Here is a 144,179-nt window from a genome sequence, read left to right on the forward strand (position 1 = left end):
TATTGGCTCTAATAGAGAAAACGGAGTCCGCTTTGAGTCTGGGAAATCAGAAACTGCACCTGGAAGATTAAAATGTTAATGTCCCCAAGGCCAGGGTGCATCCTAAAGAATTGTTAAAGAAGCAACTCCCAGCACATAGGGAAGTGCTAGTCAATTCGCCCTAGGCCCCTTCGTGCCTAGATCACTCCTCCCCCACCCCATCAACCCACCTGTTCCCCTCCTTTTGGCCCTACCACCTGCATCCCCCATCACATGCAAGATAAAGGACAGGAATGTAAAAAGACAAAGAAAACATTAGATATAAAAGAAATGGAACTTCCTCATCCCTGGGATTCTGCCTTTGGGTCCCCTTCTTCTTCTGGGGAGAAGTCTGTTCCATTATCCTTCAATAAAGGCTCTTACTTTCTACTCTACATTTGCTTCCGCATGCTTGTCTGGTGTTATACTTCAGCATTCAAGCAGGACTTGTCAAGATAACCAGTGAAGTTAAATTTGATTTAAATTTTAAAAAGTTGAAGTTAACAAGTTGAAGTTAAATTTGATTTAAATTTTAAAAAGCAGTGAATACTTGCTAAGCAAGAATTAAAGACAGGCAGTCAAGGTAGATAACGTAATCAGGTTGGATGGAGAAAATGAAGGTCAGTTTGGGTCCAGGGAGTTGGAGACCACCCTTGGGAGACTGGAAAGTTAATGCTCCGGAGCCCTCAGATTACCAAGATTACTTACCTGCCAATACTGCCCTTCCCAGGAGGCTGTTAAGAAAGCACCTCCTGAACAGGCAGAGGATTGCTAATTAATGCCACCCAGCTCACTTCCTTCCCTGATCATGCCCACCTGCTTTTCACCATTTAGCCATCCCACTGGCATCTCCTGGATCTAGTCACATATGCAGGAAGGAGGGAGATAAGGGGGAAGAAGGCAGAAGAACAAAGAAAGTCCAAAGTGTATAAAAGGGGCAGTAAGCTCTCACTTCTTGGGATACCAAGGCACCAGGTATGGCCCTCTTCTCCCTCCAGGGAGAAGTCTGTGTTAGTATTTTTCAAATAAAATCTGCTTTATACACTTGCCTGGGCTGCTTTTCTAATGTTCAAACTTCAACATTTGAGGAAGCAGAACTAGTCACTGATAACGGGTGGTATATCACTTGTAGAAAAAATAAAATAAAAAATGTAAGCACATTAACATAATTATAGGTGCACATCTATGCTAAAAAATAAACTATTTTACAAATCAAAGTCATGAAAATAACAAATCTTAACTAGCATTAAATTCTGGGGTAGAAAGTTAGAAGCAAAACAGAGGGAGTAGTATGTAAGTGGTCAAAGTATTGATGGTACTTTATATTTTAATGGTCATTTGAAAGGTGTTTATCTTTATTAATTTAACTATATGAATGATGTGTTTCTAATATTAAGAGAGTTAAAGTATATTGCTCTTAATGACTAGTCGTATTATAATTGTACTTACCTGGTTATTAAGATTAGAAAGGCAGATTTTGTTCTTATTCACTAGTAGAGTAGGCACTCAAAATATTAAAAAAAAAAAAAAACCTTCCATTGAACAATAATTAAAATGTTGTTCCTATATGACCATCAGTCGTAAAGAGAAGAGAAAAACTGAGAAACTGAAGAGGAACCAGAAAGCTAGGGTGAAGGCCTATGAGAACAGTTTCAAAATCCTGGACCTATGAAATTTAATGTTGATTAAAAAACAATAGAACACAATATGAACCCCAAGCATCATGAAAACAATATGATAAAATATTACTTATTAACCAGGACTGGTTCCATATGTTTTGTTAAATTAAAGAAATACCTTCCCATTTATTTACTTGTTTTTATAATAAAACAATTACATGATGAAATCTTTTTTTATCTCCTTCATTACAGCTACATTCTCCTGTAAGTAGGTTTAAATTCTATTGTAAATAAGAAAAACTGAGTTAATAAGCATCTATTTTATCTCATAAGATTTTTCTTATTGTCATGTGATACAGCATGAAAAAGCAATGATTTCACTAATAGTTATTTGCCAAGAGTTAGCTGGGCTCTCAGATTCCAAAGATGAAAATCCACTAAGAAGATCACAGCTTACTGTCAAGGCATTTTTATTGTGCAGATTTATTTTTAATAATATGAAACATTCCTATCCTCCTAATTCCAATAAATTCACTAAAAGGAAAGCTGCCTTCATTAAAAATATCAATGTTTACATAACTCCTCATTAATGTTTTCCAAATAATAGAGAAAATTAATGGCGTGTTTTTCTGCATATTTCAATTGTGTATGATAATCACACAAAACAAAGCAAACCAAAATAAACAAACAAAAGCAGCCAGTATGAAAAGTAGGGATGAAATCAACCCACAGCTTGATAGCAGCAGTTTCCCTGCAGTCTTTCTGCATGTACTATAATATATTTATGGTAAGCACTTGTGATAACGCCAGCAAAAATTTTCCATCTTGCTGCATGCTTAATTTCATCTAACTTGTTTTATGGCAGTGTACTGAAACACAGAGTGAAGGTCTGTTTAAACCATTTGTCTCTGTTTCTCTTTGCAGAATGCCAACAGATTTGTTTAAACCAAAACAAAATGCATAAACAATCACGTCTTTAAGCTAAATGTACAATCTAAATTCCAGAACTTATTTTTGCAGTATGCTGAAATTTAGTAACTCAAGTTTTGATTTGGGTGTTAAAGACTTCCTTTTCTGTTCTTCTTTTTCTTCTTTTTTTTCCCTCAAGTTATGTTTACTCTTTTATTATCTTTTTGATTCCTTTTCTTCTTATTGTGTTGGTGGGAATTTCAGATCATTAGTAGATGGTATTTTAAAAGTTTTTTGGACTATCAGACCTCAAAAGTGATGACAGATTCCTAATATAATTTAAAGTGTCAAGGTACCTGTAAAATTCTTGCTACAAGAGTGACTGACATCAAATGATTTCCCACATAGGACTGAATGGTTTGTCTGTGGTTTGCAGGAAAGGATCATTAGCATCATGTGAAATCTTAGACAACCCCCATCCCACCCACCTTAACTACTGAATCAGAAACTGCATTTCTACAAGATTCTTGTTATTATTTATATATGCAGTGCCACCAAAAAGCTCATGTGTGAGACAGTGCAAATATTTTCAGAGGTGAAATGATTAGATTCTGAAAGGTATAACCTCATCAGTGAATTGATCCACTAATGTGGATTAACTGGATGGTAACTCTAGGCAGGTAAGATGTAACTGGAGGAAATAAAAGTCACTGGGGTTGTGCCTTTGGGGTTTATATTTTGTCCTCCTGGAGCAGGCTTCTGCTTCCTGGTTGCCACGTCCTGAACTGCTTTCTGCCACCACACCCTTCCACCATGATGTTCTGCCTCACTTGGGCCCAGAGCTATGAAGCAGACCCCACCGTGGACTGAACCTCTAAAGCAGTAAGCCATGATGTAATTTTCCTCTTCTATGTTGCTATTGTCAGGTACATTGGTCACAGCAACACAAAACTGACTAAAACAATTTCAAAGGGATCAATATGCATGTGAATGTAGGAGAAGCATGGTCTTCTCATTGAAATGTAAGTGAAGAAAGGAAATATTGAAAAGGAAGGTTTAGACCTATATAAGTTCTTACTGGTGTGAATGGAAAGAAAAGAGTAGGTGTTGGTTTTGCTTAAGAGGAAGAGTTCATAGAGTCTTGTATTATTTTAACTTAAAATTACCTTAGATATTATATAACCAATAATCTTATCTTTACATGAGGAAAATAAAGGCATATTATTTAGTATTTTGGTAAAGCAGCTAAAGATATGTGTAAGAATTATACAAAATGTCTATTTCTTGGGCTGGGGTAGTGGTTCAGCGGTAGAGGGCTCACCTAGCACATGGGAGGCCCTGGATTTGATGCTCAGCACCACACAAAAATAAATAAATAAAATAAAGGTATTGTGTCCAACTACAACTAAAAAATAAATATCTAAAAAAATGTATATTTCTTTATTGACATTATAATTTGTTCCAGATAAGTTTTAGGTGCTTTACACTAGTCCATGAAATAAAATGGATAAATAAAATTTAAAACACATAAATAAAAACAAGAATGTAATAAAATAGAAGTGAGAAAAATATGTGTAAGACAAATCAATGCCAAATTTGAACTTAGAACTTTTAAGTTTGGGAAAAAACAACAACAAATTAACTGCAAAGATAGAATCAAAACCAATCATTTGCTAATGAAAATTGTTATTTTTTATACAATTGCAGAAAGAAATTTTTCTGCTCTGTAATATACATTTTTAAATTATTCTTAAAAAAGACAGGTAGAAATGAGCTCACTGGGACTATAATTTTTCATAATGGCAGTAAGTATCAAACAACACTATCATGTAGAATTACATTTTGGAAAAATAGCCCTATTATTGGGCTAGTGAACTCTGACTAATCAGCTTTTGCTGATTTGACTGCAACCAGTAAATAAATTTTAGTGATGGAATGTTTCAGAAAATATTTTTTCTGAATATTGTTTTGGTATTAGTATTTGGGTTATATCAAGTACAGCTAGTGCATATAAAAATTTTGTTTGTATAATTGTTTATTGAATTTCTGAAGGTCTAAGAGAAGGATAATATTTCCTTATTAAAATTCTTGCTACACACAAAAAGCAGAATAAAACATGAGATAATTACTCTCTTTAGCTGTCCATATTTATTCCTACTGTAGTATGAATTCAAGATCATATGATGTACCTGTAGTGTCAAAATCAGCATTAACAATAATAAGTAAGTCTCATTTTTATAAATTTATATAAAAATTGATAAAACAGTTATATGATAGTTAATGTAGCTGAGAGTTAAAATAAAATATATATTTTCAACTTTGCAGTAATATGAGAAAGAAAATTAAAAACTAAAGGAAGAAATTGTCTCTTTGGTTTATAAAACTGACTTTGATTTCTTGTTCATAAGAACTGCACATTGCTGAAGTTCTACTGGTCTCAGCTAGGAACATGTGTCTTTTTTAAAAAACAGTTTTTAGTTGGAGATATACACAATACCTTTAATTTTATTTACTTATTTTTATATAATGCTGAGGATGAAACCCAGGGCCTCACACATGCTGGGCAAGTGCTTTGCCACTGAGCTACAATCCTAGTTCCAGAACATGTGTCTTTTTAGCTGAGACAGAATAACTAGTCTCTTGGTTATGATGTGCTGATAAGAAGGGAGGAGGAAAACACAGATAGAGAACAACAGTTATATCTAATGCTTCTGCTCTGAAGGGCAATGCTTTTCTATGCTCATCTCATTGGCCTAAGGGATAATAGGGCCAAGCTTAATGTCAACGAGACAGACACTCATACCTCATATAGCATGAATTGCCATACCATCTAGCAATCCCACTACTAGGTACATAACCAAAGAAAATGATATCAATATGTTGAAGGAACATCCTCACTTCCATGTTGTTTACAGTACTATTTACAGTTGCCAGAAAATGAAATCAACCTAAGTGTGCAATAACAAATGAATGCTTAAAGAAAATTTGGTGCACATACCCCAGTGGAATACTCTTCAGTTATTCAAAAAGAATAACATTCTGTCATTTATAACAACATGAATGGAACAGGAGACCAATATGTCAAGTGAAATAAGCCAGATATGGAAAGGCAAGCTCTGCATTTCTCACTCATATATGGAATATTAAAAATTTGCTTCATGAAAGTTGAAAGGGAAATGGAGATTATCAGAGAATGAAAGAGGCAAAGAGGAAGGTGAAAGGTTGCTCAGTGAGTAAAGTTACAAGGTTACGGTTAGGTACAGGTAAGCTCTGATGCAGAAATTCACACTTGGGTTCTTATAGATATTTATGTATTAAATACCTTAAAACACTTTAAAAAAAGATAGTGAATATTTTCACTATGAATAAATGATAGATTGAGGAGATAGATATGTATAACCTGATTTAAACATTATATGATAGATACATATATCAAAACATTGCATGTATCCCATCGTTATGAACAAATTTATGTTTCTATCAGGACAAAACAAAAAAGTAAACTACAGGCCAATATACCTAATTATCATAGATACGAAATTCCTCAACACAATGCTAGACAACTAAATCCCAAGCACATAAAAAATGCTATTTACTATGATCAAGTGCAATTCACTCCAGGGATTTAATGATAATCAGCATATGTACATCAATAAACATCAACAGAATAAAGAATAAAAACTGCATGATAATTTCAATAGATGTAGAAAAGGTATTTAACAAAATTCAACATTGATTCATGATAAAATCTTTGAAAAAAATTAGAGAAGAACTGCTCCCCATTGGACAAGGCAGTACTTGTCTATAATCCTAGCAGCTTGGAAGGCTGAAGCAGGAGGAATTTAAAGCCAGACTCAGCAAATTAGCCAGACCTTATCTCAAAATTAAAATTAACAAAAAATGGCTGGAGATGTAGCAGTGGTTGAGCACCTCTGGGTTCAATCTCTGGTAAAAAAAAAAAAAAAAAAAGGAAGAAAGAAAGAAAAGAAGTGTACTTCATCATAATAAAGGCCATTTGTATAAGTCAACAACTAATATTATACTGAAAGGGGAAAAGTTGAAGATCTAAGATCTAGAACAAAACAAGAAAATGCACTTCACCACTTTAACTCAATGTGGTGCTAAAATCCTAGCCAGAGCAATCAGGTAAGATAAAGAAATAAAGAACATCCAAATTGGAAAATGAAAATTCAAATTGTCACTGTTTGCAGATAAATAATATGACCATATGTATATAAATCCCTAAAACTTCACCAAAGATCTATTAGAATTCAGCAAAGTGGTAGGATATAAATTCAACACAAAAATTAGTAGTGCTGCTCTTTGCCAAAAGCAAAAATCAAGGAAGCAATTTCATTTATGCAGTTACAAAACAATACCTAGAGATAAATTTAACCAAATAAGTGAAAGATATTTAGAATAAAAACTATAAAACTTTGGGTAAAAACATTGAACAGGACATACATAAATGGAAACAAACCCTGTGTTTATACATTGGAAGAAATAATATTGTTAAAATAACAATACTAACCAAAAGCATTCTACAGATTTAATACAATCCTTATTCAAATACTATTGACAATCTTCAAAAAACTAGATAAAACAATCTAAAATTATATGGAACCAAAAAAAAAAATAAATAAAGCTCAGAATAGTCAAAGCTGTCTTGAGCAGAAGAGAACAAAGCAGAAGGTATTTACAAACTTCAAAGGATACTACAAAGCTGAAGGAATCAAAACATGGTATTGATATAATACACGCACACAGACTAATGGAAAGAATAGAGAGCTTTACCTACATATACCTACAGCCTATTGAATTTTGAGAAAGGTCCTATGAACTGTATGGGAGAAAGGACAATTATTTTTGATAAATATCACTGAGAAACTTGAATATCCACTTACAGAAGAATGGAACTCTACTCCGTCTCTCACCAATTATAAAAATCAACTCAAAATTAATTAAAGACTTAAATACATTACTTTAAACTATAAAAAAGCTAAAGAAAGCATAGGGACATACTTCAAGACATTAGTATAGGTAATGATTTTTTTAATCCCCAAAGCACAGGAAACAAAAAGTAAAATAAACAAATGGGGTTACATTAAACAAAATGAAGGAACAATCTGCAAAACAGGAGAAAACATTTGAAAAATGTGTATCTGATCAGTGATTAATATTTAGAATACATGAAAAACTTGAAAAGCAACAATACATTTAACCCAATTTATAAATGGGCTATTAAGCCAAGTAGACATTTCCAAAAGAAGATATACAAATGGTCAACAGTTATAGGAAAAATGCTCAATGTCACTTATCATTAAGGAAATGCAAATCAAAACCACAATGAAATATTACCTCACTCCAGTAAGAATGGCTATTCTCAAATTTCTAATAATGTGCTGGCAAGATTGTAGAGAAAAGGGAACACTCACTCGTATTTGGTGGGTATGTAACTCTGAAAAGTGTTAAAGGCAAACAGAATCGAGGTTCATGGGGGGAAAAAGAATTCAAGTACCATCTGATTCAGCTATCCCTCTCCAGAGTCTGTATCCAAAAGAAATAAGTATGGTGAAGAGACATCGACTCCACTGTTTCTTTCTGTGCTTCTAACAATAACCAAAAAGTGAAACAACAGAAGTGTCCATCAAATAATGAATGGATGCAGAAAATGTGGAATATCATTCCTCCATAAAAAGAATGAAATCCTGCCATTTGCAACAACATGGATGAGACTGGAGGTCATCATGTAAGTGAAATAAGCCAGGCGCAGAAACACAAGTCCCACCTGATCTCACTCTTTGGAATCTAAAAAGGCTGATTCTTAATAAATTGAGAGCAGAATGTTCGTTGCCCGAGGCAGGCAAGAAAATAATCCATGACCCTGAATGTTTGTATGTATGTCTGTGTATGTGTGTTTATACAGAGAGGGGAAGGGAGGCAGGAGTCATGGATTATATTAAATGTATATATAGAGATAATGCAATATATCAAAACACTCAAAAAGAAAAATTAGAACTGATACTGAGGGCATCATTGCAATTTCCTTATATTTACACAAATATCATTTATTTCTCAGTGTTCTTAGACAGAGGTAAGAAAGATCTGTTGCCATGCATATTAAAATTATTAAACCTTAATTTTTAATTTCAATTAAACACAATAAGTAGGTGTTCTAAATTTACTACTTTTTATTATGGTTTTCTAGATTGCAAACACCCATGTGGAAGATTAGAAATTTTAGTACCAATGTAAGTTGTTGTGAAAAGAAAACAAGAAAATTAATGAATAGTTGGAAAATTAACAGGAGAGAACTTCATTGTATAACCCTGGATAAGCAATCTAATTTAGTTTGACCCAGCCTCTTTTTGCACAAGAATTGAGGTAGATGTGGATTTCTACACACCTATGTTACTTATCAGATAAGTCAATATTTTATTCCGTTTAAGTTGTTAAAACAAAATGCTGTAAACTTGAAAGCTTATAAACAACATAAGTATGTTTCTCGTGGTTTTGAAGGCTTGGCTATTGGTTCACATACAGTGCCTTATAGCTGAGTCCTCACATGAACAACGGGGTCAAAGAGCTCCTTTTATAACTCCCTTTATAAAATGTGCTTTATAAGGACACTAGTCCTGTGGGTGAACTAATCCCCTCCCAAAGAGCTCCACTGCCAATTTCCCTCATTTGAGATTAGTGTTTGAGCGTATAGTGCTTATATAGTTAAGGGATGTGGGGACACAAATATCAGACAAAGATAGTCAGCAACTGTTAAAAACTCAAATTATTCTGTCAACTACCTCAATGACTTTTATTTCCAAAACTATTCTATTTTTTTTAGTAACATATAAAACACAACCTTTGCAAAGTGTACAGTTCAGTGATTTTTTTTGGCATATTCTCAAAAAATGTGCAACTCCCACCACTCTGAATTTCTAGAAGAATTTTTATCTCTTCATAATGAAATCCCTTGTTTATCTGCAGTTGCTATAAATTCTCTTTTCCTTGGCTCTAGTTTTCCTCTATTTCTACATTCTAGATATGATGTTAGTGGGATCATATTTTATATGATTTTTTTGTGTCTAGCTTCTTTCATGAAACTTAATATTTTCAAGGTTCATTTATATGCATGTGTCATTACTGTATTCCTTTCCTGATAAATAATATTCATTTTATGGATATATCCTATTTTTTCTTTTCATTAGTTCATGGACATTTGGAATTTTTCCTTTTGGTGGGTATTATCAGTAATGTTGTCATAAACATTTGTGTATAAGTTATTTTGTGGAAAAATGCTTTTATATCTCTTGTGTATATATCTAGGAGCACACATGCTGGATTAAATGTTAAATGAATGTATAACTCTTTGAAGAACTGTCAAATACTGTCCCAGAGTGATGGAAACATTTTACCTTCTCAACAACTATTTACAAGTGTAGCAATTAACTGGAATTCTTGCCCAACTTGGTTAATGCTCAACTTTGTTTTAAGCTATCCTAATCATTGTGGCTTTGATATGCATTTATAGTCACTAATGATGTTGAACATTTTTTCATTAGCTTATCAGGCATTTATGTAATTTCTTTGGAGAAATTTCTATTCAGATTTTGTGCCAAAGTTTGAAAAACTTTCTTTTGTGTGTGTGCTGTGGATCAAACCCAAGTCCTTATACACCATAAGTAAGTGTTCTACCACTAAAGCAAATATACCCCTATCCCTACACCAAAGTTCCTGTGTTCAGTTGTAGATTTTTTTAATGTATTCTGAATACAAGTCAATTATAAGTTGCAGATATTTTATCCTATTCTGTAGGTTATGATTTTGCTTTCTTGGAGGTATCCTTTAAAGCACAAAGTTTTAATTTTGGTATTTTGGTGTGGTTCTTTGATCAATTTTTTTTTACTTTTCTTTTGCAGTTGTTGTCATATCCAAGAAATAATCACCAAATTCAACATATTAAAGACTTACTCCTGTGCTTTCTTCTAATAGTTTTATTGTTTTAGATCCTGTATATGGGTCCCTGGTCCATTTTGAGTTTTATTCTGCATGTGATACTGAATATGCATTCTCATTTTATTGCATGTGGATGGATATTCAGTTGTCCCAGAATCATTTGTAGAAGACTTTCCTATCCTCCATTGATGATCTCAACTCTCTGTCTAAAATCAATAACCATCAAAGAAGGTTTATTTTTATAATTTCCATTCTATTTTATATATCCCATGAATCCACTTTGTTATTTTCTAAGGGTTTTTTTTGTTGTTATTTTGGGTTAGTCATATTTTTTATAAAATTTTTATTCATATAGAAAATTTATTCAAAAACAAAGGCAGCTGGAATTTTCAATAGAGCTTGTATTGATTCTCTAGATCAATGTGGGAGGTATTGCCATTTTAATAATATTGTCTTTGAGTCCATGAATATTATTCCTTTTTCAGAGGGGAGGTATCAGGGATTGACCCAGTGAAATTAAGCACTGAGCCCAGTCTATTTTTTATTTTATTTTATTGAGACAGGGTCTTGCTAAGTTGTTTAGGGCCTTACTAAACTGCTGAGGCTGGCTTTTATCTTGAGATCTTCCTGCCTCAGCCTTCCTAGCCAATGGGATTACAGGTATGAGTCACCACACCAAGCTCCTTCCATTTTTTGATCTTTAAAAAGTGGTAAAAATTATCAAAATCAAATATTTCTTCCTATATTGATTTAGATAATCTAAAATTGCATTAAAAAGTTTTAGCAATCATACTATGAAACTTCCTAGTGGGTTATCACTAAAGCTTTATATATTTAAAATAAATCAAATTAGGAAAATAACTTTCAACCCTTGGTTGTTATATTTTTCTTTAATAACAATAGGAAAATAAAACAAATTCAAATATTCTCATAGTTAAATGAATAATCTTAGTTTAGAGTTGTTGAGGAGCACCCCAACATAATACTGGAGAAATGTTACAACATAACATAGTGCTTACGATCAACTTGATTGTATTTTTAAATTAAGAGAGTTATGTGTCAGACAATTACATATTTGATAATTCAAACAAATATTTTAATCACATTTTACAGATTTTGGGACTTCCAAATTTAGTCTAGATGTGCTTATCTGCAAATAACTTTTGAATTACTATACTCATTTTAGTAATTAAGGAAAATATGACCCAACTGATTTAAATTAATCTGCTGTTGGAAAGAGGAAAAAGAGAAACCAACAATAGAGTTATCTATTATCTGCAAAGTTATAGCGATTTTGCAACACTATCTTGTCTTGGTAAATATCAAAGTTTATAGTTAGTGTTGCCAGGTTTACCAAATCCATCAATTCCTCCTTGTCCATGATTTTGCCTTCTGTGGTTTCGGTTGGCTGTAGTCAACTTCAGTCCAAAATTATTAAGCAGAAAATTCCAGACATAACTCCAGACAAACATTTAAATTACATGACATTCTTGGTAACATTAGGAAGTCTCATACTATTCTGCTCCAGCGAATCCATGGTTTTCAGGCTACCCACCGGTTTCTCAGTTCCTATCTCCAGTATCACATTGTCACAATATTGCAGTACTTATATTTAAGCAAACCTTATTTTTCTTAATAATAGCCCCAAAGCCCAATTCAGTGATACTACCAGTTTGGATATGTCAGAGAAAAACAATAAAGTGCTTCCTTTAAGTGAAAAAGTAAAAGTTTTCAACCTTATAGGAATGGAAAAACGTGTATTGAATGTTGCTAAAATTTACAATCATTATTGTTAATCTCATACTGTGCTTAACTTATAAATTAAATGTTGTTATAGCTATCTATAGGGAAAAATCACCATATATATATGTATATGTATGTATATGGATACACATATACATACATATATATATGATGTGTGTGTGTGTATGTGTGTGTGTGTGTGTGTATGTTTTGTTATAATGGATGGCTTCAAGCGTACACTGAGAGTCTTGGAATGTGTGCCCCATACATAAGGGGGGTACAACTGTATACATATATGAAATCCAGTCAAATTTGACATTCAGATAAGCATGGAATGAATAGTATAAGACTGTTCTAAATATTTTGTGGGACATACACGAGAATGAATTCATCATATATCTGAAATTTAAATATAGCTTGCTTTACAAGCAGTTTGTATAGAATGTATTCTAATATTGATTTTAGTGACTAGATAATATATTTTTGAATTCAGTTGTGGATTTAAGATTTTTCTTAATAAAATACACCAAATTTTATTTATTAATTTCAAGTCACATGAAAAGTTTGTGAACCGTAGGCTGAGATCTTATCTGCATAGTTCCCTTGGGAAAGTATTCTGCCAGAAAACTACAAAATCTTTTTCAATAAAAAGATTTTTTTATTGCTTTATGTAACACCAAATGAAGTAAGGCACTTCAAAGAAAACAGTTTGACACATACTTTCTTAGTTAATTTTGTTCAATCTTTATAATTTTACTTTATCTTTACATAATTGAGAGATGTATCATTTTTTCCTGATTAAATACAGATGAGGAAATGGAGCTTCATATAAAATTATTTCTTAAGGGTTTACAGTAAGTAATACTACAGTTAAATGCTAATATATTTTATCCTAAATCCAGTAGTCTTCCTCTAACTACTTTGTATGTTTTAAAATGTTTGTAAGTGGTTTCCAAAGTTAGAAAATATTATCATTTATTTCACTTTATGCATGCATTTGTGCACTTTATTATGTCATAAATATAGTGATTAGCTTAATATCAGAGATATTTATCATTGCTAATTGCAGAAAAATCTTATGCATTTTTTACAATTTACAGATTATGATTCATTTAATTTTATTATGTGAGAACAATGAGAATGCAGTTGCCTTGATTATTATATTAAAACCTCTAGAGACATATTAAAGGTAAATGTTCATTAATCTTCTCTTTATGTAGTTATTCTTTGACCTAAAAATACACTAAATGATATCATATCACTAATTAAAGATAGACCCTCATTTTATATTTTTGTACTTTGAAATTCTGGTGCTCTGCAATATTGCTCCAACAAAAGAAAATTATATTTAGGATATTTTATAGATTCCTAGCTCTTTGTTATACAACAAAGTGAAATATAAACATACATTGTCATTTTCTGAATGCAGGTTAAGTTTCACTGAGATGTCACAAACTGCTTTTCTAGTGTAATTCCTCTGAGGTGTTTGAATCAACCAAAATATCAATAAATCATAAATGGAATTTTGCTTTAGGCTAAATCCAGTTTAATCATATTTCTGCCTGAAAAATTCTTGCTTATAAAAGATTCAGGGTTATATACTACACATATATTATTAGAGAACATCACCTACTAAACTTTAGAAGTATATAAAACATTCTTAAAGTGCCAAAGTAGAAAACAAAAGCTTCCATTATCTCTTTCTCTTTAAGAAATACTGTCGGGTATGGTGAGGCACACCTGTAATTCCAGCAACTCTGGAGGCTGAGGCAGGAGGATGGCATGTTCTAGGCCAGCCTCAGCAATTTATTGAGACCCTGTCTCAAATTTTTAAAAGAAAGATGAGGAAGGTTGGGGATACATCTTAGTGGTAAATCCCCTGGATACAATCCCCAGTATTAAAAAAAGGAAGGAAGGAAGGAAGGAAGAAAGGAAGGAATGGACAGAGGGAGAGAGGGGAAGGTAGTTAATATGGCTAATGTATAGAAAAACTACAATAATCTATGAAAATATAAGCTTCTAGTAATTTATACACTATAGTTCCAATATGTACTCTCTTTTTCTATTAAACCTAACAGTCTCAGCCCAAGATTAGCTGAAAGCAAAGCTGTAATGTGTTTGAAATTCACCTTTACAGTTTTCAGCTTCCTTCTCTTGTACTCTCAGAATAGCTGATCTTCACTCTGCTCAAAGGGAAACCATTTACAAACTATGTTTGGTCTTTATTCACAATCATGTGCTGTTCCTTATAGAATTATTTATAATTTGAAATCTGAGTTTTTATTTATCCAACATAAATTGAGGGTTATCTGTTTGCAGGTCACTAATGCCAATTTGAGAACCCAAGCTCCCTAAGGGGCTCAAAATTTATTGCCTAGATAGAAATAAAGAAAAGCAGGAAAGGGATGTTTATGTCTCTTAAAAGTTCACGTATTAAAATCTTGGCCCCAGGATGGAACTATAGAGAAGTGCTATAAGTATTAGGAGGAGCCTTACGAGAGGCCCTGCAGTCATCAGCTGCTGAGGGCCATTACCAAGTAGGAATGACGCATCGAAATTTCCTTGCCAAGCGTACCCCATGCTGCTTAGAGGACATTTGATGGAACATTGCATGCATGCTTTAATAAGGTGACCTTGCTCAAGGACCAAGGCGGATTCGGGTTTAGAGCTGATCAGGTTTGAGGAAGTAACCGGCTCCTTGAGTTTAAGGCGTTGCCAGTTTAAGATAATGGGTTTTAGGGAAGTTGGAAGTTGAAGATTATTGCTGGGATTAGGGTGTTCCTGCTGCTTGTTCCCGTTGAGTTCTCGTGAGATTAAAATGGGATTTGGAGATAGCCTCGTGGAGTAGGTGGTTTGTGCGGGCAGACGGGAGAACGCGTTTGCCCCTGGACCTGTGTGGAGGTGGTGTGAGAGCTGGAATAAAGAATTGCTGTTTGAACCTACAAAGCTGTGAGTGCCTCGTGATTCTGGTGCCAAGCCGAGACATTGGCCTTGGCAATCAGCCATGTGCCCCCAAAGGGGATCCTGGGAATCTGGCTCATCCTTTCTCTGATTGTTGGATTCACTCTGATATCCACTCCTTCCGTGTTGTGCTGCCCTCTCCTAAACCAAGGGTTCACCCAATTTTGAACTTGGTCCTCAAAGCACCTCTCTTTACTTCATAAGTGGCCAGGGTCATACGTTTTGTTACGTTATGAAGGCAAAATTTCTTAATATAAGGATGTCTAGGAGCAAAACAAATAAAACAATGGGTTAAAATTCAAAGAGAGAACATGAAAATAGCTGTATAAATACAAGTATTCCTGATATTAATAGAGATCACAACTCAAAGATATAACATTAATCAATACGATAAAATATAAGCATCCAAAATGTTTAGTTCTATAAAACAACATGAAACCAATTGGCAAATGGACAGAAGACATGTACAAGTACTTTACACAAATAGGAAGACAAATGGTAATTTAAATGAAAAGACATTCAAAATCATTAGTGGGTTGTGAAACTACCACAATGCAGAATGACTTTATACCCGTGAAATTAACAAAAATTGACAAGATTTATATTGTCAAGTGTGGAGATAAGTATAACAATAGAAACCCTTATATAGTTCTTGTGAAAATATAACCTTGTTCAACTTTGTTGACAAATATTTTGATATAATCTTCTAAAACTAAAAATGTGCATAATTTATGGCTTACCAGCTCCATTCCTAGGTTTATCCTGTTGAGAGACTCTTGGTAACTTGCATACCCATAAACACAATATTCATAGCTACATTGTACATAATATGCAAACATGAGCAACTATAAACAATCTAAATATATTCTTTGATATATATTCCATGGATGTGTGATACATGAATTATTATATGAAAGTGAAAATATATAAACTACAGGTATACAAATTGTGTTAGTCATCTTTCTTTTGCTTTGACAAAAATACCTGGAAAAAATCAGATTAAAACGAGCAAGGATCTATTCTGGTTCATGATTTTAGTGGTTTTAGTCCATGGTCGCTTAGCCCTATCTATTGCCTTTGGGTCTGTGGCAAGATAAAAGATACTGACAAAAAACACTTGGCAGAAGAAACTGCTTACTTCATGGTGGCTGGAAGCAGACAGGAGGAGGAGTCAAGGTCTCGATATTTCCTTTTAGGAGTACAAACTCAGTGACCTCATGACTTTCCACAGGCTCCACCTCTTAAAGGTTCTACCAGCTTCTAATAGCACCATCAGCTGGGGAAACAAGCCTTTAAGGTAAGAGGCTTTAGGGGACTTTTAAGATCCAAACCACGATATAAATAAAAACATTAGCAGAAGAACATATAAAAGGTAATGCTCTTATGTAGAAAGCCTTAAAAATTCTTTTAGGCATATGTACATATGTAATAATACAAATAAACACAACTTAGCATATGAAAATGGCAAAATCCTGAATAGGCATTCATCAGAAGGCAAGGGTAGGTTGTTAAGGAATGATTAAACAAGAACATTAAATATATTAAGTCAACAGGCACTTCTCCTATCACTGTGTATTTCAGAATTTGTGTGTGTGAGTGTGTATGTATATGTATATGCATGTCTATGTGTATATGATTTTTTACAAGACACCTAAAATACTGAAAGATGAGCATATATGGATTGGGAGATTATTGTCAGTGTTAAAAATGTATTCCATAAGAGAAATAAATTAAAAGTATAACAATTGAAAATGAAGTAGCAATTACAGTGTTACTATTTGCAATAGACATGATTATATATCTGGCATAACCACAAAATGCAAGAAAAGGAACTAAAAATTAATAAAACTGTAATAGAATTCAGTAAGTTACAGAAGAACAAAATTAATACACGTAAATCAACACTGTTCATATTTCAAAACAGCCATTTAGAAAATGTTTTAATGAAAGGAATAATATCATTTAAAGTAGTAATAAAAAAGATGACATTCCTAGGAATAAACTTAAGAAGAAACTTGAATTACATGAAAAAAAAATTAAAACACTACTGAAGGTACTAAGTAAGTTTTTAATAAATGAAAAGAATTATTCTGCTCTTAGATAAGTGGAGTCAATATTAAAAAGTCAATACCTCAAAATAAATGAGGTCTGAAGAAAAAGTTATTTTTTTAAACTGTGCAAGTTGATTGTTATCATTTATATTGAAAAAATAAATAAGAAAAGCCCCCCAAATTTCATTATTAATAACTTAATATTTATTAAAAAAATATATAAAATAAGTATTTTAAGCCTGTTGTGTTGGCACCTATAATCCTAATGGCTTGGGAGGCTGAGGCAAGATGATTTCGAGTTCAAAGCCAACCTCAGCAATTTAGAAAGACCCTAAGCAACTCTGAGACCCTGTCTCAAGAGAAAATATAAAAGAAGGACTGATGATATGGCTCAATGGTTTAGCACTCCTTGATTCAATTGCCGGTTCCAAACAAACAAATAAATATTTTCTAAATGATTTCTTATTTATCTTAAGTCAGTTTCCCTGGAAATCTAACTCTGGGGTGGGAATTTGTGTGCCAGTATTTTTATTAGAGAGTGCATTGAGAATAAACACAGGAGAAGGAGGGAATGCAAAGAGATGTGCAAAAGAAGAAGTTGCAATTAGATGGAGCCAGTCTCACAGATTTCCCTTCAGAGAGATTCTACCTTGTGGCAATGAGGGGAGGACTTTAAACCCTAGCATCAGTTATTCAATGTGACCTTGGAAAGAAAACGCTCTTTGACTAAAAGCAATTTTCACTCACATTCCCAGCATAGGTGTTGGAGTTCTGGGTGTTATGTTTTCCTTCTGATTTGGTTTTGAGGTCTCTTTCTCTGTCAGGAGAGTGGCAGTAAACTGGTCTACTCCTACTCTGATGGGGCTCTAGGGTAGGTAGTTATACAAGTTCATAGTGTGCCCTTCTTGGGATGAACCTGATAGAAGTCTTCATGCAGAGTGCTGACCCATTTCCAAGTTTCCCTCTCACAGGAGACTTATTTTATTAATAGGTGCCCCTGTGGCTCTTGTCTGACTTTTGTCTAATTTATTTCGAAGAAGATAGGCATTTTCTCGGATTACCATGGCCAGGAAAAAAATTAGGTTTGGGTGTATCGCTCAGGTTGGACACAGAGGAGGCCACTTAACAAAATACATGAAATAACAGTTCTAGATTCCAGAGAAGAGCAACATGTCTTGTAGGGCTGGTGGGAAGTGGGTCATTTTCCAGGACATGAATGCTAAACCAGCAGGTGAGAAGCAAGAGACAAAGACAGAAAAGGACCTGTGAACTCAGTTCTTTGGGTCTCCAGGGCATTACCTAGGTGGCTTCCCTTGGAAGAGTTTTGCTATTATTGTTGGTTTTCATGGTACTGGAGATTGAACCAGGACCTCAAACATACTAGGCAAGCCCTCTACCACTGAGTCTAGTTTAGAAAGTGCTTCTAGTTTAGAAAGTTAAACTTCTAGAATTCACCACACTAGGCAGCACAAAATATCACCTACTACTAGCCTGCAATAGATCCACTTCCACCACTGGTTTCTACTTAAATCATATAAAATGTTCTGGAACATACTACCTTTCTGTACCATTTGAAAGAAAAGTTGCAAACATGATACCTATTTATTCTTAAGTGGTTTGTGTATATTTCCTAGGGACAAAGGCATTGTCTTACATAGGCACAATACAATTATCAAAATCAGATAATAAATTATAACATGTTTCTCCTTCATATGCCATATATTTCTCTTTTTTGTAGTCTAGAGTCCCAAAAATCCAATAAAATTTCTTTTTGCCAAGGTACCCAGCTCTTTAATAACTTTAACTATTGACAATTGAATTGATTCTCCATTCTTTTATTTTACCTCTTGGAAGCAGTTGTGCAATATATCTCTCTTTATTATTATTAATATATTATTTATTATACTCATCACCATATTTTACTTAGGCCAAGCATGCCACACTCTTTTGGTTTGGCCATTACTTCTCTAGTAAACATTTCTCACTGTGCCATTGCTCCTTGTCTTCCCATCTCTAACAGTTTGAGAGTTCAGGGCTCCATCATGAACTTACTCTTTCCTCTATCTACACCCACTTCTGGGCAACTTCATACTGCCCAATGGGTTTAAATGCCAAATGCCAATGTCTCGGCTTGGCACAAGATCACGAGCCACCATACAGCTTTGTAGGTTCAAACAGCAATTCTTTATTCCCGATCTCACACCAGCCTCCACACACACTCAGGGGAAATCCCCCATCTCCCGCACAATTCATGCCCTAAATACTTTCTCTCCAGAGAACTCAGCAGGAACTCAGGGAGTAGGCACGCCCCACTCCCAGCAGCAATAATCTTCAACCTCCAACTTCCCTAAAACTCCTATTGTCTTACCCAAGGACCCGGATACTTCCTCAAACCTGCCCCTGCCGGATACACCCTAATCCTGGATCCACCCTGGTCATTGAGCAGGGTCACCTTTCTCAAACACACATGCAAGGTCACAGCAAATTTCCAAGGCAAGTCCATTTAACATGGGGTACGCTGGCAAGGATTTTGATGCGTCATTCCTACTTGGCAATGGCCCTCAGCATTTAAATAAATTGATGACCTCCTGATTATTACCTCTAGTCATGACCTCTCCTGTGATTTCCAGACTAACATGTCTAACTGTTTACCTGACATCTTCTTTCTGATGTTTAATAAACATTTTATATTTAATATGAAAAACAGACTCTTACTTCCTCCTTCACCTAAACCATTCCTGCATAGGGCTTTTCCACCAAAGGAATTCTGTTGTCTTTGCCCTACATGTTCAGGTAAAAAATGCTAGGATTCATCTTTTACTCTTCTATTTGTGTCTGGCTTTCAATCAATCATTCTGGAAATACTATATGCTCTATCCATGAAGCTAGAGTTTAAATTTAGTTAATTTTACTTCTTCCATCTCTTATTTCTTCTAATCATAAGGATCTTCCCTGGACTGCAGTAATACTGTTTTGCCTAGACTCTCTGCTTCTACTGTTGGTCTCCCTGTCTCTCTATAATTTATTCTCTAATATCAAGTAAGTGAGATATTTTAAACAGCAAATGCATCAGGAGTTACTTTCAGTTTCTAATGAACTCTCTAAAGGTCACATTGGGAATAAAACTAAACTCTGTAACACATCCAAAGGGACCTAAGTCATCCACCATTTGCCAAAGCCTTTAAATTGATTTTCTAAGGATCTCTACATAATCTCCTCATTCCTGTCTATCCACACTGGTCTTTTCTTCATACATTGATTATATCAAACATGTCTTGCTTTAAAGTATGTGTTTCTGCCAACTATTTGTCCTCAGAATGTAGTATGCAGAGTCACATAGCTTGTATACTACAGTCATATAGGATTTTACCTCTTCAAAGAAGTCTCATTAGACCAACTTTTCTCCCATCATGCCTCTATTGAAAATTAAAAATATCTGTCCCTATTACTATCTTCTATCTCTTAACCACCACCATCCACCATCTCTATTTTATTATCTGATTTCATTCCTCTTGAATGGCATTATATTCTATATTGGCATTTTACTATATATGTATTTAATGGCACTATATTATATATGTACTTGATAGGGCTATCTTCTTTATAGTGTAAGCTCCATAAAATTAGAAACTTGTCTGTTCTGATAACTGCTGCTATCTTAATGCCTAGAAAATAATAACAAATGACATAAATATTTCCTCTTTCTTGTTACAGCATCTATCCCAAAGTAGATGCTTGTGTTCACTGGTTACAGTTTATCTCCCAGTCTGTGTCCTAAACTTCCAACCACAGTTTTTCAATATTAATCTATTAAAACATCTCATTTGCATAAAAAGAAAAGGAGCTTTCAATCGTTACTAGTTATTTAGATGAAAGAAGTTTTGGAGTTCAATTTTGTTATATGCAATAAATTTTCAAGTACATATATGCTTTGATATGAAACTCCATATCTAGTTATATGCTTTAGAGAACATATAAGGAATGATGTGCAGAGATGTTCATAGTAGCATTATTTTAATGGAAATAAACAAGACATAAGTGAGAGTGCCAAATAAAAATGGCTAATTACAACTTGGTGTATTTGTATATTTATATTCAGCAGTTTCAATCCATGAAATGGATTTAATCCATAGAGATACAGAGAGTGAAATGTTGAGTGAAAACAAATATTGCAACTTAATTTTTAGAAATTAATTTAAGATACTTAATATCATATTTGGGGTATATACATATACATGAGATATGTGTGTTTTAAAATATAAAGACACAAATAAGATATTATTATGGTTTAACCACTGAGCTTAGAAAAATGGCAAAACCTATAGTCTCTTTCTTTCTGCTTTGTTCTCTGTCACACTCTCTCTGCCTGTATCATTATCTCAACAACAATAACAGCAATTCATGAATCAACGTCCAACTTCTTGGTAATTTTTGAAATTTACTTACCTAGAACTTAAACAATTTTTGAATTTTCTTATTTCATATTTAATTCCATGTGATGTTTTGAATTTCTGTATATGATTCTGAATGATCTCTACTTAGAATGTGCAACTGGAAAATATGTTCCATGTTGAAATATTTTGTCAGGTTTTGTTATAAAGATAATGTAGGTCTCATAAAAAGATTTAGATAACATTTCCTCTGTTCCCATTTACTATTTTTGAAGTAAATTGTAGAACTCATGATGAATACAAGTGTTACCCAATGTTTCACTGGGGGGATACTTTAATTTGGAAATCCAATCCTTTATACTTAATGAACCAAAGAAATCTCTATTTATTCAGGAGTCCACTTAAAAGTTTTTATTTTTCTAAGAAACTGAAAACACTCACTTTATATAAACTAACATGCATAAATCTCAGTGTATAGCTGCAAATGTTTACATATATGGATTCATATAACCACCACATGGAATGACCTCTTGAACATTTCCATCACTCTAACAATGTTCTCTCTTAACTCTCTTCAGTAATCATTAATCATACTTCTATAACTTTTTTTCTGGAACTTCACAAATAGAAATATATCCTAATATGTTTAGCTTGTTTTGCTCAACATAATGTGTTTTAAAGAAATGTATTCATGGGCTGGGGATGTGGCTCAAGCGATAGCACGCTCTCCTGGCATGCACACGGCCTGGGTTCGATCCTTAGCACCCCATACAAACAAAGATGTTGTGTCCGCCAAGAACTAACAAACAAATATTAAAAATTCAAAAAAAAAAAGAGAAATGTATTCATGTTATACAAATCATTAGTTAATTTTTTATCACTGTGCAGCATACTATTTTATGAGTATACTGTGACTTATCAAAATTTCTACTAGATGATGATCTGGGTTATTTCCAGTTATTTTCTGGTCACTATGAATGAAACTACTAAGAAAATTTTATGTGTACTTTTGTGGGAAGATGTATTCTTTCTCTTGAGTGTATACAGAAACCTAGAATTTTGTATGTTTAGCTTTAGTTATTGCTGAATAATTCTCAAGGTGAATAAAGAAATTACACTTCTAGCACTTACCTTTAAGATTTTTGTTTACTGCCATATAGCCTCACCAACAATTATGTTTTCAGTTATTTTTACAACAACCACTAGGATGTGGGTAAAGTGGTTAGCTCCTTATAGTTTAATTAAAATTTCTAAAGATACTAGTGAAATTAAGCACTTTTAAATATTTTTATTGATCATTTGGGTATCTTATATTGCAAGGTAACCTTATATAACTTTCCCCTATTTTTAAATCTTTATCTTTATTATTGATTTACAGCAGTTCTGTTTCTCATTCCTATGTCTATACAAAATCTTCTATCAAATTTATGTGCATTAAGCATCTTATCCGTGTGGTTGGTTTTCTTTTCTATTTTATGAGTGATTTCCTTTGTTGAACAGAAGTTCTACATTTCAATTAAATCTAATTAACTCAGTCTTCTGTTTTACAGGTGTTTTTTGATTCCTATTTCTGAAATAATTATTTACTCAAAGCTTGTAAAGATATTCTGTTTTTATTCTAGAAAATTTAACCTCTACAAATTGTGTTTTGAGCATTTGTTGGTGTCAAGGTGCATATTCTCCATTCTGATATCCCATTGATATCCTATTTATTTTTTACAGTGCGTTGAAAGGAAATTTATTTACCTGGTGTTTCAGAGAAGGTGAATGTGCATGTGTGAGTCTGCTTCCAGGACTGTTTGCTCTTTTTGTTTTGTTTTGTTTTGTGCACACTTCTGTCAGCATTACACTCTCAATACTGTACTAAGATATTAAACCTTATTTTTTGATATTGTGGGATATTTCCATCGTTCCTTTGTAGGATTCCTTCTTGCATGTGTAACTCTCTTATATTTTTATCCCCCAGACTCCTCCTACCACCAAAAAAAAAAAAAAAAGATTTACAAAGTCAAGGGAGGAAAGAAAAAATGTAGAGGAAAAAACAGTATTTCTGGGGTTTCAAATGCTAGAGAGTTTGAAACTCTACATCTACTTGAGTGGAACTGACATCTCATAATACTGTCTTCTAACCTAAGAACATAAAATGTGTCTCCTTTTATTTGGGAACTAAATAATATCACTCATTATGTAGATTTGGGTGTAGAGATTTTTTTATAGCTTTTAGTAAGTTTGTATTTATGTTACTGTAAGTATTAGTTTAAAGTATTATCAATGTATTTGGTCACTTGGCTGGATGAAAGTATATGGATATAACAATAGATTTTTCTGTATATTAAAGATATAAGAAATGATTATTAATAGAATTTTTTTCTTCCACCAAAAATGGCACCTGCCAATCTTCATTTATTGTTTTTTTTCCTTTTGTTTTCTTGCTATTCTTCTCCCCCAAAACCCTGAGAGTTTTAATTTTTTTCCTGCATTGCTCACAGTTAGAATTCTATTTTCCTGGCTTAGAACTCTTAAAATTGTAATGTCCGCACTTTTTTAAGTCTCATGAAAATGAAAGGGGTTCTTATTGAATAGAATCTATTCAGTTTATAAGTGTTATAGTTGAAAACAGTATGCTTTATATTACAATTAAGGGAAGGATCCTCTGTATCATGCAATCTGTACTCCTGAAATGTATGAAACCTATACTCCTCAGATAGTATCTCTATAATACCCATAGTTGCAGTTTTTAAAGGAATAGTGACAAGAAGCATTACCAAAATAAGAATTTTAGAAATGGTTTCATGTAAATAATACTTTTAAGGAACACAAATCAGTGAGAGAAGACAAAGGGGAAAAAAATTCAAGGATATTGTAGAGAAATTTCTTGCACTCAGAGAAGTTTAGATAAAATGATTATAGTATCTTATATGCATAGATGAATATGTCACAATGAAACCCATTATTCTGTATAATTAATATACACTTTTAAAAAGGCCAAGGGCCAAACTCATTCTACAATTTTAGCTTTTGTAGGTCAATGTATTTTTTATTTTGTCTCATCATTTATCAGATAGTTTCAATAACTCAGGGTAAATAAAAAAATCTATGATTTGCCAAATTATCTTAAATTTCAGGTTAATGGTACATAAATCCATGGGTATTTGTTATATTTTTAGAGGAAATGTTTTCTTTACAGAAATCTACTTATCTTTAGAAAGGATTTTTTATGCATTTAAGAGACCAATGTATCTTTTAATCAAATAAATGCATATTAAGTATTATTGAGAAAATTCACTTTTCCTCCAAAAGTTATCAATATTTTTGTTACATTAAATAGTGAATTTTTCAATTTCTAAATATGCATATTTTAAAATATATGTCTAAAACTGCTGAATGTTTTATTATTTTATTTGTACAAATTTATTATAGAGTACCATCTGATAATTCAATATATATGTATGTATGGTGCATAATGATCAAATCAGGATAGGTAACCATTCCATTTCCTTACATATCTAAAAGTTTTTGACTGGCATGTAATAATTATTCATATTTATGAGTACAATGTGGTATTCATAGAAATACATGTACACAAAATGTACTGATCAAACCAAGGTAATTAACCTTTTGATTTCTTCATCAGATAACAATGTTTCTATGAAGAAGTTACTGTAAATAATTTTCTCAGTTCAATTAGCATAAGAGTACTTCTATTTTTTTCAATTTGTTGAAAAGTTAGCTTATTTTTTTTACATGTCTAATTCTTTTTTGCTTTTGCTATTTTATCCTTTTCCACATTTTGTATTGGTGTTTTATGATGAGATTTGTTCTTTTGTACTTGTACATACACAAAATGGAACAGTATAATTTGGCCAATATCTCCCCTCAGCATGTCCACCCTCCCTGTCTCCCATCCCTTCCTGCTTTTTCCTACTGATCTCCCTTTGATTTTTAGGAGATACATCCCCCACCTTTGTCTTTCCTTTTCCTCTCTACTTTCCGCATATGACAAAAAAATTAGGACCCATAACCTTCTGAGTTTGACTTATTTAGCTTAACATGATGATTTTTAGTTCCATTCATTTTCATACAAATGCAATAATTTCATTTCTTTATGGCGGAATAAAACTCCATATATATATATGTGTGTGTGTGTGTGTGTGTGTGTGTGTGTGTGTGTGTGTGTGTATATATATATATATATATATATAATCAGTTTTTTTAATCCATTTATCTATTAATGGACACCTAGGCTGGTTCCATAGTTCCATGATGCCTGGTATTTTACTATAACTGTTTTGTTATGATCTTTTTCTGTAGAATCTTATTGTACAGGATTTTACAGGTCCTTTGACATTAATATTTGAACAAGTTTAGGTACTCTAAAAGTGTTTGCATTGTGTATGTTCAATGTCTGTCAGATTTGAATCACGCTGATTTTCTTGAAATATGATATTCTTTCATTCTGCTTGATGATGGCGAAATTCAATGCTTTAATATATTAAATATAGGTCTTAGAGTTTAACAGACACTTAGAGTATGTATCACTCTGTACACATGCATGCACACAAACATATAATTTATTTGAAATGCCTGGAAGACATGTTCTTCTTTTTTTTTATGAAAACACAATTACTTACTGTTTCTAATTTATTTTTCTACATAATTACCAACATTTTGGGTACTTCCTTGTAGGTTATCCTTCATGAGAACTATCATACCTGCTTTTTCAGAAAGATGTAGTTTTTTTTATGTTCATGCAAAACATAAGGATTTCAAAACAAAAATATAGATTGAGAAATATTATTTCATTCTATAATTTACATTAGGTTTTGTTTTCATAAAGTACATGAATTTCTGCAACTGCCCTTCTGTAATAGATTCCAATAATTTTTCATAGCTTCTACACAAAGATTCATGTGCATTTGAACATGTGTTTGTATGTTTTCACTTGTATTTAGGGGTCAGTTTTAGAGGAGAAAAATCACCCTCTTTATAAATATGCTCTAAAATTCTGCTTATATTTAATTTTGTTTTACTTTCCCCCACTCCAATCCCCCCTTTTCCCAAAAGAATTATACCATAATTCTGTATATCATTATGTACATATTCTTTATGAAATATTATTTTAAATAGAATGACTTTCGAATTTGCTCTTTTAAATTTATTTATTCATTTTGTTTTTGCCTTAAATCTACTCTTCTAGCTTTCATTGCATAGTAGCATATTATCTAGAATTCATGGCCATAATCATAATATAAAATATTATATTCCCTTTATACAGTGTTCTTAAAATAAATGTTTCTTTTCATCATTTTTTCTTTTCAATTAGTTAGTTCGTTTTAAAGTTTTAGTTAAAATAAAGAAATATAATATTCTGGTGTAAGATGATAGAGAATTAAAGGATGCAATATTCTATTTTACTTAGCTCCAATATGTGATGGGAATGCTAATAAAAGCAAACAAAGAAACATAATAATAATCACTAATGTGATGGTTTTATGAAGCTATTACCCAAGTATGAATGCATGCCAAAAACAAAATCACATAACAGAGAAGAATATCTACCATTTCTTAGAAGAAATCCAAACCCTTCACTGTTCTTATAATTCTGATATTGCTTCTTTTTAGGAACAGGTTCAATATGTATTTCACATATTGCTTGATAATTTATTCCATTCATTTGTGTACTTACTAACTTTTCTGAATTTTTAGGTAATATATTAGGAACAAGGTCAGTATATAAATAAATGTTTTATAATATCTATTGCAATAATGTCTGTGTCCCATAATTTACTAAAATGAATACTGTCATTTTCTTTTACTCTTAATATTAAAATTATTGTATATCATTTTCTTGGTTCTCAGGTCATCATGCTGTCTTTGGAAATTTTTGCAGCCAAAAGAAAGTCAAGGAGACTCCCTGCATAAGAAGGTTTTGTTTTGCCCTTGGTGATTCTGTGATGCAGAACTGGAAAGACTTTTTGTCCTACAAACATAAAGAATTGAATTTGATTAACAATCTAAAGGAGATTTTTCTTTCTCAGAGCCTCTAGTATAGATGCAGCAATGTGACAATCTTGATTTTATACTGGTAAGACCCTCAGATTACTAAAATGCTCATCTCTTTCTGATATGTCAGATTATTTAGCTTTCTGTTTTCTCTCTTGCTGTATTCACTATTTAATATGTTTTTAGTTTGTTTTCATATATTTTTTTAAAAAATTATCTCTACTTTAATTGTGGGCCCTTGATTTGCCTGATTCAATATAAGTTTTAGTATCAGAAATTCAAATTAAAACATGTAATTTCATCTCTTTTAAGTATATCTGATAATATTGATAATATATCTAAAGCAATTTTCACCATATATATTTCCAATAATGTTTAAGAATATTCATTTAATTTTTGTATTGATTGCTTTTCATTCAGTCTGTCTGAATCAGTATATTAATAGTATGTGATTTTACACTATGTACATTGGAGGTCCCTGAAAAGAAAATTTAAATGAAAGTGAGGAATCTAAGAGTCAAATTGTTATTACTTTACATTATTGTAAACTAACAATTTTTTAAGATTATTTAGATGCTTGAGCAGAGAAAAAAATAAATTTTCCAGAAATTTGCCAACTCTATCGAGGTTTTAGAATAGAAATATAATAAATTACAGAGAAATACTGAAATTATGATATTCACTTACATGAATAATTTATGTCTTGTAATTCATTTATTATGATGATCAAAGAAAAATGTTTCAGAGATAGATATATAACTTCTCTTATATCCATTTCAGAGGAATAAAATAAAACTTGGTAAAGTTTTCTTATTCTCAGCTAATGATCAATTTTTATTATGAAGAAAGAGTTTTCTACTTTTGGTAATTCAGTAAAGCATGTATAAATACCTAGCAAAATTAGTAGGGGTGTAAATTGTCTAATCACTTCATAAAAAAAAACTTACATCATAATATGTATGAAATTCACTTTAACCTATAATATTGAATAATCAGCATGAGATGCAATGTGTCTATAACAATTGTAAATTGAATATTAGATCAACTTCAGTGTTGCAATATGAGAAAAGAGACAATTAATATTTTTGCCTATTTCTATTAATTAGTTTATTTAATATGCATTAAGTAAGTACCATGCATATTATGGAATTTTAATTTATAATATGTAGAAAATACAACTAGACCTGTAAAACCTAGCTAAGTTTAATATAAACTGTAAATACTATCTTGAAGGAAATTGTGTCATAATAGAATGGATACTATGTGCATAATATTATAATGTATGAGAGAAAATATTATTTTTAATAGAGAATTTTATTTGCACATGTAGTTATTATTTCCAGCTTATTCAGCCAAATAAGATTTCATTGAGGAAGTCATATTGGAACGAGGAAGTGAAGAATAAATAAAATGAGACAAGGAGAAATGGATGGCCAGCATTCTAGAAAGAAACATAAAGTTGAACATATTGAGATTGGGAAACATGAAAAATAAAATTTTGAGAACTGTTTGCATTTCATCAGAAAGCCATAAATTGACTAGAAAATGTATAGGTTGGCTAGATATTGAGTCATAAAAAATTGAGGAGATGATTTTTTTCTATTAGATTTAGAAACATAGTTCAAATCTAATGTTTTAAGAATCTGTACAAGACTATGATTTATATTATAGATAAAGATAATGAGAAAATATTAACACAATTGGATGAGGTTGAGAATATGGTTCTCACTAGACAATTTTTGATTGATATTTTATGTAGCTACATAAATGAAAGGTTTATTAATTACTAATATTTAGTTTAGAATATTAAATTATTTTTTCTAGTTTATTGCTCTTATAATCACTATAATGCTATCTTCACTATTGATAAAGAATATCCATTGGGATGAATAGATATTTTACATAGTTAATATATAAAGAGATTACTTTATAAAAGCTTATATTTACATGTATTCTCATTGTTCAAAATGTAGTACACTTTATTTCTCTTCAATTTATTTGAAGCCAGAATGCAAGTGGCTTGAATAAGGTCTTTCTTGTGGTTTTAAGAAATTTCAGAATAATATTTATTTAACATTTCTCCTGTTTTCTTTAATAGGTCTAATTATATAGATGAGATCATGAGAACTGATTAGTTCTTTATATTTTGTATGATAACTGAAACCTAATATATTAGAATAAATTCAGAAGATCAATATACTTTTGATGACTAGAATAATAGTGATTTTTACTTAAAAATACTTAGTATACCAAATTTGTAAATTATATTCTCCTGTAGAATTTTAAAAATGCATTTACAATTAATTTTCGCCAAGTATATATAGCCAAGAAGTTGGCTATTATGTTTGGTAACATTCCAATAATCAAAGTTTTTTTTCTTTCATAGTTCATGTTCTTTGAGGATTCCCAGAACCTTTATTTAATAGTGTCCTAATTAATCTCATTCTATCATCCAACCTAAAAGAGTAATCTCTATTGCCTAATAGCATAGGAAAAGAGGATATGGACAATCCAGAAGATGACTCTTAAAGACTTTCCTCCGGCAATGCCTTTATCACTTCTACCTACATTTCATTGAAAGCGAGTCATGAGGGCAAACCATAAGTCAATGAACAATAAATTAACTTTTTTTTTTCAATATAGGAGGAGCAATGTAAATACATGACAGTAAGATACCACCTGGAAGGATTCTGTCATCTGCGTATAATAAGGGAACCATTATTGGATACTATAATATAATCTATTACACCTTATTCCATGGATATTAATACCATGAGAAATTCTGTCTTTTAAAAATTAAAGTCTTGGAAATTTTGTGAATTAAGAGAAGGGGTTATGGCTCAGTGGATGTGGCCCTGGGTTCAATCCCTGAGATTGCAAAATTAAAAAAAAAAAAAAAGAGTATAAGAGTTGAAATTTTATAAATTATATTGTATTGGAAAATCATGTTACATGTTACTGTATTAAGTGAATTCACTCTTTTTGCAACATAAAGTTGTGTGGAGAGCAGTGAGTGATTGCAAGACCAGTGTTTGAGATTGGGATCCCTGATGACTTCATGACTGTGGCATGCTTGGTGACTGGGAAAGTTTCTGTGCAAAGCTATAGGATGCCTGGTTGCTATGGCAATGATCTCCATGGGGAGGCTCTATGCTAGAGTCTTATCAGCTTCAACTTTATTCTCAGGCACACAGCTCCTGGGAGTGAAGGAACTCTCTTGCTAAGACAACCACAATGTTTCACCAGCTCTACTGCTCCTGAACCTGCCTGAGAATTAGTAACTTTAAACAATGGACTTTCTTGAGAGCTATACAATGCTCTAACATTGAACATTGCAACTGTAGATTGTACTTAGAAAATAGTTGCATGATGTTTCTTACTCTGAAACTTTTATGAATATAAAAAATAATGCTTGCATAGTCTTTAATATGATTAATGAGACATGTATAATAAAGATTGCTGATGTAATTCTTTAGACCTGCTTCTCCATCAGAGAGCAGTGCTCCACCCAATCCCAGCTGTTTTATCTTGAAAATTTGTGTATGTGACTCTTATTTCTTCTAATCCCCCATTGCCCCTCAAAGGAAGCTGCTAGTTTGGCTGTGCTGGTCCTGGCAATTGGTGACCCATACTGATCCAGACACAGGGGAACTTCTATCTCAAATGAAGAGACCCTCCCATTAGTCATGCGCCCTCTGAGCTGAGAAAAAACCTCAGAGTAAGTTAGGTGTGGGAAAGGGCATTCAGAGTTGGGTGTAAAACATGGGATATACAGGATCCAAAGAGAGGCATCATTGTGTGTCTATCCTTGTAGGTATGCTTACGAAAAGAGGTAGTTCTGTTAGAAGAGCACAGTTGTTCTGTTTTATAAACTTTGTTACTGAAACTTTTCCCTATTCCCTACAGAGGGAACAATAAATGTAGACAATTGGCACCTTGCTTAAAGTAATGTTTAAAGCTTGGGGGGGAAAAAAAAAGAGGTTCTACAGGGCAAATATAAACTATAACGCCATGCTTTAAGTGAATAATTTTATTTAAAAAAAATGTTTATAGCAGTTTTCTTTACTTCTAAGTTTCTGCTGGATCTCTAGCTCTCCTAGCCTTATATTTAAAATGTAAATTATAGGATGTATAAGATCCACTAGGCTTATGAAAAATCAGTTAAGACAAGTACTGTGCTATATATCTTAAATTTGGTAGATGGTTATTTTAACTTGTCACTTAGAAAAAAAATATATTTTTTTTTAGCAAATATTTGGGATCTCAAATACTGTAGAGGAAAGTATCAAGTTAACAGAAAACACATTTATTCAGGTACTCTTTTAAAACATAATATTAAAAAATGTACATTGGGCTGGGGATGGTTCAAGCAGTAGTGTGCTCACCTGGCATGCGCAGGGCACTGGGTTGGATCCTCAGCACCACACAAAAATAAAATAAAGATGTTGTGGCTACCGAAAACTAAAAAAAAAAAATATTAAAAATGTCTCTCCCACCCCCCCCATATAAAAAATGTACATAAAGCCTCTTGGTCATTCGATGTCTTAGAAATAATCTCTATCACTTCAAAAGACAGTGATGGATTTATAATATAATAACATATACTCCATTTCTTACTTCCTTATATCAGCTTTCCATATTTTTTTCTCCATTACTACTTTACAAATACTTTCCTATTATAAAGGAAACAAACAAACAAAAGACATACTAACTGGGAGAGAAGGAAGAAACTTACAGATTTGCAATAATTGAATTTTGTGCCACTACTGGCCTTTTAGAAAGTCATTTACCAGGTGAGAAAGTCATTTCTATTATGTGCTGTTACAATGCCTATGAGATTCATTTACATAGAATCTCTTGACACTATTATTACCTCTTCATCTTGATAGTGGAAATGGTTCATTGTTATAGATAGTAGTGCAGAAACGAGTATTTATAGCTGCAGCCTTTATTGGGTTGGTCTTCATGTATACTGTTAAACCATTCCTTAGAATTATGTGCCTATATTTAAGTGAGTACATTTTTCGTGTATTTGCTAATAAAGTTTTATCTGCTCTTATTTGCAGCTCCAGTATTAGAAATTTCAAAATAATGGGTGTAGCTGAGATAGCACTTTATACAGCGGTAAACTAACTACTATCGCATAAAGAAATATTTAATATTGTAGAGTGCTATTATTTGACATGAGAATGTAGTTTACCATTCCACCCAGTACGTTTAAAACTCAGTCCATATATTTAAAATATACTGTGCTTAGAAAATGAATAAAATCACCCTACATTCACCCTCATAGATACTAAAATTCTACTTACTATTCCGCTTACATGGATATTTTCATGAATGTTAAACTGTTTCTATGTTTAGCCAATTATTTATGGAAGAGTTGGACTTCTCAAACCTTAGTGCATATACATAGACTCTGTAAATAAGATTTATATTTCATGTCATGGTTCATGCTCTTCCAAAAAATCTGACTAAAATGCTTTTGCTTTTTAGGTGCAGAGCTGAAGATATTTTTTTAGAAATAGAGCTTAACCATTTCAGTCAAGGTTCTATCAAAGGCTATCCTTGACTGAAATTTAATTAGGCTCTTTTGAGTCTTCTTGGACTTGCACATGAACTTTAGGCTTCTGTATGTGTCCTTTCTAATCTAGTTTTAGCAAAAAACCCTACCACTTCAGTGTAGCAAGAATATCCCCACCCTGATATCTGAACACTTTTGATATCTAATTCAGTTCCTCATCCCCACCCTGATCCTCCTGCCTGCCCTCAACAAGAAGCTTGTAAAATAGATTTAGGAAGAATCACTGTATCTTTGATGTCTCCTTTTAGTAACTTTCCATCTGTTAACCTCCTCACTCTGCTCCTTGGTTATACATTTCTGCTTGTCCTTGTTGAATACAACAGAGTTGAGCCTAATCCCCCACCCATTGCAAAACCTCTATCTCAACAGTCTTGAATAAATTTTTTTACAGTTTTAAGAAGTGTCATAATAATATTTTTCTTTAACAGTCTGCCTGTTTTCTTTAACAGGTCTAATTATATATATGAGATTGTGAGAACTGATTAGTCTGAAATCTGTAGGGCAAACTTGCATGTTAGAAAGTCAGGCAGAATTTTTGTTATGTTCATGAGACTTCTGCTACATTTTTTTTTGGAAAACTCGTTGTTTGCCAGCAAAGCCTTCAATTCATTGGACAAAGTCCACCTTCATTATTTAGAATAATCTCCTTTATTTAATGTCTCCTAATTATAAATGTTAATCACATCTGCAAAATCTTCACAGGAACATCTATACTAGTGTTTGAGCAAACAACTGGGCAACATAGGCCAGCTAAATTGACACAAACAATTAATCATCATAAATATAAAATATCACTCTATTGTGTTTTCAAAACATAATCATGACACTTAAAAACATGCATAATTAAAAAGCATATAGCTCAATTCTACTTAAACATGGATTACTGGCTTTTTTTTTTTTACCTTGCCCCATCAACATTCCATTACTTGTTTATTGTTTATTAATTAGTAACTGAAAATGAACTTGGAATGTAGAGTAGATCTTATGTTCCTCCAAAAAAATCACCAGTAAACCATTGTATAAGATAGGAAGGTAGGAGATTTATGACCTTTCCAAAAATCCCAAGGGACATATTGTTCTCACCTTATTTCCAATTCATCTGTGCTTTTATAGACAAAACACTGTACTGAAACATTCTAGGTTACAATACTCGGATGCCTTGAGTCCTTTAAGCAGTTCATTGGCACAGTTTATGGCATTATATATATCACTCACAAAAGCCTTGGGGAAAATCATGGATTTCCAGGGCCTTGTTGGCTGAGTTTAGAGCTCTGATTAATGCTTTATCATAGCTGTAGATAAAGAAGGAAAATGATGATGTAACCTGTACCCAATGACTAGTAATTATTTTATTTACTAAATTTTAATCTCAAATTTATATAGATTATAAATTGCCACCTAAAAATTAAAGATATAGTAGAAACAAAATGACATTTGATTACTTAAACTCTTCCATTTTTTAATATGAAAGCAAAATTACAGATCTAAGAGATGATTATACTAGAAGTATGAAGACCATAAAACTCCACACAATCAAAGTCAGAGCAAAGGCAGACAAGAAGTGGCAGCTAAGGATACTGAGGGGTAAAACCTGTACAGAGAGAGAGAAAGGAAGACTCTGAATGCTGTTCAGGAAGAGCAGATAGTTTCCATAGTAACGAAGAATAATGTTCTTTCAATGTAAAAGATCCTATTTTGAATGCATTATTGGTGATTTAGTACCAAAAAAAAAATGTACTTTAAAGAATGTGGCACGGGAATTTATATACCACAAATCTCAAATCCAGGAAGCAATGAGTTGTTAAGGATACACTTATAATTTCTGTTGGTAGATATTATGCTTATAAGGTATTTATATTTGGTTTCATTTTCTTTACCATATGAAATAAAGAGCATGTAATTTTGACTCTCAACCATAAACTTTTTAATATCTGTATATACACCATAATGATGTTGTATACCTTACAAATGCAGAGTAAAATTTATTTGAAAAAATAAGAAACAAAAATTAAAATATAAAAAACAATGACAAAATTTGCTAATATAAGTTATTCCAATCCAAAATACAATCAATGAGAAGTTTGTAAAAGAGACAAATTTATCACTCACTTCATTCGCCAAAGCTGGCATATAGACATTTGTCCACCTACAAGAGAAAAACCCCTCCCCCCTTTTTTTGTTCTAATTTACATGTGGGATGGTGTTAACTCTGTGTGTGTGTTTGTTGAAGAGAGAAGAATAAATGAATTTTAATTAAAATGTATATGTACCAAGTTGTTTCAGATTAGGTAACTATTCAAAAATATTTATTTCTTCTATGATCTACCTCTGAAAGCAGAGGGTACTTCCCAATCCTTGAACTTTGGGTTGGGTCGTGTTGTTTGCTTTTGTCAATTGATATGATAGGTATGAAGTAAGCAAAAGCTTTAGGACACCTGCACTGTTGAACTTGGTTTTTTGAAACTCTGCCACCATTCTGAGAACAACCTGCATGGTCTTGCCTGATGATATGAGAAAATATAAGACAAATATGGAACATACACAATCCAGCTGATTCTGTTTTAGATCAGCTCTCCTCCAGCTGAGGATAGGGCTGTTTTGTTGTGCCTCTAAAGTTGGCAACTTGACTTGGGGTGCTGGCATAACATATGTGACAGTGGCTTTGGAAATGGGAAGAGAGAAAAAATAAAAAGTATGCTTATAAGAAAACACAACAGTTTACAAACAGAATTTAGAGAAAATTAAAATTAAGTTGTCTTTAATCTATAAATTCTTCATCCAGTAACACATTCTCAAATTAAGATTTAATCTGGGAGTGTCAAAAAATTCAGTAGATTTTTAGTCTCAGTGACTAAATTAGGGTCTAACTATATTAAATTTTGTTAAAAACTGAAAATTTTATGGTCTTCTTGATAGAATATAGGGCTTTTAGAATGTTGAGGAAATGTTGCAGAAGCAGCACCACATAATAAATATAAAAGAGCCATGTCTCCGAAACTATTGCAGGTATTGCTTTTACTTGAGAGCATGGACTGAGATGACGTATATTAAAACAACCTCATAAGATTTTATAGAATTTTACTGTCCTAAGCACCAATATTCCCATTTCAAAGAAACTGAGATTGTTCCAAATGTAAGTATTTCTTTTGCATTCATGTAGTAAACAGACAGGCAGCAAGCTGAGAATGCTGTTAGATGGTCACAAAATATATGTTTTCTAATGTCTTCTCCAGAAGTTGCTACAGAGAATCATTGAAAAGAAAGGATGTCCCATTGAGGGAGGTGAAGAACTGGGGGAGAAAAATGGACCGAAAAGCCGTTTTCAGCCAGCAGAATCAGATTTTAATTGTGGAATGGCCTCCACCTGCAGGGCACAGGATGAAGATACTGAACAACATTTTCCCAGCAAGAATTCACAGTTGCTACAAACAAATATGTGTCTGTCATTTATCCTCTCTTCAAGCAGGAGTTTTTTGGTTTTGATTTTTTAGTTATTTTGTCCCTATTTTACCATTGCATTTGGGGAGCAAAAAGGAGAGGTAGAAAAGGGCATGAATGGGCTGGGGTTGTGGCTCAGGGGTAGAGCGCTCGCCTAGCACGTGCGAGACGCTGGATTCTATCCTCAGGACCACATAAAAATAAATAAACAAAATAAAGGTATTGTGTATTGTGTACAACTAAAAACTAAATATTAAAAAAAAGGAAAAGGGCATGGATTTCGAATGTTTTTTTTTTTTTTTTACTGCAGAAATTTCTAAATTATGAGAAACCATATTCAGGCCTTTTACAAATCTTGAGCTCTTGGACATTCAGCATAATCATGACAGAAAAAAAAAATGTACATATTTTTAAATTTGGGTTGTGTATCTTAATTGTTGGAGGGAAAATAAAATTTATCAGCCAAAGGGGTGATTTGAAAATTTACATTATGCCTCAGAAATATTAAATCTTCTCCCCAATCTGAAGTCTACTGGGCACAGTGTAGTTGCCTAACTTAGAACCTGGTTTGGTCAACAGGATAGTACTAGAACTGATGTGGACACAGGCTTACAAACTGCTCTTGTGGTTGGTGTCACTCTTTTTAACTTCTACCATATACAAGGAAAAATATGTATATCATGCCTATGCTAGATTTATAGATGTTAGTTAAGAAATTTCAGGTCTTCTTTACCAAAGAGACATACCTAGTTAGTAGCAGTATATGGATCAGAATCCCATTTTGAAAACTTTAGAAACCAGTTTAGAAGCCACAATATTCAAATCATTATAAAAACAAGAAGGATTTCCAGTTAAAAGGGCATAAATATTTGTAGCATTTATCATAACCATTTGTGCTTTTCCCTCAACATGGCATAGAGTAGAACTAAGAATAACTATTCCATATAGGGATTTCTATCTTGGAAATGAAAATAAGAGTTGATCCAATATTCTGTTTTCTGTATCAGAGATGTTGGTTTATGTGATCCCTGACTCTGTGCACTGAGAGGACACATTCCAGAGTCTAAATGCCACTAAAATCAGAGGAAGCAGAACATTAGAACTAGAGTTTTCAGGGAAATGCCAGGGAGAGGAAGAGATCAGAAAGAGTTCAAAAGATTCTAGAAACACTAGCAGGACTGATTAGTAAAGATCTTTCCATGTATAAAGCCAATACACAAAGACTGGGAGAGGTATTAGTTAATTATTAAATTGACCATATCACAAAATAGACCAAAGGCATATGAATAAACAGGAAATCATGGCCCAGTAAAAGAAATAGCACTCTACAAACTGACCCAAAAGAAATGAAGATCTAGATTTGTCTGACAAAGAACTTAAAAAAGTATATATTATAAAGATGCTTAACGAATTAAGAGAGAGCAAAGATAGGCAATTATACAAAGGCAGGAAAATAATGCAAAAAATTGAGACCAAAAGGGAGAGGATTACATAATAACAGTGTTGAAAGAAAATAAAAATGTTCAAAAATAATCACAACCAAGAAACTCTTCTTCAAAAATGAATTAGGATTGAAGAAATTTCTGGTTTAAGAAAAAAAGGCCTGAGAATTACTACCTCTAGTCCTGTTCTAAAACAATGCCAAAGGAAGTCTTTCAACTTGCAACAAGGACAATATAAAGCTATATGAGGTCAATCAAAAATATAAGATCTTCCAAGAAAAGTAAATGCATGGGCAAATATGGCAATCTGTACTTGCGTAACTGGGCTACATAGCACTTAAATGTGGAAAATATTTCAGCATAAGCTATAAATCTATGTAAACTGGTATGCAGTATATACAGAATGCAACTTATAAAATCACTAAGGTAAAGTGTAGGTGGAAAGTAAAGGAGTGAAGTTTTATAATTAATTGAAGTTATTTTCTTAAATAAAGTGCTGTAACTTTAAGATTTTTATGTAATTACCAGAGTATCCAGGAGAAAGTATTTATAGAATACATACAAAAGAAAGTCAGAAGGTGATAAAATCATATCAGTATAAAAAATCAGTGAAAGTCAAAAGATAATAGTAAGAGAAACAATAACAGCCAAAAAGGATATAATACATCCAAAAGCTGTAATAACATGCCAATGGTAATCCTTTCTCTATTAGTATTTACTTTACATATAAATGAATTAACATTCTAAATAAAAATAAATAAATTGGCTGAATGGATAAAACCACAGGGACTAACTATGTACTGTGTATTCTGGACTCATTTTAAAGGTAAAGACATGTATCTCCAAAATTAAAAGATGGCAAAGGTATTCCAGATAAGTAAGAACCAAAAGGCAGCAAGAGTATACTAATTTCAAATAAAAGAACTTTACAAAAGTGTTACAAGAGACAAAAAAGACATTATAAAATATTAAAAGGGCTAATACACCTAGATTAACAATGATCAATATTTGTGTGCCAAACATCAGGGTTCCTAAATACATGAAGCAAACTTTGACAGTATTGAAAGAGAAATAGCAGCACAATAGTGTCAGAAGACTTCAGTACTGCACTTTAAGAATGAATAGAACAGCCAGACATCAGATCAAGACATAAATACAGAGCTTAAACAACACTATAGACCAATTGGACGCAGTCAACATTTAGAATGCTCTACTGGATAGTAGAATGTACATTCTTCTTAAGGGCATAAGGGTGATCTCAAGGAAAGATTGCATGGCAGGACACAAAACAAGTTTTTATAAATTGAAAAATATTTGAACCATACTGTGAACCTTTTCCAATCAGAATGAAATAAATCTAGAAATTAATATTGGAAGGGAAACTAGAAAATCTACAAATATTTGGAAACTTTGCAATGGTGTGAACATGTTTAGAACAAGGAATAATATCTTCATACAAGAAGCCAGAGAGGTTTATAGGACCAGGCTCAGGGTTTTTATGACAATCCTCTCATGAAAACAAGAAAGCTGAAAGTACACATTTAAAAAAAGAATGATTGCAAATCAACAACAAATTTACATGGATAGCATGTACACAAAGAAGAAAAAATTTAACTCAAAGTGGGCATAGAAGGCAATATTACAGATTAGAATAGAGAATGATTAAATAGAGAATTAAAAATTTTAAAAACACAAATAAAACTGAGTTTTTCCTTTAAAAATAGGTCAATAAAACAGATAAACCAGCTAGACTAAATAAAAGAGAGAACACTAAAAAAAAGAATCTGAAATGAAATATATTACAACCAATATCATGGAAATAAAAAGGAATATGATACAACAAATACATCAATAAATTGGATAATTTAGAATATGTAGATAAATTCCTAGAAACCTAAAACCTCCTGAGTGAATCATGAAGAAATGAACAGGAACTGAATAATAATAATAAGGAGATTGAATCAATAATAATAATAAAAAAATTCCTAGTAAAAGTAATGCTCCAAATCAGACAGTTTCACTGGAGAATTCTACCAAACATTTATGGAAAAATTGACAACAGTCTTTTTGAAATGCTTCTCACAAAGAAGGGAATACTTTGCAGCTCATTCTGTAGGGCTAGCATTACATTGATACCAAAGCCATGCAGAGACACTGCAAGAAAACTATATACAAATATCTCTGTCGAATGTTGATGCAAACTGCCTATATACCTTTACCAGCATATTAAAAGTGTTATGTAACACAACTAAGTGAGAATTATTCCTGTAATGCGAGGAGATTTCCTCATTTAATAATTAATCTAATACATCAAATTACCAGAACTAAAGGCATAAGATACACAGTAGTCTCAGTTAACATAGAAAATGTTTTGACAAGATTTAATACACATTCATGAAATACACACTCAATAAACAAGGAATAGAATGAACCTACCTCAACATGATGAGTACTATTTATGAAAAGCCATTGGTTACACCATATGCAATAGCACAAACTGAAAATTCCCCTATGAGATATGAACAAGTCAAGGTATATTCATCTGTTTTTGTTATCATCGTGAAATACCTGAGAAAGGCACACTGATAAAGAGGTTTGTTTAGCTCACAGTTTTGAAGGCTGAAAGTTAGAATGACATGGCACAGGCTGTCATGGGCTCTCTTCTTTGCTGCATCTTTCATTGCAATTTGTAATGACAGGAGCATGTTCAGAAACCAGGAATAACATCTTGGGTACAGGAAACCAAAGAGCTGGGTAAAGTCAGGCTTAGAATTTTTATAACAATCCTCTCATAAAAACTAACCAGTGTTCAACAAGTACTGCCTAATCCCTTTTGAAGGTATATATTTAATTGACCTAAGGACTAGGTCCACTAGACCCCACCTCTAAAAATTTTCATCAGCTCCCACATTGCCCTACTAAGATGAAGCTCCCAACACATGGACTCTTGGGGGCAGACCGCATACAAAGCACAGTATCAAGGATACCTACCCTGGCCTCCTCTACGCACTTAAACATCATATAAGTTCTTACCAGAATAATTAGGCAAAAAGAAAAAAAATAAATGAAAACAGAAAAGGGTAGAAAGAAAATTATTCAGTTGACAGATGATGTGATCTAATATGTGGAAAATTCTAAATTTTACCAACAAAACTTTTAAAACTAATAAATCCAGCAAAGTTACAAGATACAAATTAACACATCAAGATCTGTGGTATTTCTATATAGTAACAATGAAAATAGAAAAGAAAATTAAGAGAAAAATTGAATTTACAGTTTCATCTATGAATAAAATAATTGGAAATTAACCCAACTAAGGAGGTAAAGACTTGTACACTGAAGACTACAAAATATGGCTGAAGGAAATTAAACAAGTCAACAATAAGTGGGAAAACATCCTGTGTTTATGAATTAGAAGATTTACTGTTAAGATGTCCATACTACCTGCTATGGTTTGAGTATGAAGTGTTCCTCAAAGTCTCATATGCTGAAGACTTGGTACCTACCACAACAACGTTGAAAGGTGAGGATTTTAAGAAACGATTGGACTATTAAAGTCATAACCTCATCAATGAATTAAACTATTTAATAGATAAATAATTTTAAAGGACTCTTGGGAAGTGATGGAAACTGTAAAAGTGGTGGGTAAGTTGTTGGAAGGAGGAGCATTCTCTAGAAGGGTATTTCTTGTGCCCAGACATTCCTGCGCACCCCCCACACCCCCATCTTCCTGACTTCCATGAACTAAGCATTTTTCCTCTACCATGCCATTCTTCCATGAGGTTCTACCTCACTTCAGGTGCAAAGTATTGTAACCAGTTGACCATCAACTGAAATCTCTATTCTCTGAAACCATGAGCCAAAATAAATCTTTTCTCATCCAAGTTCTTTTCTCAGGTATTTGTCACAGCAATGAAGAGCTAACTAACGCACTACCCAAAGTGACCTATCAATTTAATACAATCCTACCAGTATCGCGTGGTGATTTTGAACCAATAGAAAAAAAAATCATCCTAAAATTTATGTAGAATCTTAATGAACCCCTGATAGCCAAAATAATGTTGAAAAGTAGTCATGGTCAAATGGTCTTTGACAAGGGCACCATGACCACTCAAAGGGCAAAAGGACAATTTCTTCAAAAAAAAAAAAAATGGAACTTGAAACTCAATAACAACACACAAAAGAATAAAGATGGACTCTTACCTTATTACCTATAAAAAGTAACTGAAAGTGAATAGAGAAGACTTACACATAAGACTTAAATTTGTTAATACCCAGAAGAAAGCATTAGCAAAATCTTTATCACACTGAAACTGGCAAGGATTTCTTGGATATGACACCAAAAGCACAAGAAGTAAAAAGTGAAAATAAACAAATGAGACTATGTCAAACTTAAAACTCTTGTGTACCCAAGATATAATCACCAAAGTGAAAAGACAATTTTTATAATGGGAGAAAATATTGGCAAATTTTATATATGATAAAATACTAATATCTGTAAAACACAAAGAACTGCAAGTCAATTACAAAATTACAAACCAATGTAATCCAATTAAATAATTTGTAAAGGACTTGAATAGTCACTTTTTTCCCCAAATTGATAAGACAAATAATTGACAAGTATATGGAAAGATGTTCAATATCACTAATAATCCAAAAATGCAAGTCAGTATAACAATGAATTATCACCTAATACCCATTATGACAACTACTGTAAAATCAAAACAAAATAAAAACAGAAAGCAACAAGTGCTACCAAGGTTATACAGAAGTTGTCTCTCTCGTGCAACATTAGTGGGATTGTAGAATAATGCAATCACTACATGAAACAATATGGAAATTCCTCAAAATATTAAAAAGAGAACTATTTTATGATCTACTTCCAGATAGATATCTAAAAGAATTGAAAGCAGAAGCTGGAAAAGTTATTCAACACCTCAGTTCTTAGCAGTACTATTTGCAATAACCATGACCTTGAAGAAATCAAATGTTCATTGATAGATGAATGAATAAATAATATGTGGTATATGCATACAATAGAATATTATTTACCCACAAAAAGTAAGAAAATCTTGTCAAACTCTGCAACATGGGTAAACTTTTAGGGCATTAAGCTGAGTATAATAAAACCAGTCATAAAAAGATAAATGCTGGCTGTATGATTATATGAGATATCTAATAAAGTCAAATTCATAGGAATAGAAAATAGAATGGTAGTTAACAAGGACTGGAGGCAAGGAGAGGGAAAGGAGAATTTGTTTGTGGGTATAGAACTTCAAATTTGCAGATGAAAAACATTTCAATATCTGTTTCACAATAATGTAAAAACTACCAAACCTGAAAAATAAACTTAAAACTGTTAAGATACTGAATTTTAGGTTTTGTGATTTCAGCACAATTGAACAAAAATAATCCTGGTCTGTAGGTTGATCTACGGATAAAAGGAGAAGCACAGAATAGTACAGCACCAGCTGGAGCAGCCAAGGTCAGCTATGTCCCACTCACAGTACTGGCCAGCAAGAAGTGACAAATTATTATTGTTTCAAGCTCTTCAATTTTTGGATAGTTTCCTTATAAAGCATAAGGAAGTAATTCTCTTATTTAAGGAAGACAAGCCAATGTGGAAGCAAACATAATTGGAAGTTATATGTAAAACAGACATCTCAGGAACAGAAGAGGAAAAATTAAGCAGGTGATTACAAACTATACAAAAGATAACTTTTTTTTCTAGCAAATTAATCACACATAGGAGTTTAATTGTCTCTCTTTGATGTTATTTCAAAATATGATTAAAGCTAATCTAAGACCAGAATTGCTATCCAGGAATATTTATGAATTTGGGGTATCTTTCTGATTATTTGAAATTTAGTGCATGCAGTAAACATGTATCTATTGAATACTTACTGAGCAATGTGAAAAATACTAAGGATATGTTTTTGAGCTAAGCAGAGATTTAATGCATACATGGTTCTTTCATTATGTTTTCTGACACTGCAAGCAGTTGATCTACAAGTGTATATTTAAAATATTGATGGCTGTGTCAAAGGAAAACCAGAAGGTTTGGGGAAATTGTGGTGAGCCGTTTCAGCGGACCGTGGCCGCCATTACAAGATGGCGCCGGCTTCCGCCGTGGTCTGAGACAAACAACTCCTTATTAGGGAGAGTTGGCACGTCATTGTTTAACACCCTATGAGAAAGGTCCACGTGGCGGCTTTGCATTGGGGCTTGGTGTGCTTTATTAAGTGTGGGAGGCGCGAGCGGAGAGAGAATGCTTGAAGACATGTCTGAGTAAAGGCCTGAATAAACTGCTGAGAGAAGATTCCTGAGTCGTGTCTTCCTTGCTGGCGAGGGGTCACAACAGGAAATAATACAAGAAGTTGTGACCAAGTCTAATGATAGACAAAGAATACTACTTTGATGAGGTCATCATATGGTAATATCAATAGTAATATTTTAGCATCATATAATATTATGTTATTATTTGTTTAACAATTAGGATATCCTAGGTTTTATTTTAAGCACTTAAGATGAATCAAGATTTTTGGTTTTTACCAATCAATGAAACAGATATGTTATTGGTCTCATTTTTATCAATTAGAAGAGTGGGATAACAAAATGACAAATAAGATATAGCCTCAGTGTTCACAGAAAGTGATAGCACCTGCTTTTTGAATGCAGGAAATTTGCATATAAAACAAGATTTTAATGATCTACTAGTACTTTTTATTAGTTAGAATTACACATATATAAATGTGTGTACATATGTGCATATAAAATTTATGTATATTTGCATATTAACACAATTATACAAACAGGATGTAAACAAAAAATACACATATAAATTTGTTCATTTAACATTTCATGAGATTAACTATGCATTGCAGTAGGTATTGGGGAACATAGACTTATATTAACTAGATAGAGTGAGGATGATGAACTTTAGAGGCAATGAATTTCAGAGAAAGTAATAAAAGAGCAACTTTCCAATGATGGAATGATCCATTGATTATTCTAAAAGTGATATATGACTGGCATAGCTAAAGAAGCATGTGGAAGAATAGTCTGATGACAGGAGGCAGAAAATGCAAGGGCAATTCCCACAAATGCTTTTAGGCTATATTCAGATATTTTGTTTTGATATTATACAAAATGGGAAATCAATGAAAGATTGGATATAAAAATAACAAAATATTTTATTAACATTTGTATTTCTAAATGCATCAATTTGTATGTCAGGGTTTTTTAGTTCAAAGGGTCTAACTCCTATTTAATGTCATGTGTTTACTGTATAAATGTAATAAGTGAAACATTTGGCATAGCCTTTTTCTTTCAATGTCTACATTATATTAATCTTTATTATAATTATTGTTTTAAAATGTTATGTCATGGCACTGATTACATGAGAGAACTACAAAATTTTGATGATCTTGCTTTTTAAAATTTCATCCTTTCTCGAAAGGTACGTTTATGATTCCAGAAAATTTCCCTTTAACTTTGCTCTTGGCAATATGACAGTAGACTCTGAAATAGGCTTTAAAAATTGATTTTTATGGTTACTTTCTTCAGGAGGTGGCAAGGGTACCACCTCAAAGCATGTTTTCTGTTCCCCAGATAAGAAAAGGGGGAAAGTATTGTGCAAGGCAACGAGATTAGCACAGTTATTGCTATCCTCAGACTATTCAAGATTCAAGAGCAAAAGCAGCTTCTACCCACCGAGGTTTCCCACTCCATGTCAGGGGCTGACATCTAGAAGAGTTTGGGTGCTGGGCTAATGTTTATAGAAAAAAGGAATATGTGCAACAAGTCCCTGGAAGCTCATCTTATCCTTTCTCCTGGTTTTGTCTCTCCATGTGTGATTTTAAAGTGAGATAAGCTGGCTATCAGAACCATATATTCCACAATATGCTTGCTCTGGAAATTAAGAACATTCTCATAAAAACAATTTGCAAAAGGGGGTAAAACACTGAAGAATTATTTTGGCCATATCAAGTATGTAATGCAAAGAATAATTTGTTTTTAATGTGACAGAAGAGGACTTTGAAGGATCTCATAACAGCACTTAAATGTTCTCGTTCAAATGTGACCCAGATCTTCTATGAGCCTTAATTGCTGTTCAGAAATAGTCACATGTTCCTGGCTAACAATACAGAAGGCTGTGTGACTATAGCACTCCCTTTTGCCTCCTGAAACTTTGGAATAATTGAGGTTTAAAATTATTTTGTGATATAGCCTAATTAATCCCTTTGGACTCACTTCCTATATCAATACTGACAGGAAATAAGAATGTATCAAATTTAGATCTTTTGAATGAAAAGAGAAATGGATAAAAAAAAAAAAAGGTCATCTGGATTTGATTTAGATATTGTGATTCAAATCAACCTGAAGTGCCATTAGAGCTTAACTATTGTTGTTTTCCCCAGTTCTTACAGTGATTTATGAATGCTTAATTGACATGTTAATATTTTCCTCTTCAGTACAATAGAAAGTTGTGCTACCAGATAATCAAAAAGTCAGAACTTTCCAATTTGATAGTGAAAAAAATGCTGAATAATTGAGGTAGATATATACACATGGAGAAGTGACATATTAAAGAGATATTTTTTCTTGGATATTTAAGTGATCCCTCGGTCAGTAGAAACCATAATAGCTTTTTAGAAACCCGCTGTGGCTGAGAATGAGTTGAGCATCCATGAGTGGTTCCTAGTGGTCTTTCTCACAACTACTTTGCGCTGGCATTAGCTGCATGCTATGGTGGTAGATTTTGGAAAGCAGTCATGGACGGAACACAATTGGTAACTGAAATCCTGCCACCTACAGAGCCAATCTCTACAGTGCATACATGTCCTTAGGGTGGCTTTTCCTTTATAACACTCAGCTTATGTATCAGTGGACTTCCTTGTTTCAATGTTAATCCCATTATACACACCTTTATTGTCCTCAGTTATTTTATATAAAAACCTATCAAAAACATAAATAACTGTAACACATCAAGTCATTGTTCCTATTTTTCATATTGCTTGACTTCTTAACCAGTGTTCAAGGCATGAAATATATTAATCCTCAATAGATTATAGGCTTTTTTTCATTTTTCTTCCAGTGACTTATCAGTTATGTAATGTTGATATCTGTGATAGTGATGAGGATGTTTAGCCACTTATGGCTTTAGAAGAGTTGATGTTTATATTTAAAACCTCTTTGGATAATAGTTTTCAAAGTGTGTTCTCAGGAACTGATGTACCAAAATCACCTGGAAATTAATTAGAAATGCAAATTCTTTTGCCATACCTCAAAAATAATGAGTCAAATCACTAGGGGTAAAGTCAAGACATTTGTATTTTTTAAATATTCTCAGGTACACCAAAGTTTGAGAACAACTGTCTGAAGGGAATGTAATTTTAGCATATTCTGCTCCAGGCAAAATACAGAAAATGCTTTTAAAGGCAGAATTATTTTGCACTTTTAAGTAATCATACTTATTAAGAATTACATAAATGTTTGGATGACAAATTTGATTTTCTGTTTACTTTATTATATATATTTGAGTTTTTAAAAGTTTTATTGCTTTTGATTTTGTTTTCTACTTTTAATAAAATGAATCTAATTGCTCCAGATAGACATGATGTATTAGTTTGAGTAGAGAAATACAAAACTGGTTTAACAGTAAGTATAAAAGTATAGAAGCACTATATATGCAAATTTTAAATGAAATTATTAAGTATATCTGTTAAATTGCAATGAATATGAAATGAAGTCTCAAATAACAGTGATAAGTTATAAATTCTGTCATATATAAATTATATTTGTCATAGTCTATTCATTTCAACCAGTACTTATAATTTGTATAATATCAACACAAAACTTAATGGGAATGTTCAGTCATAAATATTGCATATTCTATGACTAAGATAATGTGGTTTATAATATGACAGCAAAAACTTATTAACTTCAAATTTATCCAATTACATCATGAATTGACAGAAAAAAAATTTTAAATCACCAATAACATTCAGTGGGGTTTTAGATAAATATCTAGGAAACTGATTTTTCCCTGCTTTATGAAGCAAAAATTTGAATTACGCTGGGTACTGTATTCTATCAAATACATAAGTGCATGCTTATATATTAACAGCATTCATTTATAATATTTTGGAACATGAATTTGATTATGATACACTGTTAGCATCTGTATTAGCTTTCCAGTATTATAACAAAGTGTGTGAGATAATGAACTTACAAAGATTTGTCCTGGCCCACAGTTTTGAAGCTTCTGGGTCCATAACTGAGTGGCCCAGTTGCTTGGTGCCTGTGGTAAGGTAGCACATGGTAGTAACAAGTGAACGAGCAAGCCACTCATCTCACAGCCAAGAAGCAAAAGAGAGAGGAAGAGGAAGATGTGCTTCTCACAATCCCCTTGAGGAGATTCAGTGTTATAAAGGTCTCACACTAGGCCCCACCTCTTAAAGGTTCAACCACCTTCCAGTGATCCACTCTAGAGACCAAGCTTTTAATAGATGAAGCTCTTGGAGAAATTCAAGATTCAAACTAAAGCGGTATCTTTTTGATGGGAGACATCCATTCAGTAGTCTATTGTGCAGAATAACTTCTGAGTGTCAGATGCATATTTAAAATTAACCTAAGTAAAATAGATACTTTTCTGGTTAATCTGACCTTGTATCCAAGAAGGTATTGCTAAGTTTAAAATCCAGATATTTAACCATTATAAGAAATTTAGCTGGGTTCAGTGGTGCACACCTGTTATCCCAGAAATTCAGAAGTCTTGAAAATTCAAAGCCAGCCTCAACAATTTAGTAAGACCCTATCCAGCTTAGCAAGACTCTGTCTCAAAATTTAAAAATAAATAAATTTTAAAAAGTGAAATAAAAAAGCTGAGCTGTGTATTTCATATGCCCTACTGAGCACAACTGAGTTCTTGGTTCCATGTACCACAAATTTGAAAACAAAATATTAGCTAGACTAAGTGTGTCTGGAGATTTGAGGAGAAATGCAGTTCCAACCATACTCTTGTTGTTCACAGAATCATTCCTTGAAGAAGTAGGACTGAGGTCACATTTTCTTGCCAGATATCAGACCAGAGCCACCCACAGATTCTAGAGTCTGCCCACATTTCTTGCCATGTGGCCTCCTCCATCTTCAAGGCTACAATAGCACTTTGAATCTTTCCCGTGCTTCAAATCTCTGACTTCCTCATATGGAAACACTAGAGAAAACTGTCTGCTTTAAAATGCCTAATGTGATTAATCATCATTAATCACCCAAATGATTTCACTAATCTAGGGTTACTTGATTATTTTTTTCTTTTTTCTTTTTTTCTGTGCTGGAGACCAAATGCAGGCCCTCATATGTGCTAGGAAAGTGCCCTTACAACTGAGCTACATTCCCAGCCCCAAGGTCAACTGATTTTGAAAATTAATTATTATCTTAAAAATGCCTTCACAGATGTAACTACAATGAGTAATGGGTACATTATGAATAAATTACAAAGCACAAAATTGAATATGGTACCATGAAGCGTCTTAGAATTCTACCTACCATAGTTTAGAAGTGGAATATTAGGTTTCAAATTCAGCTAGTTAGGTTTCACAATCCATGTGCTTAATAGTATGCTTAATTGTTCCATTCTATTCATGTGGTTGAAGTTTAATTAGGACTTTTACATGTTCTTGTACGTGTTCCTCATGGGTATCAGTTTTTAGTTTTATCTTCATGTGTGTGTGTGTGTGTGTGTGTGTATATATATATATATATATATATATATATATATATATAATTTCTATACCAGCATTCTCTTATAGTCACCTCATTAACCCCAAACAGAAAGAAGGTAGTAGTTCTGTTGGATTCATTCATGCTCAATAAATTCATTATTTCATTGATTCAAAAGTATTTCCAAAACACCAGCATGTACAAACCCTGTACTGGACAATGATGTGAACAACTCAGTTGTAGTTACATTGGAACAAGAAACAAACAAATGATAAAATCATTATACAAATAATTGACTACAACTGCAGACTACACTGTGACTTCCGTAGGCCACATGCACGTTTGCCTTTGTTGCTCCTTCCTTTGTTTGTAATTAAAAAATATCCAAAAGTATATTTCATTATTGGATTGCTATGAAGCTAAATATATTAGTATCATATATTAAACATTGTATTTAACCTGAGGTTCACTTTCTCTTTTCATTTTAAAAGAATCTAAAACATTTTGGTGATTTTCCCCACCCACTAGGCACTGTACCCACTACATCTAATGGAAAACCTAGTCTTGACAAAATAATAGGTGCTACCCTGGAGAAGCATGAATATGAAAGTCAAAAGCTATTGTCTGCCACTATGTCTAAAATAGATGTAATCAATTAATTTTTCTGGGGGAAAGAGATATTTAGAAAGTCTTCAATGATTCAAGGGTAAATCTTCCTCCACCCATGGAAAGAAGCACTAACTTAATAATGTCATATTTATTTATTTTATTTTGAGACAGTCTCAAGCTTTTGATCTTCTTACATCAACCTCCCAAGTCAATGGTATTACAGGTATATATCATTATGCTTGATAATAGTATCATATTTTCATGACATGTAGATTTTGCTTTGTAATTTATAAAATCTACACAAATGTTTATATGCTTGGTTCTCATCATGAGACACTCCTTTATATACAGTATTACTCAGTTGTATAGGTTAGCACTACAAATCTAGGCTTTTTAACAGTTTGTTGAAGAATGTTCTCATGATCAGATAAAAATGCTTTTCAATGTTTGCCTCTTTAAAAATATGATTCATCAATCAGATTCTTTAGGCCTGTGTTGAATCTACTTTCAAAATTTATTCTAATGAATATTACTAGTTTTAATTAGATGGTTTAAAAATGAGTAAGAACCATATAATTAAGAGGTCAGATAATCCTTAAAATAGTAAGAAGAAACAGTATTTGAATCATTTACATTACCTTCAGGACTCTCCTAAAACTATTTTGAGAGTATCTAAAAACATGACATGCAGCCCTGTATTTCACAGAACAAAATCTCTAATTGTGCATTCCAACAAATCAGCTAACTGGCTCCCTTAAGAAGTATTTGTAACATATAAATACATCCATGTGCATATTTAAGATAGTTTGAATGTTACAAGCACCAACAAAGCAATTGTATATTAGGTCTTCTATCTTTCCTTTTTACAAAATTATATGAGTGACAAGCAGCACAACCTAAAAATAGGTCAGATGTTAACTTAAAGTTATACAGAAGAAGGCAAAGTTAGATTACAATTATTCATCTTTGTGTATTAGGTATTTCTGTTGTTCTTTTAGGCATCCATCTAGTGGATCATCTGCAAATAATAATAGTGCCTAAATATATCTGAATTCACTGTAGACAACTAAGCTCTTTCAATAATAGTAAAAGTAAGAGGTGATCCTTGGAGGTAATTCTATTCAGAAATGAGTAGGGCAAATGTATGTAAATGAAATTATCACGGATGCAGATGTAGCCGGTTATAGAAAATATTAAGAAAGGAATTGGCAGTATTGTTAAGGTACATAAAGGAACTGTTATCAACATTTTCCTTACCACTAGACCTAAAATCAATTTTATTTTCATATAAAAAGATATGAAGCTCATAAAAAATTAAATCATTAATAATTTTATAGTAGCATACCTGACAGTTCTGACAGCCACATGTGGTAGCTTAGAACTATATTCCTTTGCCAGCTAAAATATTAATAGAACATTGACTAACTATCTTTTCCAGGGTCTATAAGGCCCAGAAGTTATTATGAAATCTGAGCTTGCCTTTAGGGGATTTGGTTTAGTTCTTATACCAGCAGGTAGTTTTTGTATATTTGCTTTCTGAAGGATGCATAATTTTTGAAGCAAAGGCAGAGAAGTCCTAATAAATCAGATCTTTATGAAATATTCATTACATCTGTATATTCTTCACAAGGATTCTGTCAGGGAAATTAAATAAAGAATGATTAAAAAAACATTTAGTAGCAGGTTGACAAGGCACTTTATAAATGTAGAAAAATTGGGGGTTATAACTAGAAAAGTTTTCAGAAGAAATTCTGTCCACTCTTCTCATAAAAGTAGAACAAAACTGAAATAAAAAAGCATAGTAGCCCTAGATAGAGCTAAGTGGCCTATTTAAGAAGTGAATTATCTACTACCACTCTCTTTTGGGTGTTATCTTTTTATCAGAGAACTCATAATGTTCACTGCTTAGAGATGATGATTTAGTGAACAGGGAAGATTGGTAAACATAGACTATCGGTCCCTAAGAGTCACAGAACAGGCCTGTAGAAGCAATCTGAAAGGATTTCCCACTTGTGATATTAAGAACACATTCTTCAGCCTAACTGCTTGGGTCCATATTCCAACTAGGACAAATAAATTCACCACTACTGCTTTCATTTCCTCATCACCAAAATGGGAACATTACTAAATCCTAGCTCATGTGGTTGTTTTGAGTATTAAATGAATTATTATCTGATAAGTTCTAATAAAGGACAAAGTGAAGTGATAAGAAAGGAACAAAATAGCAAATTTTGTTTTAGACAGTCTAAGAGATAATAACTTTAGACAAAAGACACACTATCCAAGAATTCATATAAATGGTGACTTAATGTGCTTCTATTTTTTTTGTTTTTGTTTTGTGTATTTTAAAATCCTACATTTAGTATCATAAGTATGTAGCTAACGTAGCTCATGGCTTTTGGTGAGACAGACATGAAATGCATTAGATATGTTCCACTCCCTCCCCCCTTTGCTCTAAGATCATCTTGAATGGCTCACCTATGCCCTAAAGTTCCTGACTGTATGAAATAACACTCAATTCTTGTCCTGAATGGTGCTAGTATATCATTGTCCAGATTTTAGTCAGCATCTCTCAGGGGATATATATGCTCATGAAAGCAATGTTCACATTCTTAAGATTCATTTCTGGATAATTAATGACCATCTTACCATTACTACAGTTTAAATATCTCATGTGCAACCTGCTGAGAAACTCTTTATTTGGGCATGGAAATTAATGATGGAGATCATTTTATTCCTCCCAAGTGCAAGGGTCTATGAGAAATAAACGGATAGTGCTGACAGACACAGTAAGTTATAGTGTCACACTGCTGTGGTATATTTCACAAAGCTTCAGTGGTCCTACAAGTGTAGATGCTTCTGAAAAGTCACTGTGATTGTGGTGGAAGAGTTAAGAAAAAAAAATCATTCTAGATGTGAAAATTAAGACTGCATTTATTTAAAACAGTTTTATGTTAAACATTGATACAGGAAGACATAAAATAAATTCAACCATGCCTTTAAAAACCAAAGTAAAATGGAAAGTAAAGTTGTATACATAAAAACCAGTATTTCATGTTATTTTTCTAAAGCAGCCCCAATGTTAAATGGAAGTAAGTCAGAGATATAAGTGTTGCAAACAGAAAATCCTTCTTCCAAGTTCATGATAAGACAAAGCAGTGGCTCAAAAATATACAATTCCATTATTTAAGTTGTCTTTTTCAGCTATGAACAATGTTTCTGCACTGAAGATAATTTTGTGTCTCCCATGGTATTTCCACCTCTTCTTTTTATATTCAATTATCTATGAGGTAATAGAAAAATAAAATAGAATTTTAATAGCCATTATGAGAAAGGATAAGGATGCAGGATCAAATAAAAACCACCCAAGTCAGGAAACCTAAACTCTGTCAAGAGTCCAAACTCCCTGCATAGTATTAGACAAACACTTTTTGAGGTCATTATTATCTGAAAAATGATGACTGAATAGCCTTTAATATTGATTTGGTAACATTATTGTGGTCCTATTATATATAGATTTAACCTTAAGTTCTTCATAGGATTATATAAGGTTAAATAAAGTTCACAAACTTTAAAAATCACATAGGAGGCTGGGAATAAAGCTCAGTGATAGAGTACTTGCCTAACTTCATGAGACTGGGTTTAATCCTCAATCCTGTTAAGTAATATATATATATATATATATATATATATATATATATATATATATATATATATATATATAAATCTATGTACTCACTAGCTGGCGCCTACCATCATCCTTCCCTACATTGTCAAATCCTTATATGTTTGCTTTAGATCTAATTAGAATAGATGCTAAAGAAAGTATTTAAGTGTTAGAACTATGTGCTACAGGATATTATACCAACTCCCTCCCATACACACATTTCTATCAACAGTTCTAATGACACCATTAGACTATTCTCACATAATCCCTACAACTTGATAAAGAGTTGCAATTCTACAAAATTAGCCTCTTATTTCTTTGCCTTGGTTTGTTTGTTTGTTTATTTATTTACATTTTGGGTGTTTTAAATCAGAAAATAAAGTTCTAGCTACACTATCTACAATACTGATAGAATTTTAAATTATCTTCCAATTTGGATTTTTTGTTTATTTCTGTGGTCCTGGTGATGAACCCAGGGCCTTGTATATGCTAGACAAACACTCTACCACTGAGCCACATCCATCAGCTCCGTTTATTTATTTTTAAAACAGTGTTGAACATTTCAAATATAAATCATGAAGGATGGATTGTGGTAAAAAGAAAATAAAATTATATTTCAGTTGTTAATCAACACCTTCATATTTTGTTCTTAAAATTCTATTAGAATTCTTTCAGATTTTGACCTATGCCACTGTGACAGCTTTCTTTTTATACTTTTAAGTTAAAGTTGAATACATACACACATATAATTTTACCAGTTAAAATATGAGATTTTTTAGCACGTAGCTTATAATGCAGGTAAACTGACCAGTTTTGCTTCTTTTACAGGACTAAAATACATTTTTTCATTGGCTTCTTACTCTGAAAATATCAACTAATACATTTAGACAATCAGTTTTTCTCAGGAAATACTGTGGGTCTCAACACAGATAAGAAATCTGGTGATTTTCAGAGTTCTGTGGTACAGGTAAGTTAGATGCATGTACATAGAAGTTTACAGGCAATGCATTTCTCAAGAATATATTTAAAAAAACTGGACAGGTTTCTTTTGTCTTCCTAGTGGAAGAAAAATCAGGAGTAAGCAACTAGATTTTTATTATATGGAATGTTAATTTTCATTCCGTTATTTATTAATTTATCTTTTTAAAACATGCCTAGAGGTGAATTCATTAACTGCTCAAATAAACATAATTTGAATTCAAGGCAAACTGTGTTTGTGGAATATCAATTATCAGTTACAATAGACAGGAATAATATAAAATATTAGTATTCTAATTTGCCAGCTTCTGTGACTTTCAGTTTTCTTAAAAAAAAAAAAAGAAAGAAAGAAAGAAAAAAAAAGTGTATTTTTAAGCATAAGCCCAGATGGCATCCAATGCATTTGGTTTAAAATCCAGGTTTACAATGACTTTCTCTCTCAAGCAGCCAAAGGCTAGTGGTTGGTGTGTGCCAGTGTGCATATGCTCTGCTCAACTCCCAACTGAGAAAACATGCCTGAAAGCATTTCCCTGCCTGAGACTGCATTAAAAATCCATACCTGTGCTAGCAGCATGAGTTCAAGTTGATTATTCTTCGAGATCTGTGACTTCCCATTTATCCTCCTAAAGATAAAAATGCTTGCTTTTCAATAGGCCTCATTCATGGGTATTATTATGAAGGCAAGATTTACTAACAATAATACACAGAGTACTCTATTAGGATTAAATTGGATCACCCACATTAGACCATCTTAAAATATATTTAGCAGAACACACAACAGAAAGTGGAAAAACAACAGAACATATCACAGCTTGGGTTGCATACTCTGTCTATCCTAATGCCATTGGCATCAATATAACTGAAGTTCTCCAGGTTTGCTCGTTGTACCCCTACCTGATGTGTCTTTGTTTTACATTTTACTCTAAAAGGTAAGATAACATGCCAAGTGATTTAAAAAAAGAAGGAAGCAAACAAATAAACCCCTCTCAAAAAAATACTAAAATGGTTTAAGGCAATCAAAATGAAGTGCTTTTCTTTAAGTTACTTGCATAATACTTGACATTGGAAAAGTAACTTGGAAACTGTTTCAAATCATACCTTCAATACTTGAATTGTGATCTTAGCCTAATATTTCCATGATGGGAGTTAACTTTCATTTAGGAGATAGCAGCACGTTTAATTTTTGAGAGATGTAACATACAGACATTTCAAATTTTGTATGAAACCAAAATCTAAAAGTCTTTCTATAGGTTTTAGTAGCCAGCCTCAGCATCCAATTACCCAATCAAAAAGACAAAAAATAAAAATACAAAAACCTTAATTGCTATGTGACCGAGATCATGTCACTTCAACCATGCCTTTAAAAACCAAAGCATCTCAAATGCTGCCCATTGTAGCCTTAATAGTCCTCAAGGCCTATAGGTCTTTGGCATTTATATTTCATGTGTCAAAGTTCATTCTGTGTTAAGAGATATTATTATACTATTATAGGGTAATATATTTTATTTCATATCCCTACATGTACTCTAAGATGCCATTTGCAGGTGTTCATATAGATATTTGATATGAAGCTATGCAGAGATTTCAAATATGGAATATGTGAAAAGTTACTGAATTCTTCATCAGTGAAAGACTACAGTATGTAGTATTTTACATATTTTCTAATCAACTTCTTGTGAACTATGTCCATATTTTTCTATGTAGTTTGTTATTCTTGTTTATTGTATGAATATATCAAAACTTATTGATATATTCTAATTTTAAATGTATGTGAGATGTTTCCCATTTGGTGCTGCTATAAATGGTGCTGCTGTATTAGTTTACATGTATTTGGATATAGATATAAGAACAGAATTTCTGTTGGCTACATACTTAGAATTGATGGATCACCTGGTATGGATACATTGCCCAAGAGTTTTCAAAGTTATTGCACAAGCTAATATTCCCATCAGGAAAGGGCTATGTTGTTATATTTTTTAAGATTAAATGAATACGATAACAGTGAGGTAAAATACATAATGACTTCACAGTAGAGTTTATTTTTCCTCATTTAACCATACTGAAGAAATAATAGAATGATGGGTAAAACTTCTCCTTGGGGTTTCTAGACTAATGAAGTGTCTGTCACTGTCAACAAATAGCTCTTAAGGTGTCCCTGGATATCTATTGCCTAAATTGCAAGTATTAAAAAAAATGAAAAATAGAGCATGAAAGTTAAACAGTGTTGTTTCAAATTAAATGAGAAATAGTATCTAAAGGTATAGAACCCGATGTTTTAGTGCCAGCAGGACTTTCATAGTAAACCAGTTTCAGAATCAGATGAACAAGAAATAGGCCCAGTCATATTATTTATTAACTAGGCAAACTTGAGCTTTGTGTATTTTGAGGTTTAGATGTAACAGGTAAGCAAGATTTATTAGATATTACTTTATGATGACTACATCTACCTCACATAATTTGATAATGAATGAGATCATTTTTATGGGCCATTTGGAAATTGAAAGTCCAAGTGCAGACATTTTAAAAAACTATTCTTATATCTGTAAAAATTATTTTTATATTCCAAGATAGATAGATGATAGATAAATAGATAGATACTTAGAGGCATACACACATATATGTGCATATATGTAAATATTATAAGTATGTAATATTTACATATAATATAATATAATATTTACATTTAATATAATATTTACAGTTTCTCATTCCTCGTCCTTTCATTTTCCAAATTCTTGGGTCACTGTTTAAGAAAGGAAAGGAAATAAGGTGTATCTGCCTGAACAGGTGAAGTTTTGGAATATTAAGTTGTCAAGATTTCATTTAGAAATTTAAAATGGTAAAATCAGTGAGTGATTGTAGTTCACAGGATTATCTTGCCCATAATCTCTTCTTCTCTACTGAGGAGGATAAAATGGAGTTTACACAGGTCAGTGATCTGCTAGGAGATGCACACCAGGGCACATGGAATATAATTGAATGCCTATGTTCACTGTGAGGAGAAAAGTAGAGAAGAAAGACATCTGAAAATTATTCTTTCTGTTTTCTTCTCATTTTAGAACTTAATGCAGCAAAATTTTCTCTGCAATAAACCTTGTGTGAAAATCAGTTTGGGATTGTGTTAACCAATCACTTCACCAAGATCATTTGAAGCATTGTTTTAATACTCAAAATTAAAGACATCTTTTTATAGCTTAATATTCTCATGAGGTCAATTAATGCCTCCCCTCCAGACTGACACTTTGAAAGGCATTATTATTAACACTGCTATCCTTAAACCATCAACATCAGCCTGCAGCACAGCCAATTTGTTGATGGCTAATAAAGCACAGTGTACAGTGGCTGCCTGAGGGCAGGATTCAGAACTGACACATCAATGGAAAATCACGTTTTCATTTTTTGGAACAAGTTTCATTAGTTAAAAATTAAAATAGTTTCATTTTCTCAAACTAATATCTAGATTGGATTTATACTTATTCAAAAACTGAATATATTATTAAGTAATATGAATGTGAATAACTCATTAGATTTCTTGCAATGTGCGAGTAGGGTTTAACCTGAAAGAAATAATTAATTGGAAAATTGCCAACAATCAATAATAGGAATTAGCCAACTTCAATTGGTAACCAGAATAAACGTTCTTTTAAATATTCCAAATATTTTGTAGTCGTTATTCAAAGATTCCAGAAGAGAATACCACAGATTAAATCAGCCACTATTGTCCACAGAAAGTAAATGATAGGTAGATAGAAAATACAGAGATAGAGATACACATGTATCCAAAATGTATTCTATTAAAAATCCACATTCCTTCTTATTTTTACAGTGAAAAACGTTCTTCCTAAAGATGAAAATTGTTTTCCTACTAGTGATCATCAAATCTATTCCAAAACTATTTTATAGTGATGATACATTTAATCAGTAAACTGTAATTAATATCCCCCATCAGTATGTTGATGTCTTTAGAAATGTGCATTATAAATGGCTTCCTAAAAGAAGTGAATTTTTTGTGATATTTTAGGGATAAGAATAATAAGTAGTTGGTGAGAACAGATAGGGCATTCTAATAAATGACTGGAAAGACATTCCTGAAAAACAACTAGAAGAAACTAAGGTCCAATATGAAATATCATTATCAGGTACAATGCCATACTGAACAAATGGTTTTGTTTTCTGATTACATTATTTCATCCATTGTTTTTCAATTATTAGTATAGTATAATGTTTATCTGCCATTTGATTAGCTGGTTTCAATTCTTTCAATTTGCTCTATTTTTTTTCCCTCTATCCCCTCTGATGTCTTCTTGGATTAATCCAGTATTTTAAATTTTGCTGTTTTTATTTTATTTACTTTCAAATAGCATGTTTGTTTTACATTCTTTTACTACAATTTCAGTTGTTTTACTACCATGCACATTTACCTTATAAGTCTGGTGTGAATTAGTATGTTTATTTCTTCTTAACAGCAATAGGTAGCTACAAGAAGGCTTTAAGTACAAACAGATGGAAAGATTTAATGTCAAGGTTGGGATACATTACGAACTTGAAGAACGTGGATGTAGCAATACTAACTCCAGAACCCTGATTATTTTGTGAATAAGAGTGGCTGCTGGGGATGGATAGGCATCTGAGTTACTGCAAGGGTGTCTCTCAAGCTGCCTGTTACCTCGATTAGTGTGCTAGCTTTGGCAAAATGCATGGAGCTGTCTTCCTACAGGTTGTGAAGTTGTGTGTATGGATATTGTATATTTCAACAATGTTAACTTTAAAAATGAAATGAGACTTGACACCATTCAGAAAATTAACACCCACTAGAAATTAAATCAATGAAAAATTAAAGCTTTCTGGAATAAAAATGATCAATGGTTTTGAGAAACCTTGTTCTTTAAAGGGATTTAAATTTATTTATTCTATAAACACAGATACAGAAAATAGCAAATGTCAGTTTATAAAGTTTAATATGTATGTCAAAATATTTGACTTTATTTTTGTTTACCAATACTAGAAGCTTCTCTCTCTCTCTCCAGTATATGTATATACTGGAGAATTAAACCCAGCATTGCTCTACCACTGAACTACATTCTCAGCACTTATTTATATATTTTTGAATTTTTTAAATTGAGGAGTTTTATATTTTCTGTCACTGAGTATTTAACTCAAGAAGTGCTTTACCTCTGAGTCACATCCAGAATCTTTTTTTTATTATTGTTATTTTAATTTTGAGATAGATTCTAGCTAAATTACACAGGCTTGCCCAGAACTTTTGATCCTCCTGTTTCAGCCTCCTGAGTAGCTAGGATTACAGGAGTGCGCCACCATACTCAGAAGATAAAATTTAAAAATACATATAAACTTCATTTCAGCTGGACAGTTTCTTTCAATAGTCGAATTTATTCAGGGAATCCTGACTTGTCAAAGTCTTGATAATTCATGTAATAGAAGAAAATTTCCAATTTACCAAATATCTTTAGAAAACTACATGAAAATACCTAATCTTTAATAGGGAGATCAATATTAACAGCAACCATGCCAACAATATGCAGTCTTAAAGAACGGAACAGACACTTCACAGAAGAAGATATACAATCAACAAATACATGAAAAAATTTTCAACATTTCTAGCAATTATAAAAATGTGAATCAAAACCACTCTAACATTTCATCTCACCCCAGTCAGAATGCCAATTATTAAGAATACAAGCAACAACAAGTGTTGTCGAGGATGTGGGGGAAAAGGTACACTTATCCATTGCTGGTGGGACTGCAAATTGGTGAAACCACTTTTGAAAGCAGTATGGAGATACCTCAAAAAACTTAGAATGGAACCACCATTTGACCTAGTTATCCCACTCCAAAAGACTTAAAATCAGCATGCTATAGTGATGCAGCCACATCAATTTTTATAGCAGCTCAATTCACAATAGCTAAACTGTGGAACCAAGCTAGATGCCCTTCAATACATTAATGAGTAAAGAAACTGTAGTGTATTACAGTGAGTATTACTCAATCTTAAAGAAGAATGCAATTATGGCATTTGTAGATAAATGGATGGAGTTGGAGAATATGGTGCTGAGCAAAATCAGCCAATCCCCAAAAAACAAAGGACAATTTTTTTTCTGATATATGTGGCTGCTGATCTATAATTGGGGATTGGCAAGGGAAGAATGGAGGAACTTTGGATTGGGCAGAATGGAGTGAGGGGAGGGAAGGGGGGATATGGGGGGGGAAGATGGTGAAAGGAGACAAAAATTATTACCCAATGTACATTATGATTGCACAAATAGTGTGATTCTGCATCATGCACAACCCGAGAAATGAAAAGTTGTGTGTACATTTATGTACAATGAATTGAAATGTATTCTAGTGTTGTGTATAACTAATTAGAACACATAATAGAAATTTAAAAAGTACAAAAAACTTTTATGGGTAGTTCTTCACAATTACAGTCTTAAAGATTCTTTGGAACTGGGACTTTCATAAAATATGAGTTCAATCTTCATCAAATATGATTGTGAGACTGAAGTGATGGTGCACTCCTATAATCTCTGTGGTTGGGAGGCTGCGTAGGAGGATCACGGGTTCAAATCTAGCCTCAGCAATTAAGTAAGGCCCTAAGAAACTTAGAAAGACCCAGTTTCAATATTAAAACAAAAAAAAGCTCTGAGGATATGGCTCAGTGGTTAAACATCCCTGGTTCAATTCCTAATACAAACAAACAACAAAAACAACTAAATAAATAAATAATAAAATCATCATTATGATAATGATGGTGATAATAGCAATGGCTAAGTTTTACACAGAGCTAACTATAGTCTAAGTGTTCTACCTGTTCATGAAGCTTAAAAATACTGGAAATTCTCCACATTCACAGAGTATTTGTAGGGTAATTTTTTAATGCAGATATTTCTGGCATCACACACTATCCTCTAATTTAGTTCATTACTGTGGACCAGACATTATTCTAATTTTGCACCTGGAACCTGAATTCCTAAAGCTTCTTTCACATAATATAATTTTAAAGATATTCTTAAAATTTTATAGCCATTTTGAGAAATATTTTTTTTGGACTTGAAATACAGTTAAAGGTAAACTAATCTATTATCCAGCAACTCTTACTCCGGGGAATTTGGGGGGCAGGGGAGATTTTCTAATTGGTATTGAGAAATATTGCATATTCCAAATTTTTTATTTGCATGTTCACAATGCACTTTATCATGTTAAAGCTTCATGTTGTTAATGAAGAACTAGATTTTTTTAACTTTGAAAGAGTATTGAGTCCAGACTTCTCAAAATTTCTGACTTTAAGATTTTTTGATTTTTTAGAAAAACACAATTATGACCAAACACTCTTGAACAAGTAAAAACTAGATTTTAGTAGTCACAATAAAATGGACCAGACATGGTAGAACATGCCTCTACCATTGACTGGAGGCTGAGATAGGAGGATCACCAGTTTAAGGTAAGTATTGGTAAGTTAGAGAGACATTGTCTCAAAATAAAATAAGAAGAACATACTCATTGAGGATGTAGCTCAATGAGTCCCTGAGTTTAATTCCCATAATAAAAATAAATAAGTAAATAAAAAACAAGGATTTTCAATTAGAAATACTTTCTATTAGAAATTTGCTGAGGGCCATTACCAAGTAGGAATGACGCATCGAAATTTCCTTGCCAAGCGTACCCCATGCTGCTTAGAGGACATTTGATGGAACATTGCATGCATGCTTTAATAAGGTGACCTTGCTCAAGGACCAAGGCAGATTCGGGTTTAGAGCTGATCAGGTTTGAGGAAGTAACCGGCTCCTTGAGTTTAAGGCGTTGCCAGTTTAAGATAATGGGTTTTAGGGAAGTTGGCGGTTGAAGATTATTGCCGGGATTAGGGTGTTCCTGCTGCTTGTTCCCGTTGAGTTCTCGTGAGATTAAAATGGGATTTGGAGAGAGCCTCGTGGAGTAGGTGGTTGGTGCGGGAGACAGTAGAACGCGTTTGCCCCTGGACCTGTGTGGAGGTGGTGTGAGAGCTGGAATAAAGAATTGCTGTTTGAACCTACAAAGCTGTGAGTGCCTCGTGATTCTGGTGCCAAGCCGAGACATTGGCTTTGGCATTTTGGTGGCCCGTACGCGGAACGTCTGAAATTTGGAGGTGAGTAAAATCGCTCCCCCCTGAGGGAAGGCGAGAAAATGGGTGATCATTTCAAAAAACAATGTGTTCTTGTTTTGATTTATTTCATTTTTGTTTCAAGCTGCCTATCCCTAGAAATTTCTCAGGCAAACTGGGAAAAATGGTTGGCTCAAGGTTTGAAGTTTGTTAGCCCCGAGAAAGAGAAAATTGATACAGTGAATTTTTATTCAGTTTTTGTTTCATTCAGTTGTGGTTTTGTTTTGTGTTATCTTATTGGATTGCGTTATCTTTATAGAAGATTAGAAATTATTAAAAAAGAAGCCGAAAAAGTGTTAAGTAAATTGTTAGAGATTCAGACCATGGAGGAAGACATTTTAGGTCAAGCAAAAGAGAAGGTCTCTCAAGCTAGTCAGAGAAAGGGAGAAAATTTAAAGGAAAAGGGGTTATTAGAAAAAAGGCCACAACAAGAGGCTGTCACTAACTCCGTTTTACCAGAGGGTGTAATTCAACCAACAGCCCCACCGATGGAGACAGCTGAGTGGCCCTCAAACCCCGTAGTTGATAGATGGGATCCTGAGACAGGACCTCAAAGATTAGCATGCCCTGTATTTGAACAGGCAGGAGGGCGGCGAATTCACCGTATTTTAGAATTTAACACAGTGAAGCAGTTAAAGGAGGCTGTAACAACCTATGGTCCTCAAGCCCCCTTCACGGTAAGCATGGTGGAGTCCATTACTAACTTGGACATGACGCCAGCAGATTGGGCTAGCATGTGTAAATCTGTGCTAAATGGAGGACAATATTTGTTATGGAAGGTTGCCAATGAGGAATTTTGCATGGAGACAGCTAGGCGAAATGCAGCAGCCGGTTACCCTCAAAGAAGTCTTGAAATGTTATTAGGAAAGGGACCTTATGAGGGTCAGCGGCAACAAATGGAATATGATACTGCTGTATATGTACAGATTGCTGCAGACGCAGTTAGGGCATGGAAGACTTTACAAGGACATGGAGATTTACAAGGTCAGCTATCTAAGGTAATACAGAGACCTAATGAACCTTACGCTGACTTTGTAGATAGGCTTATTCAAACGGCTGCCAAAATTTTTGGTGACACAGAACAAGCAATGCCATTAATAAAACAACTGGCTTATGACCAAGCAAATCGTTGCTGCAGAGAGGTTATTAGACCATGGAGACATGAAGATTTAAACACATATATTAAATTATGTAGAGATGTTAATGAACAAGGGCAAGTCTTGGCAGCTGCAGTACAACAGGCTTTAGATGCCAGGCTAGAAACATGCTATAATTGTGAACAAACAGGACATTTTAAAAGGAGTTGCCCCATAAGAGGAGGGTTTAACAAAACTAGAAATCAAAGGAATAGAATACCGGGTATTTGCCCACGATGCCGTAAAGGGAGACATTGGGCTAATGAATGCCGTTCTCAAACCACCATAGAAGGTACTCCCTTATCAAAAAATGGACAAGGATCAGGTATTTACCCACGATATCGTGGAGAAAGGCACCAGGCTTCATTGCCAAAAAACGGACCGGGGGGCCCAATGCTCCGGGGCCCACAACCACAAATATACGGGGCAGTGGAGGAACCCAGCAACCCCATCAGGGTGGTGCCCAGGACACATTGTCCATTAAATCCCTCATCAGGCAAACCCGAGGGAGCGCAGGGTTGGACATCTGCGCCTCTGCCAGAGCAGTATTAACTCCAGAGATGGGAGTTCAAATTATTCCTACAGGAGTAAAAGGACCTCTTCCCCAAGGAACAGTAGGCTTATTGTTGGGACGTAGTTCATCTACATTAAAAGGACTTATGATAAGTCCTGGGGTAATTGATCCCGATTATGTAGGTGAAATAAAAATTATAGCTAGTTCTCCAGGAGGTATATCAGTAATTTCACCTGGAGATAGAATAGCACAGTTGTTAATACTACCCAGCCTACATAATAAGTTCTCTAGTCTTAATGTAGAAAGAGGTTCCAAGGGATTAGGCTCCACAGGTGTAGATTGGGCTATGTTGTCTTTAAATTTAGATTCTCGCCCAATGTTAAAACTAAATATTCAGGGTCGTGACTTTAATGGACTGCTGGACACAGGTGCTGACCTTAGCATCATATCTCTTCAAGAATGGCCAAAACATTGGCCATTACAACAAGCCACTCAAACGCTTCGAGGCCTAGGAGTGGCGACTAATCCCCATAGAAGTGCTATGGTATTAGATTGGAAGGATCCTGAAGGATGTGAAGGAACTATACAGCCATATGTTTTGGATCACCTTCCTATTAATTTATGGGGACGAGATGTCCTAGATCAACTAGGTTTGATGTTAACAAATAACATCAATCCTAATGTGCCCACTACTAGGGCTAGACAAGGTATCAGGAAAGAAAAAAGATTAGGAAAACAAGAACAAGGTATAGCAGCGCCAATTCAAATAGATCAAGGAACAGACAGACATGGGTTGGATTTTCAGAAAGGGCCACTGAGACAATCAAAATTACTTGGAAATCAGAAAGACCAGTGTGGGTTCCTCAGTGGCCCCTGACTAAAGAAAAGATACAAGTAGCCCATGATCTGGTCAAACAACAATTAGCGGAAGGACATTTACAACCTTCCGTATCTCCCCATAATACTCCCATTTTTGTTATCAAAAAGAAATCGGGTAAATGGAGATTATTACAAGATTTAAGAGCAATTAATAATGAAATGGTCATTATGGGACCTGCTCAATCAGGGATTCCTCAATTGTCTGCTTTACCAAAAACGTGGCATGTTTTAGCTATAGACATTAAAGATTGCTTTTTTTCGATTCCAATTCATGCCGAGGATAGTCCACGTTTTGCATTTACTATCCCTGCATTAAATCATGAAGGTCCTGATGAGAGATATGAATGGAAAGTACTCCCTCAAGGAATGGCTAACAGTCCAACTATGTGTCAAATATATGTTAATAAAGCAATCCAGCCACTTAGAAATCAAAATCCTGAACTAAAAATATTTCACTATATGGATGATGTATTATTGGCACATAAAGATAAAAACACATTGCTGGAATGTTATGCCACACTTACAAACTTGTTAAAAAATTATAATCTAGAGATAGGAATAGACAAAGTACAATTAAATTTTCCAATTAATTATTTAGGAGTTCTATTATCCTCAACCATGGTCCGTCCACCTAAAATTCAAATACGAGTAGATCAACTCAAATCACTTAATGACTTTCAAAAGTTGTTGGGAGATATAAATTGGATAAGGCCCTATCTAGGCATACCAACAGGAGAGTTGGGACCTTTATTTGATATTCTAAAAGGTCCATCAGATCCGAATTCACCCCGAATGTTAACTCCTAAAGCTAGAAAGGCATTAAAAATTATTGAGACATATATGGAAAATATGCATTTAGATAGAATTGATATAAGTTTGCCTTTATTATTTATTGTACTACCAACAAGAAATATTCCTACAGGAGTATTTTGGCAGGAAGGTCCATTATTGTGGATACATTTATCTTATTCTCCTAACACTATTCTTACTAGGTATCCTGAGGCTGTAGGACAATTAATACTCAAAGGTATAAGAGCAGCAAAGACAGTGTTTGGAATTTCTCCCAATAAAATTATTACTCCATATACTATGGAGCAAATTGATGAGTTAGCTAATGAATTAAATACTTGGGCAATAATCATGTGTAAATCGAATGTTTCATTTGATAATCATTTACCATCTAATCCTTTGTTGTCTTTTTGGTCTAAGCATCCTGTAGTTTTTCCTAAAATGACAAGAAAAACACCTATCATGAATGCTCCAAATATATTCACTGATGGGTCTAATAATGGTACAGCTGCAGTAGTTACCCCTGATCAAACTTTTACATTTTTAGTTCCCAAACAGTCAGCTCAAAAGGTAGAGCTTAATGCAGTTCTACAAGCTTTTGTGATGTTCAAAGATTCTGTATTTAATTTATTCTCTGATAGCCAGTATGTAGTTAATGCTATAACATCCCTTGAAGATGCTGGTAGGATTTCCCCTTCCTCTACTGTTTTCTCTTTGTTTTCCACTATACAAAGTCTAATCTGGGATAGAAAAGATCCATTCTTCATAGGACATATCAGGGCACATACAGGATTGCCTGGAGCCCTTAGTTTGGGCAATGATTTAGCAGATAAAACTACACATGATATACATATTTTTTCTACTGTAGAAGAAGCTACAAATTTTCATAAAAGGTTTCATGTTAACGCTAATACTTTACAAAAGCGTTTTAAAATAACTAAGGAACAAGCCAGGCATATAATAAAACAATGTCAAAATTGTGTGACCTTTTTACCACAAGTTAATCTTGGAGTCAATCCTAGAGGACTGATACCTAACCATATTTGGCAGATGGACGTCACACACTTGCCAGAATTTGGAAAATTAAAATATTTACATGTTACAGTTGATACTTCTTCCGGATTTTTGATGGGCTCCCTTCATGCTGGAGAAAAAACTAAAGATGTTATAGCTCATTGCTTACAAAATTTTGCCACTGTGGGTGTTCCTAAACAGTTAAAAACTGATAACGGTCCTGGTTATACGTCTAAATCTTTTAAACAATTTTGCTCATCATTTGGTATTACTCATATAACAGGAATCCCATACAATCCACAGGGACAAGGCATAGTTGAAAGAGCTCATCAAACTATTAAAACGTACCTATTAAAGCAAAAAGAGGGAATTGGAAAGGGGTATATATCCCCCAAAGATAAACTTAAAATAACGCTTTTTACTCTAAACTTTCTAAATTTGGATTCATCAGGACTTAGTGCTGCGGAAAGACATATGTATCCGAAAAATGTACATAAGCCTAAGGTACTTTGGAAAGATATTCTAACAGGACAATGGAAAGGTCCCGACCCAGTTATTGTCTGGAGTCGGGGTTCCGTTTGTGTGTTCCCACAGGGAGAACAGCAGCCGATTTGGATTCCAGAGAGGTTAACCAAAACAATTTCTACAGAAAAAGAAGATGATTTGACTGAAATCCATAACAGCTGAAATCCAGAGCTCCAGCTTGGCTATTCTTACATCTGCGACAGTGATTAACCACGGTGCCTTTTTTTTTCAATATCTATTTTATTATTGCATTTTTCCCACATCGTAGTTCTATTTTATTTTTTGAGCTCATACAAACCTAGGTTAATGTTTTTCTGATCAGTTTTGTTTTTTGACTGTTTTTTATTTTTTGACTGTGGAGTTTTTAAACATTGCAATGGAGATTTTACCTAGGTAAAGCTACAAGGCCGTTATTATTGTCTTATATGTTGTATGTTATGTGTGCCCTGTTTTGTGTTGCATGTCAGTATGTGTGTATGTCCATATTTTTATATGAGGAGCGCTCATGAAAAAATGGATCCGAATTTTTTTTTATTCACGTGATTTAAGTGGTTTAATCTAATTAGGTAAACAGCTGTTAATGATTGTTTTCAAGGGTGGTTAATAGATCTGTTTGCTTACTATTGTTTTTAAAGGTGATTAACAGATCTGTTTGTTTACTTTCACTTTTCCTTTTCATCATATTTAATAATTCTGTTCAGGATAATGTCTCTTTAACATCATTGCCAGAATTCCCATCTCCATCCCAGTGCCGGTGAAGACAAAGAAAACCAAACTACAGCTTCTATGATAGCTACCACAGTAAACTGTATAAACTGATGCATCAATGAATATAACTCAACAAGTAATGCTCAATCAAGGACTTGATTTACTTTGGGAGGAAATGGACATATTGATAGACTCCTCCGATTTGAACCGCCTGCAGAACTTGCCTGGACTATATATCAGTTGCATGCATTGTGAACTATCGTCTGGTGCAGCGAATTGTGGTACTGCTGGCATATTTTTGCTGATGGTGTCACCAGTGATGCAATTTCCTTGCCAGCGCACCCCATGTTAATTGTGGTAATGCTGACATCTTTGCTGATGGTGTCACCAGTGATGCAATTTTTCCAAAGGAGCCATCAATTGGCTTGGTGTCGTGGCATTTCTGTATCTTCCTCCCTTCTACTAGTGATGGTCTAAAATTTGGGGGCCAACAGAGGTGAGGCAAGAACCTCACCCCCCCACTGGCACCAAGGTTAAATTTGGGGGCCAACAGAGGTGAGGCAAGAACCTCACCCCCCCACTGGTGCTTAGGCCTATCCACAAGCATGGCTGAATGCTGGACCGGTAGTCAGCGACGGGTTGATCTGATTGCAGTGGATTCAACCTAAGACAGGGGACTGACGCCTAGAGGTCAGTTCATCCGATGACGGGTAAGAACCATATGTTGAATTGGACAACCTACCAGGCACGGTCCTAAGCCGCATTGCTTGTTGTTTAATTAATCAGAAGGGGGGAGATGCTGAGGGCCATTACCAAGTAGGAATGACGCATCGAAATTTCCTTGCCAAGCGTACCCCATGCTGCTTAGAGGACATTTGATGGAACATTGCATGCATGCTTTAATAAGGTGACCTTGCTCAAGGACCAAGGCAGATTCGGGTTTAGAGCTGATCAGGTTTGAGGAAGTAACCGGCTCCTTGAGTTTAAGGCGTTGCCAGTTTAAGATAATGGGTTTTAGGGAAGTTGGCGGTTGAAGATTATTGCCGGGATTAGGGTGTTCCTGCTGCTTGTTCCCGTTGAGTTCTCGTGAGATTAAAATGGGATTTGGAGAGAGCCTCGTGGAGTAGGTGGTTGGTGCGGGAGACAGTAGAACGCGTTTGCCCCTGGACCTGTGTGGAGGTGGTGTGAGAGCTGGAATAAAGAATTGCTGTTTGAACCTACAAAGCTGTGAGTGCCTCGTGATTCTGGTGCCAAGCCGAGACATTGGCTTTGGCAGAAATTTATGTTTCCAACTGCTATTTATGCTTTGTTTCCAATTAAGCAACAAAAGCACACATATAAATTGTTTGTGTGTATAGACATATATAAAATTAATGGTAAAATTTTTCATGGCACCTAATATGGGTTGGGTACTTTAATGATTTTTAATTATTAATATGTTTAATATTCATACTGTAAAGGTAAAATTTCTAAGCTGATTCTAAGCTGCAAAAGTCTGAGTTAAAGTGTAAAAGACCGGGCATTGTAAAGTTTCTAAATGGCAAGGCCTGGGCTAAAAAGTAAAGACTAGGTATTGTTAAAATTCTTCTGCTACCCCTGGAACCTGTAATCCCTGTAGCTGTTAGGACAATACCTGAACTGCCCAGTAAATATTTCTCCTGGTTCCCTGGTTGTTTAATAGCTAAGGGCTCCAAGTAGCTCGGCACGTAAGCATCTAGGCTCCCAAACTAATCAGTTTAAATGTGTACCCCGCTTAGGAGTGACCAATCACCCCTGCCCAGACTGTTCCAGCCAATGAATGTACTAATCCTGTCTCAGAGTTGTTGTTCAATTTTCCTGCGCCTCATGATGATTTGTTCTGATGTATGCAAAGCCCCCGGCCCTCCCCAAAAAGTGTACTTAAGCTCTGCTTGACCTCTGCTCTGGGCTCTGAGCTGCTCTCCCTTCTTGAGTGAGCACGAAGCCCCAGCGCGCTGGAATGGATCCCCAATAAATCCCCTTTTGCCAATTGCATGGAGCCAGTCTCTTGTGTGGTCTCTTTCTCCGACGCTCCGCCGGACCCTTACAATAGCAATCCTACAAATTTGTCATTCCAATTTATCCTAGTTTATTATAATCTCAATTTTACAAATGAAGATAGTAAAAACTAGAGCTAGTATTGAAATGGAACCTGTTAAGTCCACCAAATCCCTGAATATGAACCAATAACTGTATGGTGGTTCACAACTGTAATTTCAGCTACTTGGGAGACTGATGCAGGAAGATCGCAAGTTTGAGGCCAGCCTGGACAACTCAGTAAGACCCTGTCTCAGAATAAAATTTAAAAAGGGCTGGGAATATAAGTCTTCACTTATTAATATATATATTAATAAGTGAAGACCAAGACACCAGATTTTCAGCATAATAAATTAATATAGTGAGGTGTACAAAGTTTTTAAAAATGTATGTGACCATATACCCAATATCCTAATCTAATCACAGAGTTTTAACATCAGCATAAAATGCTTAATATATTAATGGAATCATAAACTATGTTGTTTCTATCTACTTCAGAGGACTATCCTTTATACGAAAAATATTTAATTTGTTGAATTAACTTTCTGTTTTCTGTTTTGCTTTCACATTTGGGACTACTCTAAATAAAACTCCCATAAGCATTCTTGTGCAAGTCTTTTAGTGAACACATTTTCATGTCTTTTGTGAAAATTCTTAAGGGTGGAGTTGCTGGATCCTAAAATTGATTTACATTTAACTGTTTTTCAAGTCCAAAACACTGTTTCTCAAAATGGCTCTGGAATTTTGCATTTCAACCAAAATGTGTGACAGCTGTGGTTGGTCTTCATCCTATTTATCATCTTGTGTTGTTTATGTTTTATACATTCTATTGGATGTGTAATGGAATCTCACTGTGATTCTAGTTTACCATCCCTCAATATCTAATTATATTCATCCTCTCTGCCTGAGTTTTCTGTATGTGTAGTATTCAATTAATTTCCCCCTTGGGTAGTGAAACTTTTTGTTATTGAGAGTGAGTAATTATAGAAGGGAAATGCCCAGTATTTTAACATTCAACTTGATGATTACTTGAGGATTTTATATCTTTAACAGATTGAATCAATTTCCTTCTCTTCTAGGATTTCTGAGCATTTTTAACCTAAAGAAGAGTTGAATATTGTCAAATGTTTCTGTGTCTGTTAAGGTCAGCATTGTTTTTTGTCTTTATTCTATTAATAAAGTAATTGCAACAATTGACTTTTGCATATAAAACAGAGTTCACTTAGTCAAGATATTATTTTTATATCTGCTAAATTCAATTTTCTAATATATTTTTAAATATCAGGAATGTTATTGATTTTTGAGCTTCTTTCCTTGAAAGTTTATTGGTATCTGATATTGGGCTTATACTAACTCATAATAAGTTAATAAAGTACTCTTTCTTAATTCTGTGAAATAACAGAATTATTTTTTATTAAAATTTTAAAATAATTTTTTAGTAGAAATATCTCAACCTTTTTATTTGTATTTGAAATTGATATAATATTATTTATATTTTATTTATTTATTTATTTATTTTTATAGAAGATTGAACCCACTGAACCACATGCCCAGCCCTTTTTAATTTTTTTAGTTTGAAAAAGGATCTTGCTAAGTTGCTTAGGGAATCACTAAGTTGCTGAGGCTGGCTTTGGACATGTGATCCTCCTGCCTCAGCTTCCCAAGTCAGGTGTGGATTACAGGTGTCCGCCAAAGCCCTTGGCTGAATTAAGATTCTTTAAAAGATAAAGGGAGATTTAATTTATCTATTTAATTTTATATCTCTATATGTTTTGTTTTCAATAACTTTTCCAATTTACATTGTTTCATTTTGCTAGCAAAATATGTTTACAATATTTTCTTATCAGGTGTATAATATATGATAAATTGAGATGTTATCCCTTCTTTTATTCTTGATACTGCAATTTCTGTCTTTTCTCTTTCGTTATCTACCAGTCTTAAAGGGGTTGTCTATTTTCTAAGTATTTTCAAAGGATCAACTATGAATATTGTTATTATCTCTATTGCTTATTTACTATCCCAGTGTTTTCTTTCTTATTTTTATGATTCTTCTTACTTTGGTTTAATTTACCTTTCTTTCCATTGCTTATTAAGTGGACATTTTAATTATTGTTATTATAATCTTCTAATATAATTCTTAAAATAATAGACTTTTCTCTTACAATGTTTCACCCATATTCCATATATTCAGATTTGTTTGTGTTCTTTATAATTTAATTCAAACTTTTCCCAATTTTATTTGTGATTTCATTGTTTAACCCAAGATAAGATGTCTTCCTTAATTTATACGATGTAGTCACATTCAAAAATGTTTAATATTTATTAGTAATTTGTCTGTGTTCAGTCTGAATGTTCTTTAAGAATTATCATCTTCATAAATGTATTAAAACTTGTTTTATGGCCTCAAATATAATCTATCATGAAGAATGTTATATATGGGGGCCTGGGGATATAGCTCAGTGCTTGCCAGCACCACCAAAAAAAAAAAAGTTACATATGGCGTTGAATATATGGAGTTGAATGAAATATGTTTTCTGTCTCTGTCAACAGTATATTCTTTATATCATATCTAATTGATCCAATAATTGATTTTATTTTGATCTGTGTTCTTTCTAATTTTTTGTCTACATGTTCATCTATCATTGCAAATGAAGTATAACATTTTTGTTTCTATGGCTTTTTTTGCCCTGGTGGTGATCAATCTGATTCTCATTTTAGTTCAGCAATTCTTATTTTATGTACTTTGAAACTGTTATAAGGTAAATTCATATTTAAGACTGTTATATAAAAATGAATTGACACTTTTATCATTATAAAATATCTCTATATTTCTGACAATATTCCTTGCTACAAAGTTTAATTTTTTCTGACATTAATAAAGCATTTCTATGGTTGGAATTTAAATGGCATTTCTTTTCCATAATTTAATTTCAGCCCATTTATTTTTTACACTTACAGTGTGTCTTTTACTTTGATTCATATTTATATAATCTGCATTTTAATTAAACTTTTTTTAATGTAATTTATATGGTTGTTGTTGGATCTATTATTTTGTTACTTAGTTTCTATTTGTTTACTTTTCTTTAATTCTATATTCTACCTTTGGGATTAATCAGCATATTTTAGTATCTTGTTCTCTCGTTTTCATTTGTCTACATATCTTTTTGCATCACTGATTATTTTATTTTATGTTTATTTATTCATCATAACGGCACTGAGGATTAAACTCAGGGCTTCACACATTAGGCAAGTGCTTTACCATTGAGCTACGTCCCCAGCCTTTGAGTGGTTATTTTAGAATTAAAGTGTTTATTATGTTTTCCTACCAATTACTGTTATATCAGTTCATGTAGAGTTAAGAATTTCAAAGCAATACCACCAACCATCTTTTTGTGTTTTATTGTCATATTTTACTGTTTATCATATATAAAAGTATATATTTTTAAATACTTTTAAAAATAAAAATAAGAAAAATGTTATTCTATTTTTATACATGCATTTTATAAATGAATTTTATTTTTATACATTCATCTAGTATCATTTCTTTTCAGCTGGAAGTACTTTTTTAAAATTAATTTTCATAATACAAGATTGCTACCAATGACTTTGGTCATCATTTTAAAAATTATAAAGTGTATTTATTTCACTTTCTATTTGAAGGCTATTTCACTGGTTATATATCCAAGGTTAACAAGATTATTTTCTTCCTGTTTTATTTTGTTATTGAGCTTCCTCAATGTTGTACTTGCTAGGTGGACCTTACTGTTCTCTGCATTTGCAGTGCTTCTGGTATAAACTTTTCAGTCACTTTTACTATTTTTCTCCTGCATTTTTTAAACAGTTTGGAATATATAATCAGAAATTATTTTCTGTCCCATTAGTTCTGTCTTTACTTGGAAATCCACTTACATGTACATTAGTATGATAACCCTCATTGTTCTCTCTGTTCTTTTTAATGTTTTATGTGTCTGTGTTCCACTTTATACTTTCTATAAAGCACTTCAAATTTAGATATTTTATTGGGCTATGTTCATTCTATTGTCAAATATATATATGCTAGATTTTTTTTTCAGAGTTTTTATTTTCAAATTTTTAGATACAGGATTTCTACCGATTTATATTTTCAACTGAGTGTTGATATTCAGTATCTCTGTGTAGTTCTTATTATGTTTATATCTAAATACATGTTCATATTTATAAAGTTGCATAAAACCCTTTTCTTCCTGTTCCAATATTTAATGTTTTCATATGTTGCTTCTGTTGATTTATTTTATTAAATATGTTCTCGCCAATTTTTGCTTCTTCACTTCTTAATCTTGTTTTACTGTGTACTCCATGGTGTGTATAGGACAGAGATAATAGAGGGATATAGTTTTATTGTTGTTCTTTTATGTTGGCTATTTTTTTACAGTTAAAAGGAGCTCTGCTTTATATGTGAAGACTAACATGAAAAAATGATAATTTAGATTTCACTGAGATTGGAGTGGTTATATTACAGAGGCACAACTGTAAGGAGACTGAACTCCCTTTTGGTTAGTGTAGCTCCTGTGCAATGGGCCCCTTATGCTACCTCTGGGTTTATCTCTGCTTCTGTTGCTTTTATAAGTGATTTATTGGTTGACTTCTTTGGCTCGAGTTTGAGCTTGAAGTCAGGAGGGAAGTAAGCAAGAATATTCATTTGGAATCAAATGGTTCTAAAAACTAAGAATAAGAAATGAATAGCCATTTCTTTTTATTTCAGTCCTATTTCTTGCCATTCTTAGAATTATTTGAGAAGTGGTAGAGAGTGGAGTATTTCTATTTTGAGGTCATTGCTGCTGCATTTGACTTAACTAGAAATATTCTTCAATCCCTTCCACCCCAGTCTTTCTCAGTATTTCCACTAACCTCATCTCCACTTCCTAGGTTTTCAGTTCGGGGAGGGCCTGAGTTCCATCAACATTCACAACTGAGGTACCTTGGCTTGCTGCTGAGGAAGGGCTCTACTCACTGTTTAATGATCTATCAAGATTTATTGTTTCTCCTGCTTATCAACAATTACATAGCCATGTGTGACAGATATGTAGATTTTTCTTGGTATTCTCTGTATTTCCCCATCCTTTTCTATAAGTCAAAGTCTATTTCATTTTCTTTTCTGTCTTTTGAATTAATGAACGAATCCTTAGTACATTAATTTTCTCTTAGTTTTTCCATAAATTCAAACATTTCAACCAAATTTGTAATCTCAAAAGACAATTTATTTTCAGTTCTTTATACTTTTGTCTATATGAAAATTTTAACATTAATTTTTTAATATTCAATACCAGCACCCTTAAGAAATATGTAAATCTGGACTCCATTGACTAAAATAAGTATATCATTATAATGTTTCAAATGTTGTTATTCTATTTTAAATATTAAAACATTTATTCTGTTTACCAAACTTTGCTCCTTCTCAGAATGCCCATATTTCACATATTATGGTTCCAGAAGAAGTTTCAGAAAATACTTTTTGATAGCAAATGTTTAGTTTTTCATTAAGAATTATACCAACTACAAGGAGCAATAATGGCATTAATTTATCAGGATTTGTTACAACTTTATTCTTGATCAATACTCAAAATTAATTTCCCCACAAATTAAACTCCTCTAAGGTGTTTGCATATCCTGACAGTTATGTGCTTTTGAACCAAATTTTTACTGATTAAAAGTAACAGAAAATGAAAAGCAAAAAAATTAATAAATTCTCAAGAGATTCACAATTTTTCAAGTCCTATGATTTTTTTATAGTCTATGTTTCTTCAGATTTGTAAAAGTCCTCATCATAGGTGAATTTTTATTTTCTGTGCTTTGGTACAACAGCACAAAAATTTGTCTTTCTCCTTCACTCTACTTTGAAATAAATAAATATATATATTTATTTACATTTATAGATTATTATTCTGAGCACGAACACACAAACACAAGTGAAATATGACTGAGCAGAAGGATAAGAGATTGAAGACTGTGGTGATATCTCAGAGACTCTGTGCCAACTGGACCACCTGTCATAATTCTCTCTTGTCAGAAAATTACATAAGCCACTTTTACAATTTATTGCAAAACACATTTCTTAGCTGCTATAAATAATTTAAAAATATTTGGAAATCAAACATAGATATGAAAATCTCATATCACTTTAAAATAAAGTTTGAAATTGTCTTAATGGACCAGTGAACTACTTAATGTTCCTTCACTCCCGAGTCCACACTAGAAATTAAAATTAAGTCAAATCTGAAAAACAACACTTCAAAATTATTATCTAAATTTAAGCTGATTTCTTTTGGGGGGTGGGTATTGAGTACTGAACTCAAGGGCACTCGACCACTGGGCCACATCCCCAGCCCTGTTTTGTATTTTATTTACTAACAAGGTCTCACTGAGTTGCTTAGCACCTAGCTTTTGCTGAGGCTGGCTTTGAATTCAATCCTCCTGCCTCAGCCTCCTAAACTGCTGGGATTACAGGTGTGTGCCACTGACCCTGGCTTAAACTTTGAAGTTAACACCTTAAAATTTAAACAAATAGGTCTCCAGTGTAATAGGGAGATTACAACTAAGAGAACCGCAAAGTACAAATAACACTCCTTTTTGGTGTGTGGTAGGATTTTTTCATTTGTTTGATTTTTAAAAATTTGTTCTTTTTAGATATACATGGCAGTAGATGTATTTTGACGTATCATACATACATGGAGTATAACTTCCCTGGAGTTACACAGGTACAAGTAACACTCTGATGATAAGTGCTTAGGGAACTCTAAAGTCAAAAGAGGAGATGAAAAAACACTAGAGTAATCTGAAGACCCTGGATTCTAAAGCTTACAACAAACATTCAACACAGCCCAACTCCCAGATTAGCAGATATCCTCACATTAGATGTTTGTCTCAGTGCATATTACTGCTAAAAAACGCCTGGCTTTTAACAACAACAACAAAATTAAAAGGCATAGCAAGAGCAAAAATAAATAATTTAAGTCTCAAGAGACAATGAGATCATCAGAACATGATTCAGTGATGACACATTTAAGAATTATCAGTCAAGAAATTTAACTATGAGTAAAGGGTTAAGGGCACTAATGGAAAGATTAGATATTATGTAAGCACAGATGGCTAATGTAAGCAGAGGTGAAAACACAGGGAAGAGTCAGAAGGAAATGCTACAAATCAGACAAAATATAACAAAACGAAGGATGCATTTGATAGTTTCACTAGTTGTCTGAACACAGTAGGGAAAAAAATAATTGATGAGTTTTAGGATAAATTAAAAGAAACATCCAAACTAAAAAGCCAAAAGAAAAATAATTAATCAGAAAACATTGAAGAATCATTGGATAACATCTAAAGTTGCATGATTTAGGTAGTTGGAACACAAGAAGGAAAAGGGCGGTGGGGAGAAGAGTATCTAAAACTGGTAAAGAAATTTTACAATGTATGAACCAAACATGGATTTGGAAAGCTTGGCATATACCAAACATGACAAAAGCCAAAAGCACAACAGCCAGATTTAAATAATCTTTTGGCAGCAAACTAAAGGCAAAGAGAAAATCTTGAGAAGCCATGTGAAAAAAATAATTATCTGTGAAGAAATAAGGATAAGGATTTTAGCCCAATTCTGGTAAGAAACTACAGGAACAAGAAGAGAGTGCAGTAAAATATTTAGTGGTCACGTACAAATACAACTAGAAGCTAGATTTTATTCTTTCAATTGCAAAAGCATTAAAGGAATAAAAACATCAACTTAGAATTCAACATCTAGCAAAGTTTTTCTTCAAAAGAAAAGAAGAAATAAGAACATAGAAAACCCAAAACTAAGGAAATTCGTTGCCAGAAAACTGCCCTGCTAATGTGTTAAGAGATTCTTCAGGGAGAAGGAAAATGATGTGAGCAATTCACATTTACATGAAGAAAGCAAATGTGTTGGAGAATGAATAAATAAGCTAAAATGTTTTATCATTCTAAATTGACCTAAACTATATCTGTATTGATAGCAAAAACATAGTAAATAATTCTAATAGAGGGACCAATGAAATGACTGATAGCAATGTTATAAAAAATGGGTAAAATATCTATACTATATGTAATGTTGTATAGTGTTATTTGATAGGTAGCTTAGATTAGATAAAAATTTATATTGGAAACCACTAAAATAGTTTTATAAAGTAGCATGATTCACATGTTGAGATCAACTTTGAATTTGATAATAAATTTTTAGATGCAACATTAAAAGCCCTACTATTAAAAGAAAAAAATTGAATTAGACTTTGTTTAAAAAATTCTGTTATGCAAAAGACCCTGTCAAGAGAAGGAAACTTACTGTCTTCTAAAATATACAAAAATCTTAAAACTGAACAATAAGAAAACAACCCATTTAAAAATGCACAAAGATCTTTTTTTTTAAATTTGTTTTAATTAGTTACATATGACAGTACAATGATCTTGACATATCATACATTTGAATCAGATGGGATATGATTTCTAATTTTTCTGAGTGTACAGGTTGCAGAATTATATTGGTCATGCAGTCACGTATATACCCACAGCAATAATAATGTCTATTTTATTCTGCTGTCCTTCCATTCCCCCCTTCCCCTCACAAAAATCTTAGCAGGCACTTTGTATACCCACACAACATCAATGGCAACTAGAATATGGAAAAGTGCTCGACAGAATTATTCATTAAAGAAATACTGCTTACAATGATCTTGACATACTAACACAACAATGACTTGAATCCATTAATCTGACAATACCAAATTCTGGCAGGGATACAGAATAATAATAGTGCTCATTGCTGGTGGGAATTTAAAATGGCACTGCCACAAAGCAGGGCAGCTTGCCAGTTTCTTCAAAGAATATACATAGTCTTACCACACTCTTCAACAATCATGCTCCTGGGTACTTAACCAAGTGATCTGAAACTTTATATCATGTAGAAGCCTAAACATGAATGTTTATTACAGTTTTTTTTATAATCACTGTGATCTGACAGCAGCCCAATTGAACTTCAATAAATGAACTGATAAACTGTAGTATACCCAGATATAAAAAGAAAGAATCAGGAGGGTACAAAAAGGAATAGCTGAATATTGAATATTTACTGTACTGTGAAATAAGCTCCCCCCCCCCAGGAAATGCTAAAAACCCTATTACTCTAACTATATGACATTGTGGAAAAGGCAAAAGTAGATTTAAAGACAAAGATCAGTGGTTTCAGAGGTGAAGAGAGGAAAAGAAGAATGGAATGGGTTAAAAGCTGGGATTTTTCTAAGAAAACATAACTATTCTGTATGATGTAAAGATGGATACGTGACATTATGTATCTGTCAAATCCCAGAGTTTTATAGTATGGAGGAAATCTTGATTAATGCAGTCCTTTAAAACTGTCATTTGGGAAGTAGTTGGAATACTGCAGGATGGAAAGCAGAAGGTGATGAAACAATCTAATTGTTTTTAAAAATGTATGAAACAACCTCACTGAAGTGGGGGAGTGTCCTTACCTAAGCAATTTTGGAAATGAGAATAAACTGTGAGATTAAAGGCAGAAGGAATTGTACATGAGCATCATGCTCCAGTTAATAAAGTGGTTTCCCATGGGGATATGGGTTATTGATTCTGATACTGCTGATCTATTTTACACTATGAATGAACAATGAAGCAAAAGAATGGGGGGTGGAGAAAGCTAGATTTCTCATTATTTTTGTGGGAGTTCACCAGCAAACAATCTGAGAAGGTGAAAATGAGCTACATGGTGATGCATTTACATTGGAAATATCAGTATGAATTCATAGTTGGATTAATATAAATACATATTGTTACATACAGAAATACTCACAAATATCTATATGTGCACAGATTAGTGTCTGTGTATTTCCTTGCTCTGTCAGATGAGAGAGCAAAATAAAATATCAGATTATGCCACAAAGTTTTTTCCACAATCCAGTTTTTTGGGAAAATAACTTTTGTTCAAATGAAGTACATGTAAATATTTTATTAAGTACACTCTATCTAAGGAATATTAGCTGAAGATTTTCTTTCAGTAAAATTTCTTTGCTCAGCAGGCTATCTATGTTCAGTGTTACATCTCTTCCATAAAGTTAACAGGATTTTTGAGGAGAAATGTTTTTTTTTTTTTCAAATAAAGGATCATCTTTATCTGAGGGTTAGATCCTACTTAGATTCTGTTAGTTCCCAAAATATTGAAGTCAAATGGGATAGTTTTGAAAAACATATGGTCATATATCATTGGTGTTAGAACTGGGGTATGGAGGTGACTGAAATAAATCCCTCTCAATCTCTAAGTTTCTGTCAACACAAATGAATGAAAATTACTTGCCATAGATGAATAAAAAATAAACTCTTTTTTAGAATGAGAAAATAGATTACATTTTCCTAATATGAAAGTTGCTTTTTTTTTTTTTTCCAAATAGTTGTACTGAGAAAGCTTTTAATTCCCAACATTAACTGAAAATGCCTGTACAACAGGGTAGATTTCAGAACCCTACTATAAATTGAGAGAGCTAGCTTCTCAGGCTAGGTTATCCAGTTAGGGACTGAAAATTGAGGAGAGAATGAGACAGAGTAAGGCAATGCAGAAAAAGCTCTACCTTTCTTCTTCTCGCCACATATTTAATCCTGCAGCCTGAAGCATATTTTATCCTGCAGCCTGGAACTTGCATGCCAGGACAGAGATAGTCAGAAAAGGAAAGAGATTCACATGCCATACACTCTGATATTAAATATAACAACTTTCTCTCAGTAGAAAAATAAGGATTTTTCAGGTCATGTGGCACATGCTTGTAATCCCAACAGTTTGGGTGGCTCAGGCAGGAGGATCAAAATTTCAAAGTCAGCCTCAGTAATTTAATGAGGCTCTGAGCAATTCAGTAAGACTCGGTCTCAAAATATAAAATAAAAAAAGGGATGGAGATGTGGTGCAGTGGTAAGCACCCTTAAGCACCCCTAGTTTAATACTTGGTACCAAGAAAAAAAGAAAAGAAAATTCAGAATCTTATCCATCTCTAGGCAAAAATAAAGAATTTATTTTTCACTCTAGAGGGAGAATATTAAATACATTAAACTCTGCATCTGTGGCATGATGTAGAAGTCCCTCCCCACTCAGGAAATAAATTGTTTCTTAATCTCAATATCTGGAGCTGGAATAACAAAAGACTAGAGTTAACCAATGGTTTGGCTATTTTTGATGGAAGGAGATACACCTGAGCCAGTCCATACCCACTCGAATTAGGTGTCTTCACTTACACATGCATATCCTCCTTGTTGCTATGTGGTACTAAGCTTGCTGCAGCCATGGGAACCATGATCCCATGGTTAATCCACACAAAGACCACTTTGCCTCTTAGGACAAAAACATATACCCTACCTTACTCAATTTTCTAGCTCAAGTTTAAACATGTCTGTTGCATTGCTCTAATCAACCACCTATGTCTACTTTAGTACTAAATTTAGAATGGCATCTGTCTAGAGAAATAACCTCCCTCTCCTGTGAGTAACACTTACATTTTTGTAATTTTCTCCACATCCCAATTTTTTTTCAGTTCCTCCTAGGTGCCCTAGTGCACTTGTATCTCAAAAATTTTGATTTTTCTTTTTTTCCAAATGTTTGCACCTGTAAAGCTTTTCACCTAAAGATATCGTTGATGGATCTAGGAAAGACCAGTTCCTGCTCTCAATGTTTTAGTTCTTGAGCAACTTGTTGTTTCCAGGGATGCAGGGTCACTCTTATCAGGCATATGTTTTCCTGCAGCAGTGAACATGTTTTCTTCATGGTTCCTTAAGCCTGTTTAGAAGATTTCCCTCCCTTTCACAATTTTGGAATAAATCTGAGACTTGTTCGCTAAAATTCAACAGAGAAGCCATTCAGTCCTTGACCTTTTATTGTTGAGAGATTTTTAGTTACTGACCCAATGTCCTATCTTGTCCCTAGTCTATTTGGACTTCTTATGTATTCAGTATTTTATTTTGGAACATATATGTGTCTAGGAATCCGTCCATTTCTTCTAGTTTTTCGACTTCATTGCATATATTTGTTCATAATACTCCCTAGTGATCTTTTGTATTTCTATCTTATCAGTTGTAATGGTTTCCTTCCCATTTTTTATTTGAGTTTCTTCTTTTCTTGATTAATCTAGATAAAGGTTTAATTTTGTTTATCTTTTCAAAGAACCAACTCTTCATTTTGTTGATCTTTTGTATTATTACTTATTTCATTTATTCTACTCTGTTTTTTTTCCTTTCTTTTAATTTGGGGATTGGTTTGTTCTTGCTTTTTTATGACTTGAGTTGCATTATTAGGTTGTCTAGTTTTTTTTTTTTTTTTTTTTGGTAGGGGTAGGTACCAGGGTGGGAACTCAGGTGTACTAGGCAACTGAGCCACATTCCCAGGCCTATTTTGTATTTTTTATTTGCAGAAAGTACCCTGTCTGTAATCCCAGCGGCTTGGGAGGCTGATGCAGTAGGATCGCAAGTTGAAAGTCCGCCTGAGCAAAAATGATTTTCTAATAATGCAGAGCCAGCACACCCAATTTAGCATTTTATATTTTCTTAATATAGGCATTTATTGCTATAAATGTCTCTGTTAATACCGTTTTTACTGCATCTCATTGTATTCGAAATGAATTGTTTTCATTTTCATTTATCTCAAGAAACTTTAAATTTCCTTTTGATTTCTTCATTGACCCCATGGGTCATTCAAAAGTATATTATTTAATATTTAATTCCCACATTTTTGTGCAATTTCTAAAGTTCTTCTTGTTGTTTATTTCAATTTTGTCCTCTACTATAGGAGAATGAACCCAGGGTAACTTACCAAGCTACTGCGAGCACATTCTTAACCTTCTTTTTTGTTTTGTTTTGTTTTTAGACAGAGTCCACTAAATTGCTGAGGTTTACCTTGAACCTGAAATCCTCCTGCCTCAATCTCTCGAATAACTGAGATTAGCAGTGTGCTCTTAGCTATGAAACCTCAAGGTCATTGTCAGCCCCTAGAAGACAGAGATAAGGATACAAGTTCCTTTGTCTTTTTGGTGAATATGTGATTAAAGTTCCTTTCATGCTTTTCACCTTTACTTTTTCTTTATAATTTTTTGGGTGAAGGGTAGACCTTATATGATGGATCCCAGAGCCTCTGGCCTACAACTCCGATAATAATCAGATAAATACATTCTATAATTTCAACTTTTAAAATTCATTAAAAGTTGCTTTGTGGCCTAAGCTATAAAGCTTAGGTATGGTCTTATGTATGGTCTATCCTGAAAAATGTCCCATGTGCTGTTGAAGAGAAAGTGTGTTCTGCAACTTTTGGATGAAATGTTCTATAAATATCTGTTAGGTTCATTTGTAGTGAAATTACAGTAGAATTTTACTCCAATGGCTTTGTTGTTTTTATTTTTTTGGTCTGGATGATCTATTCATTGATAAAAGAGTGGTATTAAAGTTCCAAACTATTATTGTATTCAGGTCTTCATTTAGGTCCAAGAATATTTGCTCTGGCATTGAGTATACTTATATTTATGACTATTATTTTTCTCTGGATCAATTAACTCTTTTTTTCATTATTTAATAACCTTCTTTGTCTTTTTAATGATTTGAAACATGCTAATTATCCCGATTTCATCATTACATACTATACACAATTATTACACTGAACAATATAAATACGCAAAATTTTTAAAATTAAAAAAATTTTCCACTTTTCTGTTGAAAATACTTAACTGAGTATCCCAAACTGTTTTGTATGTTCATCCATTCTTTCACTTGCTTATGTAACTCTGATAGTACTTACTATTTCAGGGTATATAATCTCTCTTCTTTTTTTTCTATATATATTTGAAGCTATCTTTTCTTTTTCCCTCTTAATATGCTTTAAATTATGTCTTGTAGAGTCTTACACCATGAGATTTGAAGTTAGTGGATGCTGAATCTATTTAAGTATCCATTATGTCATCCTTGAACTATAGTTACATCTCCTTTTTCCATTTATATATGTCAAAACTCAAATTCAAGCACACAAGTATGTTTGTTCTTCAAGCTCAGCTGTACCTTCATTTTTTCACTTAAGCTTTTCTGCTGTTCATTTTCTGAAATACCAGAAAGTACTTTTTAAACGTTCTTATGTATCTCCTCATACCTCCTACAATGAGTCTAGACATTAGAAGTTTTTCATTATTTATACATATTTATTCCATTTTATTTCTCTATTTCAATCCAAGAAAACATACAAATTTTCCCTTTTAGAAGAATCCATACACTCTTTTTAGCTGATTAAGAATAACATACTTTGAAGCCAGAGATGCGAACTTTTGACTGGGTGTCAGTGAAAACAAATTTCAAGTCAACTAAGCATGAATATCCAGGTAAAGCTTTAATTAGGGAAAAGAAAAGCTGGGAGGGGCTTCACTTCAAGCTTAAAGGGACACCTCTGACTAGAGAATAGTCAAAATTGCCAGATACAAAAGAATGGCTCAATCTTTTATTTAGTGTCTGGGGCAGAAAGGATTTGGTATTTTTGTAAAGTAAAGAGTTTCCTGTGGAAGGTAGTCTAATATCTTTTGCCATCCCCTACACCTTGTACTTATGGTTGATTTGATTGTGAAGAAGAGGATCAAAAGAGACACAGTCCATACATTGTAAAAGTGACCTTCTCAAAGTGTTTATCCTGCATTTTGTCCTTTAAATAGTCCCTGTCTCAATACCAGTCTCCAGTAATTCTATAACATGTAGATTTCTGAAATACATATATTATCAGGGTTTATTAACATAAGAAAATTTGGTACCCTATTATTTGGCATAGAAAGAGAGGACAAAATACCAGAACCCTGAGAGATGATCAAACATATCTACCTGCTAAATATTTTTCCCCCTTGGTCTAAAAATGCAGTTCTGAACAAGATGAACATAATCAAAATTTGAAGTTGCTGATTTATAAACACACACACACACACACACACACAAATGTCATAAATCTGCTTTTATTTCAAGTGGAAATCCAAGATCTGAGATTGGGAAGAAATCTGGACTAGGGGAAATTGTCAATTCCATTGGCAAACCATGTATCATAGAAGTGCATGTGTCCATTTATTTTGTTATGATTTCACTGAATATCAAAATTGTTCAACTTTTATTTTTCATGGTATTTTAACAGTGACCCACTTTATGCTTTAAACGTAGCCCTTGCTGTTCTGCCACTATTACCTCTTTTTAAAGTGGACATCCCTCTCCCCCTTTACTAATCTCTCATCTCCCTAATCTCAGGGAAAACTGATTACCTCTCTTCCCCATTTCCAAGCAGAGTAATCTGTCCTTGAGCACACCCCCACCAGAAAAACAAAGTAATTCAGATTTGGGGATGGCACCAGAAGATTTTAATAATGCTATTTCCCAAATTAAGAAGTGGCTTGCAACTCTGGACAGAGAACATGTGGAATGAAACCTTTTGAATCACCTTTTTTAAAAGCTCCTGTTCCCACTGATGGGCAGACTCACAGCCTATGGCATAGGAGTCCCCTATGTTTCTTCTTTGCTAGCAAAGTAATAACATTTATTTTTCCTATTTCTAAAGTCCTGGTTATTGGATTGACATCAGGAACAAGGACCAAGCTTTCAGTAAAAATATAACATAATCCATCTATCATGTAAATGTGCCACAGTCTAGCTGGGCACAAAATCATTAGCCACCACAAAAACTTGTAGATTCAAACAGCAATTCTTTATTCCCCGAACTGTCACCGGCACTCTACATGCACGTTCTGGGAGAATCCTCTGGCACTCTACACACATGTTCTGGGAAACTCCACACTTCCACTAGGCTCTGCATTCCAAAATACTCTCTGAATCCCTGGGAACTCAAAGAGCAGGCGGGCGCCTGAGGCAGCAAGATACACCCTATTCCCAGCAGGGTCCACCTTATACCTGGAACCGCCCTAAACCCAAGGAGCGGGATACTCCCTATTCCTAGCAGGATACACTCTAAACCTGGACCCACCCTAATCCAGCAGAATCCTCCTTAAACCCCCTAAACCTGGATCCACCCAGGTCCTTGAGCAGGGTCACCTTACTCAAACAAGCCCATTTCCACAATGGAGAGTCCTCCCTCTAAGCAACATGAGGTAGGCTGACAAGGAAATTGCCATGCGTCATTCTTACTTAGCTATGGCTCTCAGAATAAATGTAGTATTTTTTCCTCATATAATATATATTCCTTTAGGTGGAATATATATATATATATATATATATATATATATATATATATTATATTTTTTTTCATGATGAAGTTCTTGTTATAAATAAAAAAAAAACATTCAGATTGTATATCTTATTATGGGTTGAATTGTCCCCCCACATAGAAACATTGAAATCCTAACCTCTGTACTTAAAATGTGACCTTATTTGGAAATAGGATCATTGCAGATATAATCAATTTAAGGTTTTGTCATTTTGGATTAGCATGGACATTAGATGAAAAAACTGGTTTCTTTATAACCAATGGACATTTGAACACAGAAAGATGCATGGACACACAGGGCAGAAAACCATGCTAAGACAGAGGCAAGTATTGCAGGGATTCTAAGCCTCTTGTTCTTGCAATTCCACAGGAAGAATTTGAGATGAGTAGCCCACAAGAACAGGCAGAAGTTAATTTGAAGAAGTGAGAATACAAGAGAGAAGCATACAATCTAGGTGCTGAGTGGCCTGGACCATCTCTACAGAGACTAGACTGACCCTTACAGAATTGAGGGGGTTTAAGTAATTTGAATTTCTTTGTCCTTATTCTGTTCTCTTATATCTCCTTAAGTGGTTAATTATCTCTTGGTTTAGCCTTTAGTGAATTTCCTACAAGGGTCATGATGGTCACATGCGGTGAGTGTGGCATAGTATCAGTGATAAGGGAGGGTGGTGGGAACCTGATCACAGGAGATAGTGAATACATGGAATAGAAGAGTCCTTTAAGGAGTTATAATTAACTATGGTTGGGGGAGACATTGATATATCAGACCCCTCTTTCCTGACACTTATCTATTTCAGTAAGGTTCCCCATAATTTTAAGTAATAGTTTCCTTATATAGTTATACTTATCTATGGGCTGGGGAAGGTCTGACTTTTGGCTTCTATTTTCCACATGCTTGACTCTCTGATAAAACTCCTTGTAGTCTCAGTTTTGTGATTCTTGATAATGCTTATTGCTATGGCTATTGTCAGCCCTTAATTTTGCTTGGCCCTATTCATGCCTCTTTGACCAACCTACCTAACAGCAGAGATTTACATATGCAACTCAAAGACTATCAATAATTGCTGGCATCTGTCAGAAAGCAAAAAATAGGTAGGCCTAGAAAAGAATCTTCTTCAAAACTTTTCAGGAAAAAAATAACATCAATACCTTGACTTCAGACTTCTAGCTTACACAATTCTGAGACAGTAAATAGTTATTGAGTCAAGTCATTTGTATTGTATGTTGTTACAGTAGCTTAGAGATCCAAAGGAAATTATTTATGTCCATATGGCCTGCAACTTAAAATATAAATATGTATTAATATATTCATATACATGAGATTTTTCTTTTATTTGCATATTTAATTTACAATAAATCAACATCTTTATTGATGCTTTATCTTTGAGAACATTATCTTTGAGAACATTAAAAAACTCATGGGAATATTTATTCTGATTGACTACTTCTATTTAAAATTTGACATTTTTCATGTGCTGCTGCCGTGATATGCCTATATCATGTGATATGCCCATATTATATATATAGCTTGAAACCTAACTCTTGGTTAAAGTAAAAAATAACTTTTGTGGGTCTGTGTCTTAGCACAACAGAGCAATAAGCATGTGTGTGTGTATGTGTGTGTGTGTGTGTGTGTGTGTGTGTGATATAGAAACTATTGCATGAGAAATGTTCAGATATATGTTTTATTTTAGTTCTTCAGCTGTTAACCACATTAGAGTTCTTGTTGATTTCTTAAGAAAATGGTGAACATAAGAAATACCATCAATAAAAGTTAAAGGGACAAGGTGAATCAATCTAATGGCAGAATCTCAATCCTTCCAGGGATCTATCTAAGTCCATAAAAAAAGTACCAGTTGATAGGTAACAGCAGGGGATTAAAGACTGAAGCAGTTTACTGCAGGCTATGAATGACCTGATCCCTTCATCCATCTGTCTTTTTATATGAGAATGTTATGCTAATTAGCTGCGTAAATTGTTTCCTGATGACATTAATTTTGTGCCTTTTTGTTATTCTAAGCTTTGACTTTCACTGTGATAAAAATATACTAAGGGACATTTCCAATTTAGATGGTTCTGATCCTGATAAATTCCAACACAGAAGCAATGTTGTGGGGAAATATGCATAAAGAGTAAACCTAATCAATCCTGGGGATAGACATAGAGGACTTTGACTTTCTATATAATCATTCCCTTTAGCTTCTAAAGCATTACATTAACACACTTGAAATGTTGAAACATAATTCAAGGAGAACTTTCAGCAAATGCAATTTTCATTGCCCCATTTTCTTTGGAGAAAATCAAGACTTGAATATTAACATTGAGGAAGTAATGGAACAGATAGCCGTGATGTGAAATCTTATTAGTAAACAAGAGCTGCATCTGAAAAAATATTGTCATTAAAAGCTATGTAGTAGTTAATTGAGTTTGATATGAAATTTAGTGCTGGAAAGTTAATGACTAATGCAGCTATTTCACAGAGCTTGGTTACTGCAGGCTCCATAATGATCTCCTTTTGCTTCGGAGCAACAATGAAATTAACCTCTCTTTTGTCCTGCAGGTGTTGTGTTCTGATAATGCATATCCTTTACAAGTTTGGCTAAATTATTTGCTTTGCATATAAATTAACCCCACAACTGAATCAATATTAGAATAATGAAAATGCAGACAACATTTTTATTCTAAGGATATAAAAATTTATAGCAAAATATATCAAAATCCTAAATATAATTTCAAGGGGATGGACGAAAATAAGAAGACAGGAAGAAAATATATAGACTAAGGCAAAGGGGAAAAGGAGGAGTGAAGCTGGAGAATAAAAGGTTTTATTACAGTAACAGTAGAGAAAAAATAATTGAGAATTAGTACATTTGTTTTCCAGTATAAAAATAAAATTGCATTTATTTAACAATTCTTAAATGACTTCTTCTGAGTTCCACTTTATTGGGTATGTATTGTTCTTTAAACTCTAATTTCAAAATTACACTATAGGAAAAGACCCAATTTCACTTAGACGTAAAAGATTGATGGTATGTCTCACTAGCAGTAACAATTTTTTTTCTTTTGTACCAACAGAGACATTTTCTTGAATACTTTTCTGTTTTTCTTCCTCTAATATTTTCTTCCTTTAAAAAGATGTGTAAATAATTTATAAATATGTTTTTTTTAAATGATAGCTAACTACAAATAGCTTTTATTTTTATTTAATGGAAAATTCACTGACAAATTCAGTGGTGAATGCATGATAATGTGCCATATTACTTCAGGTGCATGCAGTTTTGTAAAAAGCAGGAAGAAAGTGAGCATTTTTTCCAGTTGTACATATTTAAACTTTTTGTTTAACTGGGTACTGTGTCTTATGCCTGTAATTGCAGCAACTATGGAGGCTGAGGCAGAAGGATGGCAAATTCAAGGCCAAAATAGGCAATTTAGGGACACCCTTTGTCAAAATAAAAAATAAAAACATCTGGAGATTTTGTTCAATGGTAGACCATTGGGTTCAATCCTCAACACAAGAAAAATAAATATATACATACATAAAAATAAAGAATATGTTTATCAATGGATATTGATTAAAAATCATAATGATGCTACTTGAATGATAAATGATATTATCAGCACTTAATCAAGCCCTCATATTTGCTTCTGTTTGTTTATAGAAATAACCCTGTTTTGTTCAATCAAAAATATTTATTCTTTTCCTCCTTTACAATCAAATGTTGGGTATAACTTTGATAGTCTTTGTTATTACCCATTGGGCTCCATGTTCATCTTTGTTTCTAAATTCCAAAAGCAATCTGGGTTCTAAAGTACAATAATAATCGTTAATAATTTATACAGTGCCCAGCTCCAAAACAGAGTCGGGAATGCTATAGACAATAATAAGCACACATTAAACCAACTGGGCACTGTGCCCAGAAAATCAGCCAAGTACACACAATAGGAAAGAAAATAGCTTGCATGTTTGTGAGGAGAAATAAGAAAGGGAAAACAATGCATGAAAGACTTTTCAACAGAATGTCCAGGGAGTCGATGAATTTCTAAACTTCCCTAGGAAACAAAAATATTTTGAAGTCATTTCTGCTGGGTCTAGTTACTGTCTTGAAATTTATGATAGATATGAACCCCAACAGAAGAGGTTGAAACAAGCTGAGTACACTGCAAAAATTTCAAAATTCATAGGTATAATAGATTTCAGGTTTCACAAGCTACCAAATGATGAGTGCAATGTACTATAGGTTTATAGGATTTTTCTTTTGTGAGTATGCCTTTAGTTAATCATTTTCCCTCTTATGACTTATTGAAATTACAGTGTTCCACATGGGATGTCAGCTGATTGGAACAAGGGGACAAGGAATCCTGTGTGTGTGTGTGTGTGTGTGTGTGTGTGTGTGTGTGTGTGTGTGTGTTTAACCTGTTATTCTTAGATCACATTTTTCTAGCAAATTTAAGCTGGAAAATTCTCTCATAAATTATAAAAACAGAAGTCACCTTATTAAAATACATCTTGAGTCTTCATTTAGAGGGGCACTCATAGGACACAGATTTAAAAAATGATAGAAATCACTAAATATACATATATATCACTGTATATGTATATATATGTATATATACACAAAACTCTTACACTGCAAGTGCTTTTAGAAGGCCTGTGAGTTGGTTATTTATTTTCTTAGTATTCATTTATCATAAAACACTATGTAAGTAAAAGCCACACAGTTGAAATTGTGAAGAGGGAAACTAGAGATGCCCAGTTGCTTTTGGTATATATCTAAACTAGGCAAAGAATAAATGGAAGAAATCTTTAAATAGGAAAAAAAAATTAACCCAATGATTTAGTTTGATTCTACACAGTATAAAAAACATTTGGCAGAATTTCAGAAACCTAATATATATTCGAGCCCTCAACTGTAACCAAAGATATGACATTTTATGTCTTGGGAAGTAAATATTTTATTAAAATATGAATTTTCCTTTTTTCCAGAAGAGATAATATTCTATAAACAGATAAATGTATATTGTTAAACTGGGAATCTAGATTTCAGCATGAGTATACACAAATAAATAGATTTTTACTCCGTGACACTTTATTATTTATCAGGAATGAATGACTTTAAAACCTTCTTTCAACTTAATGAGTATCATTAGAACAAAAATGTCATTATTTTCAAACAATGTAAAAGAGAGTAACTCCTCTACTAATATGTCCTTATATTGTGAAATCTTATATTGGCAACACGACTTGCATATGAAATTCTGGAAATCTTTAAAAGTTTTCAACTTTTAAAGCATCAATGAGTAAGTTTTTTTCTAATAGTGTGTGTGGCTTATGGATGGAGATGCAAGGAGGCCAGAGGTAAATATCTCAGTAAGAAGGTAGAATGCTCACAAATTTAGCATTTGTGTGTGTGTGTGTGTGAGATACATTAATAAACAAATTTAGTCATGACTAAATGAGTCAAAGAGATTTTTAATTTTTTTGAATTGTTTTCTCAGTAGCTTATAAGATCTATTTGATGTCTTTTTCTAATAATCCTACTGCCTGTTGTTTAGGGCTAGATAGTCACAACACAAATAGTGAAGTACCCAGAATTATTATTACAAACTCATATAAAAGTTTTTATATGACATTATATAAAATCTAATCTGGATGAAAATATCATGAAGCTGAAAGTTCTCTAAGGTTTATGTATGCTTTTTCTATTACTGTTCAGTTTTCTCATCTACTCTTTCAACATTGAGTAAAGACAAGTTGTGCCCCAGGAATCAATGATGAATAAGATTCTAAATTTTAGAAGGCCTATAACGGGAAAGTAAACAAAGAACACAAACCAAGTTTATTATAGTACAGTCTATTAGTGTTATATTAGCATTAAGAACAGAGAGCTGGAAAAAAATGTGAATAATATCTTTCCAAACTTGAGAAGTTTAAAAATAGCTTTAAAAAAATACTAATTGGAGATCTAAAGGACAAGTAGGAATTATCCAAGAAAAAGAAAAAGAATATTCCCTACAGTCGAAAGTTTTTGTTCAAGTGCTGGGAACAAGTGAAATGTTCTGTAATAAACATGTTTGACTTTGTTTAACATTTTGAAACTAACATTATGGATCTACAGCATAGCTCATAGAAAAAACTTTGGCACATGCAACCCTGTTTCTGTAAGGCATTGACAGGTATCACTTGAATGAAAATGCAGATGTTCAATGTTCGTATGTGTTTAAAAAGACTATGTATTTCCTAAACATTTAGGAATTTTTTCCTGAATGAGTCCTCTTTAATAAACTAGTAGGGCTGGGGCTGGGGCTCAGTGGTAGAGCTCTCACCTAGCATGTGTGAGGCACTGGGTTTGCTCCTCAGCACCACATAAAAAAAAATAAAATAATAAAATAAAGATATTGTGCCCATCTATAACTAAAAAATAAATATTAAAAAATAAATAAACGAATATATGAGCCTCCAGAAGGTGTTAATAGTAAGCATTACTTTCCAAAATTATGTAACAAACAAAACCTTTAGTCTTAGAGCAGCACTTTGAACAAGTTTTCTAAGGAATATACTTGGAGGAGTGTTGCTCTAAATATATGTAGAAATGAAATTTTCCAAATCCAAATTCATTGTTGTAGAAACTATGAAAAATACATCAAAGAAAATTATAAATTTTGATAGACAATTATAGTGATTTTATTGGTGTTAGCACCAAAGATGCAGGTTCTTGGGAACCCTATAAATTAACCTTATTTGAAATAATCATTTTTGCAATTGTGATTAAGGTAAGACTATAAGGTATTCTTATCCAGGATTATGTTAAATTGTAAATCCAATGATGAGTATCCTCATCATAGAGAACAAGAAAGGGACACAGAAGAGCCCTGTGTAGACAGTGACAGAATGATGTGTCAACAATCCAGGAAGGCTGAGGATTGCTGATAGCATTAGGTAGGCTCTTTCTCGGAGACTCCAGCAGTATCCAATCCTACCCACACATTGATTTCAGTCTTTTAGCCTCCAGAATCTGAGAGAATGGATTTCTTTTAAGTCACTTAGTTTATGTCAATTTCTCAGGACAAGCCTAGGAACTCAATACAAGGATATAGAACAAGTTGTATTTAAACAAATTTTAACCTTAACACATATCATCAAATGGTCCCCAATGAATCATAATGCCTCATGAATTCACGTCCTTGAATTGTCTATCCAATCTGAAGGTCTCTAAGGGTCCCTCTTAACTTCTGCTTACTCTCTCTTTTGCACTGAGAAACATGTGGAAATATCTAGACTAGCTTTCTTTAAAATTTGAAGCTCAGCAGTAAGAAAGTGCAGAAAGAAAGAAAGAAAGAAAGAAAGAAAGAAAGAAAGAAAAAGACCAGGAAGACAGAGAAGAAGGCTCAGTAGGCTCTTCATCATTCCATATCAACTGTCTACCATGGATCCTTTAAGTCCCACAGGAGCTGACTGGTGAATACTAACAAGTGTGAGAATCTACTCTCTGTAGGAGGAGACAAGCAACCAGCTAAGTCCAGTCCACATTGCACAATCAAGAACAGATTCACGATTTTTGCTTAGTGGTTTTGTGCTATTGTTTACAGTGGTTTGTTATGTTGAAAACAGAAACAAGCCAACAAGCAAAATGTAGCTATCTAGTACCATCTACAAGTATTTATTTTTAAAACTATAAACAAAACAGATTCATGTATAAAAAATCAGTTGATGAGTAGCAGAGACAGTTCTAAATTTATTTTTAACAATTAAGAATGTTGATCTGGGCTGGGGATGTGGCTCAAGCAGTAGTGCGCTCGCCTGGCGTGCTTTCGGCCCGGGTTCGATCCTCAGCACCACATACAAACAAAGATGTTGTGTCCGCCGAAAACTAAAAAATAAATATTAAAAATTCTCTATCTATCTTTCTATCTCTCGCTCTCTCTTTAAAAAAAAAAAAAAAAGAATGTTGATCAACTTCCCCATACCATTTTTAAGTCCTGTCTTCTAATGTTTTAAATCTCTGGGGTGGAGGGGACTTGTAAGTAAATACATACTGTAGTGTGCATGAACACACAGACTTATATTAAAATCCTACAGAAGTGTATCCAAAAAACAAAAAAGCTAAATGAGATTTTTTAGCATATTCTGTTTTTGGCTTTTATAAAAAATAGGCAAATGACAATCTAACCTCTATGATTTATTTTTAAAGATGTATCAGAAGTCTAGCATAGACTAATAATATCTTCTATTTTATCATCTTTATATCTCAATTATTGCAGACAACTGATATTTATAACGACCCTCCATGATCTGAAATGGCATTTGGATATTAATAATTAAACTTCGATTAGTTGTGGCCTTAAACATTCATATTTTTATTGATTTGTTTAAAATTTGCAATTCATGTAAGATGGATAGTTCACTATCAAACACCTAGTTACCATGTATCCTGTTTTTCAATTATTACTAAATATAATCTGCTTCACGATACAAGTGACAATAAACTACTGCTACAAATGAATGGCTTATAAAAATTGATTCAAATCTCTCTCTCTTTCTCTCTCACAAACACACACACATACACACATATACATACATATACACACATGCACATACACACACTTTCATGAATATACCTGTGGAGTATAAAAGAGTGATAGAAAGAGAGTAAGTTCACAAGTATAGAATTACATCAGAATCTTGTAGTCAATAAGCTACAAGAAAATTGAGTCCACTTAGTAACAGAGTCTTGGTCTTGTGAAGAATGGTTTCTCATTTCTAACCTAGTCTTAGTCACTAAAAGTAGTTACACAATGATTACTCATTTATTTTCTATGAACACATAAATGTATATTGCATGGAGAGGAGAAAGAAAATAATACAGATTTTATTTAATATGTAGATGAGAGTTTGACAGATGAGTGTAACATCAATGTTTTTAATTAATGTGTGCATGGCATTTTTCTGTTAGTGTGTTGCTACTTTGATTAGTTTCTTAATTTTTCCCTATTTATTTGGTTTTATTTCTCATTTTCTTCCTTTTCCCTTTCTCCTCCTTCTTATATTTTCCACCCTCTCTTTTTCCTTCCTTTTCATTAAGAAATATGAGTAAATGAAAAAGCATACAGATATATTTATCTTTAGGAATTGGATGTAACTTGGTTCTGCTTCTTCTACTTATCCTTTTTGCTCCTCTTCTCCTTCCATTTTCTTCTATATTACTTTGTTTTTAATTGATGCCACAGCTCTGATTTTTACCCTGTGCAAATGATCCTTAAGAGTAAAAAACATTTTAAATTATATTTGCTGTAAGACAGAAACATCGCAAAGCATTCTGCACACAAAATTTACTAAATATAAAATAAATAATAAACATTCCCAGTAAGATAACACAGCAACTGTTTTTTCTTTCATCCCCCAGCAACATTTTTATCTGACATAGTGTCTGCTATTCCGAAGTTCAATGTCCTGCAGCAATACAGAATACTTTCAATTAGTAGTTCTCTACTTCTCTGGTCGCTAAGCAACTGACCTATGGTGAAGAATACATAATGATCTGCATAGACACCTTAGGATGTTGGAGAGTATAGGCTTTGCTGGTTTCATTTACTTGTTTTTGTGGATGCTACAATAAATAGTTAAATAAATAGCAATATTTTATACTATAATAAACTTAAAGGTTAAAATAAACCCTAGACCAAGGAAAGAATAAACATGGCACTAAATACAGATGTCATCTACATGTGTCATTTCAATTGTTTAAAGGAAGGACAATCAGGTTAATATTTTAGTAAATGTATGTATGTTAACTAGCAGTGAAGACAGATATCAGTATGAAGCAGAGCCAAGGAGAAAAACAATGCCCCCAAATGGGGGAATAAAAGGTAAAAATGAAAATTACAAAGAAAAGCCGTCAGGTCTGAGATATATAAGTGTTTAGTAGAGTGTCCTCATATGTTTCAAAGAAGAAAAGGAAATATCAGCTGGAATCAGCTGAAAAGCATTAGCACTTGACCCTTGAATCTTTTTCCACTTAATTCTTCTATCATATTTTTATTGGGTTTTATTCCAGTGAATCCTTTATGCAATGACCCTAAGTAAATTCACTCAATGGAGAGAAGAGATTGCATCTCCTCTTTATCAGCAGAGCTGCTTAGCAAGATTTTTCTTCACATTTTTTTTCTATGTATTTTGTCCAATTTGTATATTTCACAAGCTGCCTTAGAATGGTGGAATAACTTTCCTTTATACAGTATAGTACTTTAAATAAACTTTGAGAAAATGAAAAATAAATGAACATTTGAAGTTTATGTTCCTATAATGTATATACTAATATCAGAATTACAATACTACCAGAATTAATGCACATAGTAATTCTAACATGGATTTTAAAACCTGAATGTTTACTGAATAGCAATAGATAACCAAAATTCTATGTCATTTAATTAAATAACTTGATATTTTAAATAGGACTTATTACCTCTCTCTCTTTTTTATTTCCCCAGTGCTGAAGATTGGACCCAGAGTTGTTCTACCACGGAGACACACATCTCAGCCTTTTTTCTTTTCATCTTTTTCAGTGCTGGGGATTGAACCCAGAGCCTCAGGAATGCCAGGCAAGCCCTATATCACTGAGCAACATCCCCAGCCCTTTATTCTTCTTTTGATACAGGTTCTTGTTAAGTATGATCCTCCTGCCTCAGCCTCCTGAGTAACTGAGATTACAGATGTTTGTCACCATACCTGGCTGACTTTTGCTTGTTTTTGAGGATGTCATTCTTTACATATTAAGTTCTTTTAGCATGGTGGTCAGAACTAAATGTTTCTTTTTAAACTACACACTGAGAATGCATCTGTGAAAAATATGTATGAATACATATCATAAGTTCAATTACATATTTTCAGTAAGGCCTAACATTTTACTTCACATATATTTAAAAAAAGCTATTTCATTTGATACATATAATTTAAACACACACACACACACACACACACACACACACACACACAGTACAGACCCTGGTTTCACAAATGCCTTGTTGGTATCAGAGAAAGCCAAGAGGAAATCTGTGACTTTCTTCCCTACCAAATAGTATCAATGTGCTTCCTCCTTCCCCCAGGCTGGTGTCAAAGGGGGCCTGGTTGAGAAGCTGGAACATTCTTCACCACCCACTGTGACAAGGTCCATGGCTCCTGATACCCACTCTTCCTCAGTAAAGGCCATGTAGGGAGCAGAAACAAGAATCTTCCAAAGAGCCTAGATATTCTCCCCAACCTAGCAGTAAAAAACAGTCACTATTTTCAGCCTGTGTAATATCAGAAACTTAATTAAGGAAAAAAAAATTCCTCCAACACAATATTTGTGCTGCTCCAAATTCACTAGAATAAACTCTACATATTAAGAACCACACACAATGGGCTGGGGATGTGAGCTCACGTGACATGTGCGGGGAGCTGGGTTCGACACTCAGCACCACATAACAATAAAATAAAGATGTTGTTTTCACCAAAAACTGAAAAATAAAATATTAAAAAAAAAGAACCACACACAAAAATCAATCTCATTTTAAATGACAAGACAACATGTCAACACAGAGGTAGCATATACATTAGATTCATCTAATAAAGGTTTTAAGCCACCATGATACAAATTTTTAAATAAGCAATTTCCAATATGCTTTGATTAAATAAAACAAATAGAAATTTTCATAAATTAGTGGAAGACGCGAAGAACAAAACAAATTTTGCATTGAATATATAATAACTGAAATTATAAAACTTGATGAGCTCAACAGCAGAATAAAGAGAACTCAAAGACAATAAGTGAACTTGAAAATATAATAGTACATACCCACCACTCTTTAAAACAGAGAGAAAATACACTGGAAAAAAAAATAAAGTCTTAAGACCATGTGGGACTGTAACAAGAAATCTAATATTCATATATCAGCTTCCAAGAAAGAGAATAAGAAAGAGAGTAGGAATCAAATGTATTTCGTGAAGAAATTATGACTGAAAAAATTTCAAGTTTGGCAAAGGACATATATACCTTGTTGGATTCAAGAACTGAGTATACCCCAAAAGGACAAACCAAACAAATCTATACCAAAACAGATCATACAACCATAGAAAACTGTAGCAGAGAAAAAGTTTTTGAAAACAGCAAAAAAAAGTATCCTTTAACTACAGAGGAAAATTTATTTGAGTGACAGCTATATCTCCTTGGAATCCTCGGAGACTAGAAAGAAGAACACATTTTAAAATGTTGGAAGATAAGAACCATTAATCCAGTATTCTTCATAAGAAAAAAATTGTCCTTCAATAATGAAATGGAATTAAAGACTTCCTCAGATGAAAGAAAACTAAGAATTGTTCCCAGTCGCCTACTCTGAAGAATGGATAAAAGAAAGTTCTTTAAAAAAGAGTGAAAATGAAATAGGTGCTCTAAATCATGAGAAAAGAGGAAAGGGCAACAGAAAGTCCAAAAATATGCATAAGTACCCCAGATTTCCTATTCTCTTTGTTTTCTAAATCATCTTTGATTTGTGAAGCAATATCTGTAATTTTGTCTTATCTTGTTCTTCATATCTAACAGCTTTTTAAAGTTATATATAGAAGTTGGTAAAGCAACATTAAGAGAGGCAAGAATTTCACACTTCATGAGAAGCACTGAGTATTTTGATAACATTAGTGGTTACAAGAATCTACATATTTCACAAAATTACATAGACTCCTACACACACATTTTATTCATACCAGTTTCCTAGTTTTAACATTGTTCCAAGCTACCAAATTGGGGGGAGTAGTGGAAGAATTTAAAGATTATCGCTGTGCTCTCTCTATATATAGTTATTTCAAAATTGACAGTTAAGAAGGCTTACTAATAACATAGTTAATAAACCAATAGTATTATAGAGAAGATATAATGATAGAAAAAGAAGGAATTCCATTTATATAAGTAATTGAAGATATCCACATTTGTAATCCAGTGCTGGAAGAAGATGGGACATACCATAGAGTTTATGTTAGATACCTTAGAAAGTCAGTCAATCCTGTGTGAATAAATTCCATTATGAATACCTAAGTAACCTAAGAGAGTTCCCAATCTCCAGAAGTATACTAGGTCTAGATGTCTACACATTATTTTGATCTTAAACCATCCAGTGCTTATGACCATCGTTGATAGCCATAGATATAGTGGGGGAAATGAGATGAGAAATTAAGACATAAGAAATGAAAAAAGTAAGCACAATTTTAAAGATTTCCTCAGAGAGACAGGATTTCAGATGACAAGTTTTAATTGCAACTGTCATGGATTTTAACTCTTCTAGTACTGATTGCTTTTTTGCTGAGTCAATCTAATTTATGAACATAAAAAGATTATGCCCATTATGAAGTACAACAATTTAAAAATAGCTATATATGGTTAAAACTTTCAAGACAAAATGGATCTCTTTCCATGGTCCTTTTCAGTTTGGAAATGCATAGTATTCTATGATCCTAAAATAAAAGAGTCAAGAAGAATGTTCAGGGCTGGGGATGTGGCTCAAGTGGTAGCGGGCTCGCCTGGCATGCGTGCGGCCCGGGTTCGATCCTCAGCACCACATACCAACAAAGATGTTGTGTCCGCCGAGAACTAAAAAGTAAATATTAAAAGAAAATTATCTCTCTCTCCTCTCTCTCTCTCTCTCCCCCCTCTCTCACTCTCTCTTAAAAAAAAAAAAAGAAGAATGTTCATCTGTAATAGAGGATAATCATGTTAGCTAATGTTCGTTGGCTAACATTTATTGCAATTTCAACACACTATCTGCCACTCTAGAATGTAGAAATATTTTGAGAATTGTATTTATAATATCTGTAGGATTATTTTTTAAAAAGTAGCAAAATCTGCTTTAATTATTTTATCTGTATCTTAATTCCAATGGAGTTATTCTTAAAATATTTCCATTATTTTCATGTTCTTTTAAAGAAGATTTGGAATCTAATCTGTAATATTTACCCTCAAGTAAATTCCAGAATGTTTAGACTTTGAGGTTTTAACAGAAAATCACTTGAGTTCAGAGATATAGAATAAATATATTTATTTCAGTTTAAATTTATCATATTAAATATAGCCTGGATTCACCTTCATGAATAGATAAATAGGTAGAGAGATAGATAAATTTTTCACTCTATCTTTTGCTTTTTTGATAACTCCTTTGAAAACATCATCCTCAAGTGGAAAATATGCTGAGTGGCATGGTATTAGGCAGCTGGGTAAAAATCCAGAATTAACTGACAAAAATTGTAGTAAGTCCAAAACTTTTTACTGGAGACTGAACTCAGAGTACTTTACCACTGAGCTATATTCTCAGAGTTTTTTATTTTTTATTTTGAGATAGGATCTGGCTAAGTTGCTGAGGATCTCATGAAGTTACCAAACTAGACCTTGAAGTTGCAATCACCCTGCTGCAGCTCCTGAGTCACTAGGATTACAAGCATATGCCACTGTATTCAGCTCAAGTCAGAAACTTGTGAAAAATAAAAATGAAACATTGTGGAAAAAATTACACTAGAATATATACATACATGTTGATAAATATAATAAATGTTTCCTGAAAAAAATAAATTATTCCTTTATGAATATACCAGTGGTATAATTTGGATATGTCATGTTCCTCCAAAGCTTCTGTATTATGCAGAGGTAAAATGATTAGACCATGAGACTTATCATTTAATCAATGGGTTAATCCATTTGGTGGAGTAATAATTTCAATGGATTACTGTGAGGTAACTGTAGGCAGTAGGGGTATGCTGTGGGGATTATATATTTTGTCCTTGACTCCTTAAACACTCTGTTTCCCGGCTACCATGAGCTGGACAGCTTTCCTCCACCATGTCCTTCTGCCATGATGCATCATCTTGGGCCCAGGGCAATGGCAGACAACTGGATGACCATGACTTAAGACCTCTGAAAGCTTGAGCCTTAATAATCTTTCCTCCTCTAAGTTGCTCTTATCAAGTATTTTGGTCAAAAAGCTGAATAACACAACCAGTATGAAAAGATTTTTTTAAGGAAGGGGAATTCTTCAGGTTCAGAGTGAGGATTTACAGGTATAATTTTCATCTGGCTGTTAAGAGTTACTTACATAGCACTTTCCATGCTATTTTAAAATTAGACTCTTACTACTTAACAACCAGAATAATAAACCCTTTCTTTTTTTTTTCCCTCTGCCTTCTAGAGTGACTTTTAAAATCCAAATTCAATCAAGCTGCCACTGAGGAGATACAGCTATATTAAACATATAAATGTTTAAGACATATTAAATATAGCCTGGATTTCAGTAAGTCAGAAATGGGTAAAAACAAAAAAGATAAAAAATTGGAACTGCTGTCTAATCATTTATATTATATTAAATAAAATTCCTGATTCCAAAACCAAAATATAAAGAGTAGGTCATTTTTTTTTCTTTTTCTAGATGTAGTTTGAGATATTTTTAAATCAAGAAAATGCTACATGAACAAACTTAAAGAACAGTAGGTATTGATGAATGAACTACACTATGAGAACACACTTTCACTGCAAAAAAGTGTTGATGATATAGAGTATTTTAGTTTTACATTTAGAAATAGCTAAAGCATATGTTCCTTACAATAGAGTATTTTATCCCCTACATTTCTTGCTTTAGTTTAATTTGGAATGAGGGTAAAGGAAGTTATTTGTGAATAGGTCTAAGTCCTTGTATCTAATTGTTCCTAAATAAATATTGATAGGTCATGAGTATTAAAATTATGGAAACCAATTTCCCTCCAGTCTAAGTCCTCTCTTCACTAACATGGAGAAATTTTCTCTACAATATTGTAGGATGAAACAAAAAACTATATACTTGACTTTACTGAAAGAAAACTACAAACGATGCTTCATAAATTATTAAGGTGGACATGGAAAAAAGTTAGCTGTCCAGGCCTGTCCCTGATATTTGTGGGCTTACATATGCTATGCTAAATATTTAAAAGACACAAATAACTTGAGAGCAACATAAAAGGCTGAACTAAAATTCAAATTCTTGGACTAACGGAGTTTTGTGCTTGAATGTGAGGATGGGAAGGCAGGCTCGTAGGCATCACCAATCTTCATTCTCTCCCTGCCTCACTCTGACTTGCATAAAGAGGGGTCTTGTGTTTCTTCAAGATGATCTTCAGTCTGCCACCCTCTCCTGAGTATGATACCCCTATTTCTTAGGTTGCAGAAGTGGGGAAGAGGCCTGAAAGCAACCGTAGGGTTTTTTGCTTTATTTATCTCACAGATGTTTCCAGTCTTGAGTACTGGCATGTTTTCTTGGCAAATGGGCATGCCTCTTGCTTCACAGGAGTATACTCCCTGGTTTCATGAATTCTTCCTGCCTCTTCCCTCCACGGAAGAAAGGTGCCAGTGCTTTGCTCTAAGTAAGGGGTAGGGCTTTGAATGTCAGCTCCTCTTCCTTCGGGTCTCAGTTTATCACTGCAACATACCCACTCTGCTATTCATTTTTACCCCAGAATAGTTTAATGAAGAGAGATGAAAGATACTTCAATTTTTTTTTTTGGTGTGTGTGTGTGTGAAATAAGGCATAAAACTCATGAGTGTTTTACCAGTGACCTCTCAAGTCTCTGGGATTATAGGCAGATTCCAATGCATCCTTAAATATTAAGAATGAAATTCAAATTCTTGGACTAATGGAGTTCCATGCTTGAATGTGAGGATGGGAAGACAGGCCCGCAGGCATCACCAATCTTCATTCTCATCCCAAATTCTTCATTGCAAATTATATATGTGTATGTATATTTATGTGGATGTAGAATTTAGAGGAAAATTCTTTACATAAATATATATATGTAATATATATAATAGTAAAACCATGCTAATAAAATTGAAGACATATCAACACTTAATATTTTGAAACTTAAAAGGAAACACTTCATATTTCTTAGAATTGCAATACTTGTAGCCCTCTACCAAGTGTTCCATGTGGTCAGAAAAAGTAGTAAAGAGATATTTTACCTTCAAATCACTTAGTATCCAGGTTTGAACAGAAGAAATATGAACATAAAAAAGATAGTTTGCAAAAAATTTCTGTGTGATATGCACTGGTATTCTAGGGAGGGAGAGGCCACTGTGAGGCATGGTGATCAAAGAAAGGTCAACACAGGAAGTGAAGTGTGAGAATGATGTTTGGAAGGCTTTTATGAGAAGAGAAAGAAATGCCTTACAGATAATTTGAACAGTGAAAATTTAAGGTGATAGATTATAGGAAGTGTATTCAAAGATGTATAGAATGTATGTTGGCATAATTTGATTGCTTCACAATATTTAAAGATTTGATTAGAAATAAATGTTAAAATAAATTGTGAAGCTTTTGGAAGACTAGACTATGGAATTCAGACTTTGCCCTAAAAGTAAGTGAAAAGAAGAAAAGGATGCTTGAAAATTGCAAAACAAAACTAAATGGAAAAAAAATATTAATTATTTCTTAGAATTGCAATACTTGTAGTCCTCTACCAAGTGTTCCATGTGGTCAGAAAAAGTAATAAAGAGATACTTTACCTTCAGATCACTTAGTATACAGGTTTGAACAGAAGAAATATGAACATAAAAAAGACTACAGAAGGAAGGTCCTAGAACTATTACCTCCAGTATGTGTATCCAAAGGAAATCAGAAGCTAGTCTGACTGGGATGACTGTGTTCTTTACCTTTTAGGTGTAAAGGCACAGTAGGTAAAGAAAGCAGAAATAAATCTGAGAAATCACTGAAAGGAAGAATTTAAGTATACAAGATGTATGCAAACCTAGAAAATGAAAGAGTCTGTGACCTCAACTTCTGAATCTTATAAACAAGTAAATATATCTTTGATATAAATGAGGAAAACTTGAGGTTAGGACTTTGTGCTTTATTTATAGCACTGGGCCTAGTAAACAGAGCCAGCTTAAGCTTTTAAGAGTCTTTTTTTTCTTTCTTTCTTCATACATATATACAAGTAAGAAATAAAAGTGGTAAAGGAATAAGTTGGAAATGTGAGACTTGAGTTCAGAGCAGGGTTGATGATATAGATTTACTACAATCACTTAGAGATGGTGAGAAAATCTGCAAAAGTTATATGAAATCTCTGAAAGAGCAATCAAATCATAAGAAGGAAAATATGGAGAGTCATACAGCTTAAAGAACAATATAGATGAAAGGTTAAAGATTAATACAGAATTAGCAATAACTATTAGACAAAATAAAATGAAAAAGGAGATGGTCATGTCCTAAGAATCATCTTGGGATGAACTGATGGATTTTTTAAAACTAGATTGTAATGAGTAATAATATTAGAATAAAGTTGACTTCAAGTCCTTCACAACAAACATGCCACCATAACAAAAATATGACAAATCAGAATTTACCTCTCTATTTCTAATGTTACCTTGTCTGATTTTAGAAATAATGGCCTGAACCCCTATGTCATACTTTCCCCCTGAGGTGGTCTTGATTTACAGAACAGCACAAATCTGGTGGAGTCTGATGAAACCTCATAATTAGAGGATAGGTGGTTGGTTTGGTCACATTTTGCTAGAGAAAGAGGTGATTAAATTTACTCCTTGAATGAAGTTTCCAAGCAAACTGTTGATATCCAAGGCATAGAGGATATATAGTGCATGGTGGTGGGATTCACTGAGGTTTTTTCATATATGTACAGAGGAAAATTATGTCAGATTCATTCTTAGTAGGTAATTGATAAGATGTAGGAAGAAAATCAATGGAAACACAACTACATAAATTATTAAAGTAAGAATTTATAGAGGAAAACTCTTGAAGGCAGGAAAGAGATAAAATAAAGCAACACTATGGGATGGTAGTCAAACCAAGAGAAGTCTTTCATGACAGACCTGCACTAGGCTGCAGTTAGTATGGGAGAAAACACTGAACATTAGCAGTTTAAGTTTGCTAGACAGTGATCTGTTGCTAGATGTGAAGGAAGATGGAATTTAGAGTTCTGGTGGAAAGGTTAGTCTGGGTAATGGGCCTGAAAAATTGAGGGTTGGATGAGTAACAAATGCAGAAAACTGCAAAAAGGGAAATTATTGGTACATAAAATAGCTCTCATAGTCACTGATGGTCTCAGTAAAGTAGAACTGAATTCACTGCCAAGAATAAAGGAATCAGGATAACTGAGAGCTTAAGGTAGGTGATTGGGCAAAGCCTGCCATAGCTCCCAATGGATGGTTATCAGAGAAGGAATACATCTCCCTTATCTTTTTGTTATGTACTTTTGTTTGTTCATTCACTCATTTATTTATTAAACAAAGACTTTAGGTAATCCAATTCTTCTTTTAGTTCATTCTTGTCATGGTGGATAACATGGGTATTTTTAAAATTTGTCTAATTTTATTTTCTTGTCCTAATCTTCCATTTCTATTGATCGTCTCACTCCCACTCCATTTACATTAATGTGCTTGTTGTAGGTCCTTGAATATATATATATTTTTTTTTGAAAATTATGTAATATTTTGTGATTTATGTGTTATACTTTTTGTTTTCATGCAACACTGTGTAATTGATATTTATCTTCATTTCTATGTATACCTCTAGTTCATTTTCTTTTATTTTTTTATTGATTGTTCACAACATTACAAAGTTCTTGACATATCATATTTCATACATTAGATTAAAGTGGGTTATGAACTCCCAATTTTACCCCAAATGCAGATTGCAGAATCATGTCGGTTACACATCCACAATTTTACATAATGCCCTATTAGTAATTGTTGTATTCTGCTACCTTTCCTATTCTACTTCATTTTCAATGTGCATACAGTATTCCAATTTATCAGCCATAATATATATTTATAGTATACAAATATATTTTTTCATTATGTGGATTCCTTGGTTCTAATTCTCTGCAATAAGAAATAAGCTGTTATTGACATCATATCTTTTCATAGATTTAGGTATATTTTGGCAATGGAGATCAGTAATAGAACTGCTGGTTTATAGGTTTAGGCTTCATTTCACTAAGTACTTCCAGATTACTCCCTGCAATAGCTCTACCAGTCTGTACCTCCATTAGCAGTAAATGTGTGTTATGGCTTATTGAAATTTTCTCTGATATTTGCTACTATCTGAACTTCTTCTTCCATCTCACTAATGAGCTCCTCAAATTGAACCCTTCTGCTCTTTATACCTTACATTAAATTCTTTGTTTCAACAGATATGGTTTTCATATTTTATGATTGCTAATTTTTCCTTGGGTTTAAAATATCTTCCCTTCTGTGTTTGAGAACATTTAATATGTATATTTCAAATTATTTTCTGTATATCAATCTGGCTGTATTTGTTGTATGGTGATTTTATTTTACAGTGGTTGAATTCCTTGGAGGTCTTTTTTTTCTCTATGATGAGATTTATTTTGGTGCACCAATAAAGGAAATCTGACACTAAAATGAGGTCCAAGCTTGACCCCGATCATATTGAGTTTAGAATGAAGGCACATTAGGAAATAGGTGGATTATACCACTTTGTGTTTGCCTTCGTCTCCATAATCTTTCCACTCTAAAATTCAGGGTATACATCTTTCCTGAGTGTAGCCACTGCTGTTTACCTAAGTATTTTTCCCCAGTTTTAATCATTAGCTTGATTTTCATTGTTTAGTGTTGCAAGGTTACAGGAGAATGCCTAGGGTCAGAAGAACTTTCTACACTTGTCATTTTCCCCTCGTTTTCCAAGCCAGATTGAGTAACATCCTTCCTGGAAGACTAAAATGGCTTTAAAGGAGCTGCAACTATCTCTTCAACGTGCTCCCATGAAAACAGAAGCCCCCATTGGTGGGGATTTGCATCTTTGGTTCTCTATCAAGTTCCCTCATATACAGAGTACCCAGTACATTGTAGCTTCTCTAAATATTGAATGAGCTGGGGGAAAAATGATGCAAGAAAAACAATTGGGCATGATTAAAAACTTTTTTTCCTGTCTATTTTGGTATTCTTAGAGCTCACTTTTCTTCTCTGTGCTAGTTCTCTACTACTCACAGAGTGCACTTGAAACAAAAAGGTATAATAGATTTAAAAAATATGAGATGTTTCTCTGGCCCTTTATCATTATGTTTTCTGGGAAACATATTTCTTCTGAGGTTCTGTTTCTACAGAACTAAATGGGGACAAAAATGGGTCACTTGCTTGGCTTACAGAATTTCTGTGAGAATATGAGAATAAAAGACTATGAAAGTTTAAACCTTTCTGCCTTTTGAATAAATGAACTAATCCTTAGTACATTAATTTCCCTTTGTTTTTCCATAATTGCAAATATATCAACCAATTTTTTTTTATTTCAAAAGCCGATTTATGCTGAGGTCAGTGGTGCACACCTGTCATCTCAGTGGCTTGGCAGGCTGAGACAGGAGGACGGCAAGTTCAAAGCCAGCCTCAGCAACAGCAAGCACTAAACAACTGAATGAGACCCTGTCTCTAAATAAAATGCAAAATAGGGCTGTGGATGTGGCCCAGTAGGCGAGTACCTCTGAGTTCAATTCCCAGTACCAAGAAAAAAAAAAAGGCTATGAAAATTTGTATTTCATAAAATATTTTATTATAATTATAATTATAAATACAAGGGAACGCTTGCTTCCTGTTGTATCCATGTTTTCTAATTTTAGTGCTTCTTAGATTTTTATATTTTAATGCTATTTTCTTGACTCAATATTTGACCATTAAAGTTTTTTTAACCAGGGATTAAACCCAGGGATGCTAAACCACTGAATTTTGAAACAGGGTCTTGCTAAGTTGCTCAGAGGCTCAAAAAGTTGCTGAAACTGTCGGGAAACTTGCAATCCTCCTGCCTGAGCCTCTTGAGTTAGTGGAATGACAAAACATGAGCCACCATGCCTAGTAACTACTGACATTCTAATGTAAATATCTTCTGAAAAAAACTAGTTATTTGGACTGAGAATAATAATTTTATTTTATCTGCTCAGTTTCTTGATTTAAAAACCATTGTAAACCCTTTGTAAAGAAAAATAATTAGCTTCTAATTTAGATTTTGTACAAATCCTAAAAATTAAATATTTGGATTAGATAACATAATGCCTGAAAGATAATTTTTGTTGTTATGCTGTTAATATTACTTTTCATTTAGTTAAACTTACTAATTGTTCCCAATTAGAAGTAAACCATTATCCAGGTAAGTAAAATGTTTGGTCTAGAAAATTGTGGTCTTCAAATTCATACAATGATATCATTATCTATTTTATGCTTTTGAAAGCTTATTCTAAAATACCAAGAAACAAATAAGTTTATTTTACAGTTTTGTTTTTTATTCTTAAGGTCTTAGGGAAAACAAGGAAGTAAAGTAAAACAAAGACAAAAAAGGAAATTGTACTCAAGTCACATAGACATCTAAAGTCTCAGATTTATGTGAAATCTTCTGTGTGGTAGAGGATATAGAGGAGAGAAAGGGATATTGAATTTCTGACAATATACGTGCTTAGTACCTTGTCTACCAATGTGGTGAGTATATATTTATTTTTTCTCTGTGCTTTCTGCATTGAAACGAGTACATTATAAGCTTATCATACAAATGATTAAAAAATACTTGCCATTTATTTTCTGAGTTCTTTCTCTCTTGAGGTTACTGCCCTACACAGAGCCATTTTAACCTCCTCATGTCTGACAGTAGGAACATCTTGACACGACTTCAATTTAAATTTTGATGTGTTGGAAGAATAAAAACACATTTACTTGACAATTCTAAGGCATATTAGTGGAATCATAGAAAGACATCTTACTTAAGATAAGTCCATTAATTTTACCTTTGTTAACATGTTTCAGCGTGACTATGTGATTAAGGTTCCACTCTGTGCAGACTGCAGCTGTAGCTGCTGCAGCTGCCAAGAAAAAAATAGCAAAGTATTTTAAGAGCTACAGCAAACAGCGAGGCTGCCACAATTCATTGTTCATTCATCTTTTATATCTTGGTTTGTTGTGTTTTTCTTTCTCACTCTAAGTAGATAATGAAATACCATGATGACTGTCATCATCCCTAGATGAAAGCTTAGAGAATGAGGAAAACCTAACCTAGCATTGATTTTCAGACCATTTTGCTCTGGATGATCAGCAAGAGGATTTTCATTTGCTTCATCATTGGGAGTTGGCTGCTGTGCACCTTCAGTGAAGCCAGCACAGGTCTCTGCATTCTGAAGTTGATTTTCAACGATGACCTATAACAGTGAGAATCTGCACCAAAAGTATTTATGCAGATCATTAGCAGAGCAGGACCCTGTTTAACTGATCTCTTATTAGCTTCATGCTTACCTTGATTTCCTCAAGGCCATAGATAGAATATGCAATAGGAAAAAGGCACAGGGTGGGCATTGCTAGGACTAGGGACACTTCTTGAAGCTATAGTCCTATATCACAAAATGCTAGTGACAAATAAAAGACTAAAATTTAAAGCATAAATTTCAAAATCCAAATTTCAAAGTCCAAATGTTGCTGCAGCAAGACTTCCTTTCCCTAATACCTTCTTGATTTCAGTTTGTTCTAGACCTGTAGTGAAAACAAGCTAGCAATAGTCAAGTAGGATTTGTCTTTTGTTCTCTCAGGATTGAAATTTGCTTGCTGAAGTTTGTGATATACAGGCCATGACATGTGAACCCATGGTTAAAAAAAAAAAAAAAACACAGAAGAAGGGGAATGCATGAGTGAGAGGGCACACTGGACTTAGCAGCCTTCCTGACCTCTATTGAAAATATTACTCACAGAATCAGTAGCATTCGAAATGCTGACACAAAGATTGTAAGAGGTCAGCAAAAGTTTCACCTGCACCAGCATCTAGGGATCAAACCTTTAAGAATCACAATAAACTATGAGCTTGTATATTGGCCACAATTGAAATGCAACTGTTCATTTATTTCTCTTTTTGCTTTTCTTAACATGTGCCAAAATCAATACTGAGTACTTCCTTTGTTGTGAAAATATATATCTAAAAGACTCAGAAGAATTCATGCTCTAGGATGCTTTAATAAGCAGTTGACAATAAATAAAAAATGTATATATATTTGAAAGGAATGTAAAAGTATTCCAGCTGCTCCCTTTGTCTCTTGTTTTGGTTGAATGTCCCTTATTGAGAAGCGCAGGCCACCTACCATTGTAATCTTTACTTTCAGTCCTAGGAAGTGTGGAAATTTTCTAACCAATGGTGTTTTATAGGTTTTTCCATATATAGGGCAGCTGTAGGCCAGAGAAATGCTAATTTATCAATTTCATAAGTGTTTATTGTGCAGTCATTCTGTTTACTGGGTAGAAAGTAGAAACCTGACAGACACGGTCCTTTTTCTCTTAAAGTCAGTTTAATAAAAAAGAATGCAGTTTTGAAAAATGCAGTTTTGTGTTTATTGTATTTTATGTTACAATATATGTTTGGGGGTTCTTTCTCAATTCCTACCAAGCTAATGAGACTGTCCACTTGTAAGTAATTATTTAAATTTTGGAAGAAAATGAACTTATCATGGTATATCCTGACTTCTTTTCTAAGACACCCTGTATATACCAATTCCAAATAAGGTCAATACATTTGTCTGGATTACTTTTATAAATAAAATTTTAAAAATAAATTTTTTATACCACGACCTATAAATACTTCCTTTAGACCTTATTTTTCTAAAAGTGTTTTATATTTGCATAATTATTTATAAGTGAAACCATATTGGTGCTGGGCTCCATAGCCCAATGCCTGTAATATCAGTGGCTGGCAAGGCTGTGGCAGGATTATCGCAAATTTGAGGCCAGCCTGGCCAATTTAGTGAGAGCTGTCTCAAAATTTCAAAAATAAACAAATAAATGAAACCAAAACCAAAACCAAAAAAACAGTTTGGGGCTTGGGATATAACTCAATGATAGAGTGCGGGCCTAGCATATGTCAGACAAAATTTGTGAAAGTTCATGGACGAATAGGAAGAATTAAAAATTTGAATTGAAAAATATAAACAAGTTCAGTAAAGACATGTACATATCCATGAAATAACCTACAGTTATAATGCCCCCATCATTTACATAATATTTCAGGATATAAACATAGATAAGGCTTTAACTACAGTAGTTAGAATGACTAAAAATTACTGTGCCCATATATAAATTGCATGTACATTTTGATTACTGGGAGGTAGGGATGCTTTATTGTGAATTTTAAGTGGGTTGGAGACCACCAAATTTAGTACTGACGAAAGCATTTTGATTGAGGAAAAATGATGTTTACATCTGTTTATATTTCTTTAAATTCTGTTTGAGTGTTTTCTTTTTTTTTGTTTAGGGTCTCACTAAACTGCTTAGAGCCTAGCTAAGTTGCTGTCACTGGCTTTGAAGCTGTGATGCTCCTGCCTCAGTCTCCCAAGCCACTAGTATTACAGGTGTGTGCCATCGCTTTCATGCTGGGCTCTCGATGCATTCTGATTGCACTTTGATGTCTTGGTAGCTCTTCTTCTCTGTCACTTTTCTTTGTAAATTAAAGCCATCATCATGTCCATTTAACCCGAAATACTTGATCGCATATTTCCCATATTTCCTAGAAACCAGGACATTCTCTTATATAAGAAAATTTTTATTTTCTTATAAAAATCATAAAAATCAGAACTTTTTTTTTTTGGTGTAGTGCTGGGAATTGAACCCAGGGCCTTGTGCATGGAAGGCAAGCACTCTACCAACTGAGCTGTATCCCCAACCTAAAATCAGAATATTTTAGACCACATTTTGGTGTTTTTTTGCATATCAATTATTTGTTAATGGATAAAACACAGAGTTTGAACTGAGTGATCATAACCAGGACCATTGTTTCTTCATGGAAGTTATTGGCATATTATCAAAGAGATAAAATAGAATGCAAGTGGATGTGAGTGGCAAATTCACCATTTAACAGGAACATTGACTACTGGAAAAGAAACAGCTTGCATGGGTCATCAGTGCAGCCCTATATCTCAACAATTTTAGACTCAGTAGCAAATCTAGTCTTTAGAATCTTCCTTCATTTTCCTTAGTAGAATTACTCCAGAGTTTTTCAACAGTTCCCTTGAACATTATCTTGTTTCATCTTGTATTCAGCTATCTATCAGTTTGTTGAGGTAGTTGCTGTGGATACTGATATTTTCTTTTAATGTATAAGCATGGGACAATTTATCATTCCATCTGGAATCATTTTTAAATTGCTCTTTATTAAGATAACATTTTTGAGAAAGAATGAGGTTCAGCATAGTATACTACACATTATACTTTGAAAAATAAAGATGTATAAAAAGTGTCCTTGCTCTTAAGGGTCTTCAAGGACAGAAATGGAGAGACAGGCTTTTACTTAAGAAGAATATGTTATGTATAGTGATGACTACAAGTGCACTAGGGACTTTGATGAGGGAAAAATTATTTCTACTTGGGTGAGTCAGTGAAGGCATTTGAGATGAGTTGTTAAAGATATGTAGGGTTTCTGTAGGTGATAATGGATAACAAGAAGAGTACTTAAAAGACATATTTGTGCAATAATACGAAAAGCAGAAAAATGTTTGGTGAACTTAAGGTCCTGAAGAATTTGATGAAAAGGTAATTAAGCATGAACAAGAAAGAAAAATACTCCTGAATCAATTGTGAAGGACTATAAATTACTAGTTATAAGGTTTGTATATTTCTAAGTGTATAAGAGACAAATGAACACTATTTCATTTTTAAATAAGTTTTACATTTACATGATTCAAAATTAGGAAAGCTGTCTATTATGTCCTAATTTGTTTTCTGCCCAGTTCTTCACTCTTACCACAAGAAAATTCTGCTCTTGATGTCTGAAATGATTTATGTATAACAAGAAATATCAAAATAGCCAGACCATGAGATGCACACCTGTAATCCCCAGTGACTTGGGAGACTGAGGCAGAAGGACCACAAGTTGGAAGACACTCTCAGCATCTTAGCAAGATCTTGTCTCAAATTTTTAAAATAAAGTATTATTTTTTTTTCATTTTAAAAACTCTTCAAGATAGGTAATTAATAAAGGTGCAGAAAGGATATTAGAAAACCAGCAGTGTTCCTGTACATTGTTTTCTTCAAAATTTTTTAGGGCATTCACTACACTCCAATCCATTTTTGTGGCTGAATCATTTTCTTCTTCCTCAAAATGTACTGTGTGTATTTTTTAAATGGTTTTAAATTCTATGTCTCCAGAAGAGTAGGTAACTGCTTTGTAACTTTTTCCTACCTAAAATTCTAACAGCTACTATAATATCTTCCTTCTAATTTTAGAAATGACTTGGGAGGCTAATGACCTGGTCATGGTCTAAAAGTGAAATGAGTTCATGTGTTAACCTATATTTTATGTGTTGGTCTATATGGTAACTTATTTATTTAGAATTATTGCTTAATTCCAAGTTATGATTAACAAGGCAAATACTTCTAGTGCAGGAAAACTTCTATTAGGAATATACTTGTTTTAGCTTTCAAAATTAATTTTATACTTTTGCTGCACCTAAGTTCAGGTTTACAAATAAATGGAATGTGTGGCATCATCACAGAATTCTTTGGGAGTCCCAGTTATTTTTTTTCTTTAAGATTTTGTGAAGATTTAGTGTATCTCTTAATCAGTTCCTCCCTTCCATGTTGTTCTGAAACCTCTTTTTTTAACCTCTTTTTTTTTTCTATAGACTTCTAAGGCATTCCAATTGACTATCTTTACTCTTACAAAATAAAACTTAAAACACATTTTTCCAACAAAACTTAAATTCTTCAGTTGAAAATTTTTAAAAGGATAAGAAATAGATCTGTTATCCAGGCCCTCCCTTCATTTTGGGGATACCTAAGGAATAAAATAGTCATATCCTTGTTTCTATGAACTGAACTACATTCCAACTCTAAGGTTGAAGTGGTAAAGCCCAGTTTGATTGTATTTGTAGTGGTAATTAAGGTTAAATGAGGTCATAAGTAGGAGACCCAAATCCAACAGAACTAGTGTTCTTACAAGAAGAAGAAGAAGAGGTGCCACTGATATGTATGCCCTGAGAAGGTGGTCATCTTCAAACCAAGAAGAGAGACCTCGGGACAACCGAAATATAATAATATCTTGATCTTGGATTTCTGCTTCAAAAACTACCAGAAAACAAATTTCTGTTGCTCAGCTAGCCAGTATGCAATATTTTGTTATGGCTGACCTAGATGACTAAATTCATGTATCAACATGCTAATGACTGACTTCCTAGCATAGAAGCCAGTGGCATATCTAGTGGGAGAATCTTTATCTGTGGGATGTTTTCAGCAGGCTATATCTGACTGCCTAGTAGTTCTAGTATTAAATAAAACTAGCATATACAGAACAGAGATTTCTCCTTGGTTCTGTTGGATTTGGGTCTCCTACTTTTGACCTCATTTAACCTTAATTATCACTACAAATACAATCAAACTGGGTTTTACCACTTCAACCTTTGAGTTGGAATGTAGTTCAGTTCATAGTAACAAGGATATGACTATTTTATTCCTTAGCTATCCCCCAAATGAAGGGAGGGCCTGGTATAGCAGACCCATTTCTTATCCTTTTAAAAATCTTCAATTGAAGAATTTAAGTTTTGTTGGAAAATGTGTTTTAAGTTTTATTTTGTAAGAGTAAAGACAGTCAATCAGAATGCCTCAAAAGTCTATAGAAAAAAAAAAGAGGTTTCAGAACAACATGGAAGGGAGGAACTGATTAAGAGATACACTAAATCTTCACAAAATCTTAAAAAAATAACTGGGACTCTCAAATATGTGTCACACATAATATGTGTCTCTTCGAGTATAAAGTAGGGAAGTTTTATGACTCATGCTGTTTATCTTTTATGGAAATAATATGCTAGAAAATTCAGTAAGGATGGATTTTTAATGAACAAGAACACATCCACAGAGTCTCTGGTCTTTAGATACTAACCTTTTATGTCCTCAAAATGATAAATAAATCTCTGATCCATATAAGCCTTATTTGACATTTTGGTCCTTTATATTATCTCAGTGATCAAATTGAGGAATTATTTCATGTGGAATATATTGGCACCTAAGTGAGTAATTTAGTCATTTTCTGTAAACTTATTTAGAGAAGAAAGCATACACGCTGTTAACTAATGATGAAACAGAACAATTCCTTTTTCACATACACAAGAAACTAAGTTTACATTTGTGCATTGTAAAAGTGGCTATTCAAGAATGCACATCATAGTTAAACTTCACTCATAGTAGTACCCACTGAAGTGGAAATACTTTGATTTTATGATTTAAGCTACCAAGGAAGAATATGGAGTAAATCTACCAGTTGAGACAAACTATCTTCAATTTTGTTCATCAAATAATTATTGTTTTAGACATGAACCTGAGAGATCATATTTAAATAGTCTTCTACTTCAAGAAGTTCTGATTATGTATATCAGAAAGAGAAAATTACTTAAGCATAAAATATATTCAAAGGAGGCTTACAAACATCCAACAATAACATATCACAGGGCCTAACAGAATTAACAGTCAAAAATGTCCTACATAATATCTCAGAGTGAACCCTTCTTCTTATTTCAATTTAAAAACATTCTCTATTTTCTTGTCCTCAGTGGACAGAAGGAATATCCATTCACCATTTCAAGGCATCCTCTGTATGACAGATAAATTCTAATACAGTGAATACCATATATACAGCCATGCCTCAGTCTCCATGAAAGAAAATTAAAAACACATTCAAATGAAAGGTTTTGGTTTTTCAGTTAACTTGTATTTGAACTTGACCACACTGATAGTCTCTATGGATCTAAATATTTGTATATGGAAAATGAAGGTATTTGATTTTTTCATGCTTTCTAATATCACAGAAGAAGAAGTGTCTCCAAATAAGTATCCAAGATTTTCTGGAGAGAGGGGTGAACTCAACTCAGGGCTAGCAGACTTATGTTATGGAAAACAATTTCAGCAGGTCCCAATCTTAGGCATAGACATGGGTTTATTTAGGAAAGTAGATTTGCAGTCAAGGGAGAATGTGGGCAATCTCAAGAGAGAGACGCAATTTAGGGATGCCAGCTCTTCTTTTAAAGAAAACTTGGTGAGGGATAGGTGTAGGAAGTCATGTAGAAAAGATATCAATCTGGTGATGTCAAGACAGTTTCTGGTGGTATAGTCAATCTCTAGGTCCTTAAATTGATGTGGTCTCTATTATTTAGCCAGTAAATAATACCAGAAAGTCCCCTAAATTATAGATTACACAAAATATCAAATCTCTTTTTGATTGGGGTGTGAGGGTTAATTAACAGTGCACAGGTTTATTTATAGATTTTCCAGAAATTTTGAAGTAAGTGACCTGCAAGACAAACTGACTTAGAGAGTGACAGGCTTGGAAAAGTATTTGGAACTTATTAATTATAATTTTTGTTCACTTTTTATGTCTCCATCCTACCTATTAAAAAATTTTTCTTCTACTCTACCTCATTAAGATGCATCTTCTCTTAGATAATCTCTGAAGCTCTAGTTGATTTTCTCTCCTAATCTATGAGACCTGGTCATGAGAATAGTAGTTTATGAAAATTATAATGCTCGACCCTGAAGACTATCATATGGTAGGTGGAAGTGTTTTCATGTACAAAATTCCATCTTCTTATTGTTCAGGAAATAATGTATTTTCCAAAACACATAAATATATAACTGCTTTTACAACAAAAATGTATTATGCCCGCATTTTATGAATCAATGTCATTACTTGTTTTAGAAGACACAGAGCTTATCACACATACTTACCTCAAGAATTCCATTACTCAGAGAATTCGCAGCAAGAAAACCAGCACTGCAAAGTATTTTGAGCAAAATACTATAAAAAGAGGAATTGAAAAATAGTGTCCAAAACCAATAGCAGGAGGTATCTCAGTAAAGGGGGAGGAAAATAACCAAAAAGTAAAACTAGCCAAACTAAAATAAATAAATAAAGAAGCATGACTGGAAGTACAAATCATATCTCAATTGTAACCTTAAATGTTAATGGCCTAAACTCACCAATCAAGAGACATAGGCTAGCAACCTGGATCAAAAAAACAAATCAAACAATATGCTGCCTTCAGGAGACTCATATGATAGGAAAAGACATACACGGGCTGAAGGTAATAGATTGGGAAAAATCATACCACTCACATGGCCCTCAGAAGCAAGCAGGAGTGGCCATACTCATATCGAATAAAATCAACTTCAAACCTAAGTTAATCAAGAAGGATAAAAAAGGGCACTATATACTGTTAAAAGGAACCATCCACCAACAAGACATAACAATTATCAATTTGTATGCACCAAACAATGGTGCTGCAATGTTCATAAAACAAACCCTCCTCAAGTTCAAGAGTCAAATAGACCACAACACAATAATTATGGGTGACTTCAACACACCACTCTCCCCATTAGACAGATCTTCTAGACAAAAACTGAATAAAGAAACTATAGAACTCAACAGCACAATCAATAATCTAGACTTAACCGACATATATAGAATATATCAACCATCATCAAGTGGATACATGTTCTTCTCAGGAGCGCATGGATCCTACTCAAAGATAGACCATATATCATGTCATAAGGCAACTCTTATTAAATATAAAGGCGTGGAGATAATACCATGCACCTTATCTGATCATAATGGAATGAAATTGGAAATCAATGATAAAAGAAGGAAGGAAAAATCCTACACCACATGGAAAATGAACAATATGTTATTGAATGATCAATGGGTTACAGAAGACATAAAGGAGGAGATGAAAAAATTCTTAGAGTCAAATGATAATACAGACACAACATACCAGAATCTATGGGACACAATGAAAGCAGTTTTAAGAGGGAAATTCATTTCTTGGAGTTCTTTCCTCAAAAAAAGAAAAAAAACAACAAATAAATGAACTCACACTACGCCTCAAAAATCTACAAAATGAAGAGCAAAACAACAGCAACTGTAGTAGAAGACAAGAAATAATTAAAATTAGAGCAGAAATCAATGAAATTGAAACAAAAAAAAACCATTGAAAAAATTGATAAAACTAAAAGTTGGTTCTTTGAAAAAATAAATAAGATAGACAAGCCCTTAGCCATGCTAATGAAAAGAAGAGAGAGAACTCAAATTACTAACATACGGGATGAAAAATGCAATATCACAACAGACACTACAGAAATACAGAAGATAATTAGAAAGTATTTTGAAACCCTATATTCCAATAAAATAGAAGATAGTGAAGATATCGATAAATTTCTTAAGGCATATGATTTGCCCAGATTGAGACAGGAAGACACACACAATTTAAACAGACCAATAACAAAGGAAGAAATAGAAGAAGCCATCAAAAGACTACCAACCAAGAAAAACCCTGGACTGGATGGGTATACAGCGGAGTTCTACAAAACCTTCAAAGAAGAATTAATACCAATACTTTTCAAGCTATTTCAAGAAATAGAAAAAGAAGGAGCTCTTCCAAAATCATTCTATGAGGCCAACATCACTCTGATCCCAAAACCAGACAAAGATACTTCAAAGAAAGAAAAATACAGACCAATATCTCTAATGAACTTGGATGCAAAAATTCTCAATAAAATTCTGGCGAATCGAATACAAAAACATATCAGAAAACTTGTGCACCATGATCAAGTAGGATTCATCCCTGGGATGCAAGGCTGGTTCAATATATGGAAATCAATAAATGCTATTCACCACATCAATAGACTTAAAGACAAGAACCATATGATCATCTCGATAGATGCAGAAAAAGCATTTGACAAAGTACAGCATCCCTTTATGTTCAAAACACTAGAAAAACTAGGGATAACAGGAACTTACCTCAACATTGTAAAAGCTATATATGCTAAACCTCAGGCTAGCATCATCCTAAATGGAGAAAAACTGAAGGCATTCCCTCTAAAATCTGGAACAAGACAGGGGTGCCCTCTATCACCACTTCTATTCAATTTAGTTCTCAAAGTACTAGCCAGAGCAATTAGACAGACAAAAGAAATTAAAGGCATAAAAATAAGAAAAGAAGAAATTAAATTATCGCTATTTGCGGATGACATGATAATATACTTAACGGACCCAAAAGGGTCTACAAAGAAGCTGCTAGAGTTAATAAATGAATTCAGCAAAGTGGCAGGCTATAAAATCAACACGCATAAATCAAAGGCATTGCTGAGGGCCATTACCAAGTAGGAATGTCGCATCGAAATTTCCTTGCCAAGCGTACCCCATGCAGCTTAAAAGACATTCGATGGGACATTGCATGCATGCTTTAACAAGGTGACCTTGCTCAAGGACCAAGGCGGATCCGGGTTTAGAGCTGATCAGGTTTGAGGAAGTAACCAGCTCCTTGAGTTTAAGGCATTGCCAGTTTAAGATAATGGGTTTTAGGGAAGTTGGAGGAGATTGAAGATTATTGCTGGGATTAGGGTGTTCCTGCTGCTTGTTGAGTTCTCGTGAGATTGACATGGGATTTGGAGATAGCCTCGTGGAGTAGGTGAATTGTGAGGGTAGACAGCAGAACGCGTTTCCCCCTGGACCTGTGTGGAGGAGGTGTGAGACCTGGAATAAAGAATTGCTGTTTGAACCTACAAAGCTGTGAGTGCCTCGTGATTCTGGTGCCAAGCCGAGACATTGGCCTTTGGCAAGGCATTCCTGTATATCAGCAACAAAACTTCTGAAATGGAAATAAGGAAAACCACTCCATTCACAATATCCTCAAAGAAAATAAGATACTTGGGAATCAACCTAACAAAAGAGGTGAAAGATTTATACAATGAAAACTACAGAACCCTAAAGAGAGAGATAGAAGAAGATCTCAGAAGATGGAAAAATGTACCCTGTTCATGGATAAGCAGAACTAACATCATCAAAATGGCGATATTACCCAAAGTTCTCTACAGGTTTAATGCGATGCCAATCAAAATCCCAATGGCATTTCTTGTAGAAATAGATAAAGCAATCATGAAATTCATATGGAAAAACAAAAGACCCAGAATAGCAAAAGCAATTCTAAGCAGGAAGTGTGAATCTGGAGGTATAGCGATACCAGAGTTCAAACTGTACTACACAGCAATAGTAACAAAAACAGCATGGTACTGGTACCAAAACAGGCAGGTGGATCAATGGTACAGAATAGAGGACACAGAAACCAATCCACAAAATTACAACTATCTTATATTTGATAAAGGGGCTAAAAGCATGCAATGGAGGAAGGATAGCATCTTCAACAAATGGTGCTGGGAAAATTGGAAATCCATATGCAACAAAATGAAATTGAATCCCTTTCTCTCGCCATGCACAAAAGTTAACTCAAAATGGATCAAGGAGCTAGATATCAAATCAGAGACACTGCGTCTGATAGAAGAAAAAGTTGGCTACGATCTACATAATGTGGGGTCGGGCTCCAAATTCCTTAATAGGACGCCCATAGCCCAAGAGTTAATAACAAGAATAAATAAATGGGACTTACTTAAACTAAAAAGTTTTTTCTCAGCAAGAGAAACAATAAGAGAGGTAAATAGAAAGCCTACATCCTGGGAACAAATTTTTACCCCTCACACTTCAGATAGAGCCCTAATATCCAGAATATACAAAGAACTCAAAAAATTAAACAATAAGATAACAAATAGCCCAATCAACAAGTGGGCCAAGGACCTGAACAGACACTTCACAGAGGAGGACATACAATCAATCAACAAGTACATGAAAAAATACTCACCATCTCTAGCAGCCAGAGAAATGCAAATCCAAACCACCCTAAGATACCATCTCACTCCAGTAAGATTGGCAGGCATTATGAAGTCAAACAACAATAAGTGTTGGCGAGGATGTGGGGAAAAGGGTACACTTGCACACTGCTGGTGGGACTGCAAATTGGTAAGGCCAATTTGGAAAGCAGTATGGAGATACCAGGGAAAGCTGGGAATGGATCCACTATTTGACCCAGCTATCGCCCTACTCGGAATATTCCCTGAGGATCTTAAAAGAGCGTACTATAGGGATACTGCCACATTAATGATCATAGCGGCACAATTCACAATAGCTAGACTGTGGAACCAACCTAGATGCCCTTCAATAGATGAATGGATAAAAAAATGTGGCATCTATACACAATGGGGTACTACACAGCAATAAAAATATGACAAAATCATAGAATTTGCAGGGAAATGGATGGCATTAGAGCAGATTATGCTAAGCAAAGCTAGCCAATCCTTTAAAAACAAATGCCAAATGTCACAGAACAGGGAAGAAGAGCATGAGGAAAAGATTAACATTAAACAAAGTCGAGTGGGGGGAGAGAAAGGGAGAGAGAAGGGAAAGCATATGGAAATGGTAGGAGACCCTCAATGTTACACAAAATTACATAGAAGAGGATGTGAGGGGAAAGGGGGGAAACAAGGGAGAGAACTGAACAACAGCAGAGGAGGCAGAGAGGGAAGATGGGAGGGGAAGGGAGGGGGGATAGTAGGGGATAGGAAAGGTAGCAGAATACAACAGTCACTAATATGCCATTATGTAAAAATGTGAGTATGTAACAGATGTGATTCTGCAATCTGTATTTGGGGTAGAAATGGGAGTTCAAAACCCAATTGAGTCAAATGTATGAAAGATGATTTATCAAGAGCTCTGTAATGTTTTGAACAATCAATAAAAAAAAATTTCTTTTGGACTTTGTATTAAAAATGCAAATCAAAAAAAAAAAAACAAAAAAACCCCGAAACTCCACAGTTTCACATAAATACATCTAAAGCTTTTGCACTTGATAAGAAATATTGTATTAGCAAAGGTGTTTTGCAATGACCACTATTTTAATCTTCTCAGTTACAAATATGCTAAGTTAAAGAAGTTACCCACAAGTAAAAAGTTAAATTTATTTAATAACAATTTAATATGGATAGATCAATACTTTTCAGCATGATTTCAAAATTTTTTTTTAAAGTAGATAAGTCTAATATCATGTTAGATATTATATGAATAACTTGGATAAATAAGTTTGGATAATAAATGTTTTACAATTTGATTATTTCCAATTCATTGCTTTTAATAAAATTGAAAGAAGACCCCCCCCCAAAAAAAGAATTCCATTACTCAGTAAGTGGAATAAAACAATTACACAGATAATCACCAGTAGGAGTCACTAAACATCCTAATGATGGATAGTGAGAAAAGTAAGAAGGGTACAAGCAAATGCTAAAATGTTACAAAACTCAGATCACAGGCTATAGGGATAGAAATCAAATGATGGAACAGGTTTAGGAGAAATCCATGAAATAAATAAACCTGTATCCCTGGGATCTTTCAATTTCTCAGAACATATTGCATTAAATCTATTTCCTTATTGATATATGGTTAACCTTCCTTTTAAAATTGTTCCTATAAAACTTTAATTAAAATCTTAGATTTTGTCAATCACAGCAGAAAATAGAATAATTATATGTCGTGTGAATTGTTATATGCATAACTTGGAAACAAGACATAAGGAAAGAGATTCTCTGAGATGATAGAAACAAAGGATTTCTTATTTTTTTCTGTTTTTCTTTTCTCTTTCCTTCTCTCTTACTCCATTAAGGTTGTCTCTTCTCTTTTAAAACTATAAGAAATATTCTGAATACTAATGTGACAGAATCAGACACAATCCCCAAATACCATATTTGCTTAGTGATAAATACTTATTCCTTACCTTTTGGGAGATTTAGACAATTCAGTTTGTCCTGTAGCCTTGGGGTAGTCAGGAATGTTAGGCACAGGATTTTAATGCTCATCCCTCCTCTTTTGCTGTTAGCTATCATTAATCCCTAATGCCTGGAACTGCATAAATTCCTTCTACAAAGGAAGCCCACAGGTCGTTTTTATTTGGAGCGACTTTTTTTTTTATATGCGCCACAATATATTCCGTTATGTATTACCTCGTCTGAATGCAAAACTGTTTTATATGCAGATTTAAGGTAATGAGCACTCAAGTTTAAAAAATGGCTCTGGTATCCTGTAGCTTCTCAATAATAATATACTCTTACATTCCAACAGAGAAGGATGGATTATGGGTTTTTCAATTTGCATCAGGCATATTAATTGCAGAGTAGGGCTTCCACATAAAATATCAATGTACTGGAACAAACTGTTAATGTACCAGAATATGAACACTTACATTCATTTCTGGAGCTTTAAAAGGAATCGTCCTTTTTTTTTTTTTTTTCCTTCTATACCTCTGGAGATGGTACAGTTTTTTAGTCAGTTAATGAGAACTATGCAACCACCGTTTCTCCAAAAATCTGTAATTAGATTAAGTGCAATAGGGCTTTTTTAGTCATTTCTGCTGGGGAACAATACAACAAGCCATTAGGGAAAGAGAATAATTTAAAGGGTTTGGAAGAAACTTATTTTAGAGATGCTTTTAAGAAACATGACATGGAAGATCAACTTTATGTTGTAGTTGGAGGCACAGCACACTCGACTTTTATTTGCATTATATTTCTCAACTGTGAAAAGAATACCTAAACTAGTAATTGTGATTGGAAGTTTTATAAGTAATTTTCAGCTGAGGTTTTGCACTTTAGGTTTAATTGTAGAAAGCTATGTATTATGATACTTTATTTTGTGGAAGTATTTGAAATTATATATTCTTTAAGAAACATAAGATTATGAATGCCAATTTTCCAAAATAGATTATAATAAATAAATAAATATACCCTGACATTTTAATTTGTCTTTTAGATTTGGTAGCTTACATAAATTACATATACATTGGTTGGGCTAGAATATGAGTTTAATATTCTAAAATGTGGTGTTTATGTTCTTTATGTAAATATTTTTGTATGGAAGAAATTAAGCATCAGGAAGAAAGGTGGAGATTTAAAAACACAATACAATTTTTCTCAGACAACAATTTGTTTCTGAAGCTTTATATATCATATTCAAATGCTATATAATTGGCAAATAGTCATTGAATAAAATTCTCATTATTGTTTACTAAATTGTTAATACTTTCACATTGATATTTTATTCCACATTTTTTGATACCTAATGTAATTTGTGATTTTGTTATACTTAAACAACAATGAACTGGGGATCCACTTTTCAAAACTATTTTGTGAAAGACAATATTTGAGTTTGCTAGCCAGAGATGTAAGCAAGGAACCGAGGAAAGAAGAAATACTACCCACATAATCCAACAGGAGACTTGATTCATTTTGTGTCTGGAGCAATTGGTGCAATGTTACAATGTGAAATGAGTTTCCTTTTCAATCTTCAGGTGAAAAAAAAATAGTGAAAATGCCCTGAATTTTCTATCAATGTGAACTTTTTTTTTTTAACCTCTTTCTTAAAAAATTGTGTGTGCATATGTGTGTGTGTACTATTTTGCAAGGCTTGCTTTGACCTCATAATGATACTATAAGCTAAGTTTGCCATGGGTCAAAAATAAAGGCAAGATAGACTTTTCTCAGCATTAAAACATAACCTAATCTATGGTAAAAGTAATTTTGATACTGTTCTAAAGAAATAGCCCAGGGCAACATGAATGTTCCTTTGCTATAACATGCTGGCTGAAAAACAGGCATAGATATATGCTTAGTGAAGAAAACAGGGTAAATCACTACAACTATAAACTGTATCCGCATCTGCTGGTGCTAACATTTTGAGAAATGCTTAAAGTGTGTTATTCTGCTTTTGGATTATATTTAGTGGGTATATTTTAAACTCGAGGAATTTGATTTCCAGCAAGAAGGCCAAATAAAAGGTTGTGATTGTTTTATTTATGGGCAATTCCTTCAACTGAACATTTTTATTTCCAGATGTGTTTTGCGCCTTGTTTGTCATGCTGCAAGATGCTGCCTGCTTTGTCAGCCTTTTCATATTGCATACATAGGTAGGACATAGATTCAAGTATCTTATTCAAAAATTCTTTATCCTATCAAAAGAAAAGATACCATATTTTCAAAATTTGCCTTTCTTAGTACACATCACTAATGTAAGTTTAATGTTTATAATCAATACCATACATAGATGCATACAATGATGTAAGTTTTTATGAACTTTTACTATTTAGTAAAAGCAACTTATGTTATAAAGGATAATTTTAGAGGTAGTTTTTAAATACACCTGTCACTCCTCCTGATGCATCTACCTTCTATTTCCTTCGATAAAAATCAAATGAAAATTAATCTCAGTTCCAAGTGATGTTAACTGTATTCAGGAATCATATAATGTCCTTTACTTCCTTTCAAGCATTGCCTGATAAGATGACTACAAATTCAGAACAGCTTGGTGATTTTGGTTGCAGGTTTTTATTTTATTTTATTATTTTATTATTTATTTATTTATTTTTACATCCTTGTGAAGAGAGAGAGATTTAATCTCTCAAACTTTGTTGGAAAATTACATTGATGAATGTATTCTGACAGGAAGCTTTACTGAAATGAAAAGGACTCATGTGTAAGGGTGGGAATAACTATTCTGAGAGCTTTCTCGTGGTTCTCGTTGCCAGGGAAACCACTGCTTTGTCTGTACGTGTCTGGAATGGCTGCCTCATTAGAACTCAGGCTCCCAGACAGTCACTCTGTGATACTGATGAAATGAAAGGGATGAACCTATTTTAGTTGATTAACTTCAAATTAAGAAAAATAGCATATTTAAAAGACAGACTTTTAAAAGCCAAACATATAGAATATGGGGAAACTGTGAAGTTAATATTGATTAGGCCTATTCAGCCACTTTTGTGTGGGTCGAAGAATATTTTCATTTTTTCCCCATTCCATTTTCCTATTTACATATTTATGGGGGAGTAAGCAAGTAGAATATTATATGTTAGTGCTACCAAATAAGCTTGGATGTAAGAGATTGTGATATTTGCAGAAATATGCAGATGTTTCATTTATTAACAATTCCTTTTTTTTCTTGCAGTGACTGTAAATCACAATATAATGTGGCTATGGTATTATATTATCAAAGCCAACTAGATTTATTGAATCAGGGGCATAAAAAATAGTGAGAACCTATGTTGGAAATCCATGTTAAGGTTATTTTCATTTATCCTGAAAACAAGTGACATCATACTCAGAAATAATATGAACCAATATTAACAGCAAAGACATCAATATAATTTTTATTGTTGTTTTAAATTTAAAATATATTTTCTAGAAAGACAGCCAGCAGGCATGAAAATACCTCAAGTTTAAGGAAGCTCTGGATAAATCCCATTATAATACTCTCTTCTTTCTATTACAAGCTAAATTTCTTTTGGAAATTCATTGGCATTTAAAATTTTGTTATTGACTCATGACAGAGATGAAGCAGATTATAAATTCTCTTTTTCCAACAACAGAAATTCCATAAATCTTTTTTGTTCTATTATTCCATATAAATCTACACAAAGTACTAAATCCCAAATATTATTATTTAGTGATTTATCCTGATGATAAAAGTATACACAAAATCCAAAGAAAGATCAATAGATCTTTTTTTAAAGTATTGTATTCATATATTAGCCTCAACTGAATTGACAATATTAATTTTATATCTATAGTACAACCAGGAAGAGAAATGTCAAAACGACATTCTGGACTTGCAGTCCTCATTGTGGTTAGAAATGCCGTATAAAAAGATTTGTTTTATACATGTGGAGCTTAAAATTCTATTAGGCATTCAAGAGCTGTTATGAGTGGATATCTTACAAAGGTAGAATTCACAGGACTTGGCTTTCAATTATGCATAAAATGAGAGAAAGTTGGGATGAAGTCAGACTTTAACATGACTCCCAGACCTGGTGAGAAATTATTTAGGGAGAGTGCCATACTGAGATTGAAACTACTGTAGAAAAGGTTCTCAGTCTTGCCCAAGCCTAAGCTTCACCTGAGGAATTTTCAAAAAAAATTAATCTCTTAAATCCAACCTCAAGAATTCTTATTCAACTGAAATGGGTTTAGGTCTATAAGGATATTTAAAAAGTGTTCCTTTGGCAACTCTAATGTGAAACCACAATTGGGGCCTTGTTACTAGAACACATTCTTGTGCTTCTTAACCTCGCTTGAACATTAGAAGTTCTTGGAATATTTTCTAAATCATAGTATTCAATCCCTAGATCAATTTAATCAACATTTCTAAAGTAGATTCTCAGATTTTAAATATTTCAAAATGAGTCCCATCTTAGTCAGAGCTGAGAATATTCATACGAGAGCAAGAATAATTTTAATGTTAGCAGAAGTAAATTTGAAGATCTGGGACACCAGTCCAGAAGCACATAGTAGGTACTAGAATATGAATCTCATGCTACACAATGAAGTCTAGATATAAAATGTGGGCCACAGAAACATATATTTATAGTCATGAAACACTGCAGAAGGACATAGTCATTAGGATGCTGATAAAGAAAGAAGAAGTCAAGTACAGATCTTGGAAAACTCTGTCCTTTGAGAGAAGTGTGGAAAAATGAGAACTGAAGCCTAAGAAAAATAAAGGAAGGCACTTGGAAAGAACAATGCCACAGCAAACAAAGGCAAAGAAAAGTAGAATGGTCATTCTCTACAGAGGCTTGGTATGAAAAATTAGTATGAAAACTGAAAATAATTATACAGAGTTTGAAATCAAGTAGATATTGATACCATTCAAAAAGAACACTTTTGGGGGAAAACAGAAATAGAAAGTAGTTGGAGTAAAAGAATAGGGAATGAGAAACAATGGTCTGAAATAGAATAGTGGTTTGCAAATCTGGTTGTATATTAGTATTACATGAGTAGTTTAAGAAAAAATACCAATGGCTGTGTTGTACCCTAGACCAACTGAATTTGAATTTCTTGTGAAGGTATTATGGTTTGGATATGAGGTATACCCACAAAGTGTCTGTGTTAATGTATGAATGTTCCTATTAGATAATGAGGAAATTATCAGTAAATTAATCGATTTAATAATATGAATATTAATGTACCAACTGCTGATAACTGTAGGCATGCTGGGAGTGCTGAAGGAGGGGAGCCATTGGTAGTGTGCTCTTGGGGATTGTATGTCTTGTCTCCCTGGATCTTCCTTCTCTCTCTGCTTCCTGACTGCCATGAGGTAACCAGCTTTCCTCGGCCACTGCCTCTCCACCATGGTATTCTGCCTTACTTTGGGCCCAAAATGATGAAGTTAGCCAACTGTGGATTGAATGTCCAAAACCATGAGCCCCAAATAAACTTTTCCTTCTCCAAGTTGGTCTTGTTGGGTATTTTGGTCATAGAGATGAGAACACATACAAGACAGGATATCAGTATATCCCAAAATCTCCTGCAGGTGATTCTAATATGCACCCAGGTTAGTGCATAAAATATTCTTTTCAGAAGCTGAACTAAAAGTGACAAGAGAAAGATACAGGGCAATTCTTACTCAGAAGTAAATTTGTTAAGAACTGATACCAGGAAATAAAATAAGAGACTTGACAATAGAAATTATGACATATGGCAGAGCCAACAGTGTCTCAACAGAAGGTAAACTACTTGAGATTAGAATCAAGGTTATGGAAGAAATAGAAGTATAGAGATCAAGGACAGGGATGTAAAAAAAAAAATTCCTTCTAAAAGAATGAGCAGCTCATCCTCTTTGCCTGGAAAAAAAAAAAAACAACGATGTGAACATGAGAACAATTATAATTCTGTTGCTTTTCTCTTTTCTTTATTATGTAAAGAGATGAAGACAGGAAGTTGAGGGATAATAGACACTATTTCCCCCTTGATTATCATCACCCATTACAGTAATAATGTGAGGGATTTGAAGAGAGTGATAAAAATGTGAAATGACTTATGTGGATGATGGGAATGATAACTGTTGAAGATAACATTCAAGTAGTTATTATTGACTAGATGAGGTTTGAAGCATCATAATCTACACAAGTGTGTAGTTTTCTCCAGTGAACTGCTGATATCAAAAAATAGCTCAAAAGAGAATGGATAGAGTGACTCGCTACTCACAGTCATCAGGGAAGATAAAAACAGTGAGAGTACTGATGTGAGGTTTTTACTTGACACATTCTGTCTTCTGAATAGAGAAACTACAGGTGGTAGATATGAATTCAGATGAAAGGGAAGAATCTGAAGCTTTCAATGTAACTAAGAACAGTGAGGTATATAAGTAGCAAGGGAGTGGGGAACTGGCAGAATCACATATGACTTCTAGAGAGTACTCTTCTAGAGACTGAAATTTCAAATTTGAAATGGTGCTGGATGAAGCAAACTCTAAGAATGACAATGATCACCATGAGTTAAGATAGCAGCTCTGGAGTGTGAATTAGAAGAGAAAATAGAGTTAAACCAACAAATTTAGAAGTTATATTACTGTAGGCTTGTCAACCTAGACATGACCCGTGATAAAAGCAGATTTTATGGTGGGAAGAAATAGCAAATGTCCAATAAAAGAGAGAAAAGAGAGGAACAGCAGAGAAGAGCAGTGATATGAATAACTGGCGTTCATGATGTCTCAGCCTCTGATAGAATCATAGCTTCCTACAGTGGATTAAACATTACCTCTGAAATGGTCAGAAGGTTAAGAGATGCCATCCTTGATTAGATTTATCTTTTTGAGTTCGGATGAAGGCTGGAAGTATCAATAAGTGCTTATTCCCTCATGGAATGACAGTAACTCAAAGCAACTTGAGGTTGCTAGCAATAAGAAGCTTTATTTCAAGTGTGTATGATTTTTTGGTGGAAGTTTAGGGTGTTAGGTGGTTAGAGAATTGAATAAGAGAAACTGCTGTTATTTCATATGGTATTAGAATGATATAAATTTCATATTCTTTTCAAAATACTGACAGTCTCATAAAACACAAATTTAAGGCAGAAAAATTTAAACTCATGAAGGCTAACAGGAAGACCATTTCATCAACCAGAGTTGGGGTTGGTGCAGGGGAGGATCCAGATAAAAATCTTGAAAGCAAAAGTGAATAAGAAGAGATGAAAGGTCAAAGAGTTTAAAGTGATATGTGCAGTATATGTGATACAGTGGATGAACTCAGTAGTTGATTAAATTTAATAGAGAAGAAAGAAGAGAAAAAAATGATTACAAAACTACTTGGTCTTCAAATGGGTGGTTTATGTAACAAATGACTGTGTAGGATTGTTGAAAGAAAATAATGATTTGGGATTGGAAGACTTCATCTCCAATAAAGACATCATAATTTGATCTTAATGGCTGGCCTTTTACATAACAATTGAATCAGTGTGCCTGCTCACGTGCCACTGCAGGTTATGGCAAATGTCAGGAATAGAGATGCAGCTGTGAGTGTCATTCATGTAGACGCAGACATTCAAATCTTAAACATGGATGAAATCTTGAAAAAGGTATTATAAACAATGACAGAGCCAAAGAATGTTAAGAGAGACATGCAGCATGGTGTGAATAGTAAACAAAGTCTGTGATCAGACTGAGCTGAGTCTGTATTGTGGGTTCAAGACTTAGATCTTGGGCATTCCTCTTCAGTGGCCAGCTTCATTGAATTTGTGCTATAAATTAGGGATAAGATTATCTTCTTCATGGAGTTGTGGGTAAGTGTGTGTATTCAGAGAAGGACAGAGGAAATATAAATCATTATACGATAAATACTTTTATTTATGGTAGATTATAAAAGCAAGTTATTTTGAAAGTTAAGTGTAAATAGTCAGGAAGGTCTCAAGGAATAAGAGATATTCAGAGTATTAAAAACCAAGGGGAAATAGAGTTTTGAGAATAATGGTTGCTCAAAGCTCAAAAGAAAAATTACTCCTAGAAGAGAGGTGAATAAATCCATGTTTTATGATAACAGCCAATGACCATATCTGTTAATGGGCTACTTTTTCAAATTAAAGCATAAAATACTTCTATGTGAATCATCTTTTACATCTTATTCATGGATAAGAAAAATGGAAGCAAATGTTTTCCAATTTTAAATATCCTGATTTTTTTTTAATAGATCCAATTTTTTGATTGAAAAAGTGACACACAAGATAAAATATAAAACAGTGCCAAATGTCTTACTACTAAAGGGAAGGCATCCCCTGGCAACACATACCAGATATCTCAGCTGCAACTACTTAAGAATTTTTTTGTGTATGCATATACAAACATATCTGAATATGCAGTTTTATCTATTTTTTTTTTTTAGAAATCCACTTCTAAAATCAGCATGGAATATCAGAGAGCATGCTCTTTTATTTTTCTTCCTTCTGTCTTCTTCTTTCCCTCACTTTCCCATTCTCCTGAATTTATCTGCACTTCAAAGTCATTCCTAAAATCACATATGAACTTTTTTTTCCTTTATCCTTTTCCATCTTCTCTTTCTTCAAGTTGCATAATATGTTATTTCCTTGTATGCCAAAATTTACTTATTGATGGACATATGGGTCAGGTAGTTCTTATTAAATCAATGGAAAACATGTTGAGATTCATGTTGGAAAATAAGTTTTTATATTCTAATTAGGGATATAAGCAAAAATTGCATCCCCTGCCCCAACTGTGCTAGAAGCTTAAAGCAAAACATACTCTAGAGCTCTCAGTATATTTCTTGGTTTTTGTCTTGATAAACTCAATTCAAAAAGGGGAGGACTTTTGAAGTTCGTACATGCTGAAACTTCCAAATCAGTATTACAACAAAGAAGTTGCATTAGGAGATTTATTAGAATATTCCTAGAGGGGATTGGTAGTGAGAAAACCTGATACAGGGAACCCCTATTGCTGACCAAATTACTTTTGTGTCTTTGGCATAGCAAAACATTTTGATGGACAAATGCCTTATGTACAGTGAATATGCTTGCCTTGTCTCACAGGGTGGCAAATATGCAGCCAGTATATTAAAGCAGATGAAAAAGACCCTATGGGGTAGGCAGTTCAGTTTGTTTTTTAAGTTTTAGTTTCTGTACAAAAATAACACAACTTCCTTATTTTTGTTCCAATCATTAGGGATCTCAAATATGAGAAGATAATTGCACAATTCTTTTCATATTATACATACACAAGCATAGGTTTAGCAGAAAATTACTCGGATTTATATATTTCACTGATAGATTCCTCCCTCCAAATTTATAATTAGTTGACTGTAGTCTTGTACTTTTATAAAAACTGATCATTTATATTATTTATGAGTTGATGGTATTTACAAAGTGGTATTAAGCTGAAAGAAGTTGAGAAACCAAAGCATGGAAATTCTCTGCCAGAGAATTCCATTTGCACAAGTAGAAAGTTCTTTGCAATTCTTACTCAGCTGAAATGGATTTACAGTTGTGTTTGCAGATTTCCATCATTCTGAAAATAGGCACTTCTGAAGTCCTCATTTTCCATATAAAGACAATGTTTACTGGTAGTAAATTTCTTCCTGGGATTTGATTTCTAAATATTCACAAGGCAAAAATATGTTTCTCTTTATTCAAATGGAGCTTCCCCTCTGAAAAGCAATTATGTGACAAATCTTTGAGAAGACAGATCACATTTAAATGATAACATTTGTAAAAGGGTTTAAAGTGTGCACATCTTTGTGAACGTGTGTGTCAGTGTCACAAAGAAACTATGAGACAGATTTACAGTATAAAATCATTTGCAAATAAAACAACTATCAAATAATTAAAAATAAAACTATGTTTTCTACCCAATATATAACCACTTTATAAGTCTTTAATTTTGTATTTTTTTGATATCTGATCATTTCTACCCTGATCTTAGTTTTCTTGTTCTTTTAAGGAAAGTTATTAAAAAAGTAAATGAAAATATATTTGAAAATATATTTTTCATGATAATATTTTAATTTTACATATTTTGTATGTTTCTTAGTAAAGCTTATAAATGTGTGATTTTGTTTTTAACAAGTAATAAATTTCTAGAGTTACCAATTATTAAATTATCATCATTAATTGTAATATAAACACATTTTAAACAATCTAAATGTCCACAACAAAAAAGAACAAATGGTGATCTGTTCATGTTGTGGAATACCCTGCCAATAATAGAAAATAACATCATAAGTTCATGATGACATGAGCGGGGTGCCTACAAATAGATGACTTATTATATTTAGTGAAAATTTTCATATTTGTGTAAATAAAAATTGTGTAATTTTCTGCTTTTCTTTGAGGTACATACCCCAAACTTCTATTGTGGGCATTCTAAATATTACTGCATACAAATGCACTGTGAATGGAAAAGATTTTTTAAAATGCATTTATGCTTGTATATACATATAAGAAGTATGGGAATAAGCCCTGCAATGTTAACAATGAAGAACTTTAATAAGTATAGTATGAAAAGTGTATGAGTAAAGTTAATTTTGCCTTTCATTTTGTTTTTTTGCACTTTTATATGGACTGCATTTTAAAACAGAATTTGCATTAATCCCACAATATTTTCTTGAAAGTTTAGCTATAATCGGGATTCTAAATTAAGAATTGTACATACATTTTACTTGTGTTCTTTCTCTTTAATCATCAGTTTCTTCACTGACTTTACAAAATACTAGAGTCTTCCCAGTTCAATCAATCAGTAAGAAACAAAATGCTGATGTAAAACAATCAAAAACCAAATCTTCTTTTGGTGACATCACCTTTATTTCTGGCCTTGAAATGAGGTGACATGAACTATTTTTGGCTCTTCTCTCTCCTAATAATGCTTGATTCATTCTGTAATCAATTCCCACCTCTATAAGTTTCACACAGATAGTCTTTTCTTGACATCCCTTCCAAAACGCTGGCCTGATTCAGGCATTTATCCTGAATTAGAGTTTGTAGCATCTTCATGGATTTCCCTACATGTCTCATTTTTTTTTGCCTTTGCAATAACCCCTACACATTGCCATAGCATTATCTTCCCATCACATATGTCACATCAAATTTGCGATGCTCAAAAATTTGTAGGTTCTAGTATTTATAAAATAAGTTTCCAATTTTTAGGCATAACATCTAGGCCCTTCATGTCCTGGGGCCAGACTGTACTTTCAGCACCACTTTAAACGCCGGGGTTCCAGGCATGCAAGGCAAGCACTGGAACTTCAGGCTACATTCCCAGCTCAATCTCTGCAAACTTCCATAAATATACGGTGAAAATTCATGCTCCCTTAGCCTTTTAATTTTGTTGTTTACTTATCTTATTTTCATCCTTCAAGGTCCACCACAAGTACCATTCATTTTAGTGAACCATTTCTTTCATCTGACCACATAATTTACTCCAACTCTCCTTGAGTACTTTGCTTGACCTAGTAGAGATCCTGTTTCATGAACATTTACCTTAGATGTCTTTTAATTTGTTCCACACTCCACTAACCAATTTCCTTCCTGAAATCAGGAACCACCTTCAATTGATCTCTGAATTCTCAGAGTTCCTAATAAAAAATGAATTTGATGGGTTATTTTGTCTGGCTTTTAACCGAATATATTTAAAATCCCTTCATCCATAAACTTACAAGGAAACATAATTGATAAGATTGCTAAATATGAATATGACTATAGCAAAAATAAATGTCACCTTAGGCTATCTATTTGCTTCAATGGTATTGAGAATACTATATTTCCAACTATTTGTGGATTTGCACCTTTGTCTTTTTGATGCTCTAAAGCAACTGGTCCATGATGTCCTATAGACGTGTGTGGCTTTTTATGATGACATTTCAGTTCATTGAAGCTATTACTTCTTCCTTTATCCTGGCCAGATGTTAAAGGCTTGAGGATCTACAACATGGAAATTTCCATCATGACAGAATTCTTTTTTTTTTTTTTTGAGGGAAGGTGCACTGGGGATTGAACTTAGGGGTACTCAACTACTACCCACATCCCCAACCCTATTTTGTAGTTTATTTGGAGGCAGGGTCTCACTGAGTTGTTTAGTGCCTCACTTTGCTGAGGCTGACTTTGAACTTGTGATCCTTCTGCCTCAGCCTCCAGAGGCGTGTGCCAACATGCCTGGCCCAGAATTTTATATTTGATAGTGATACTCTAATGTTTAAACTCAAAATATGCTAGATCAGTGACATCCTGATTCAGCAATGACACATTTTAAAATTGGATCTTAGCATTTATTTTATCTAAGTTGTACTTATCTGTACTACAAGCACACTAGGCAACTAATGTAGGGACTATTAGTATCATTTCTTCAATGCTACAAAATTTACTTCATAAACGCAGTTGATTATAAATACCTGTTTATTCATCTTGGTCACATGGATCCCTGTACAACATTAGAAACTTTGGGAAGAGAATGTGAGGGATTGGTTATGTATACTTGTGAAATGCATGTTATTAAAAGTCCAGGTCCCTGTGATAACAGATCTGATCATTCTGAGGATCCCGTGGATCAATTTAGGGAAGTAATATAAAAAAAAAAAGGAACTAAGAAAAAAGTGAATATACAAGGATCAGAATATAAGTATCATTTTTCTTAGCTGTAGTGTGGAAATGTCCCTTGCCTACGTAAAGATCACACACAATGTCATGCCTTTAAACTTGTCCTTCATGGCATTTACTTTATTCACTCTCCTCATCATTCAAGGCTTACCTTGAAGTTTTTATTTCCTATTTTTCTCCACAATGGTTAGGAAGTCTGCAAGTACAGAATGAAAGAAGAAAAGGAAACTTCTCTAAGTAGAATTTCATACCATATGCTGGATCCTATGATAACAGCATTTTTATGCAGACCCAATACATTTTTGATCTTCTGACATAGAGGTTGAAACCTTGGCATCTCCTCGAAAGCCACCACTGCTGACTGTACTTTAGACGTACAAAGGAACTTGCTGCCCTTTGTGTTAACTAGATAAGGTATATATTTCACTTTGAAAAGACATGCCTGTGATGCTTTGATGGTGAGATATTGCCTCATAATTTTCTTCTTTCTGTTATGAAGGTACTATAGTTTTGATTTAAGAATTTTCTGCAGAGATTCATTTAGCAATAGAGTGAAATAAAATCTAAGCATGGATCAACTTGTTATTGTTGGAAATGTAATAACCTCTACCAACTGACCTTCAGTCATGGAGAGATTCCTCAGCAGGATGAAAGCTTTCGTGTTGGTACTTTCCTGACAGACAATTCTGCACACACCATCAGTGAAGGGTGGGAAGAGCTTTATATTTGCTATGCAAAGTAAAATGATAATAATAATAATTGTAAAAAGAGATAGAATTAGATACTATTAACTTTTTCCCCCCCGAACTTGCCCTGTTAGCTTTTTCAAAAGTGGGGATAGAAATGACACAAAAATATGAAGAGAAGCTTCCCTGAAGAAATTTATTCTAACCAAGTGATAGCATTCCAAAAGAAGATTTGAAAACATTCATCCTACAAAATTACATTTTTCTGGTCACATTTACAAATTTCCTTCCTGCATTGCTCTTTTAAACATTGCTGTTTTAAAATTGCTTTAATAACGATGCATCCATTTAACATTCATGTGTTAACATTAACCACATTTTAAAAAATAAAAATTTGGGAAACACTGTCTTTACTACCCTCAGATATATGCATCTCCTATGTCTTATATTTGGTTGTGTATGAATGTTCAATTATTTGCATTCTATATGGTTTCAAAACTTAATTTTAATCAGGGATTCAAATGAACAAATATTCTCCATCATTTGTAACTTCTTCTATTTTTCTACAATTTGTTTTTCCCTGCATTCATGGCTTTGTAAGTTTACCATAATGTGAAATCTCCAGAGATTTCTCTGGGCAAAGTGTGAAGAGCATTACCTTAGCATTGGTAAACAAATGTATTCAAATGCATTTTCATGAGTGAATTTTTATTAAGCAAATTCAGTGTTTACTTTTGCCTGGCTTATATGAAAATTGTTATAGAATTTTTTTCTGAAAATAACATCATCCAGATTAAGATGTTAAAAACATCCCCAAACACGTACAGCTCATAATGAGCAAGGGAAACCAGCGCACCAGCTCATCTAGGTCACCCTTCTCATAAAGGGCAATGGTGGCACTTTAGAGCCAGTACATCTATTCATTGTAATAAAACCATTCCTGAAAGTGACTTTGTCCAGAGGAAATGACTCTGTGTTATAACATGATGTACTTCAGAGGCAGGTTGTCATAGATCACTAAAGAATGCTGCCATCTTATATCTTAATAAAAAATTCTCTGCTCATGCAACTATCTTTTTGCAAACTGAGACAAGTTCCCCTCCCCCCTACAATTTAGTCTTCTGTTTCAGCAGAGAGAGGTGTACTCTAATAGTTATTATACTCAATAAATAAAAAGGGATGCAGAGGAAACAAATAAGTAGATATTTCCTCATTCTTGTAGAGAAGTCAAATGTTTGTATTAAAACTGCAAAGAAAGCTGACATGCAATGAAAGATAAAATTATGAAAATGATAGTTACATGTGTTCACTGGTTTTGTCTTGATCCTGTGAAAGAAGTGATTTTTAAAAGCGTATGTGATTATAATTATTTTAAAATATATTTATGTCTTAAATTGTATAACCCTCATGAAGCTCAATAGTTCAAGAAAAAAACTTATAGCTTTATTTTTAACATATTTCTGTGAGATTAATTACTAACTTGGATCACAAATATGGTATTAATAAAGGTCTAACACTAATATCTTCAGAATTGCATTTTGGATTATAATTATTTAGGAGAGTTATGCATTTGTATTTTCAAGAAAATTTTATTGTACGTGCTATAATTACCTATTCCACCAAAAACAAAAGAAAGGGAATAAAATCTATAAAGGGAAAGATCAAAGCAGGGGAATACCAAAGGAAAGACAATAGAAATATTTCTAGCTGTTCTATTAAATATTTTATTCTTTTCTCACTACTGACTTAACACAGTAAGAGTCTGTACACGTACACTCTAAATTCATGGTTACCTTGTTTTCTCCTGAATTAAAAAAAGTAAGGATAGAAAAAAAATATCATTCCCTGACTAGAATATGCCTTTGGTTAAATCATAAATTCACATTATTTTCAATATACAATCTCACTGTCAATTGAAACACAGGTCTAATTGAGCACATTATCGATGGGTGGTTTAAAGACTAGGCTAACATAGTTCTACAAAGGGGATTAAAAATAATAATTCCTCTGTACTTTCTACTAAGATGCGTAGAAGAACCTAGCAGAGGCAATTATTCTATTTCTCAATTATGTTTCTCTTGATGCATGAATGATATGGAACATAGACTAGTGGTCTCTTTAGACCTATACTGATAGCCTTTCTCTGCCTAAACGGAGCTTATATGTATGAGTTAGAAGTGACCTTTGTGCTGACTTGGTTCAAATGTTCATTCATTTCAAAACTTTTCTAATGTATGTAAAATAACTCCTGGCAAAAGGATACAATATTGGTTTCTGATTGGATTTTCATTTCTGTAAAGGTGTTTCTGTTTGCCCTTGGACAATTATAACTTTCACATGATTCTACAATTTTAATATATTCATCATTACCAATTTCAGACTTTTGTTCAGGTTTGCCTTCAGAAGTAATATTGAGCAAATCAGTTCCATTTTTTGATAAGTAAAACAGTCTTTCTGATATTGGAAGACAATGCAGTTCTGTGGCTGACTATGGTAAGCCATAGTTTTGCTATCTCATTTGATTTTCCATTTGCATTTTCTTGAAACATTTCCTTTGGAAATCTCATCCCCATTTCCTGTGGTTTTAAAGCAGGTTTTCTCAACCTGTGCATGACTGATATTTAGACAGGAGAATGTCTTGTTGTTGGGACAGTCCAATGAAGGATAAAATGTTGAGCAGCATCCCTGGCCTCTAACTATAGATGCCAATAGCATCTCATCCATATTCATGACAGCCCAAAATATTGCCAAATATTCCCTGACAAAGTAATCATAGAACGTTCTTCCCCTTAACCCTGCAAAAAGTATTTCTTCCCTGTGTATTAGGGAAGTTCATAATGAATCACATTTGAGATGATGACAGCTGTGACTGACATCCTTATTTTCCCTATTTTTTTAATATGCTAGTTTTGTTTTCCTTCTATAAAGAACTTTAAGGCAACACAGTCTAATAGCAATAGCTTTGCTTAAGGACAAAAGCATGACATATCTAAAGCCTCTTCTCATGTTCAAACTGTTTTCTCATATACTCTATTCATTCATTTCACATCTATCACATCACAACTGCAATGAGCAAGGTATCTAGAGATAAAGATATAAATATAATGCTTAACAATATAAATATAATGCTTCTTTATATATCCTCAGAGAGTTTTTAGGCTAGAGAGAACAAATTGACGAGAAGACAACAATTTTGTGATAATCATGTGTAAATTGTCAGAAAAAAGATGGGGAATTTTAGACAAGACAGCAGACAAATTTCTATAAGGAAGAAGAAAAAGAAAACAACAATAATAAGATGTTTTCTGTTGAATCATTTTAAAATGCAGGATGAAGGCAGGAGTGGGTACTGCTGAAACAATACCTAATTTTTGTCTGTACCTCAGCATTATGTATGATGATATGAAGCAAAATCTGAGTTTTAAATTTCCCAAAACTAACTGCTGGCTATCTATTCAATTTGTTTTTAACTGTGTGTCACAAACTCACATATTTCCTTGTGCCTAAGTGCGCTCGACTTTTTTTTTTTTTAAATTTCATCATATTTAATATCTTTTCACTTCAAAGACGTTTGCTGAGAAACCAAACAGTTTTCCGCGGACACACCATTAAGGACGTGCGGGTATGGTCCTGCCTCCTTGCCCATCTCTCCAGGCGCCCTGATTGCCTTCCCCTCATTCCCATCCTCAGATTTGCTTCACGAGCACTAGACTGTGTCATTAGATATGACTCATCAGTTGTGGCATAATCATATCAATTCCAGCCCAATGTCTTCTGTCCTCATTTAAATACAATTTTTTCTTTATTGCCAAGCTATCAAATATGTTTTATTCACTGAGTCTTGTAATAAAAGGTGAAGCAGCACAGTCTGCCTTCAGCACTAAGATTGTTTTTTTTAAAAAAGCTTGTACAGTGTAGCATTCAAATTATTGTATTTCTTTTCTAAGGTACTCCTTTATTTTAAACAATTTGACAACTATGACATCATTAATATATCTTTGCTTATGACAGAAATATGAGTAAAGACTTATAAAAAAAATCAGCACATTGTTCGTCATATCAGTTCTTTGTTGTTGTCCTTTAACCAGTTTCTCAGCCATCTTACAACTGATCACCAAACAAAAGTCCTGATAAAAGTATTGCCTGAATACCACCCTTCTAAAAGGAAAAAGAAACTCTAATCTTTTGAACACGAATGTCCAGAATATTCACTATTTTAACTCAACTATCTTCATTTACAATGAAATATAATAAAAGGTAGACACACTAGTTCTCACACTTTGTTTGTAATCCTCTTTTAATTTTGTTAATTTAAGCATCACCTGTTCGGTTTATTCGATTTTCTACTCACTTTTTGTCATTATTATTTTATTAGTTCCATTTTCCCCAGTCATTTTAGTACTGACCTCCAATTTCTCAGGAGTATATAAATAGTACTTTTGTGTTTCACGATGTCAGTTATTACTCAAACCTGAATAAGTGTCAAAAACTAAAAACAATTGAGTCCAAAACTTCTCCAAAGAATTTTATCACATATTAGGATTTTAAAACTCCCATTTATGTAGTTGCTACTTTATTGACAGATTAAAATTCACTTACAATCATTTTTAAAAGACAAAAGTACAATTAAATTATAAATTTGTTGGGTTATAATTCTATTCACACTATTACATTATATTTTTACATTAATATTATTAACATTACAATTCATAAGCATTTTTCCTCAATATATTTACCAACAATTCTCTCATATCTTAGACATATCTCAATTTTTTTATATAGAAAATAAAACAATTAAGGCAATTAAAATTGGTAGAAATTACAGAACAAGGATCCAATTTTTTTGAATGAGCAAACCTTTCTTTATGATGTCACTCAATACAGTTTTTATTTTTGTCCTCCAAACACATTCAGGAAGCGTGTCTTTACCTATTGAAAAGTTTAGCATCTTCCATCACTTTTCTGATCATTTGTATTCAATACCTGATAATTTTTAACTGTAAAATAAAATCTCTTTTTAGATATCAGAATCTTAATTTCTGTATTTTAATTAACATACACTTCAAGAAAATTTTCTCCTACCCCTCTGTCATCCATGAAATTTAGGAAAGGGGTTATTCTTGGTTTCTTCTTTTTCATTCATTTTTTTGTGGCCAGCTTATTTTTCACCTTGCTTACATCCTATCCTATTAAATAATTGCTTTTATGTACCATGTTAGACAATAAAATTTGGAAACGAGTGATTCATGCAGAGAATAATTTATTTCTTAAGTGTCAGTGAGTGATGAATTTGCTCTCCAACTGTTGCTTCTCATTAAACCTCTCATTTTCTAGAACCACATTCTACACAATTGAATCCTACCCAAGTTTGTATTTTTAAAGAATATAAAAGGTTCCAAGCATGTCTCCAAGCTTATGTAGATCCTATCTGGCCCAGGCTAAAGGGAAATATACTCTCATACCTGGAATTCAAAAAATGAAATCCAGGACCAGTTCTTAATTCCCAGGGAAATTTTTATAGAAGAAGGAGGAGGAGGAGGAGGAAGGAGGAGGAGGAGGAGGAGGAGGAGGAGGAGAAAGAGGAGGAGGAGGAGGAAGAGGAGGAGGAGGAGGAGGAAGAGGAGGAGGAGGAGGAGGAGGAGGAGGAGGAGGAGGAGGAGGAGGAGGAGGAAGAGGAGGAGGAGGAGGAGGAAGAAGAGGAGGAAGAGGAAGAGGAGGAGGAGAAGGAGGGGAATGGAGGCAGCAGCAAAACCAAACCAAAAAAAGCCAGGATTTTCCTTTTTTTTTTTTTTTTTTTAGTTTCTCTCAATCTGTCATGGTTTTGCTGTTTGTTTTGTCTTCTCAATATTACACTCCCTCAAGTAAAGGGATACTCAAAGAGCACTTCAAGACACTCTGGTATGATCTGGAGTCTCTTTGTGTTTGAATCTTGCTGTGGTTTGGATATGTTTTAAATTGTCCTTCAAAGGGTCATGTGCCACAGGCTCAGTTTCCAGGGCATGGTGCTCAAATGGAAGTCTTAAAGAAAGGGGACTAATTGGAAGATGTTTAGATAATTGAGGGTGTATCTTTCAGAATGGATTCATTTAGTTCTCCTAGGATTCCAGTTAGTAAGCCTAACTTCTGAATCCCTTTCACTTTCATTCTTATCATCTTGCTGGTCTCCCACCTTGATGCCCTCTCCGCTGTTGTGATATAGCCAGCAAGTCCACACCAGAATTGAGCAAATACTGGCACCATGCTCTTAAATCTACAGAATTATGAATTAAATATATCTTTTCCTTTATCCATTACCTAGCCTAAGGCATTTTGTTATAGCATTAAAAAATGAACTAATCAGATCCAGACAATACCTGTGCCAAAGGTCTCTAGGTCTGGGTCTGAGAGCAAGTTTGTTTACAATTGGAGGCTTCAAGTCCTTGGCTTATCCTCTATCATCTCATTTTAGACAAAATACAAGTTCAAATATAAGATTATTAAATATATAAAGATAGCAACAGCAAAATATTGAGTCCCAAATTTACTGAAAAGGAATTAAACAGACTCATTTGCTACACTAAATTCAGTGGATATGTATATATCAAGATTTTAAAATATATCTTCCTCACTAGGGTAGAGAAACATGGCTTTCCTCAAGTTCAATGTAGAAATTCTTACACATATATTCCACTTTTTCTTATAAAATCCTTGGTTTCCTTCACTCTAAAATTCATGTGGTGTTTTGAATTGTACCATCTTGAATTGACAGAAAAAAGATCGTTTTCATAATCTCCTTTTCCTTATTAGATAAAACAGAAATTTGTGATTAAGAAAGAGGAAGCAAAACAGTGATTACTATTTTCTGAAGGTCATAGTTGTCAAAAGCAACATTTTATACATGTAGAGATCCCTGGCAGCCTTCTGGCTGGTGCTTAGTCTATTCCACTCCACACTCAGTTTGTTGGCCAACTCCTGTCTGTCAATCAGTAGTGGACACAGGTCAACTACCTAATTCTTGGATGTGAATCCACAAAGCTGGCAGCTATGCAGAGTCACATTTTTCCAAAGACCATCTAGAAACTTTCTTCATAATGAG

This window comes from Ictidomys tridecemlineatus, chromosome 5, assembly GCF_052094955.1.
Source record: "Ictidomys tridecemlineatus isolate mIctTri1 chromosome 5, mIctTri1.hap1, whole genome shotgun sequence".
Taxonomy (NCBI): Eukaryota; Metazoa; Chordata; class Mammalia; order Rodentia; family Sciuridae; genus Ictidomys; species Ictidomys tridecemlineatus.